The sequence below is a fragment of the Cyrtonyx montezumae genome, unplaced genomic scaffold (assembly GCF_038088225.1).
Source record: "Cyrtonyx montezumae isolate F1298 unplaced genomic scaffold, pur_monq_1.0 scaffold_8, whole genome shotgun sequence".
Lineage (NCBI taxonomy): Eukaryota > Metazoa > Chordata > Aves > Galliformes > Odontophoridae > Cyrtonyx > Cyrtonyx montezumae.
The window spans coordinates 39417108-39523115 of record NW_027072089.1 but is presented as its reverse complement, the minus strand read 5'-3'; the positions used below and the strand labels follow the sequence as shown (position 1 = coordinate 39523115).

General features: G+C 42.8%; 1 protein-coding gene across 4 annotated transcripts; it reads left to right on the top strand.

The window, feature by feature from the left end:
* The first annotated feature begins 18177 nt into the window (after window positions 1-18177).
* On the top strand, window positions 18178-104006 carry MAPRE2 (microtubule associated protein RP/EB family member 2). Of its 4 annotated transcripts, none has more exons than XM_065751953.1 (8): window positions 18178-18195; window positions 40460-40521; window positions 70903-71030; window positions 81674-81819; window positions 83811-84024; window positions 93652-93791; window positions 98253-98411; window positions 103535-104006. In XM_065751953.1, the coding sequence occupies exons 3-8, from the start codon at window positions 70910-70912 to the stop codon at window positions 103604-103606; spliced, it is 852 nt and encodes a 283-aa protein (XP_065608025.1). In that variant the 5' UTR covers window positions 18178-18195; window positions 40460-40521; window positions 70903-70909; the 3' UTR covers window positions 103607-104006. The 4 variants fall into 4 exon arrangements, with proteins under 4 accessions (XP_065608025.1, XP_065608023.1, XP_065608024.1 ...); XM_065751951.1 differs by lacking the exon at window positions 18178-18195 and adding an exon at window positions 26846-26901; XM_065751952.1 differs by lacking the exons at window positions 18178-18195; window positions 40460-40521 and adding an exon at window positions 53887-54078.
* Window positions 104007-106008: the final 2002 nt, after the last annotated feature.

Genomic DNA, 106008 nt, shown 5'->3' with positions numbered 1-106008 from the left:
TTGGGGGGGAATATTGCTGCCTTATGATGTCGGCAGTGGGCAGGCCCTGACCCTGCTGCGAGACCTCTGCCTTTGCCTCTGCGGAGTGGGGGTCACTGGGTAAGATGAGCAGGACAGCCACATTTTCCCCTTCAGATCTCACATCAAACAGAATTTATCCAAACAGAACTCATCCAAACAGACCCTGGTGTTTCAGGCCTTTACACAGACTCCCAAAGTGTGCTTCTAGTGTATAGTCAGTAGGAACAGCGTAGCTGCCCTGCTCTGACCAACCTTTTGTCACCACATCAGACCCTGTTTCCCCAGAAAGAGGAGTAACGCAGGGAAAGCTGCCACAACAGAAGGCAGCTGTTCACTTGGACTGCTCCAAAGGTTGGTCGTTTTTCTCAGCCAGCCTACAACTCACACTATCCAATGCAAAGATTTCCATGTTTCTCGCAGAATCGCAGTAGAAATATATGACTGCCTCGCAGTGCCAGCTGCCCTTCTGTTTGCTCTCAGGTCTCATTCCCTCAAGCTGTCCCCAGGGAGCTGCTGCCACCTGCACCCCGTGCTTAGTGCTCTCAGGAGGGGCACTGGGCACAGCCCCAGCCCTGCTCTCCCGGCGCAGTGCTGCTTGTTTTGGCCCCTGCTCTCAGCCGCTCTGCTGGGTGACTCGGATGCAGAGGGTCGGGGTTGTGCGACTGAAAGCTAATTAATTAGATCAATCTCTCGGGGCCTGTTTGTAGGGGAAAACACTTTCTAGTATTAATTTGCTCCAGGAACATAAATGCTGTCTTTCTGGCTCTGCGTTCTCAGGCATGGTTCCATGATTATCACACTGCTAAGAGGACGGACGGTGCAGCACACCCAACAGCCCAGGCTAAGGCCTTGAGCCCCTGCTGCCTCGTTAACCTCAGTGCTATGACTCTTATCTAAACTGATCCATTCCTATCATCACCAGAAACTACTTCATTTTTTTATATAAAGTCTGCTCATGCCATGTAACATTCCACTCTGTCCATGGGTGTGACATCCAGCACTGTGTGGGCCTTAGTGTCCGCCAATTACCTACCTGCCAAAAACATCAAATGCCGTAATATACCTACACAGACATAGAAGTTAATGGTTAAACAGTTGTGCTGTCTCATCTGCCCTGGTCTCTGGCTGAATGAGTCCCATGGAAAGCCTGTCTCCAGTGTGAATGGGAGCAGCCATGGTCAATACCGACACCTCCAACAACTGTCGATTTACAGTAGGACACATCTATCAGATGTGATGATTAAGAGATCGGCTTTCCCAGCCGTGACCCCAATTGGCCAGCAAAGATGCAGAGTGCAGCCACCAGTGTGAGTGCATCTGTCAGGGCATATTAGCTCTGAGAAATCATTACCCACCCTAGGGAGGAAAATTAGTGGAGAAAACACCGCTCCCCTCCTCCTGTTCCAGTGTGAGCCGTGTGTAAATGGGGCTGTGAGCAGGCAGACAGGAGCAAAGCATAACTTTCCTCACTGCTGGGCAACCATTAACTTTCAGGTCTCTTCCTGCAGGGACAAAAGGCAGTGAGAAGGAAATTTGGCAAGTCACTTTAAAAAAAAAAAAAAGAGAGAGAGCTTCTCCTGGGCTCCTTAGCTCTTCTTTCATGAGAGGTGCATTTGGGAGACCTGAATACTCCTCCTTCCTTCTGGATTTGAGATTGTTTTCTTCGTGCAGCAATTGCTTTCAGTTCAAAGAGTGCACAGTGCTATCTGCAGAGGTGAACCAGCAGCATTAGCTCTGTTTCACAGGTGAAGAAGTAGAGATGAAAACTTTCATTAATCGAGATACTCAGTTCTGCTTATAGAGAAGGTATTACACTGAACCTCAGCTTCTCATTCTGATGCATTTCATACTATGCAGCTCTAGCTGCTGCCTGTGACGCAGAGATCAGAGTTTCTGTGGCAGGGTAGATGGCTTTGTTGCTCATTTCTGGGTCTGGAAACATTCTGAGCTCGTAGGAGGTGTAAATCTTTTGGTAAAAAATATGGAATTTTTGGCACATGACATTAACAGACAAATTAAATCTTCTTTTGAAAGATCTTGTTATCATAATTATCTTTTTCTGTATTTTTGTAATAGTGTGATGTTTTTGGACTGTTTCTTTTTTTTTTCTCCTGTACTGTATCGTAATATATATAGTAAGGAAAAATATATCCATGCCATACAGTACAAAGGGATATTTCTCCTACTTGGTGACAGACAAACAGTGATGATGGAGAGAGATAAGGGTTAAAAAGTCTTTGAAGTTAAAAATGTACTCTTCTGCCCCAGTTGTGTACCAGACTGAAGGTAGAAAGTACGTACTTGTGCACTCAAAAAAAAAAAAAAAAGCCTTGAGAAAATGTTCTGGGCAAATCCTTGCCTGTGCCAGATGAGTTTTGCTCTCGACTTGAGCAAGGTGAGGCTTTGCCCCCAGCTGCAGCTACAGTTCCTGCTACTGTCTGCCGGGCTCCTGGGGTCTCACCATCCATCTCAGTCAGATACTCTGATGGAATGATCCCAATCCACAGTGATAACCTCGGAGGATGATAAGATTTATTGAGCAAGGTAAAAGTTTTTCAAAAGCCTAGATATTTATCAGCAAGGGCTATTCCTACTTTTGGTGCTGGTTTTCTGGGGGGTATGCTGGTAATACTGCGCAGAGGAAGCAGTCCATGAGATTTCTAGAATGCGTGGATGATTGCTTCCTGACACAGCTGGTGCAAGAGCCTACCAGAGGAGATGTCTTGCTAGACCTACTTTTCACTAACAGGGAAGGACTAGTAGGAGATGTGAAGGTTGGAGATTGTCTTGGCCAGAGTGACCATGGAGTTTGCTATTCTGGGTGACATCAAGAGGGTGACTAGCAAAACTGCTACCTTGGACTTCCAGAGGGCAGACTTTGACCTGTTCAGGATGCTTGTTGCAAGGGTCCCTTGGGACTCGCTCCTGAGGGGTAAAGGGGTCCAGGAAGCCTGGATGCTCCTCAAGATGGAAATCTTAAAGGCACAGGAGCAGGCTGGCCTGGAGTCCCGTAAGTCGAGCCGGAGGAGAAAAAGACCAGTGTGGATGAACCGGGATCTTTTGTTGAGACTCTGAGAGAAAAAGAGAGTCTATGTCCTCTGGAAGATGGGACAGGCTACTTGGGGTGACTACAGAGAACTGGCCAAGATTTGCAGGAAGAAAGTTAGAAATGCTAAAGCCCAGCTTGAACTTAGACTGGCTACTGCTGTAAAGGAGAACAGGAAACCCTTTTACAAATATATTAACAGCAGGAGAAAAACTAAGGAGAATTTCTCTCCTTTACTTGACGAGGCAGGGAATGTAACCACAGATGATAAGGAAAAGGCTGAGGTTCTCAATGCCTTCTTCACATCTGTCTTTAATAGGCAGAGCAGTTGTCCACAGGGTGCTTGCCCTGACCTGGAAGTCCGGGACGGGGTGCATAATGCACCCCCTGTGATCCAAGCAGAGACGGTCAGAGATCTACTCCTCCATCTGAACTGCCACAAGTCCATGGGGCCAGATGGGATCCACCCAAGGGTGCTGAGGGAGCTGGCAGAGGTCATTGCCGAGCCACTTTCTGCCATCTATCAGCATTCCTGGTTATCTGGAGAGGTCCCACAAGATTGGAGGCTTGCCAATGTGACTCCCATCTACAAGAAAGGCCGTAAGGAAGACCCAGGGAACTACAGGCCTGTCAGCCCGACCTCGGTATCAGGGAAAGTTATGGAGCAGATGATCTTGAGGGAGATCACACGACACGTGCATGGCAACAAGAGGATCAGACCCAGCCAGCACGGGTTCACCAGGGGCAGGTCATGCTTGTCCAACCTCATCTCCTTCTATGACTGGGTGACCAGACAGGTAGATGAGGGAAAGGCTGTTGGTGTAGTCTACCTGGACTTCAGCAAGGCCTTTGACACGGTTTCCCACAGTATTCTCCTGAGGAAACTGGCAGCCCATGGTGTGGACAGGTTCACTCTTCTCTGGGTGGAGAACTGGCTGGAGGGCCGTGCCCAGCAGGTAGTGGTTAATGGAGTTAAGTCCAGCTGGCGTCCTGTTACGAGTGGTGTCCCCCAAGGGTCAATTTTGGGGCCCATCTTGTTTAATATCTTTATTGATGACCTAGACGAGGGGATTGAGTGTACCCTCAGTAAGTTTGCAGATGACACCAAGTTGGGAGGATGTGTCAAACTGCCTGAGGGTAGGGAGGCCCTTCAGAGGGATTTGGATAGGCTGAACAGCTGGGCTGAGCTCAATGGGATGAGGTTCAATAAGACCAAGTGCCGGGTCCTGCACTTTGGCCACAATAACCCCATGCAATGCTATAGGCTTGGGGCAGAATGGCTTGAAGAATGTAGAGAGGAAAAGGACCTGGGGGTGTTGGTTGATGCTCGGCTCAACATGAGCCGGCAGTGTGCCCAGGTGGCCAAGAAGGCCAACAGCATCCTGGCCTGTATTAGAAATAGTGTAGCCAGCAGGAGCAGGGAGGTGATCATCCCCCTGTACTCAGCTCTGGTGCGGCCGCACCTCGAGTACTGTGTTCAGTTTTGGGCCCCTCACTCCAAGAAGGACATTGAGGCCCTGGAGCGTGTTCAGAGAAGGGCAACAAAACTGGTGAGGGGTCTGGAGCACAAGTCTTATGAGGAGCAGCTGAGGGAGCTGGGATTGTTCAGTCTGGAGAAGAGGAGGCTCAGAGAAGACCTTATTGCACTCTACCACTTCCTGAAGGGGGGTTGTGGTGAGGAGGGGGTGGGCCTCTTCTCCCTGATAAATAATGACAGGACGAGAGGGAATAGCCACAAGTTGCACCGGGGAAGATTTAGATTAGACCTGAGGAAACATTTTTTCTCTGAAAGAGTGGTCAGGCACTGGAATGGCCTGCCTAGGGAGGTGGTTGAGGCACCATCCCTAGCACTGTTCAAGAAGCGTTTAGATGAGGTGCTAAGGGATTTGATTTAGTAGTTGGGTAGAGATAGTGATAGGAGGATGGTTGGACTAGATGATCTTGTAGGTCCTTTCCAACCTTATGAACCTATGAACCTATGTGTATGTCACCAAATCTCCGTGTACACCAACATTGACACCCATTGACAAGATGGAGCATTTCACTTTTCCTGCAATATAATTCAAGTATAAACAACAGAGTGTAGTATCTAAAGGGTGTCTGCCATCTTCTCTCTTTGCACAGGCAAAATCTGTTTGTCCAGATTAGAAACTGTAGGGGATGAAAAACCCTCTGAACCAAGTACACACTTGGTTCCACCATTGCTGCGGTGGGAGAGAGGAAAAACTTCTGTTTCCAGGGCTCAGATTGGATAGGTGTCACAGTACAGCTGGATTCCAAAAAAAATCAAACCTCCAAAGGTTCAGAAGTGCTTCTGGGTTCTGCAACACAAATACAGACATAGAAGTCCAGCAGGGATTTCCAGGGAAGACGTTCAGATCGGAAGTGGTGGGTGAAACAGAAGATCCCCACCATGCGTTCTTGCAAGATACAGTAGGAATCCAAACTTGACTGAAAACTGGGGTACAATCACGACATGGATTTGGAGGGTTTTGTTGAGAAAGTCAGACTGTCCCCAGCTGCCCTCTGCATCCCACTGGTGGTGGAAAAGCTGAGCATACCCCTGCACTGTGAGCATGCCTTAGTGCTTACGTCGAGCATCTTCCCTTTCAAAACTGAAGATGATTCTGTCACTTTTGGTTTTTGTTCATGAAAAATTCTCAGATGACGTTAGTTTTGCAAGTGAAAGAGAATCCATGGAAATATTCTGAATAAAAACAAATCAGAAAATAGGCCCAGCACTGCTTCTTTTGGCCTCTGAGCTCTTCTAGTCATTCTTCTGAGAGTGAGTAATGCTGGGCGTGGAAGCACACATTTGTCAATGATGCTGTGTTTAACTGTGAAAAAGACAGAACTGTAGGTTAATCTGAGACACACAGCAAATTGAACAAACACAGCAGTGCGGTAGATACCGTGAGAACACAAAGTGAAATTTCAAGGCAAGAGAGAAAAGTTCAAATTGAGGTGACTCAGTTGCTGAATGTTTAACTTGGCCTAGCGAGCAAGTCTGTAAATAATGTAGGATATTAATACACTGGCATACTTTCAGCCATCACTGTTTCTACAAGGAACAGTTACAACCTGCCACGTATCAGTGTGTTTCAGTGGTAGTCTCATGGCTGACTGAATGTGAAGGAAGGTCCCCCACTGACTTCCACAAGGGATGTGTTCTCAAGGCATGTGAATCATGAATCAACAAGCACTGGTCACCTCAACAACGCAGAGATGGCTTAAATCATCCAGGTTTCTTTAGTGTTCAGCTTCATATTGGATTAATGAAAACCTGTGCTTTTGATCAAAAAAATATTCCTTTGGATGCTTCTGCAATATCTAGGGGTGGAAAAGGTACACTAGTTTACACCTACAAGTGTGGGGGCCACTGAGAAAGCATCTCATCCACTGCAGCATTTTTAGCTCTCTACTCTTTCTCACCAAACTATATATCATATTACATCTCTCTGGCAAAGACTGTAAGTCGCAGGGTGCCTGGTCTTAGAGCTGCAGTGCCTGAGACTATGTGCTTGGCTGTCCTCTGCTACTGATGGGCCCCATCTCTGTGGCTGACAGATGAGATTTCTCCCCTTCAGAGAGCATGAAAGGGAAGGGCAGTCTTTCAGTCCCTTGGCTGCTGGCTGATTTTTGTTGGACAGGAGCATGACAACAAAGGAAAGGCTCAGCCCAAGTCTGAGATCTTTGGACCAAATTCACCTTGGCACAAAACAGGAACAGCCCTCTTTAGGAGCTGTACTACTGTGTGAAGTGTTTTCATCCTAGAAATTTGGTTCACACGCTCTGTTAAAGAAAGTACACTGCTTTTCTTCTGTTTGGGGGATGGAAGAATACAAAATCTTCTGACTTCATACACAAAGGAGGAAAATGAGCAAATGCCTGCAGATCTCAAAAGAGGATGAAAATGGTGTTACCTTCACCACTGCTGTGTGCCCTCTATTCCTCTCCTCTCCTACAGGCCTCTTTCCACTCCAACCTCCATGCAGGTTGGGGCAGCAGCTCAGGCCCTATAGGCCCTCACTGGGCCAGCAGGTCAACCACAGCAATGAGAGCTGATCCTGGCTCTGGGACTTCTGGGGCTCGTGCTGTTGCCATCTACAAACAGACTCAGTTGTTTATGATTTCCCTTTCTAAATTAGCCCATAAATGTTTTGCATGAACCCGTTTCAGCCTGTGCATGCTTTCAAACGCTGTACGGCTGTAGCCTTGGGTGTTTGCTTATCCTGATTTGCTCCATGTTCTCTCATTGCTCATCTCAACAACAGAAGTTATTTTTCTTCTGTACCACAGGAGCGAGCCTGCACAGATGGAAAGATGATTCGTTACTGCTTTGCTGAGAACATACAAGTGACCACATAAGGGATCCAAATTTCAGATAAGAGGGAATGCAACATATTTTTAAGCTGTTTTAAACCTGTTGCCCAATGCTCTCTGCATTACACTAATTCTCACTCTAGTATATTCTACCCGCATTTTACAAACAAAAAAATATGGAAGAAAAAGAACATTATTGGTTTGACTTGGCTTAAGAGAGAGAAGTTGAAGAAAAAGCAAAGACTTGAAGGCATATTTTGCTGCAACAGAGTATTCTTAGCAGTGAAGCCATTGTTCACTTTTCCAAAATGCTGTCTTCTGATAATTAATGAAAGAACACAGTCATAAATGTGTGTGTTGAGGGTTGGGGTGGTATTTTTTCCTTTCTATTTCTATAGTTGAACTGCGTGAGATCTAGATGTAGGTCAAGCAGTGAATTCTGCTTTGTGAATTTAGTCCTATATTTATCCCTTCTGCTTTTCCAGAGAGAAAAACAATGCTTGTCTGTCTGTCTGTCTGCTGGTGGTGGTATACCCTCTCAATTTTCACTTACTTCTGAAGTAATTCCTTTTCTCATATTTCACTAATTGAATATGTTCTATAGATCAATTTTCATTACATTGCATTCTGCCTCACTGGTTATGAGGAACGAACCATGAACTCTAGACCATATCTCATCGTGGCCAGGGGAGATAATGAAAGAGATTAGTTCTGCTTCCCATCCAGCCTGATAATTTTCAGCAATAATCTCTTTTTTCTTTTCCCCCTTCTGACCCCTGTGAATATGACTTATTAATCAGAGTTTCAAATGAAAGAGGAGGGAAAAATAATACTGAATGCAGTACCATATTGCAGTTTGCTGTAACAATATTATTCAGTGGTTCTCCCTTGGATTCGGAGCTACTGCGAAACGAATGAAATTCCTAATCTTTTAATTAGAATGTTTTAATTTTACTCATGTGAAGTTACACTTGATAATGCACAAACACAAATAGGACAATTAGCAGAGGGAGGTTCTGGACAAATTTTAAAACTCTCAAGGAGACTCTGTTGAATCTCAGTACCTTTGAAGAAAAACACGTGGAAAAATAAGCACTGTTTTATAATGCTGTCAAAGGCTTATTTGCAAATCAGGGTGATGCAATCAATTTTACTTCAAGATTGTCAGAAAACAGTTGTGAATATGTTTATTATGAACCATCTCTTTATGGACTCTTTTGGCATATCACAGTACTGATTTAATAGTAACTATTGTCCCATTTGGGAAACCCAAATCACTCAGAAATCATGATACTGGTTTGAAATCCACAAGATTAGAGATCTTTTTACTTGGCTCTGAGAACCAAAAATGCAAATTCAATGTTTTAAAGTCCTGAATGCTAAAACGTCTCCCCCTTTTTTTTCTCCTACTGACAGTTAATGTAAGATCACAAGAACAGATACACTGGATCAGATTCAACGTCCAGCTAGCCCAGAATCCTGTCCCTGGCAGTAGCAAATACTACATATTTAGGAAAGAATATAAAAATAGGCAGCAATGTAGTGACATTCTCCTAATACAGTTATCAGCCTTCTGCTACTGCAGCTCAGAAAATGCCTGGACCAGAAATGGCATTTTTGTGTTCAATAGCCCCTGAGGATTTTTCTTCTGCTAAAGTATTTAGTCAGTTTTAACTCTATGAAGCCTTTTGGATCCATAACATTCTGTGGCAGTGAGATCCATAATTTAGATACCTGTTGGGCAAAGAGCGTGTTTGCTCTTGTGTTTTTTCTCAGTCTGACACCAAAAACTGCACGTTTCATCCCAATTTCTTCGTCTCTGGGAGAGAGCAAACAATCACTCCCAAATGACCTTGTCAGTGCCATGAAGGATGTAATAAAGGTACTTGTCATATGCCCCCATTTGCCTTATCCACTGGACGTAAAGAACATCTATGCATCACAAATGGAGCAAAACTGCCACGTCCTTCATCTTCCTGGTGGCTTCCCTGTGCAACTCTCCCTCTGCTGTTAAACTCTTCCAGCAGCAAGTGTGGGAGAGCGTATAGGAACTGTTGAATCATGGCCTGAACCACTGATGTATCACCTGAGGTGAGCACTGAGTCAGCCACAGGAGCACAGGTGAAGGCAATGCACTGTGTGACCGGAAGGGGTGGAGTCTGGCTGCACCTCTCCCAGACCCCACTTAAGGGCTGACCAGCACTGGGGAAGGATTTCTTGTGGGAGATCCCTCCCCTGTGGAGTCCTGGGTGAGCCTCAACCATCAGCAACAGGTGAGCCTTTCTTTATTTACTGGTTGTCTGTATACCATTCAGATAAGCCATACGAAATATATTATCTACCTCTATTGTTTTATGTGGATTCTATTCTTTCAGTTTATTCACCCTACAGAGAGAAAACAAATCTGGATGCACTGTATATCATGTCATAATAAATAACAGTGTACAACTCATAATGAAAGTGGCAAAAGTTAACAATGCCAAGAATGGAAGTAGCACTGCAGGCCCCTTAGCAGTAGAGGGGAGAAAACACAACATCTATTTTATGTGGTGCTGTATAAGCATTTTAATTGCCTTTATGACTTCACTTCCATAATTAAAGAACATGCACTTGTCAGAGAATCTCTACACCTGTTTTAGAAATTGTAAGCCTTATGGGAATGTTCAAAATGTCAGAAATGCCAGTCTGACGTGTCAATGGTAGGTCAGCCTAGCTAGGTGACCTACCTGCTAGGTGCTCCATCTTATGTTTTCTGAACAACAGCTCGACAAACCTTGATAATATTCCCACATTTCTAAATGAAATGTTCCTGGTTCAGCCTTGACCTTTCAATTCAAATGTAAGAGCTAGGAAAAGTGAAAAAATACAGATTCTTTTCCAGAATGTTTTCACTAACTTTTCAGCACATCCGTACAGTTAAATTTCTTCCATGCCAAAAGCTGAGATTTGTCATGGAGTAGCTCCAATTACTGAAAAGGTCTTTGAATGCTTTGGTAGATCTGATTGTAAGATTGATTTAAGTCAGCCTAGCGATGTACCACTGCACAGCAGTGCTCTTGCTCTGTGTGTGCTGGTGAAGTCTGTACAATGACCTTGCAATTGATATCTGCAATCGTTTACCACCACTGCTGTGGCTAGCTGAGGTAGAATCTGGATCCTTTAGTTGCCAAACCCCAGACTTTGCTGCTCTGTTTTGAACCAGCCCCTGAAGTAGTATGCAGAGTTCCTTTCTTGGGGTTTGTGTCAGCCCTGCTTCCTAATCTCAAGTGCATCAAGAGCCTGCCAATGACAGACATATGTGACCTATGCTTCTCTCTTGGGTTGTTGGCTGTTTTAAACACGTAGGGAGCTGCAGGGCAGAGGGAGAACAAACGAGTACTTTGTAAAGGACAGGTAGCCTGCTTCAGCCCTGGAACAGCATCTCAGGCCAGGATGAGTCTTATCTTCCTTAAAATGCTTGCACTTCATGGCCCTTCCTTTTGTGGACAGCTGTTTTTTAAAACATAATAGGGTCAGATGGGGAGGATGGTTTGGGAAGTTTTATTTTGTCATGTGCTTTGTTTTGTTTTTTTAATGTTTACTTCTCACAAAGCACATGGAGCAGTAAAAAGCAACAGCTATTGTTATTATGCATCTTTCTACCGAGCCTCATTAGTATCAGGGCATCTGTGGCACAGAGAGCTGTGAGTACTATTTGTTTAACTAAATCCTTACAATCAGCCCCTTTCTGGACAATTTGTAACAAACATAGCTGTGTGGTTCTCCTCTTCCTTCCTCCTACCGCTGCCACTCCTGGCTTTGCTCCCAGACAATTCTCCTCTTCAGCGCAGAAGATGTCCTTTATTACAAGCCCAAAGCATCACATCCCAACAACTAAAAAAACATTTGCTATGTTGTTTTTTTTGTTCCTGTCTGGTTTGAGGCTACAATGTACATTCTGTCTCCACAACAGCTATAGTCACATTGGAACCTCCAACCCAACAAGTAGTATCACAGAAGAGTTTTATTTCTTTGCCTGCAAATAAATAATTAAAAACAGAACGATGGTTGTAAGAGATGAGGATAATCTGACTTTCCTTATTACCATCATGAGAGATTGCAGGCTATTTGAGAATAGGGGACAACAGATTTGTGTGCCAAATCCTAACAAAATTCTCAAGCTTTTTAGGTGCCTCCTCCAATATCAGGATGTTGGACAGCTGATTATTTTTGAAGTAAGCTTAACCAAGACTTGGTGAATTGGGTTTTCATTTCTGGGAGATTAGTTCTTACTGAAACTCCACAGGCTTGGAGCTGGCTGATTCTTCTCAGTTTATTTGAAAAGCTCTGCTCATTTTCTGCTGTCACTAAAAGCTGGGGATGCCAGCCCTTCTACATAGGATGTAGTGAGATGGAGGTTTCAGCTCAGATCTGTAATGTGGCTGTCAGATTCACCAGGATTTCCCTCTGCTTGTTCCAAGGATAATTATCGAATCACAGAATCATTAAGGCTGGAAAAGCCCTCTAAGATCACCTAGTCCAACTACTATCATGACCACTTAAACCTATCTAATAACTAAAATATACTTTCAATATTAAAATTTATCTTATATCCCATATGAGCAGAACTACTTTTATAGTTTATGTCAATGCGTGTTTTTATCTGTTTAATTACTGTCACTTTGTTACTGAAATCACTTGACCTGTACTGGTATGAGTTGCCAGTACACAAGCAGCACACCTGGGTTTCCAATCAAACTTTGAAGGCATAATGCCTATCAGGAGGTCACGAAAGACTTTCTCTTCTTTCTTGTGTTACTGGAATGGTATGAATATTATAATTTTATGCAAATGAGAAGCAGAGAGCTTTTTAAGTTCAGTAATGGTTGTATTTGCTCAGGAGCCTGTTACTTCTTCCTGATTTTCTTTTATGGCTATTCCTCGCATATTATGTTTAACTTAAAAATTTACCTACTTGTGGAGAGAGAGTCGCTGTTGCTTATTGTTAGAGCTGTTAAGTCCTCTGGGAAATGGTTTAGCCACTCGTCATTAGTTTATTTGTCTACTGTAATGGATGAACAGTTACTGGTTTGGATATGCATTCTCAAATGTAATATTTAACAAATTTACCTGTTATAGAAAAAAATCTTCAGTGAATCACTCACAGAAGATCTACAGCCTAATAGGAAAATGTGTTAATTTTTGTTCTACTGTTTCACACTATTATGTGACAAAGCCAAATGTGCATACATGGATAGCATGCGGAATTAATTTCTTGGAGAACAAAGAAACACGTGGTGGCAGGGTGAACAATGATGGGGTTTTCAGTGCTGTGCTGACTAGGACGTTCAGCCCCCTGGACTCTTCCTCTGTTGTTAGTTTTACTCTTTACAGGTTCACAGAGAACTGATCCAGCTCTGCAAACACAGTTCATTTACTTCTCACACGGCTTGTTTCTATGGTAATACTAAAACAGGAGATTTTTAGCTACTTGGGATTCCTTATTTAGAAATACCAATGTCAGATGTCATAAACCATTTTGACCCACTATGCTAAATGAGGAGTGTCACTTTGTATCTGGGTACCATAATGCTTCTTGCTGCTCTGATTACCCTAAACAACCTCAGCCTACAAGGAAAAAAGGTTTGTTTTTTTTGAGATTAGGTGGTTCCTCACTTTACCCCTCATTTCACTGCTTCTGTTCCTGACAGTGATAAGGACAGCAATGGCGCTCTCCAGCCTCTGTTACAGTGAGATGTGCACAACATCACCCTTCAAGTCAGATGGCCTGATGCAAAGGAAAGCACTCTAAAGGCAAAATGTGTTCAACATGAGCTTCAACTCAGCTTTGTAATTATTCCCTCAGGGAGCAGAACTTCTTCCAGTTGTAATAAGAGCAAGTCTGGCTCTTCAAAACAGGAGATTTCCTGACTTATAGAGTTTGGGGGACACCTGTGGAGGGTGGGGAGACCTTGCACAATGGCACCCAATGGCAATTAGCAACCATTTTGTCAGATCTTTGCTGCTTTTCCTCAGGCAACTCAGTAACCACAGTGGTGTGTTAGGGGTATGGGGGAAAGATTCACACTCTGTTAGATACTGTTTGCTCTGTGAGGTGCCACAGACACTGTCTGCTCAGCCATCTGCTTCAGTCCCACACACATGGCTGTGGTCCCACCTCCACATAGGTGAAGCTTCCAAGGGAAGGAGACTTTCAGCCTCACATTGCCATTCCTCACTCCTGTAGTGCATTGCCTTAATTGTCACCTGGCAGATCCCAGCAGCTGAGGGCTGTCCCTATCCATGGATATAGAACTCTGTCTCACTATTTTTAGGGGACTTATCTCCTTTTTACACTGCTACCATCTTTACAACATAGTTCAAGCAGACTGTCAATAAACTGCTGCAAGCATGTCTCTCATAAGATGACAAAGATTAAACTAATCTTGAGGGGTTTGCTTCTTTCCTGACATGGGCAATGACAATCCAATCCAGAAATCCTGCAGCACTGGGAAAGCAGCAGAAGGCCTTATTAAAATCTTTCTCATTTGAAAGATTTAGCCACCCCGGTTTCAGTGGAGAAGCAACTTAATTAGCCAGGCTCTCACTGACAAAAACATCTTCTGCAAAATGATTGAGAATATGCCCAAATCCTGAAAGCTTAAGGTCAAAAATGAATTGGAAAAGATGGCCCAAAACAGCTGTGGGCATATCTGTGTAAATCAGGTATTTGGCACTCATTCAAGAAAGCATCATAGTCAAAAAAGCACTTAGGTGTGGCCTAATAGGAAGTGCAGGCTTAGGAAGCTCTCTTGTAAAGGACCTTAACTGGCAGCAGCTGTTGCATAACCCCCAATAAAGAACTTGCCTAGAGTGTCTGTTTCTTCGAGTGTTGCTGATTCACTGGGAAATGAATACATTTCTCACCACCATCTATCTGAATGTTTCACTGTGAGACATCCCCCACCCTAGAAGGAACCATTTTAAAAGGCTACACTTGGGCCTGGCCTCATGGCAGTACCCCTTAAATTAAACGTGCTCTTAAAACTCATTCATTCATAGCAGTAGTATGGTATATCAGGGCCACAGTAAGGTTAGGTAAGAGGGATTGCTCTCCTGGGATATTTGCAGAGTGGGCGAATATGTAGATAGAGCTCAGAATCTAATTTTTAACATTGAGACAGGACTGCAGTAATTACCACTTAATGCTGTTCTTCCCCGTGGAAAGCATGTTAGGTAAAATGCGTGAAGGGAAGACTGCACCAAAAAGTCTTGCTTTGGCTCTGCTAGAAATTACACACTGGGACAGCAGCAGAAGCAAATGATTATATCCTGCATGGCCCCAGAACTGCTCTGTTCATACCTACCTTTGAGCAATATCGCGTAAAAGGTGATGAAATCAGCATGCCCTTGAGTCAGACATGTCAGAATTACCCCCCTGCTGATTGATGCTTCACTATAAAATATTAAGAATGACAGTTGATATATCATATCCCTTCTCTTCCACACATGCCTTGTAAAACGGGCTGCGTGAATCCAAGAGAACAATCTAATACCTTACTATTCATTAGTTTCCAGATATTTTTTTCCTCAAGGTTTCAGCAGGGAGAACTTCCCTAGGAGTACTGTACATGACATAATAAAAGTAAAGCCTTTGGACCTTCCTTCCCTCTTGAAGCTCTGGTCTGTGTGTACCACAGTTATTATAAGGGAGAAGTAGTAGAGGTGCTGTTTTTAATGAGGCCATGTGTGTTTTGAAGTGCTGTATGCTCTGTGGGATCCAGCAGCATGTAAAGCTACACTCTTAACAGAAACTGGAAATCTTTATTCCAACTTAGATGGAAATAATGTATGAGAGGAAAAAATAACATCTTCCAACATTATCCACTGACTGACAATTTAACCAGACTAACTGTGACTTTTAGGAAGTGATATTACTTTTCTTGAGATATTTTTTCATGTATTTCCAAAAGAAAAGCTGCAGCTGCATATTATAACATGGTCTGTTAATTCGAAATCTTCCCATTTGTTTTAATGGAAAATATATTGTGCGTGTTGGCTACAGTAAAAAGAAATAACAAATCAGGAATCTCTTCCTGTAGTTAATGAAGTAGTAAATGAAGAAAGAGGACAACATCTATAAGTGGAAATACTAAGTTTTTTTTACTCAAAGAGATGGCTTCAGTGTATGAATTTGCAAGAAGAATCAGCTTCTCCTATAGATTGTGTCTTGTGTAAGAGCTTAGTGCTCATGGAAGAGCATCTAAATCAGTTTTGCATTAGAGAGACTGACATCCCTTTTGTTCCTCCTTACTTTAGCTGTACTCACTGATGAAAATGATTAAAATAATTAATTACAGCTATGAAGAATGAAAGTGGAAGAGCCATATTCCCTCCACAGCCATGACCCTGCACTGGATTAACATCAGGGAGGTTGCAGGGTCGAAGGAGTTCAGGAAAAAGCCTTTGGTAATAAATTACACTGAGATTATGTCCCATGGACTAACTGCAACTATTCCATCAGTGATTAAACATTAAATGTAAAGAGCTCTTAAAAAAAACTAAAAGTCATCATTTCTCCCTGCAAGGAAAGTGTGGCTGAAGATGGATGTGTTTCCCTTGAGCTTTTCAGGGACAGATAATTCACCAACCTCTGTGAGTGCAGCGGCCTTTTCTGTGTCAGGGCAGCCCTGACCGGGTCACAGCTGCATGTTTAGATGCTTCTGTGTTTGAAAGAAAGTTAAGGCACAAATGTGTTGCTTTGCCCTTTTCTTTCTCAATTTGGAGTCATTACTTGCTAAACAGTAATCCATATGTGAGCTGCAGAGCAAGTTTTGTTAAGGAATAACTAACAAGCACCTAGTTTTAGGGATGTGGCAAATGTTCATTTTTAAAACTGTTTTGGTTTGGGTGCTGCTATATCCAGCATCATTGGTGGAACGTGGTACCCAAGTTACACAAAGCCAACAAGTTTAATTTCACTGGCCAGAAACAGATGTTTAAGCTGATACAGGCACCCCTTGAAGTTGGGAACTTATGTGACCCAAACTCCTGTCCACTAGGTAAAACAAAATCTACTACAGAGACACAAAAAAAAAAAAAAAGGATGTTTCTGCAGCTGAGATCCTTAACATTGATGTCGACATCTGAATAGAACAGTCTCCTCAGAAACCCTCGGCAGCCGCCTGGACGTGGGCCTGGGCCCCTGCTGTGGTGTCCCTGCTGCAGCGGGCGTTGGGCCTGGTGGACCCAGAGGGCCCTGCCAGCCTCAGCCATTCTGGGGTGCTGTGAAATGGCCGCCATGGTGCACTGTGGAGTACAAGCACAGGGTTACCCATGATGCCCACCATGCCCTGCAGTGGCATACAGGGGAGTGTGAAGCCATAGGTGAGACCTGCAGCTAAACCTGCAGACAACAGGTCTCCTGGGGTAGCAAGTCTCCTTGTGGGCATTTAGACAGAACGTGTGTTCAGAAATGAAGGGACATTTTTAGGTTTAACTTTCTTTGTTCATTGCTTCATGGTGCAGCCTCCCTTCTGCACAAGGAAGGCAATTGAGTTCCTGTGCCATTCAGGCAGATGCTGATGACAAAACTACACCAGGATCTCCAACACTGCTGTGCAAAGTTCCAAAGCAGATCATACAAAAATAGCAAATCTTTTCATCTAAACACTCTGCTAAGCGAATCCCACTGATGCAGTGAAATCCTTTAGTTGTTTTATAGACACAAAAATAGATCTCATATCAGGACTAAGAAGAAATTTGGCAGTTCTCAGGCACTATTAAAAAAAAAAAAGGAGGAAATCCATTTGACTCTGAATGAGAGGTTTCCAAAGTGTTGGCCACTCTGCTCTAGCTGAGTGAGAATGCTCATATTTGGGATACATTTCCCCTTTGAGGGGTGTGTGAGACATAGGGGTGCCCTAGACTAGACTTCTGGTCCCCACATCATCACATATGCGTGTGGGGCATGGCACTGTCACTGCCCTTCTACCAGGACCATCCAATGGCCACGAGCCTGGTTCCAGCCCCTACCCGCACCCCACAGAAAGAGTGGCCCTCATCCTCTGGGCTTTGGCTTAGGTCCTGGCAGCGAGAAGGCCTGGAGACACTTGGGGTTCCCCACATCCATTGCTGGGCTGTCCTTTCCCTTGGTTCAGTGGGAGAGTAGAGCTGTGCCAGGTCTGCGTGGGATCTGTGCATCCCCAAGGACACGGGATCCCATAAGTCACGCAGCAGAAGTCCCAGAGTCACTGGGGGACAATCTCTGCGCTCCCACACAGCGCTGCCCAGGAGGGAGCTGCAGTGTCCTGGAGCAGATGCACTGCTTTGCCCAGTCAAGAACAAGGGGCTGCAGCAAATCCAGCCTATTTATGTCACATCTGAGCTTTCCTCACCCCCCCTTCCCCTCCCCATATTTTTAGGTTTTTTTCTTCATCCGAGCCTGTCCCGATTTAACGCCCAGCGGGAACGATCATGCTGCATTGACAGGGAGGGAGCGATCCGCGTTTCCTTTCTTTACGGTTACCACCACAAAAATAGGAAGAGCATCCCACACAGCTCTCCTCCCCCGGCGCTCACGGCCGCATGACAGAGCTGGAAAACACAAACACGGGGCTCCACGTGGGCAGGGCTGGAACAGCAGCCCATCTGCGGCTCGGGGGCCGAGCCGAGCCGAGCCACGCCGCTCGGAGCGGTGCCCGCGCGGTTCACGCATCGCCTCCCGGGCGGGGTGGGGCGGAGCGGAGCGGGGCGGGCGGACAAAGCCGCGCTGTCAGCGTGCGGGCGGGAGAAAGGAAAAGCGGCGGCGGCGCGGAGCCGAGCAGGTGAGCCCGGTGCTCGGTAATGCTTTGTGCGCGGCAGGGTCCGGGATAACGGGTAAAGGCAGGTAGCGCGGCTGTCACCGTCGGCCCGAAAGTATTTCGCGGAGAGGAGCGAGCGGCCGTCCCCGGCTCTCCGCGGTGGGAAGAGGAAAGTGCGGCTCTCTCCGTGACGGTCGGTTGGCAGCGCCAAGTCCGCTCGGCTCCGAGTTGCCTGTTGCCGTCGGGGCGAGCGATCGGTGCATCACCTGGTTTCCCATCTCAGACGGCTGCTGCCGATAACAGCCCTCTGTGGTGTGTTACGGTCCTTTCTTGGCCTCCCAGAGGGATCTTTGCTTTCTCTCTGCCTCCAAACTGGAGGAAGCTGATGGTGCAAGCTTTTGATATGGGAGACCTGCGGCGGCCGAGGAGGTGGAAACTTTCCAAGAAGAAATATCGCAGCAATTTTCTCTGTTTTACGAGAAGACAGAGGCCGACAGAGATAGATAGAGCAGAACAATGTGTGCTCCGTTTGAAATACGGCATAAGGTTTATAAGATGCACTCGCTCTCTTAAAATATATTATCTTTGAAGGTAAAGTGAACTGCTTAAAAACTTCTGCAGCAGCGCTGCTGCAGGGTAAATCTCTCAGCCAGGGTTCTGACTGCTTCAGTGAAGTGCTCAGCATTTGGAGGGAACGACTCAAGGGCATCCTGAGATATTCCTCATTCTGCAGCTGTACGTGCTGTCACATCAGGATGCCCAGATCACAAACCGAGTGCTCCCCGAGTCCCCGGTGCACATGTGCTTTGTACTGTCCCTAGTAGGGAAAGCTGACTGACTATACACCATTGAAATGCAACCTCAGGCTTCAGTGTTGACAAACAGTTCATGAATCTGACTTGTCCAGAGGGCAAGTGTGAGTTTCTTTTGACTTTTTGTAATGTGGAGTGTTTTATGCTTATTTGAAGGTTTTGGCAATTGGCCCTTTACTGCATGCATGTTCTGCAAAGTTAAACCTTCCTGTTTGTGTCTGTTTCCCCAAGATGGAACAGAGGTGCCTGTACTGTAGCTTTTGCTCCTCAATACCCTGTCCACGAGGGCAGGGGATGCAGAAGGACACCTGGAGTCTGAGAGAAATGGACAACTTCTTAGAGAAGTGAAGGTCCTGGGAAGACCACATTGCAGCCTTCCAGTGCTTGAAGGGAGCTTATGTGCAGGAGGGGAACCGATTTTTTACATAGACAGATAGCGACAAGACAAGGGGGGTGGTTCTAAACTAAAAGGGAGGAGATTTAGATTAGGTATTAGGAAATTCTTTACTCAGAAGGTGATGGCACTGGTACAAACTGCCCAGAGAAGCTGTGGTGCCCCATCCCTGGAGGTGCTCAAGGCCAGGTTGCATGGGGCCCTGGGCAGCTGAGCTGGTGGGGGCAGCCCTGCCCATGGCAGGAGGTTGAGTTTTTGAGGTCCCTTTCAACTGAATTTAATATGTGTTGCCTTGTCCCAGTTAATTTCAGTGGTCTGATGTACTATATCCAGGTCCAAGTATCTCAAATCATGTTTTCTTTTCTTTCAGCTCATAGAAGCTCAAGTATTCTAAGCTATTTAGCATTGCCTCTTTCAGATATTATAAAAACTTGCTCAGGTATTTTGGCATTATTTTTTGACCATTCCTCCAAATACTAGTGAAATACTTTGTGGTTTAAGTAGCTGCTCCTCCAACAGTGCCCCACACATACACACACCCAAATGGGTAATCGCAAGAATTCACCCTCAGTAAACCCTGGGGATGAGGGGATGGGAAATGCTGTACATTTTGCTAAAACACGTTGTTCATATTTAGCTAAAAATAGCCATTATTCTGGCTCTTTTTCTCTTGCAACTTTGAAACTTTTTAATATGGTTAAGTGTTTTGAAAACAAGCTTAATCCCAGAAGAGAAAGAAGCTTCAGTCTAACACAATTAGCTGAGTGGAATTTTTCCCTCGGGCATCTCTGGAGAGTGATACAATATCGTGTCAAAAACTGTAAGCTGTGGCTCACAGAGCTGGGCTGGGCCAGTGTTTGTGTGAGGCATGGGAAGGGAAAATGCAGATGATGCAGAAAGCTTCCAGTGGTGAATGTGTCAGTAGCACTGCTCTGAGTCACTGGTGGCCCAAAGTCCAACTGCTGCATGATGGCACACGTGTTGGTGTTGGCCGAGGCTTCAATGTAATCTTGGATCTTTCAGCAACTTTATATATATTATTTTATATATGCATAGTGTATGTGTATACAAAAGTCAGTGTTTCTGCCCAGCAAAGCACTAAGTTTAAGATAGTTCCAACTCCCCACATGGATTCCTAGTGGAGCTACATTTCTCACTGCTGAAATGATGACATGATCTGGGCAATCAGTGTGCAGCTTTTGCACCCCTACTGCCATGAGGTGCCTCTGCACCCTTCTTGCTGCCAGGCTCTGGGAACACTGCACTCTAAGGGGACTGAGAGAAACTGGGGGGTTTGGCCATCTTGGGAATGTAGGTGGGGAATACCTCAAACAGGGTATCTTCTCACAGAGGGATTGAGAAGGCTCCATGGATGGAAAGGAAAAGCGGTGATTAATCTGCATTTGGGGAGGTCAAGTGAGGGAAAGGGGACTGCAAGCATGGTAAAGAATGAGGAAAGCAAAGGCAGAACTTGGACTGCAGGAAAAAGGATAGAGAAAAGTGCAAGAATGCTTCAGGAAAGCAGTCAGGACAAGCATTTATCATCTTATTAGCTGCAGATGCAGTTGGATCTTGGAGCTGTTCCACATTGCATTTGTCATCGATGGGCTGAACCACATCCCCAGCACACTGTTGTGGGACAGGCAGGATTAAGGGCAGTTCTGGGAGCACTGCCAGCATCAGCAGTCTAGCTTCAGGGCTGCCCCGGGCTATTTTTATCTTGGCTACGTCCAGAAAGGGGTTTTTAAAGGCTAAAGGAAGCCTACCTTGCTGTCTGACAGTCCCCATAACAAGAGCAGGGCTTAAGGTGGGGCAAGCCTGCTCAGATGTGATCAGCAGCTGCTGCCCTGAAGATGGAATGATCTCCACTCTAGTCAGGTAAAGATGGATGATGGAGAAAGGGTGATGAAGAAGATGAAAATGTGACAAAGCTTGCGTGAAGATCTTCAATCCTAGCTGAGCACTTCTCCAGGCCCGGGATCTTCTGAGTCTTCTGCTGAAAAAATTTCTGTTCTCCCAGCTTTATTCCACTGAGACTTAAATGACCCACATGTCCTGCTTGAAGCACAGGAATAGTTCTAATGCTTTACAGGAGCCTAATCTTTAACTTAATCCTTCCTGAAAGAGTCTTGCTATGTCAATTTTCCACCTTGTAGGAAGAAGTCAAAAGTATTTACTCAGAGAGTTTCACATATTCAGTACTTAAAATAATTCAAGTAAATCTTCATAACGGGTTAAAACTAATAAGGACCTAATGCTAAGGTAACCTACCATTCACATAAATAGCAAGCTTTCATGTTGATCTAATTATCAGTGCCTAGCAAAGACCAAGTAAAAATGTCAAGTTGCTAGAAAGTATAAATCCTACATTTGAGAGGTGGGAAGGGAAGGCTGATGTAAGATTTGTGTTTATTAGAGGTAATCTTCAGACAGTTAAATTATTCTAATCTAGTAAATATGTTTGTAGGTTTGTTAGACTCGTTAAAGTCAGCAGAGAAGAAGCTGTCTCTGATTTCACCACAGACTTTGGTTGTGCAACTTCTGGTGAGAAATAGACAAGTATCTTCTCAGGCTACTCCTTTTTGAGGAATTTTATTCAAATATGCTTTGATCTGGTAACCATTTTGTGACCCAGTTAACATTAGGCTGAATATAGATTAGTTACAGTCCCTTCAGACTGAGAAGGATGTCAGCTTTATCAAAGGAAAACAATATGTTTAGTTTGGCTTTGTCATATTCAGACTGAATAGAAATGCTATGAGTAAACTTGTTCTTGAATTTTCATTCCAATGTGGCGCTTGGAACTAACCTTGAATCTCATGACTCATCTCTCCTGGGAATAATGCAACATCCCTTGCAGAGCTCAAGAATCCAAATTGAAGAACATTTACAAGCCTGAGGAAAAGACTCAGGCTAAGAGGCAAAACAGAAGTGATGGGAGAACATTTTTCTTGATTTCGTGATTGGAAAAGACCTCTAAGATCACCTAGTTCAACTCTCAACCCATCTCTACTGTACCCACTAACCATATCCCTCAGTGCCACATCCACATGGTTCTTGAACACCTCCCTGGACAGGCTGTTCCAATACTTCAATGTTCTTGGTGAGAATAAATCTTTCCTAATATCCAACATGAACTTCCCCTGGTGCAACTTAAAGCCATTAGCTTTCATGCTACCTCTTTTCCACCTGGGAGAAGAGGCTGAGCCCCACTTTGATACAATGGAGTTGCAGAGAGCAATAAGGTCTCCCCTGAGCCTCCTCCATAATGAAAAACCCCAGCTTCCTCAACTGTTTCCCATAAGACTTGTGCTCCAGTCATTTCACAGCTTCACTGCCATTCTCTGGACATGCTCCACCTCAGTATCTTTCTTGTAGCAAGGGCCCTATCTGATTTCTGTCATGTTCCTGTGTTCATCAGGCCTGATAGATCTAAGGATATTATTTTACAGGAGTGCCTGGAAATGCAAGTATTGTTTGGCAGTATTTGGGTCCTTTGCATTTTGATAGACAGATAAATGCATTTTCAAACACCCGCAAATATTAATTGCTTTGCTTTCTAAAATTAGAAGCAGCTCATTGGCAGATAGCATCTGGTTGGTATCGATAGAAGTATACACACTGAAGGAAAACAGGTAACTTATGTTTGTAATTAAAGTAATCAGAGAGGCAAGGGGTAACTCATACTTCTTCAGGATTGCTGTTTCAACTTCCAACTACTGCACTGTACCAACAGAGCAAACGCTTGCCTTGGCATTTGGTGGCCCATACAGCATGACACATGTTGGATTTTCCTGATTGGGGGGGGGGGGGGTGACCCACTCATGAAGCTGAGTTCCACTCCAACATATTACATTGCATATCTGCTGTACAGATATGAACAATACCCAGTATTTCCAAATGACTGAAAATTTAAAAACTCTTACATAAATGTTGCGTGCAATATATACAGATTAAACCTTAAAGCTGTTCCCTGATTATCACAAACTTTTTTATCTTCTCATGAAGTGAGTTCTCAGGCATTATTAGTTGCAATAACTTTTTATAGACAGTTCCCTTCCACTTCTTTCAACTCCATTAATCCTTTAATGACCTTGTGTGCTTTGGTGTCAATCATCATCATGATTAATACTTGCAAACAAAATGTGAAGTTAGAGATCACAGAATCACAATGTTGTAGGAGTTGGAAGGGACCTCTAGAGATACAGGAGAGTACATGTTGACAACTCTTTGCATAGATCTTAGTGCCTCCTTGGCAACCATAGGAAACTTGTTAGGAATATACAATTAGGAAGAAAAGGTTGCAAGGTGCAGCTGGAAACAGCCTGGGGAATATCAGAGAAGTTCTGACATTCAGAAGTTCTGAACAGCAGCTCTTAGTTTGCTGTCTCTCAGAAAACTTTTGAAGTACAGATTAAATACTTCCAGATTAAAAACAAAAACAAAAAAAAAAAAACAGTCTGAGCTTTCAGCTCTTTCTGGATTCATTACTCTTTTAAGTCTGGAAGGACCCCTGCTCTCATCACTGCTGCCTTCTCATACACTGCACTCCTTTCTCATACAATCCCTCTTGAGAAATTTTCCACGTTATCTGTTTCCCTTCCTCCTAGCTGCATCCTGGCTGCACCACTTTCTCTTATCAGCACTTCTGCCTGCTTGATTCCTTTTCCTCCTTATCACTGGCTTTGCTGGGGCAATGGGCAGCCTCCTCTTTTCATCTCTAGTTTGTACTCTACTGCTGTGGTGTCTGACTTATGTCTTGCCCCTCTGCATTTGGGGGAGCACTTGTAACTACTCCTTTTTAGTAAAGCAGATGTGTTTTTAAGTCTTGCCTTTGCACAATATCTGCTGGTGAAAACCAGATGTTATTGATGAAGGTGGGTGTTGCTGAGGTGAGCTCTCAGTAGGGGTTGGCCCACTGATCACCTACTTGCTTGCTTTGCATTCACCTCTTCCAGTTCAGGCTGCTAAAATATGACCTGGTCAACTGAGCTTTAGCAGTTTCCCATGGCTATGACAGTAACGAGTGTGACTGCTTGTACAGTTGCAGAATGTTTTGTTTGCCTTCAGAAATATAACGAAGTACTTCTAGAAGGCATGCAGGTATGCTCTTGCAGTTTGAAGAGACACTGGCGATACTCAGAAAATCAGATATTTTTTCCATGTGCAAGGTTTCTTAGAAGCCAGTCTGCGGCACGGAGTATTTCTCTCTTGATTTTTGTTGCTAGTTCCTACAGCTCTGACCATGCTGTTTTACCATTTCATGTTTCAGTTTTAGAGTAGTTCCTACCAGCCAAAGAGTGGATCCTGTAAAAACTAAACTTCTCTGTTATCTCACCACCCACTATTTCTAACAGAAGCTGGATCCAAGTCCTAGACTAGGCCCAGGGCTGCACAGAGCACAGCAGTACTCATCTCCTGACTTCTGGTTTTGCTCAGTGATGTTCCTCCTCCCTTCACCCGGATTCCTCCACTGTCCTTAAGAACGTCATCCCAAAATAAGGCAGAATCCAACCACGAGTGTCAGGGCTGATCTGTTTTGTCATCATTGCTGAAGTGGGTAGAGGGAAAGCCTGCTATGGGACCTTAGAGTGGTAGGAAAGAAAATGCAATCTATTGTATTTCTTCCAACTTGATATTTAAATAGAACTGTTTTCTTTGTTTGTTTTAATCTGTGAACTCACTTCTTTTTTCCCAGAATCATCAGATTTGCTCTAAAGATGAAATGCTCTTATTGACCCCTGAGAACAATGCAGAATTTTTGTATTCACATATGGTATGATAACAAGATTGCATTCTTTCAGCCACAGAAAGAGACATAGGTATCTGTCCTTTACTTATGGAGTTTAAGGCAGAAGATGCTTTCTCTTGCTTGCAGAGGTATGGGAGCCTCTGCAAAGGCTTTCACGTGAAAAGTGAATGCTGTCGCTTCTTAAGCAAAATCTTTTATTTTGATTGTTTTTTCCTCCATCTGACACTTTGTGAGAACTGGAAGAAGAACACAGGCAATATTAAGCTTATATTTTAATGTTATAGTAAAAGTTCCATATGGATACATGTATTTTAATGGCCAATTAGCATTTTCAGACAGAAGTGGACTGGTTTCATGAGAAGGAATACATGTTCTTCTAATATTTACTAAAGTTGAGACTTGGCCCGAACAATGAAATCTTGATGTCCCATCCTTGGAAGCATTCAAGATCATTATGGATGGGGCCCTGAGCAGTCTAATCTGGTGGGAAGTAGCCTTACCCATGGCAGGGTGGATGAGGACTGGATGAGCTTTATGGTCCCTTGCAGCCCAAACCTTTTTATGACAATGATTCAGGAAAATACCTCTCCATATCAAGATGGAGCAATCACTTCAACTTAAATACAGGAAATGTTGGGCATAATAGCCATTACTCACACAGATCTTGTTAACAAGAACATAATCTCCTAATCGCTCCCTTGACAGCAAACCCAGATAATAGAAGCATAGTTGAGCTCTTGCCAAGCAACTCAAGATCTCCGATTTCACACCCAATCTCCTGCAGGAGTGCCAGGATAACCTCAATTATTCACAGCAGAAGAGCCTAACCACTGTGAATTTATAATTCCTTATACCTGCAATTTTAAAATGAAATAAAAAATACCGAGTAAGAAACAGGAGTATATACCTCTTGACCTGTTTATATTACACCCCAAGGCAGTATATAACCACTAAGACTGTAACAGCCTAGAGCATCTCTTCACTCTTTTGAATTAGACCTTGAGGAATGAAGTTCTCTTGTTGTTGTTTTTCTTTAAAAATTAGAGTAGTTTGAAGACAAAGTAACAAAATCTATTTTTCAGAAGTTTCTGGTCCCTGTGCATACATGGCATGTGTGTGTTTTAACCAAGTTTGCAAAGGTTTATAATCTTGCATCATCTTCATGATGTCAGTGATGAAGACAGGAGCCTACACTGGTGGTGGAGGCTCTTGATAGGTTGTGGTGGTGTAAGTAGCAATTGCTGCAACTTCACAGATATGTTTGGTTGAAAATATGATGTACCTCCAATAAAAATAAATAAATAAATACTAAAAGCTCTTAGGCTTCCCTCAGGTTGCTACAGCAGTGCTTTTAAAAGGCAAGCAACCAAGTAAGCTCACCCATTTGTAGACCATGTAGCAGAAAATGCAAATATTAGGACAAGGTCAATTTTATTTATCTACATTTTACCATTATCTTGTAAAGCTGTCCGGTAAACAGAGCACACAAGAAGTTGACAACACGATCATCTTGCTTCAAACTTTATTACAGGCTGAGTTTCTGGGTGGGATGAAGGGTGGAGCCAGACATTTAGCTACACCCATGGTGAGGTTTATAAGGAGAAGGTTTCTAAGGGAGCTCTTTTTTTTTTACCAGTCTCTGACAACTGTCAGTTTTATTGAGCAGGTTTGTTTATTTGTTGTTTATTTCAATTGTTAATATGTCAAGGCTTTATAAAGACTCACGTAGTGGGGATGGTCCTCCAAATACATCTTTGAAACAGCGAAGTAAGGTAAGCCATGGAGTCTATTTTACTAGCTCAGTTCCTTTTTGTGCATAATACCTCTGAGGCAGAGACCTGAGTACTACTGTAATTTCAAAGGCCTGTATTTTCTTTGCTGTGTATAATTGGAGTTTTGTTCTCCATAGTTTTGCATTCCTGTAATGCTAATTCAGGTGGGGGGAAACAAAACAACCTTAAATATTCCCAAACTTTGTAGAGTTTGGGGTGGTTAGTATTTGCTATAGGGTGATCTGGTCTTTCAGAATGATGCTTGGGAGACTAATTTGTACCACCTTTCTACAACATTGAGGTTATTGTGGTTTTTTGTTATGGCGCTGCTGTTTGTTAGCCACCCCAATATTAACTTCTCAAATGTACAAATAAAAGATATGCTATGCTTAATTGCATAATTACTGTGGCTTAGTCAGAACTCTTTGATACACCCAGGAATCCTGTCATAACTCTGATTTGAATTGTAACACAGCTTCCTTTTATACACCTGCATGTAAATGATTAGAAACTATTCTGTTCAGCAGAGGTCTCCTGAGTTACTATGAATGTCCTGAAATGAAGTATGTGCTATAAAGACTTGTTGCTGTTCAACGTAGGTTATCTTGTTGGTACAATGCTTTTCTAGAGGCATCTATATCTGTTTATAAAATGACTGAGTGAAAACATTCATAATCATCAACTGAGGAAACTAAGAAATGGTACAGCAATGTAGAGGGGTCGCATCTAGGACGTATCAAGGGTAATGGTCAGTGTAAAAATACCACTCTCACACTGGTTTCCTATCTCTGTACTTAGAGTTGGTTAAGTATAATTGTAAGGAACTAGCAAGAGGGGGTCTGAACCTTGGAAATACTTTTTTTTGGAGCTCCCTTCAGGCCTTTGGTAAGATGGGAGAAAGTCTGGACTTATTTAAAAAGCAGAATAAGCAACTAGAGATGTGTATTTGGAAAATGAACTTTTTCCTCCAATCACTTCACTTGTAGCCATCCAGATTTTCTTTTGTGACCTTTCAATTTAGAAGGAATGAAGTTGTGTTTTCAGAACTTTGTTTTCAGACATTGCTCCCAAAACACAGGAAGTATTTGAGGATCATTAGTCTATGAGTTCTTCTGCTATGTGTACTACTCCTGCTACTGAGTGCCACAAAAATAACCAAAGTCCTGTTTTCCACAGGACTGGTGCTGTTGTTGAGTTCTCTTCCTTTTTTTTTATTTTTTTTCCCCTAGCTGTAAGCAAAACTGTGAAAACTGTATCTGGCAAGAGAAGCTGACTGACAGCCCCTTGGGCAAAATGGTATGATGCAAGCTGCAGAGGCTGTCAGAGCGCTTTGACTGTGCGCGCTTAGTAGACATGAGAAAATAAATGCGTCCTGAGTTTGAGGAGACATGTTTTCCACCATGATAATGCTGTGGTTTTGCTTTGAAGCTGGTGCTGTCAGTATTGAGCTTGTAGGGGGCATGAGCCATGTGGTCACATCCACTTTTTACAATGTGTTTTTACTGATATGTGACAAATTCAGCTGTACTGGTTTGTGGTGGGAGGAGGCTTGTTGGGTGGCAGAGCAGCCTCTTGCAGAGGAGTCCCTTGGCCTTATCTAATGTCATTCTTTCAATATCTTGACATGCTGTGGCTGGATTCTTCGTAGATATTTCTAAGCATTGCATTTACTTAAGTTTTTTTTGCAAACTGGTATATTAACAAACTGTTCAGAAATACTTGCTGTTACTTCCTGTTTGGTTAGTACGGTAAATGGGAGGAAAAAAGAGGAAAATAGAACCATAAAACAGAACCATTAAAGTTGGAAAAGACCTCTAAGAACATCCAGCCCATCCCCACCATGCCCACTAACCATGAGCAGCTCCAGGGATGGTGACTCCACCAGCTCCCTAGGCAGCCTGTTCCATGCCACACCACTCTTTCCAAGAAGAATTTTTCCTAATATCCAGCCTGATACTTTCAATGCCAGCAGAGAGTTGCAGATGTTTTTGCTCTTGGATTCTTTTGGATGGATTTTCTGAATCAGAGAGAAAGTTTGAGCTTTTTCAAGTGAGTGATGAAGAGTTATTTAGGATATTGATACAGTGCTGAACACGTGTCTGCAAATTTGGTCATCCTCCCTAAGCAGGGATTAAAATGACTTCTGTCTTTTTGTGACTTGAAGAGTTATACTCTTGGAATAAAGTATTTACCCATGTATTTACGGTACTGACCTGCTATTCAACACAAATCAGTCAAAGGACACTGATTCTTCTATCACAGATTATTTTCAGTATTTGATCAAATTTAGGTAATTTTAATGGATTGTTTTCAAGTAGCCAAACTGCAAACATAAGCATGCTCATCTTCCTCTCCTGATTTTTTATTCTTTCAGTAACTTATGTATTTGGTGTGGTGTATGTATCGTAGAATCATTTGAGTTGAAAGGAACCCTTATATGTCGTCTTGTCCAACTCCCCTGCAGCAAAGAATGGCACTGGCAGCTGGATGATTCCAGACTGGTATTTTGTTAGTCCTGTCATATTTGAATAGTTTTGCTATCAGAAGTTTAAAGATACTTTGTTGGATGCTAAAATCAAAATCTCCTCTGGGTTCTCTCTTGCTGGTACTTGTATGGCAGAAGGAGAGCATTCAGAACTGAGCTGAGGGAGGTGTGGAGCTGCCTACAGGTATCAGATCTGGTAGGAAGAGAGAGGTGATTGTGGAGAAGGGTAGCCCCAGATGACTGAGAAGGCAAAGTGGATGGAGAGAGGCCCCATCCCAGTGGCATCTTCTGAGACTTTGCCCAGCTTTTAAGCCCTGCTGGCCCTGAACAGTCTCCAGTGGCTCTCCTTGTTTCCCATAATCTCTTCTACTGTCACCAAGAAACTGAGCTTTCTAACTCCTGAATGAGGATGGAAATGCATTTTACTTATATTTGTGGATCAGACAAAGTTTTCATTGTACCACTGAGAAGACCTGAGCTGGCCCTGCTTAGCTATGTGCCTCATTTCCTTAAGAACCAGCAAACCTCTATGGATTCTCCTGATTATCTTGGTTTGTTTGGGTTTTAGGAAACTGAAATTAGAGGGGTTTTACGGATCCTAAAATCATTGCAGTTTCCTCAAGTTGACTAGGTTTTGTTAATAGTAATTTTTCTCAGGGTGCTGTAAGAGGAAAAATGTCAGCTGGTCTCTACTGCCATGGGTTAGTTCAAGTCAAACCAAGCTGCTAAGGTTAAACAGGGTGCTGCTTCTTGTGGATCTGAAGTTTCACTATGTCTTTATCTACCTGACAATCATGCAAATGAGCAACATCTCCCATCATGAGGCAGGAGCCTGAAGTTCAGTTTCTCTGTGCATTGTAGCAGAGGCAATGAAAATTCTCCTGAACCAATGAGGGCTTTCATTTATGTCTGCATGTAAAATAACAAACTGAGAAAGAAATGTAACTGCCAGTCATCCTGGCATATGTTATTGAGCTGAAATAACTTTTGTAAAGTGTGCTAAATGCTTGAAGGCCACATAGGGCAAGGGATGTGAATAGTGTTATACTCATGTTTTCAGGGTGATGCACTGTCTGCTGCAGCAATAATTATTCATTGGGATGCTGGGACTACAACACATGATCACATTAGAAAACCAGATAGAGAAGTGCTATGATGGGCTTGTCAAATGACAGGGAGCTTATTATGTAGCTGTGGGCCAACAAGAACTGTTTGTCCGACCAGTGGCAGTGATGTCTTTTGTGTTCCTTTGAAAGGAACGTGTAGCTACTGGTACAGTGTCTGTCCATTAAAACAATGTGGCACTGAGGAGTTGTCACCACTTTGTTTACTGTGCATTAGTGTGAAAAATTCAGAGAATTGCCTCGCTCTGCATGAAGATCCTATTGAGGTTTTATGGAATTTGGTAATGCACTGTAAGATAAATGTTTAGGTTATGCTGCAGCCTAAATGCATCCATTAAAATCCTCCAAGACAGTGGTGTTGGGGCTATTATCTCCTGTATGTATCCCTCTGTGCAGTATAGACAATGTTATTTTGTGCGTGTGTGTGTGTATGTTGGGGGGGTACAAGGGACGGTTATCCCTTTGCATTTGACTTCTAAAACCTGAAGCTGCAGGAAGAGGTGAGAGCAATAGTGAGCTAGAACTGCATGGTGTATTTCTCCCTTTTCTCAGAATCCCAGGTGCGGAGGTTGGTCCTAGAAGGTGCTGGTGAGCGTCACTGTCCCACTGCACTGGAGGAAAGCAGTGAAACTTCCATTGTTTCCTTCCAAATCAACAAATCTATTAGGAGGGGAAAGGAGCAGTAACTGGTGTTTCTGAATTTATGGGTTCTCATTCACATCCTATTTCCTGCTGTGGAACAGTAGAAAAAAGGAAAAAAGCACAGCACCTCAGCAAGAAGAGGTTAAAAGCATCCACTCTAAGGAAGCAAAAGTATTTCTGGGAATAAAAATAATTGGATTCCAAATATAACAAAGCATCGATCCAATAAAGTTGAGATGGCTTCAGCTGTGTTATTCTTTGCATATCTTGCATGTCAAAATATATTATCATGGTCATTTTCATATTCTGGAAATTCAACATCAATTTGTCATCAAAAAAGAGCAGGCAAGCTGAACCCTGGCAGTCGTCTTTAGGGTACAGCAGTTCGTCTAAGCTGACACACTGCATTGAGGAAGAGCAGAGTTATGCTAAAGTAAAGTGATGTGCTTGTGCTCTTGACAGGCAAAAGGCATTTAGTTTGTTTGGTAAGTTGCCAAACTTTGTCATTTGAGAGTGTTGCAAAGACTCCCAGCTGCCTGTATGTGAACAAAATATCTGGGTGAATTAGAATTTGTCCCAGTGAACGTCTCACCAGAAGTGACCTTGCCTGGTCTCGTGTATTCAAGCTCAATTGCAGCCTACTGCAGCCTCCAAATGATACTTAACACCAGGAAAGCACAACTGAAAACCATGCTGAGAGATGGATTTCCCAATAAGATTGAGTCAGATGCATACATACTCTTTACCATAAAGTTTTCCATACAGCGGGAGTGATGAGGAACAACTGCCTGTGTTCTGCTTTTCCGTCCAAGCTAAAAGACTTTGCCTTGTAGATGTGAAAAACTGGCCTGTGTAGAAGTTCTGTCAGCTGTAAGGGAAATAGTGGATGTATAAATTGTAAATTCGTCCAAAGTATCCATTCCTCCAGTTAAGTGGTGGCTTTCCTTGCTTAGTTTGGATAGCAAACAGAAAACATAATGAGTGTCTGGGAAAGGCAGTATAAGAAGTATCCACACTTACATTGTGTATGCTATGAAAAGAAGTTTAGTGCTCCTCCAGACTAGTACTTCCATGCAGTGTGCTGAAGGAAAAGTCTTTCCAGAGCCAAAATACCACGGAAGCTCAGATTCAATCTGATAAGGTAGAATAACTTGGAAGTTTCCCAGTCAGCTTTTATCTAATGAGCAGAAATGATGCACAAGTCTTCAAGTTAATGTATCAGTCCACTTTGTTCCATGGCACTTGCCTGCAGAACAAATAAAGGAAAATAAAAATTGCTGTGAGTTTTGTACTGTAGCCTCTTGGAGGAAATACTACAGCTCACAAATGTAGCCCAGAAATTTCTGATTTGAACTTCAAATACCAACTGCCCTTTCAAAACAAAACAATGTTATCTTGAAAGGCTGAAGCCTGGCATCCAGCCTTGTGAACCCCCTTCCATGTGACTTGCTTTAATTGTGTAATATCATAGACTAACTAAATGAGATAACAAACTGTTACCCATATTTGTGCTTCCTGTGTCAAATATACAGGTCTTGCAATTTTGTCTGTACTAATTACTCGTACGGTGTCATTATTGTAATGCAAGTGCCCTCCATTTTCCATGCATTTTAGCCATACCAGTTTGCAGGCAGGAGGTGAGGTTGCCCCCACTTACTAATCAAATCAGAAGCCTGCACTTGTAAATGGTCTTACTGAGAATATTAGGCAGCTGTATCCATCAGTGAAGTTCTGCTTCTTGGAGTGATCAAAGCTACTGCCACCTGTCAGGGCTGAGCAGCTCAGCACTCACCATTTTGATGAGTGGATTAGGTACCAAATAGTGTTTCTCTGCCTTCTTCCCAGGGGTTCCAGTCCTATCAGCATGCTCAGATCATGTTACTTGTGCTGCACACAGCAATCAGCGACTACTTTCATTGAAAATATTTGTCAAAGGGTATGAAGTGATGGTGTACCAGTCTTCTGCCTTGTAGATGAGGATGGAGGACTGACTCAAAACACGAGAAATTGGAGAGAATTTGCCCATGAGCAGCTTGGAGAAGGCTTAAAACATGGACCTTCAAGGAGCTTTATGGCCACCTGACTGTGAGCACAGCCCTTTGAGAAAGGATTGGCTCTCAGGGACACTAGTCCCATTGCACGTCTATGGAAAAGTGGCTCTTGTGTACTTTATCTAATCAGGGATCCACAGTGAGAATTTCACAACTATAGCCTGACTGCCTTTGCGGCTGTGTACATCTGTAATTTACTGCAAGGAATCCATTCTGCTCACATGAAAGAGGAGTCCAAGAATTCTTTAGCTGTCTGACCAATGATATAAAGAGCAAAGACCTGTTTTTAGGTTGGTATCTTAAATACAAATACATTGTGCATTTTGTATTGTAACTACTTTTGTGTTACATGTTTAGACTTCTAAGGAGAGAAATAAAAATTTAGAAACAAGATTTTTTTCTGTTTTTGCCATCTCCACAGATCCTGGAATCTATCTTTACGTTGTTGAATTAGTCCTATAATTTTTTGATGTTGAGGAACTTGAGGCAGAGAAAGACACCAGAGCTTTCAAAAGGATGGAGATATATGATGTGTCAGCCTAGCACCCCAGCTAGAGCTCTGCTTCCTGGGTGAGCTACGCAGGCCACAAGCAGTCTGCAGTTATGGTACTTTCATATAGAAGCATAGGTTGATACAAGTTGAAAGAGGCCTCTGGAGGTTGTCTGTCTGATCCCTGTAGAAACTAATCCAATAGATTAGCTTGCTTGGGGATTTGTTGAGCTCTGCATGTTTCAGAGAACAGACTTCACAGCTTCACTGAACCCAATATTCAACCACCGTCATGCTAAAAACACTTTTCCTAATGTGTAATCAGGATTTGCTTTGTTGAAACTTGCCTGTTGACTCTTGCACTGCCAATGTCTATCTCTGAGAAGGGTCTGGCTCCATCTTCTTGATGCCCTCCTCTCAGGTAGCTGTGGGCTTCAATGGGTCATCAGCCCACACCCTGAGCCTTCTCTCCATCAGGCTGGGCAAGCCCAGGTCCCTCAGTCTCTCCTGCATCGTGTGCTCCAGCTCTTACACCACCTGGGTGCAGTAGGCTGGGCTCCAGCTTGTCTGCATCTGGTTTGTGGTTGCCCAGGACTCAGGTATGCTGCTTTCGCAAGGACTGATTATAGGGGAACAATCAGTGCTCTGGATCTGCAAACCCAACCTACAAAGCCCCCAGTTTTATTTTGTTTTTCCTCTCCAGCTGGTTGGCATTCAGGGTTGTTCCCTCGCAGGGACAAATATCTGCGTGCTTGCTTTTCAGGCCGTGCTTGGTTCTTTCCTGTGATGAAATAGACACAGGAAGTGAATCCTGTACTGTTGTGAACGTTATTTTTACTTTCTGAAGAAAGACACCAAATTTCTCAACTCAACAGAGGTTGCTACTCTGTCAGGTGGATGTGCCATCAGCAGAGTGGTGTTTTGGAACAGAAGATTGGTAGCAGCTTTTTTCCCCTCTGTGGGGGCGCCTACCTGGTTAGCACTGAATACTCTGATACATTTATTTTCCTTCACTTGCTGCAGAGATCCAAAAAACTTTTGTCAGAAGAAAGGGGGATTCAGCCCATCTAATCTTAGCCCCTACCAAGCCGCTTGTGTTTTTATTGGGCATATCTAGAAGTGAAAGGGTTATAGTGAGAGGTAACACTTAAATGCCTTGGTTTAAATATCTTTCAAACTTCATAAACCAATTCTGTTACTCTAAATATTTTGCTGTTTCTGAGGGGTATTTTTTATACCCTTTGCACATTTCAGTAATTCCCTCAGTTTGCTGTGAAAGCCTGTGTGACATCTCCATGAGAGTCACCTTCAGACACTTCCCACCATGTTTGTTCTGCGTGCATGTTATCAAAGCATGTCAGCCCAGACTTTTCAATGTATTGTGTTGTCAAGTGTCCTCATGTTTAACTTCAGTTTTTGCTGTTTAAAAGAACTTTGGAAAATACATCTCGGATCAGAACATTGGCACAGTGTTTTGTTTGGTTGGTTGGTTTTATCTCTAAATGTATAACTTAATGTCTTTTCTCTGGACTTCATTTTAGTGTGTTGTGATTCCAGTGTATGAAACAATGCATGAAACTGATGAACTCCAGTCATTCTTAAACCAAGAACATCTCTACCAGATACAAAGTCAAAATGCATATTTAGCACACATAGAAGTGCATCAGTAGCAAACTGCAGTCAGCTGTGCAGAATGTAAGCAGGTGCCTACTGAAACTGGTCATTGTGCTGGTTGTAGGAGCCAACAGGTGTAGGCACCGACAGTGCAAGTAGAACAGGCTTTTAACTAACACGATAGAAGTTAACATGCAGGCATCAGTGAATCTGAAGTAAGGTTTTAACAACAAGGTGTCTCTGATAATTGAAATAAGATTGTTTTCTCAAAAATAATTAAAGAGGAAAATCTTTTTTTAGGTTGAAATTGAGATAAGTATGAGAGCCTGCTGCTGTGTACAAAGAAGGACACACAGTATTTTTCCTATTAAGTCTGACACCTACTGCTTGATGCACTTGCTTGGTATTATTTGTTGTGACAAAAAAAAAAATTGTGCCTAAATTTAACCAAAATCGTGTGAGCTGAGCTCTGCTCCATCCCTTTTGAGTTGGAAGATAATTATTGCATCTTCAGTTTAATAGACAGGAAGGCAGAGGAGTTTGCTGATGGGAGGAGGGCAGGTGGGTTGCTAGAAAAAGCAGGTGTCCTGCTGTAGCTGCCTGCATCTTCGAACCCAATATTGTCTCTAAGACATTTGTGTCCTAGAAACTCCAGCTTTCAGGATGGAAGGGAGAAGATAAGTGAAATAGGAGAAGCTGGCTTATTGCTCTCTGGGGAGTAAAGTAGAGGTGAAGAAATCTGGAGAAATGATGTGTGTTCTTTGCTACTAAGTTGTTAAACAGGATGTGCTTGGGTGTACTTTGTATGTAAACAAGCAAAAAAGATTGGTTGCCTTGTGAATGTGAGGGAGGGAACAGAGTTCTGAAGGAAGTCTCTAGACTTCTTTCATGCCTGTACGTGACTTGAAATCAGAGCAATGACTGAGAAGCAGAACTGCTGGAACTGAGCCCTATAAGAAACGATGAGAGTAGAAGAGGTGGGAGGCTCAGATGGATGCTCGGTAGCGGCACCTCGTGTCTTCTGTAGCTGCCCTCCTCTTCAAGTGCTCTGAGCCAAAACTGGGCATTTCTCATGGTTCTGGAGTTGAGGATGATACAAAGCTCAACTCTCAATTTATTTTCTTTGAATCTGTGTCACTGTGCAAGAACTTGACTTTGCACAAGCACTCGTGAACAGTGAGACAACATGAGGTTGGGCTGGTAATTAGCAGTAAATTGAGAACTGTGTGGGTCTCTTCTTGTTTTATTCTTTTATTTTTATTTACTTATTTATTTTCATTCATGTACAGATCATGAAAACTCAGGAATTCTTTCCTCTGACACTGGAAGTCTTAAAATTAATCGTTCAGTTATTTATTTTTTTATTTATTTGAATTGGGAAGTGTATGCAAATAGTGATGTGCACTGTACTTTCTGACTTGAAATCTGAGCTTTTCCTTTTCTGAAATTTGTCAGACTATTCTCCAGACAGTAAATGCCTGGATAGCAGCCACAATGGTTTTGCTTGAATTCTTTCAGTTGCTAAAAATAAATAGGTTTTGAAGTTGATTTCTGTAAATACCGAGGATATCTGAAGCAATAAGAGGTGACTGTTAGCCTATACTACAAATTGTTTTCATGCAACATCTCTTTCCCAGTCATCACTGGGAGGAGGAAAAAGTATCTGTGCAGTGTAGCAGAGGGTATCCAGTCATTGAGACACACAGGGGCAGCACACAGGCCTGTGTGGTCGTGGAGGAGATACAGCTTTCTCAGACAAAGCCTTGAACAAATATAGTACAACGTGATAGAGGGCGTTTGGCTTAAAGCGCTTTAAAAACCATTCTATTCTAACTTCTCCTTGTTGATCCTTTCAGCTTGCAGCTGTGGCTACTCTTAGCATGTGAGGTGCATCTGAAAAGTGTTGTACCTTGTTTTCTTGAGTTTTTTTTATTATTTATTTTATTTTAAACCATCTTATTTTTGGCTTAGAATCTTGGCTTTTGGCCTGCTTTCTCAAATCCCTCTTGCTCACTCCTTGTTTTGTTAAGTTTTTATAGCATTTGAAAGGATTCTGTTACAGAAACACATTCAGAGTTGATTTGTGTGAATGGGTTCAGTAGGTGATTATGCTTCTGGATGTAGCAATAGCTGCCAGAAAACAAGTTCACAGAGGGGAATAGCATGTACTGAGATAGAGTTTGTGAAAGCTTCCTGAGGTAAGCAGATAAGCCCTGGTCCTGTTGAATCAATTGGCTGCCCTGAGATCCAACAAACACCCAAGAGTAAGGGTTCATTGAATCTGTCCAAGGCCACCACCAGCACACACTATAGAGCACAAAGAGCATGTTATAGAACTCATCTACAACTGAGAAAGAGATAAATGTAGGGCCCAGAGCTGTGAATACAGCTGGTGAAGTGAGGGGGCCCACAGAGTTCTTTCTGAGCTCCTTCCTAGAAGCCTGAGACCTGCCAGTCCAACAGACTTTTGCTGGGCTTGGACTTGTGACTTTGAGATCGTCTAGATATTTTTCCTCTCCCCTTTTACCTCTTGGCCTTTTTCCCATGTTTACCAGTGGAGAAGGAATGACTTCCCTAGACGTTTTGATAAGTTAATTCTTTTGGAGATGGGCACCTATTTGAAAGACCTCATGGCATGTGTGTCTTGAGCAGTATTAAGGGGCTGAATTGTGCTCACTGTTTCATGCATAGCAGTGCTATGATGCATGAGTCTACGGCTGTGACCAGTGTGGCCTGGCAGGTAGTGGAGGGAAACAGATGGCATCCTTTCCTCTCCCTTGTCTTCGTTGCATGCCTTTATTCTTCCCCCATTCTAAGGAGAACTCCATCACCCTGTGGTTAGCTCCCTCACATTCTGTAACTAGGACCTCTTCTGCATTCCTTTGTCCACCTAAATTAAATTCTACCTTAATGACCCAGTGTTTCCTACCACTCCCTTGCCTTGGATGCTGCTCTGGCATCTCAAGCTAGAAGTACAGGTTGAGGTGTTGGCATGACTTGTGGAGCAGGTGGAGGCCTGGGAGTGCTGCTGCATGCAGTGGCAAATGAATGCCAATTATCTCACCTGACCAAAGCCACCATGTTGCTCCTTACCTGTGGCTCAGGTGAGCACGAGGCAGAAGTCAGGAGATGCTGCTGAGGTGCGTGACCTGTGTGTAGATCATCAGTTTTTCAGGCATCAGTAACCTCCATTATGATGACATTTTTCTTTGCTTCCCCCTTCTTTTTTATGACTATATTGTTTATGGGTGAAGTTCAGTGTGGTGTTGTTAAGCAAAGAACTCTCAAATTGAGGTCTGCTTACTGAAGACAATGAAACAGACACCTTCCTTCTATAAATAGCACTCCATTCAGAAAATGAAACTGAGAACTTGTTCCATGATCAGATTGTCTATTGCATTTCCAAGGGAATCACCATGTTTCTCCACTGCTTTTGCCTGTTAGGAGTTCAGCTCAACACTTCTGATGGAAGATCTCTCTTCCTAAACATAGTCTTAGAAGTGTCCCATCCTTACAAGTTGTCAGAGCAGTGCTGTTAGAACCCAGCCTCGGTTCAGAGGGTCTACTTGAGTAAAAGCTAACACACCATGTCAGATTTGCTGTTCCTATGCCAATAGGATGCCTGAGGTTTGTCAGCTATGCTGGAATCACTTTCCACATTAAATGAATGGAGGGAAAAAAGTGTACATAGAAAAGCAAAGCTTAAGAGGCTTGGAGAGATTCAAAGAAGTGAAACAATAACATGTTTAATAGCTAATTCCTATTCTGGTTTGGCTTTAAGGTAGCTTCAGCTTTCCAGTCTGCTAGCAGGATTCCTAAGTTCTCTGCCAGAATGAGTCACAGCTCCTGGAGCTGGGATTCAGCCCTCTAGACAGACAAGCTGTGTTTAGAGGTCTGTTTACCTTTCCCAGATAATAATGTATTGGAGAGAGACTTGTTTTTTTGTTTTTCCCCTCTTAAAATAGAGTTTATAATGAATGTAAATTCACTTTGTGAAGCATCTTGCATCACTCAGTCCTGATTCAGTCTGAGCACCACTGGGACCTGTTTAATGTAGTTTCATGCTGTTCTGCAGAGATCATAGTGCCACAGAACTGTAGGGGTTGGAAGGGACCTCTAGAGATCATCTAGTCCACCCCCCCGCCAAAGCACCTCCCAAGCCCAGGTTGCACAGGTAGGTGTCCAGGTGGGTCTTGAACATCTCCAGAGAAGGAGACTCCACCACCTCTCTGTGCAGCTGTGCCACTGCTCCGTCACTGCACTGTGAACAAGATGGATGCCTTCAGAATACCCCTTCCTGCTGGTGTGTCTCAGCTAGTTGGCCATGAAAGCAACAATAGTGACAACCACAGCCGCAATCTGACTAAACCATTATTTACCTGCTAGGAATGATATTTCCTGCTGACTGAGAAGGCGAATTAAGAAATCTAGCCACGCAACCCTAGTATGCAATCCATAACACAAACAGAAAACCATATATGGAAACCATATATGGTAGCTCCTAATTGTGTTTCTGTAGCCTGTGATGTAGCTCTTGAGAGAATGAGGGCAAATTCAGCAGTTGTAGGAAACTGTGTCAAAGAACTTGGAAAGGACTGGGCCTTGAATATGTCTATTGCAAGTGGGCAGCATCATGGTTTCACTGCTAAGAAAATCCTAAGGACTGCCAGTGTTTTTTAGTTTTGTATTAGCAAAACCATAGGTTTACCTGGGTATCAGTTCATGTTTCTCAATGGTAAATTTCTTTTCCTCTGTAAATCTGTTCAGACAAGTGTAGCAAGGCCCCAATTGCATGACACTATGTTCATAACTGATTGTCTGTGCTCGGCAGAAGCATGGTCAGATGAAGAATCAGCAACGTGCTCCACAATTATGAATAAACTCTGAATGTAGCCCTGCACAAGAGTGCTCATAGTCTTGCTACTATATCAGAGGGACATCTGATTGTTGTGCAGATGTGTTAGACACTGAACTATTATGTACACAGCTGAATTAGGTTATTGTAATGGGGGATTTCTCCTCTTGATTCATTTTTAGAATACAGCTATTGCATCACTGCCCAACCAATACAGACAAAGACCATTCAGTGATTATGTATTAATTTATTTCCTATTAGCTTGTTGAACTAAATGTTTTCATGCTTTCTTTCCAGTACCAAATTGCTGCAAGGAATAGTTCAAGCCAGCAAACAGGGAAAGTGTTTGGATGCTCAAAGTAAGTACTGTACCTTTTATGTGTTTCTAACCATGTTTATGATTGATAAATTATTCAGGAATTTGTGCTTGATTTGCATCTCTAAGGCATCTCTAAGTTAGTAGTATTTTTTGCAACATATTTGACCTTGTAATTAAAAGATTCTAGTCATTAAGAGTTATTCATTCAACAGAATTGATGGAAGCTCAACTAGGTGCCACAATCGTTCTGGAGATAGATTGTCTTTTTGGCTGATGTCAGAAGGGAATAAAAGGGGAAAACTACTATTGCTACTGAGAACACTGAGGAAATCATATTCTTTTATTTCATTTACTGCCTTTTTTTTTTATGTTAGCACTTCTGTATACTATTAGTGCTTCTTTCAACATGAAATGGAAAAGCACACCAAATGCTGCTTACAGGTTTAATAATTTACACCAGATGGAATTTGTGAAGTGCTGTCCATTTTTTAATTCCCAAATATGTGAGTTTAGACAGCATCCCATCCAAACTGGATGCTAATTTAAGCTCTCCAACCTGCAACTTGAATTCTCTGAAATCCCTTCAGTGAGTCAACTGTGAAGAGTGAAAGGGATGAACGTTACAGGGAAATGCAAGGCCCACAAGGTGGCAATGTTTAGAAAGGATGCTCCTCCAGCAGATCTGCACTCTTTCCAGCTGCTATCACTTGCTCGCTTTCTATCCTTACTGTGCATCACTGCTACTATGCAAGAAATCCTAACTATTGCCAAAATGCAGCACAGGATGCCCAGAAATACAACTCCTATTGGAATAAATGGGCTATTGGCACTGCACGTTGTGCTACGGTGGGTACTATGTATTCCTTTTCTCTTGGCAACATGAACGGTTTGCAGTATGGGGCAGGGGGTATGTGGTTATGCATAGCTAGTGCTGAAAATATATGTAGCACTGAAATGATCCTGAAGCTGTGTCATGAAGCACTTTTATTTTAAAATAGACCACTTTGTGTCTGTTAGTGCTTGAAAAGCTGTTATAAGCCTAACTTTGGATGGGGGTAGGAGATGTGCTGGTAATTTTGTTCATGCTTTGTAGTAAAGTTAAAAGTCTGTGTGAGAGCTATTTTAAAATCTCACTTCACAGTGAAACTAGGGATTTGCTCCAAGTTATTTAACACTCTGAAAAAAAAATTAAATGTTTGCAAAATTTCTCCCAATTTATAAGACAGTAGTGATTTTTAAGGGTAAACTTTTGGGGAAATAGAACAATAGCATGTGTTAACTGGCACAGATACTTAAGGAAACTGACACTGGGAAAGGGAGAGTTAAAACAGGAGGCTCAGATTCATCAGGCTACAAGAGAAGAGTTGCTCTCAGAGCAACTACAAGATATTTAGGTCTCAAGAGCACCCAGAAATCCTCAGGAAAAGAACAGTATATAATCCAGAGCTGAAAGAGGCCTGTAAGCATCTACTGTTACTGTTGTTACGCTGTGTTCTCACAAGTATCTTGTAACTATGGGACGTTTGAAGAAAACTATGAGCACTGAGATAGGATGTAGTTTGGTCATGTAAATGTTCATTTGGTGGTCGTGCACTATCTGACTAATAGGAACATATCTGAAACATGCAGTTTTCTTTGAATCAGTAGCCCTACCCTTGAAGCAACAGAGTGCTCTCCAGTATATTCTCCATGAGTTGCTGCTCACTTCCTCTCCAAATCTTTTAGTCCTTATTGCCTATTATGTCAAAATAAAAATCTGTCTACCAGCCTTTAACACCGGCGGTTTGTTATGTTGCTAGAGAGTTAGCTGAGCTGTTAGAATTTCAAAGAGAAAATCCATGTAACATACTGCTAATTGTCACTCAGGAAACGTTGCAACCATGTTCTGGTGCGTCTGAGGCTAGCAAAGGAGCATGCTTTTTCCTGGAGTTAAGTTACACAGAGAAGAACATAAAGAGTGAATGTTGGAGCATCCAAGAATTTTATAGCTCTCACATGAGTTCGGAAATTTTGTGGTAGGATTGAGGATAGGAGAAAAGAAGGCACATTATAATATATATACACACACGTGTATAACATATATTGAACTACTGATTTGTGATTTCTTCAGTGGAGATCTGAACAAAAAGGCTTGTATGATCTTTTCTCATTCCTCTCCTGTGTGAAAACAAATACTCCCCGGTCTTTCATGCAAAAGCTGCCTTGAGTTACATAAACTAGGAGGAATAAAGGCACGTTCCCTCTCACTTCGTTCTCTGTACAACCCAGCACCAGTGTAGAATAAATTCTGCTTCTAGATAATTGAGCTCTGTTTCCCGCACAGTGAGAACCCTGCTTGCTTCCCCAGACTGGTCCCCTTAATTCCTAGCACAGAAGACCTGACTTCCCTAAGGGCTGCTTTGAACTTTCAGCCAAAAGAGTTCAGACGTATGAAATATTTGAACTTCTGGGCTGAGCGGACAGCTTTGAAAGCCTTTTCATCCTGTGGAAACAATGTCAGGTCCCCCAAAATGAAGTGGAGGACATCTGTTTGGGAGTCAATTCTGTATAGGACACAGCTGCTTTATATGTGGTTTTGATCCAACATGAGAAAACAGGAGACCTAAATTTTGAACCTAGCGGAGAAAAGTTAACTGAAATGGAATGTTTGTGTACAGCTTTGTATGCACCAGTCCCTCTTCCCTTCTTAACTTAGGAATTGGTTAGCTTGAACAGCCATTTATGGTATTGTCTGAAAATATTATGAACTTCGGGGTGATATTTATTTTTTCAGCATCCCGTACCAAAAATTATCCCACAGGAGCTTAGCAAAGCGGTGATTCGTCAGGAACATAACTTAGCTTTTGAAAAAGATAACACATGGGTTTGTTAAAAGCTAATAATGAGATCCTTTCAAATGCAGAAGTTGACAGCAGCTGTGATATAAATTCACAGTCACAAAAACACAGAGGGTTGTGGTTGGAGCTTTTATTAAATAGAAAACTCATTTTCTACTGTAATGAGGATATTACACTGTTTTCACGCCACTGATACCTTTTGTGCTCAAAATGTTACAGAAGCCTCCTTTTTCATTTATACACATTATGACTGTTCAGAGGTTACAGAATGTTGCTACTTTGTGCCATGGCTGTCAGAATCATGACAATATACAACAGAAATAAAGAATGATACCTCTATTTGTATTTGTTGTTTTTGCCTTCTGTGTTTTGCCTATCAATGGTGGCTCATTTATAAACTGGAGAATAATTGATAAAGACCAAGTCAAGCATGATTCAGGTTTTATTGTAGTAGCACACAATCTGTTGTTTTGTTTTGTAGGTCCTCCAAAAAAAAAAAGGCACAAAACCTTGTCAGATATGTCCAATATGAAGTATTTGTAGTGCATCCAGATGCTGTAAAATAGCTGTTTCATTTTTCAGAGCAGTGTCTGGATTTTATAAATATAGTCTTGCAAATGTGAGCAGAACCTACGCTGGCTCTGTGCAGTCATCCTGCATCTGCTGATGACAGACTGGTTCAGTTAAGGCAGCAGAGGACCTGCTTCTAAAACCTGCAGGCTCTTGCAGATGTGGTGGGAGGTGTGAAGCCGAGTGGTGTGGCTGTGTTCCTGCCTGTACCTCATTCTGTGTGAAGTGCACACGTCCTGTGACGTGGTGGGTGCCATGTGGCCTTCTCTCTGAGACTGTGACTGAAGTAGGAACACAAGCAGCAGGTGCTGGGGTGTTGAGGGCCTCCCAGAGCTGAGAAAAATCCAGCAGGAAGCACTCTGACATCTAGACAGGTCCCTGAAGAGCTCAGTACCTGCCAGGAGCCCAGAGAAAGGCTTGGAAAAGCTACATGAAAACTCTACTTCTGTTGAGGAGGGAATTTTGGTGGGGATTTTCAGGTTTAATGGTTGTGTTGTGTTATGGGTTGTTTTCTTGTTTTGTTTCATTTTTTGTTTGGTGATTGGTGATTGGTTGTTGTTTGTTGGTTTTTGTTTGTTGTTTTTTGTTGTTGTTGTTGTTCTTATAATTCAAGTTTCAGCATTTTCTAGTATTTCTTTGCAATCACTGTGGATGGAAACATACACTTTATTAGCTGGCTTCTTAAACTCTGGTTTCAGTAAGTTGCCCCACTGTCTGTGGCTTCCAGAAAATAGCCCTGTATGCAGAGTCACAGTAAAACATGAGCTGCCAGCAATGCACAGCATGCTCATGAGGTCAGATGGATGCAAGGACATTTTTAATTCTAGGGGTTATCCTTAGGTTAAAAGTGTTGCTTGTAATAATGTCACCTTCAGCCTTCCTGGAGACTTGGTTAGCCATATGTAGGGTGTGGGACGGCTGCTGCCATGTGCTCTGCTGCTGTGTTACAAAGGTGGTAAAATTAGGGGTTTTCAGTTTCTTAGGACCTAGTAATTTGCTGTCCTCATTACGTTTCCTCTGCTATTAGCTCACAGCTTACACCCACGTCTATTTTTTGTGATTGTCAGTATCTTCTTGTGTGTTTGTTCATGCTTCAGGGTGATGCAGGAGCAGAAGGGAGGCAGAATCCTACAAAAGGGCTTAGAGCTTCCAGCCTCCAAAACCTTAGCTGGAGACCTGTCACCATCACCTGCACAGCTCTGTCAGAGATCTGCTGTTAGCAGTTAGGTAGGCTCGGTGAGCATCACTGTGCCAGTGCAGGGAGAGCCTGTCTGAGTTTTCTGTGAATAAATACCCACAGTATGAGGGAAGCGGTGGTGCCCTCAAGCTGAGCTTTATGAAGTGGCTTCCATCAGCTTCATCCTCTTACACAAGGTCTGGATTTGGCTCATCGCTAATGACCTGAGTGGGCTGCATGGGATAAACCTACTGTGAATAGTACTATAGGAAATACTGTTACATTACCTTGAACATTTTTAAAACAATAACTGGTCCTACCTTGCGTCTATACAGAAGAACACTAATGATCACATTCAAGTATTTTCAGACTCGATCTGCTTTCAAAACTCAAATCTTTTTTGTCCAATATAAGAGGCTTCATGTAATCACTCATTTAAATCGAAAGCTTATGTTTGACAAGTGGGTCACTGGTTAATGGAAGCCAGTCAATCCAGCTGTTTATCTTTTCACTAAGATCATGTGCATTCTGTGTGCTCTTGTCTGCTCAAAATGGAGATGTGTACATTTCTAATAACACTCCCTCTATTTTTGGTTAGGAACCTAAGATTTATCTTGTTTTATCTGCCCAATATCTGTCAAATAGACAAGTCACAGAGGTGCTTCAGCTGGTATCACATTCAGTCCACAAACATGTATCGCTGCTTGTGGTGCTAGTCATTTGATTTTATAAAAGAAAATGCACTGTGGCACAGAAGCTCCCAAGCATTAACCTCCCAAGCCCCAGTATCTTGTATGTTCCTGTGAGCAGACCCGCTTTCCACTACAGCAGCCCCTACAGTAGCGTTCATCCAACTTGCTTTGCCTCTTAACAAACACACAAGGACTTTTATTTTATTTTATTTTATTTATTTATTTATTTTTGCTAATTCTGAAATTCAGAATTCCAGAAAGTGCTCGTAGTATGCTGGTATCTAAATAAAGCACTTGCAGCATCAGGCTAATAAAGGGCTCAAAGTATTCATGGAAACTTGGTCTGATATGCCAAGTTCCAAAAATCCACTTAGGAAATGTCTGTCTGTGAGATAAGTTTCCTGGCGCAGTTTGCAAATATTTGTTTTGTTTTTATTCAGAGCATTAGCATAAGTGGAACATTATGGACAAAATTACCTATGATTTTTTTCCCCCTCTTCGTTTGATGACTGTCTTACTGATAAAAACTGATTAAACAGTAAGGTGATAATAAGCATTTACTGTTGAAAAAAATCCATCTTTTATCAGTAGATGAGGAAACGATCACTTGTTTATACACTTACGTAAGGTGGCAATAATAACGTATTCAGAAGAAGTGTGACTTCTTGCTCCAAAAAAGCAACACTCCTCAATTTCTCTGAGAGTCAGCGATTGCAAACAAACCTGGTCTTTGGGAGCTGCCCCCAAGGGTTCCAGCTGTGATGTGCTAAGAGGCGGTGCCTCACCTACAGTGAGGAGCTGTGGAGGTGATGAAGTAGTAAATACAGGTGTCACGGCTTGAGGTGGCTGCGTGTGAATGTACGTGCACCTTAGCTCTTACTACCGTAGCACATTCTTCTCAGCCTGCAGATGAAATGAGGCGTTATTAGCTAATGACAGTGTGTTGGCTGGACAATAGGCATGCTGGGGGCATTGTCTGGGGGAAGGAAACCGGTGTGACCCAGGTTCTCTGCAGGTGGCTGATGAAGGAAAGTGGAAACTGCTGGAGCACTACAAAGGGTGATACTTGACAAAGGAAGGGTGGAAAAGAATAGGAGAAGGAACAATGGGAAACCCCAGATGGGGAAGAAATCTCGAGATGAAAGGAGGAGCTATTCATCTCATTATAGCAATGGGGAAAAGGAGTGGGTTTGCTTAGCTGCAGAGCCAGATAGGAAGGGCAAACATATCTAAAAGGATACGTGGACCAGAAAGCAAATCCTGAAAGAAGAGAGTGTGACCCAGCAACTGTTTTGAGGGCAAGGCAGGGGAAAATTGTGTAGACAAGTCACAGTGTTTTGAGAAAACTGGATGTAATAGCAGAATCTGCTTCTGTACTTGCAAAATGAGGAAAGCTGGCAGGAAACAGATTTTGTGAAACATTATAAAGGGATAAAAAAAACAGTGATTGAAAGTAGAGTGAAATGCAAACCAAAAGTAACAAACAAAAAACCACAGCTCTTTATGTAGTTTCTGGGCATTTACCAATTTGATGGGCACTTGACACATGCTCTGTAAGAGAACAATTTGTAGCATGCTGTAGGAACAAGTGTAAACCTCGTATTTTGCATAAGGCACTGGGTTTTTGGGTTCTGCAGTTACTGAATTATTTGGCAGTATGGTTTTGATCTGAAGCAGGCATGAATGCACTCTGTATTTCTTTCCCATTACCTAAAGTATGTAATAATGTTTATGTTGGCATTTTGCAGGCTGTGGGAGGACAGACACCTAATTAACTGCTTCCTGGGGCAAAGTAACCCCTTCAGATGTTGGTTTGTAAGGTTTCTGCCCTTTTAGCTGTCTGGTTGAAGCATTTTTGATTCAGTAATAGATGTCAAAAACTTGATCAACCTTCTGCTGTAACCATTGCTTTCTTGTGCCAGACTTCTCTCTTCCTCTTTAGCAGTGGTGAGTGTCTTGGACAGCTTGGTAAACTTTGGCAAATATAATTTTCCTTGTGATGGCTCTGATGCCTGTGCAAGTTTCACATGTTCACTACCTCTAATGCTAATGGAGCTGGACAAAGGGCAGTGCTGTAAGTAGGTCTTGACTGATAATCATTGCAAAGCTTTTAAACTTCTACTTATGTTATATAGAGGTACTGGCTGTTCATGTAGGGCATTAAATTACTTGGATAACACGCACAAATCAAATAACTGTCAGCTTCAAAACTCTTTCTGTACAATGTGAGCAGAGAATCACTTATCATTATTAGCTATTCTCAAGTTCCTGGTATATAATATCAGTGCAGGTCAAGTTTTCAGCAGCGTAGTGTAACAGGTAGTGCTTAAAATTGTCACCTAACAATCAGGTATCACTGCAGTGCAGGGCCACAGGCATATCAGGTTTTCATGCTAGAAACCTGTACCCTTGGCAGATAGTACTGCAACGCGTTTATCCTCCCTTATGTCCCAACATTGCTTTTATGAAACATATCATTAGTCTGAAGTGTCTTTAAAGTACATTCCTGTTATATTCTGTGTAGAACATAAGAAGGATTGTCAGAGAGTTAGATTTTCCATTACTGTATGTCACTTTTTTTATCTCACCCTTCATTTTTCCAGCCACTTATCTTTAACTTCAAGAAAGCCAGAAAGATTCCTTGACATCTGAAAACATACAAACAAATGTTAGATTCCTCTTCTACTCTCTTGTATTTCTGAAGTCTTTAATTCTTTTGCCAGTCATAATTTAATTGGTGGTTTTTACATAGTATATAAATGTCTGAAGCTCTGGTCATTTTATCTGGAAAAAAATTTGGTAACGCATATTACCTGAACAGTTCCAATGCTTTTGGTTTGGTACTTCATAGTCTTAACATCTGAACTCTGCCAAACATGCTAAGAAAACTAGTTAACATCTCACTATAAATGGAGCTGGCTACTGGAATCCCAGAGCAGCTCCGGCCAAGTACTTCCATGTAAATGTGCATGCACAGGGAGTGAGTCAGCCTTTTCTCTTGGTTCTTTTTAATCAGTATTAAAGACTGGGTAGAACAGAGGAGTCATTACATCAAGCATTTATTGATCACAACTCATGTGTGTAGGTTTTCAACTGCAATGACTCCCCAAAATGTGCCTAAAAACTTGTGCTAACCCAGTACACGCTAAATGTAGACTTAAGAATTAAAATACTGATTTGATCTGAAGTAAAGGGAAGTAGAAATTTCTCTTCTTTGGAACCATCATTCACTGAATGTTTCCTGCTGTCACTGCTTTTTGTTATGTAGGAAGTGTCGGATAAAAAATGTTTCACATTCAGTGTGAACTACTAGTGTTTTAAATGTGGAAATCTTTGATGTATATTGAGGAATGCTTTTATTTTTTTCTGAACAGGAATTGTTTTTCTATAAAGCAGATGAATTTAGCGGAACCCTGGAACTGCAGAGTTTAGCAAATGTCCGTTAAACCTATTTATTAATTTTAATCTAACAATTTAAATAATATTAAAATATATAGTTTGATTTGTGATATCTGTTCAACAGTTTTTGAAATCCTATTCCTGTGAATAGCAACAATGAAAGAAAATCCTGGTGTGATTTTTTTTAGATAGTTTTTGAATCTTGAAATAATCCTCTGCTTTCTATTTGCTTTCTACAGTGACTACAAAAGGTAGCTAGCTGCTACTTTTCTGAAGGAGAATGCCCACAGGCTGTGGCTCTTCAAGGCTACCCTCTTTAGCAAGGAATTCATACACTAACGGCCACATTGGATTTGCAGCTTATGGCTGAATTTTCAGGAATGCCTAGCTGACAAAGACCTGAACTTTTCTCTCACTCTTCCTCCCAGGCTCAGAACACTTTAAAATGTGAAATATTACCTCTGAAATATAAATATGTCCATATATTTAAAAATAGGCTTGAATTACCTCATAGGGATGTGGTCCATGCACATTGTCTAATTGGGACAGCCCTCTCTTTCTTTCTCATTCTGTCTCTCTCCAGGGAAGGCAAATAATCAAGAGTCCACTTAAAGTGGCAACAGTATAATCCCCAAGGGTGAGAAGCTCATTCTTTATCTACAGGATGTCTGGAGTGATAAGTAGCTGTTTTAATAAAAATTCATGCAGTGTTTCTTTGTCCTGCCAAATCATTACTGTTTGCTCTTTGGTATGGTGAATTTAAATGCAGCGTGCCCTGAAACATACAGCATAGAATGAAGTAATGGGATGGGAGAGTTGGTTTGGTGCCACGTATACAAAGAAAACCGTACAGTTCCAGTTTAAAATTATAATTTTAAGCGATTTTGTGTCACAGTAGGAGATTTCCTTTGGGTTGATCAGTGAGGCCGTTGGATGATATGTCAGTGAAACAGGAAATGTGAGCTCTTCTGCACAGACCAGGTTAGCCTGAAACTTCGTACACTGCATCACATCTGATATGCATTCCCTGTGTTAGTTAACATTGCTGTTGCTAATTCCCCTATGGATGTTTCTGTGTAATTGTTATCATTACAGGTTGGAACCATCCACTAATTTAGGCTAGCACAAACCAGTGCTCCCTAACAGGTTGCAGTTGCAGATATCGCATCTCCGCTTCCATTAGATAACATGCAAATTGGGATGTCCTAAGGCTTCTGTTTCTAGTTTGCTAATGAAACTATTATTCTGTATACTATCAGATATGAGGTTGATTCTGTCACAGTAGACTCGTGATTTTATCCATTTTACTGAAAATGTTCCTACTGGGAATTAAGTATGTCTGTGTATTTTGAAGAACTAAGGCTTCCTTTAACAAAATGCATCCAAGCCTTCAGGGTAACTTTCCCAGCTCTTTCCAATCTTTTCCTACTTTGCTCTATTCACTTATTTTAAAATCTGAATGCTGTTGGCCAGATCCTTCATGTAGAACTTGTTCCTGATGAACGTGCACATTTGAATACCAAAAATAACTCTGATTTTGCTTTAACAGGGTGTAAAGCCTTGGTTTTGCAGAGTTCTGTTAACCTGTATTTTGATGAATTAGGAGTATAGGAAATGATATTTTAATTAGAAAAGCAGACTACATCGGTCAGGATTGCTGCTTTCCAGAAGGCTTTGCTTACCTTCATACTGATAGCCTGGAGTTTTCTCACTCTTTCCCAGTAAAAAAAACTGCACTTGTGACAGAAGTGTTCATGAAACTCCTCTCAGAATGAAAGCACGTTGGGTAAAATAATCATACTGGATGGTGCTTACTGTGGTTTGAAGCTGTAGTTGAGGCATGTTCTGAGAGCAGTGCAAGGAATATCGCACAGGGACTCCTGTGCTAATTTGAGCAAGAGCAGAAGATGTCAGAAATGAGGGATACTCACTGGCATTCTTCTTGATCACCCCTCCACCTACCCCCTTCCACCACAGAAAGAAGCTATCCGAGCAGTGGGGAATTTCTGCAATCGTTAGTTGTAATTTTCACTTTGGCTGTGTCATAAAACTCATTGTAACTGGTGGTCTCTTTTAAATCTTCTGATAAATATGAAGTCTCTAGTTTGGCCATCTGCTCTGTTTTCAGAGGCGGTGCGTTGGTCACTTCTTATCAGTGTTCATAATTGTCCTATCTAGCCGATGCAGAAATAAAAATTTTTGCTTGAACACACCTGAGGCCTTTCAGCCCCTGCTGTTCAGGCTTTTAGGGGATTTCTCTCTCAGGCAATTATAAACGGTGCTGTGTAGCCATCTGCATAGTCACTTTACAACAGCAAGTAACAAGGAACTGGAAGTGAAAGCACCGAGGAGAAAGGACCAACCAGAATTTTGGAGAATTATGTTCAGGGCTGTTGGATTTACGCTCTGCCCATTTCACTGTGCTGGAAATCAAAGTACTGAAACACGTGTACTGGTGTAGAGTGGTGCTTCTTCCTGTCTGTAGCTCAGCTGAGGCTGTCTGGTGAACTTGTGCTATCTCTTAGCAGCCAAACTCAGGGAGGAGATGGGGGAACAGCAGGCTGATGTGGCACTGGGAAGGCAAAATATTTCTGTCAGAGTGCTGCAGGATTTGGCTGGAGAAAGCCACACGTGCCCTGAGCTCATGGTGGCAGTAGTGATCCTGTTCTGAGCAGGAGGGTGGGCTGGGTGACCTCGGTATGTCCCTTCCCACCACTGCTGCTGTTGCTCTTGATGATTGAAGATCAGTTGCATCAAGCTTGGTCATTGCCACTGCGCATTAACTGGCTTCTTGGCTCTTCTTGTTTCGCTCAGTTGATGTGCTGGATGTGAGAACTAGATTTCAGTACTTTCAATTTATCACAGTTATATGTATGTATTTATTTTTAATAAACACTGCTCTGATCTTTTGTTCTTTGAGCTGCGTTCCTGCTCATATGCCCACTGAAGCAAAAAGCTGCATGGCCACAAGGATGCAGTCACCTGATAATACTGGCAAGTTCCTGTTTCTCATTCTGTGTTACTGGAGCTATGTCTCAAATCTGTGCTCAGATCAATGAAAACAGAAAGGTGACGTGGCAGCTTCCTGCACGTAAAGATAAGAGCTGCATTGGCAGGCCGCATGGAGCTAGGAAATGGAGGTGTAAGCAGAGGGAATGCTCTGCATGCCTAGTCCATGCTGTGCCCTGTACTTCCGACCTGCACTAGATCAACCAAAGCAACATGTGCTGTCTGAAGCCCTGCAACAAGCAGCTTCTGCCTGTGCCTGGCTCAGCCTTGGTAAAGATAAGGCACTTCACTGGGGCACTGTGTGTTCTTTGTGCTTAAATCCTAATGCAAAGGCAATGAGGGGTCTAAAGGGAGGCTGCCATGCTGTCCTCACCTGTGCTTCTCTGCTGTAGCTCTGCCCCTACGTTTGAAACGGTTTGGGAGGCTTCTAAAAAGAAGCTTCTGTTCTCTGTCACTGGTGAAGAAGTAAAAATATTTTTACAAATTAGGATAACAGTGTTTCATAGCTGGCTGCCTCGCAGAGCAGGTAGGGTTATGTCTGGCAGCTCAAGGCTGGCTATAGATTATTTTTACATTCCATGGCGGTGTAGCATTTGTAGCACTTCTGGATTCTCTCCACTCATCAGTGTTACTTAGACACTTATTGACCCTCCTTGCAAAGTATATTTTGTTGCTTGTTTTTAAACAGACTCAAAGGAAACTTTAACCAGCGGGTTTACTGTTGCCAGATGAATGAAGTATGTCATCTAGAACGGCAGGAGGTTGGTTACTGGAAACATAGTTTTCTTCTTTTTTTGGAGTTTTGGAAAGCCCGGCAGAGGCGATAAATAACACCTCCAACTTCAGTGTTCAGAGGTCTGTGGCAAATAAGCCGGCTGCTGCGACTTCTGTTACACTGCTCTGAGCATGTGTGATGCTGATTTAAGCCCTTGTCAGTTCTCAACAGACTGAGTGCTGCGCTGTTAGAGGTATTTGATGCACTCACAGTTTCTCTGTGAATCTAAAATCTATATTGTGAGCATAACCATGTAGGCTCAGCTTTCAGCATCGTCATTTAGCCTGAAAGGTTAGGTAAGGTTTCAAGGGAGTTGGATGTTAGGAAAAAAACTGTTCTCAGAGTGGCGAGGCAGAGGCATAGGCTGCCCAGGGAAGTGGTGGAGTCACTGTCCCTGGAGGCGTCCAAGGACTGTGTGGATGTGGCACTGAGGGCTGTGGTTAGTGGGCACGGTGGGGGGATGGGCTGGTGGTTGGACTAGGGGATCTGAGGGGCCTTTTCCAACCTTCATATTCTGTGATTATATAAAGGTTAGATGAAGTCTTGTAGGAGCACTTGTAGGTGCGATTGGCGTGGCTGTGTGTGCACAGACAAGAACTCAGGAATTCAGACTTCCTTCTCCTTTTTTTGTTTGTTTGATGAGGTTTTTTTGTTGGTGGTTTTTTGGGATTTTTTTTTTTTGGTTCGGAGTGCACGATTTCTGACGCTTTGTGCCTTTTAATATTTAGGCATTGTTTGCTCGTTACACACCCTCTGCCGTTACCCACACACCCACTGCCGCCACCTGGGCACGAGGGCGCTGTGTGTGTGTGGGGCGAGGGGTGGGGGGGGGGTGGCGCGGAGTCGGCCGGTTGCCATGGCGCGGGGCGGTCACGTGACGGGGCTGACGCGCGGGGCGGGGCTGGCGGCGCGAGACGGCGGCGGCGACGGCGGCGGCACCTTCCGCAGAGCGGCAGCAGCAGCAGCAGCAGCAGCACGAGAGCAGCGCGGGGAGGCGCGGAGCTGTGGGAGCGCCAATGCCCGGACCGACCCAAGCCCTGTCCCCAAATGGCGAGAACAATAACGACATCATCCAGGACAACGGCACCACCATCATCCCCTTCAGGAAGCACACGGTGCGGGGGGAGCGCTCCTACAGGTACCGCTGGCGGGCGGCGGCCGGGCGCTGCGGCGCGGAGGGGGGTTGAGGGGGACGTGCGGGGCCGGGCTGCGCTCAGCTCCCCCCCCCTCCGCCGATAGAAACACAGAGAGAGAGGCGGCGCGGCATTGTGCGGGAGGCGGCGTGGAAGAGGAGGGGGGGGGGAGTTGTCCTCGGAAAATGCATCGAAAATAAAAAAAATTAAAAAATGATAATTAAAATAACAATAGTAATAACAATTAAATACAAAAGATAAATAAAAAAGGAGGAAGAAAGAAGAAGTCCGCCCGCCCGCCCGCCGCGCACTGAACCGCAGCGCCGGGGCTCGGAACAGCCCCCGCCCCGCAGCGCCGGGCGCGGCCGCGGGCACAGCCCAGCTCCGAGCGTTGCGGGCCCGCCGTTTTTGTCGCAGCCCCGCGCCCGGTGGCATTGTTCGCTTCGGGTCGCGGCTCCGGGGCCGGGCACGGCCGATCGGATGAAGCGCGCTGATAGCGAGCGCCCCTGGAGCAGGAAATGGGGCTGCCCGTGGGCAGCGGCCCCGGGGCGGGCTGCGCTGGGTCGCGGCTGATCTTCTCCGGGGTGTACCGCGACGTCTGCGGCTTCGGCGGGCGCTGCCGGCCGCTGACAGCCGGAGGAGGGCTCGGCTTCCCGCCCCGGGGCGGGGAAGGCTCCAACGCAGCCGAGCTGCACCGCGGAGCCGAGCCGTGCCGCGTTGCCCCGAGCCCGCTCCCGCCTCCGTAAGGCAGCCGCGGTGCGCGCGTGTGGCGCGGAGCGGCCGTGCGAGCTCTCGGCGTTGTTATTTGCTTTTGTGAAGGGCTGTATCTGCTTGCAGAAGAAAAAATGGAGCCTTCGCTTCCTATCTCCAAATGACTGCTCTGCAGTAAGCGGTTCTATGCTTGAGGAAGGCTGCGTTTCCACTGCGCTGCTGAGCAGAAACAGGAGGTAGATGTGTGACAATTCATTTCAAGCCAGCCTTATTCTAGCGTGTGCTACGCGGTGCTGCAGATTGCAGTCTCACCGCTTGCCTTCGGAAGGCTCCTCTAGAAAACCTCTCTTGAATGGAGTTCTCCATTATCCTTTCGCAGCACATAAATATAGTCTCCAGCAGCCATCAACAAGTCAGCTTGCTTGTCCTTGTGTCTGCTTTACCCTGCACTGAGCTATGTCTAGGAAAGGCATTTTGTGAGGCCACTGTGTTGAGCACGTGATGACAGACATAATTGCATCAATTGCCCAATTTTCCAGAAAGCATGAATTTGCTCAGTGCCTGAATGAAAGGCAATTTCTTCTCTGCGCAAGGCACCCTGCAGGGCTTTGCATCCTTCTGTCCTTCTTCAGGAATATTCAGGAATGCAGGGCAGATAACACTAATGTTGCAACCTACCTGTGAAACCTGGTCTAGGGAGCCTGCTTTGGTGGGGGGTTGAACTCGATTTCTAGAGGTCCCTTCCAACCTCTACAATCCTGTGTTCTTGGGAAAGTAAGCAATCCGATTAAAATCATTTTAGAAATGAACCTTAAATGCACAAATGGAATGACTCAATTGGGGAATTAGGTTCCTTGTGGAAGCCCGCCTTGCCCTACTGAGCCATGACACCTAGATCTGTAGGCTCTCTTTTCTCCAGTGAGAGTGATACTTACCTTTCCATCTGTAGCCCAAACTGCTTCATGAAGCTTTCCTGTTCTCACATACCCAGCTCCTGCCTGAAGAGCTACCCATGACTTCTGAAGCAATTGGAAAGAGGTAAACCTGGTCCCATTTCACAGGTCAGGAAGCTGATGTGAGAGGGAGTTCCCTGATGTTACCACTGCACTGAGAGCGCAGCAAGGAACTGAACCCACACGAGTCCCAGCTGTGTGCTATGTGAAGCCACAAATAGTCCTCACAAACCTTCCAGAGCGCATATTATATTTTGCAGACTGGGATATACAGGCCCGAGGTGTTAAGTTTCTCCTTCAGCCTCACTTAGCTGGTAAATGGAAACCAGTTGCTTTGGTGTAAAATGCAGTCATGAGGAGATGTTGCCTTCTGCAGTAAATAAGCAGGGTAAACCTTTACATCTTGTGTTGTATGTTCCATCTGTCCCAAAGGAAGGATTTGCGTGTGTCAGTTGTATGTGTTCCAGATCAGGAGACTGACTTTACAATTTGGTTGGAAGTGAGGTGTTGTTTTGTTGGCCCAAAATAGATCTGGGCTTGTTTTGGAGAACAGCATTAAATTTAAGTATAGTTTCTTTTCTGCGTTCGAAGTAGGCTGAAAAAAATTCTATGAGAAGCCAAATCAACTGCTGGGTGGAGAACTGTTCTCAAGAGGGCATGTCTGCAGTGCTTCTTGGCAGAGTTGGGGCATGCTGTATGGCTGATAGGTTCACCATATTTTTTGACGTTCCATTCATTTGCAGAGGAGTTGGAGTAAGATGACCTTTGAAGGTCCCTTTTAATTCAAGGATGCTATGTGCATTTCTGCTGGTATCTCTTTAAGGTGCCTGGCTCTCTCAGGTGTTGTTGTCTACTTGGAAACTGTTCTTTGAGAGCCTGTTCCTTCTGTGCAGCTGTGGGCCTGCATGGAGAGGTTGTGCTGCTGCACCCTGCTTTGTGCAGGAGGCACTGCTCACCCTGAACCTGAGCCCTGCTGGGTGCAGTAAGGGGATGATTCGATTGAAGTAAGGGAAAAAAAGGCTGTTGATAATATTAGTAGCTTAAGGTCCAGACTTGTTGAGAACTTGTGGAAAGGAGACTGAGTAAATGCAGTGAGTTGTTGTTCTCTGAAACTGTAAGTGCTCCTGGAGCAAATGCTGCTAATCACATTAGTAACCTGACAAGTTTTATTTCCAGAGGTCTTTGCTCTTGGCCTAACTGCTATGTCAGGTCGTAAGTTCCGTCCTAGGTTGCAGCGGAAGCAGGAGAAAGGACATTGGAAATGTTTGTAAGAGACCACACCCCACGAATGTGGCCTGAGCTTCTCTAACAGTGGCATTTGTGATAAGCTCTTGCCTTAGAAGCACACTTTGTGCAGCATGGTGCTCACCGCTCCCCAGGAGAAGCAGGGACCCTGCAGAAAGCCCTCGTGTTTCAGCTCAGGCCCATCTCTTTTCTTTCACTTTCGTATAGCTGGCTTCCTGCCTCTACTGCATCTGCTCATCTGTAATCTTGCTTTGTGACTGGGGAGCGCTCTGCCCAGAGCGAAGCGTGCTGGTCAGGCTCAGTTCTCAAAAAGCATGGGGTGAAACTGCCTCATGCTGACCACGGATTGCCTGTGAGCCCACATTGGTGAGAATGACTCTGCTCAGTGCTGTGTGTGTTTGTGGGGGGGGGGGGGGGGGGGGGGGTTGAAGCAGAGATGTTCCATGACACAGCCCAGTTTGTGCTCGGGAACGAGGTGCTTTCAGTCAGAACCATTTCTGCAGCATGCATCTAGGTGCTGTCACCAAGGAGCATCATCGAATGGCTTGGGTTAGAAGAGACCTCAAAGATCATCTGGGTCCAACCCCCAGACGTGTGCAGGGCTGCCACCACTAGATCAGGCTGCCCAGGGCCCATCCAACCTGGCCTTGTGTGGCTTCAGGGACATCTGAGAACATCCAGACTGCACCCAACCTCTATGGGTTTCCAAGGCATCCTCTATGTGGGAGCCTGGGCCCTATTCTAGTTATGTGGTGGGTGCTGTTGTTGTTTTTTTTGTGCGTGTGTGTTGCTTTTTTTAACAAAAAAAAAAAACCTACCTTTTTGGGTTGCATAGCAACAGCAGAATTTCCAGCATGCTAACAAAAACAGGAGCAAGTTTAAGATAGGAGAGAACTGAATTGGATGCTGGCACTTCTAGAAACAAGTGTTTTGCTTCGGTCCTGCCTCCCTGGAGAACAGGCACAGAAAAAGGCCCCTTGATGTGGTAGGGGGGCTGTGAACCAGGAGAGCCCTATCAGAGCCTTTGGGTTCCTTCTTTGCTCCATGAGTGGCTCACGCAAGGGAGGTGCAGCCACCTCTGTGCAGGCAAGCTGGGCTGAAGGAATGTTCTGCGAGGAGAACCTTGAGTAACCACTCGAGATAGGAAAATTGTTTTTGGAGTCAGTAATGAGAAAAAAAGAAAAATACACAAGTATAGTACGCCTGCATTTCAATCCTTGGCATTCAAATGAGCAACTTTTTAAAAATATCTTCAGAGGTTTTGGTTTTGGGGCCTGGGGGTGGGGAGGTTAGTTAATTTGACAGTCTTTTCTTCTTCCTCGTGCCCAAATATAATTATAGCAGAGGCTTGGAGGAAGGAGATTAAGTGTGTGCCAGCTTTTCGTTTTGGGGATGCAACTTTCAGCCTTTGTTTGATAATTGAAAACGAGCAGTCGCACCACATCTGTTCTCAATCACCCCAACCACTGAATGGGATGGCATGGAGGCCACAGCGTGCAGTAACAGCGGTGACAGCAGCGAGAATCGGGCTGCCTGTGGGTGTCTGTGTGTCCCACTGGATCCTTGTCCCCACCTCAGGGTGCTGATCGCCTGCTGCCCCTATGAGTGCCAGAGGGCATAGATGGAACGCATCTATGTCTCTGCAGGGACGGTGTTAACTTAGCATTGAAGAGCTGTATGAGTCTTGCCATGCTCGGGTCCCTGCTGCCTGACTCACCAATAAAGCATCTTCGTCATATTGTTTCATTATAATTAGATGGGAGGGGAAGGGGAATATCAGCTATAAGAGTTTACTGGATGTTCATTTAACTCTTCAGGTTTTTGAAACGATAGCCTTTTTATTTCTTTTTAGCACAATTCTGTTGTCCCCATGCTAACTCATTTAATTCAAAATGAAGATCTGCCTGTCTTTTTTTTTTTTTTTTTTTTGACAACAACTTGAATTTCTGATGTCATACTAAGTTACAACATATTTGATAGAGAAGGCTCTGCATACCAAAAGCATTCCCATTATATGGCTTGGCTAATCTACGTGGAAATGTTTTGCTTTGCATAGAGCTCTGTACTTATTGAATTGTGCTTTCGTATTAAATCTGTTGTTTTGTTGTGCTATCCAAACAGGAAATGTAAACATTAATCAGTGCATAGAGACTTAAGGATGTAGCTTCTGGAGGAAATCCTACGACTGTACAAAACTGCTGTGCCTGGAGAGGAATATGCCATGCAGATCATGGTCTTGATGTTCTGGTCTTGCACACAGCTGACTTGCATGCCTGACTCATGGTGTCTGGCAGAGTGAGGGATTTGAGATGTGGGTGAGGTGATGGAAGATGGAGAGGTGAGGCAGCAGCACTGGGGTGAGCTCTTGTGAATTTAAACCAAAGCTTAAGTGTGGTCTGGAACAATATTTTAACAAGCTATGCAAACTGAAGGATTCTTGGTCTGGGATTTGTTTAGGATTTCTCCTGTGTATAAAATGGGCCCTTATTCTCTAGCATGGAATTCACTAGAGTAAAGGAATAGTGTATTTTGCTGTCATGATGTTGTGTCCAATGATGGTGCACGTTCCTGTTTTTCTATGTGGCTGTGTGTATTGTTCCAGGCATTTAATTTTCAATATTATGTTTCTTGGAACCCTGAGGTAGTCTGAGAGATTGAGGGACTTCATTTTTATCTTTCAGGGATAAGTGGAGTGGATATCCCTTCTACAGCAGTGTTCCTCAGAGCTGTACAGATTTCCTACCCAAACAGCTGCAATTAGTCAAGGATGCACTTGAATGCAAATTCTTCCTTGTCACTCTGGAATGCAGTGTTGATTTTCAGAAGGGCTTTCTGGCAATATGTATTAAACAATTTTGGGGGGTTGAAAATTCATTTTAGGCAAATTTAACATGGTTGTTAGGCTTCACTTCTAATGGCTAGTCTCTGTGGAGTTAGTCCAGTAACACCATGAATGGGAAGTACTGAAATACTTAAAGCAGAACTTGCATTGCTTTACTTATGGATTCAGTGTTACACAAATCATAGCTTATGAAAATAAATACAGAATCTGAGAGTAATTGTACGGAAGTGGAGTATGTAACCCATGATATGGAAGTCTCTTGGGAGCTTTCATATATGAAAAGGCTGTTGTGTGCAGGAGTGTTGAGAGCGTGGAGGCAGTGAAATGATAACTTGTTGAATAAAAGAGATAAATTTTCATAAAAGGACAGTATTCACTTGTAAATAACTGCCCCGTTGAAAACCATTTTGTGCAGAATAGTTTTAATTATATTTTACTGAATTATTATTTGGGGTTCACATCACTCCTTGCCTGTATTAATGTTTCAAAGATTACAAGACACAGATTTTTGAATCAGCTCCTGAAAACACAGTTTTTAGTCAGATTATTTCTACTGTGCCAGTTGTCAAACAACAGGGATGCTGCAGAGCTGCTTCATCTCTTAAGCAGTCCTCATTCTCTTCCTGAGACCTTCTCAGAATTGCAGAGGAGAATGAGTGGCAATGACTGTCAGCCGTGGAAGTTCCTTGAGATATCAGGAGGAATGTTCTCACAGTGGGATGATGGTCTAACTGGAAGAGGTTGCCCAGCAAGGTTGTGTAGTGTCTGTCCTTGGAGTGACCCAACTTTGGGCTAGATGGTGCCATCAGCAGCCTTCTCTTGTTGGCTTTGCTGCCAATGGGAGGTCGGAGTAGGTGATCCTTGGAGTTCCTTGCCTGCCTCAATCACACTGTGGCCTCTTAGGTAACCCAAAGAGGCATAAACAGCTCTTGAGTTCAAAATGCACTGCGCGAAAAGTAGTCACGATATCAAGCTGTTTTAAAAGTGAAAGCATCATAGAATTGTTTGGGTTGGAAGTGACCCTTAAAGGTCATCTAGTCCAACTCCCCTACAATGAAAAGGAACATCAACAGCTTGATTCAGGTTGCTCAGAGCCTGGTATGGACTGACCTTGAATGTTTCCAAGCACGGGGCATCCACCACCTCTTCAGGCAATGCTTCTCTAAAAGTAGTGTGTGGCAACACAGTACTGCCACCAAAGTGAAATCATTCTATGATCACGGGTTTCAAATGGAAGAGAAAAATGTGTGCATATAATCTCATTTCAATAGTTTTTTATCTTAATTCTTATAAAAGCTGTGTTGCTGCTGCTGCAGTGCACTAATTACTTCATGTTGCATTGCACAAATCACTGAGAGATGATTCTGCAATTTGCTACCCACGGATGACCAAAAGTTCATTGTCACACAGTAGAGCGCAAGAATAGTTCTGTTGCATCATAAAATTAATTATCTACATATCAATTAAGAATTATGTTTTGAAGTTAAGAGCTGATATATTGCCCCTTCAGTTTGTAATGACTTGTATACATTTTAATGCAGAAAATATTAATGTTATTGAAAAGTTTAATCTGCAGGAAATTCTAGGCTGTTAAGCTGTATCAGATATGTGCTTAGTTTGACGTGTGTTTGCAGGGAGGGGTGCAGAACTGCCTCATCTCATGCCCTACACCAACACTGAGAGGGCTGAAGAAACTAAATAGTCACATCTCAGCATAGGTTATTAACTTCTTAATTACAATTATATATAGTTGAAGGTAATTCAAGCAATAAACTTTTTCTGCCCTGTTTATGATGGGAGTTGAATTTGCTCATGTGACCATTTGCCAGCTGGAAGCAATATACTGTAGGAGTTGACCTCAGGATATTCCATGAAAGGAGGCCAAATCCTATTAAACAGGACATCTATGCTTCTCTTAGCTTAAGGTGCAAGGCTTTGCTGGGGCTCACAGATAAAGGCTGTTGTAACCGTCAGTAATTCTGTTCTTAGAACTCCAGTTGCATCTAAGCAGTAAGGAACATCTGAAGAAAATGGTTGGGGAAGAAAACACAGCTTTGGGAATGTGCCACTTTAATTCGGCAGGAGACTCGTAAAACTGAAAACCGAAAGAAAACAGTGACTTCACAGACCTTCAAAGACCAACATGGTTGAAAAAAGAGTTTGGGGGAACACTTGCATTGGTAGTGCAGCAAAGGTAATGTAAGTTTGTGGTCACTGGCACGCAGAAAGAATAATACATTACATAAATCACAGATGGCTGAACCAGCTTGTTCATAAAGGGCAATTTGCTTCATGAAGGATTAGCAAATTCTAGTTTTAGTTGCTCTAAAATTAATTTAGCAGTTAAGCAATTGCACTTAGGAGTTCAGTCCTGTCCTAAGCAGCCCTTAGTAGGGTTAATCCTTAAGTACAAGTCATTTGCTGGTGATACTTTTGAGTACCAGAATAATTTCATAGTGTCTCCACGCTGTTAAGGGATTAACTCATGAAAATGAGGGAAGAGGTTGACTTTCTTTGGTGTCCAAAACCAAAAGTAAGTGTTGTGGCTGAAATGCTAATACTGAAAATCTTTATGATATTAATAATGATCTGTGGGGAGTTTGTATGAGCCAAAGACAGGGAACTCTATTTGGGCCTATTTCAACGAACTCATAGATGTCAAAACTCAGATTTTTTTTTTTTTTTTGCTGTTATTATTTTCAGTCTCACTTCCACCTGGGGTGGAGGGAGAAGAGGAAGGAGGCTGAGCTCAGAACCCAGTGAAAGGCAGGCTGGTGAGCGGACTTGCTGGTCTTCAGCACAGTGCTGGCCAGGAACCCAAGTGTGGTTTGAGCCATGGCTGTGCACTGCTTGGTCCCAGTCAACTGCCCACGTGTGCCCTGTGCAGCCTGCAGAGCCCAGTGCTTGACTCTTGGCCCTGAGTGGTGGTGGCAGTGGGAGCCTTGGACAGCCATGCTGGAGCACTGCATCTTATGTTACAGAAATACAGAGACATGTTTTAGACGATGATGCATGGGTGCAAGCAGCCTGCTTGGCTATGTGTTGCTTCATCTGCTGTCACATGCTTGTTTACAACCGTGGGGTGAAGGTGGCTTAAAATAAATGTCTCTTTGCCTGGGTCGGTGTCGTCACCTTTCTGCCTTTTCTGGTGCTGGCTGCCTGCCTGGCTCTGTCCCATGGGCTCTGCCCTGGCACCCATCCCTGTGCATCTAGGGATGAGTGTGTGGGTGGCAGCTCCTCTTTCCCCAGGTGCAGTGCCATGTGCCTCCACAGCGCCTGCTTGGGAGGTATTGTTCATCGTGATGACATGCATGTATTGAGAAGAAGCAGCACGGAAAAACAGCATGCATCTGCATTTGTTGCTCATACAGGAGAGAAAAGCTGATGTGTGGCAAGGTCCTCACGCTCTGCAGTGTGTTACAGAGAGGCATGCTGCAGTCTCTCTCTCTCCTCAGCTGCTGCAGCACTCTTCCCATGTGGCATCACCCTGTGAGCAGCAGTGCCATGCATGCTGCTGGCAAGCTGCAGCTGCCTGTGATCAGTGAGCTGCTGCCTTCCCTGCTTACCGTTCCATTCCATCTCTCCCAGCCCCATGCTGCGTCACAGCCATGAGCTGGGGCTTCCCCCCCCTGTGGTGTTATGAAATCTCTTCTGCCGTCATGCAAGTGTCGGCATCTTGCTCAAATGTATGGACATTGTGGGGCTGGAAGAGGTGGCCAGGCCCCAGATAGGTCAGCGCTAAATTAATTAGGTGACTTCATCTTACTGGCTAGCTGGATGCCAGCCCTGCTGGAGCTCCCAGGCTGCACACTGCTTTTTGGACTTAAAAGGTGGAACGGCCAAAGCAGCAGCAGCATGGAGGCTGTGCTGCTGCACTGCAGCCCAAATCCCACCTTAGGTGCCAGCAGTCTGGGTGCACACACATCCTTGCCAGTGCACTTATTTTCCCTTGGCCGAGGTTTAGTGATGATTTCTGTCCCTTCCTTGCTGGATGCAGGAGTTCCCTGTGGTGACTCCTGGGCTGTCCCATCACTGTGTCCTGCAGCTTGGGTGGTGAGTTTAAGGGCCAGCCCTCTTTCACTCTCTCTGCTTCACAGCAAATCTGCATTTCCTCGAGCACTTGGGATTTACTATCCGGATCTGTAGCTGTTCATCTAGGATCCAGTGGGAGCAATAAGGCTCCCACTCCTTCTGTTCATTTGTTCATCTCAAGGCACCTGCTCAGCACTGCTGTTATGTTTATGTCATGCATATCCTCTTGGAAATCCTTCATTATATTCCTAGTAATCTGTTATTTTTTTGTAAGAGATTAAAATGAATGTAATGCAAATTTAAGCTCCCATGTTTATCTTGGTGAAATGAGTCTTTGTTTCAAGGAAGATTAAATGTTTGTTTATTTGTCAGATTTTCCAAGGGTTTCCAGTTACAAAATGATCGTCCATTTTCTTTCCCTGTTCCTATTGGAATGTTATATAAATTGAAATATCCCTATTCCTGATTGGCTTGGGCTTGTTATGTAACAGAAGTCTGAGAATTGTTTTCCTCTGAATCAACTTTTTTTTTCCTCTGCACTCCCAGCTCCTATTGCAAAAGACAGAGTAGCTACCGTCCTATAGTGAAAACTGTACAGGTTGAATATCTTCCTTCAGGGCACCAGTGGAGCAATTCCAGCCTCAGATCTCAGAGTTGAAAGCCTTGCGGGGGAGGACAATAACTGGAAGAAAAAGTAGTTAATATTTTAGCATTGCTGCAGTGCCACGCTTACATTCCTTGTTCAGCCCACTTCAAAGGTTTTGGCAGTTCTTCATTAGTAAAAAGACTCCTTAATTTGTAGTAGCATTGTTTCACACTGAGGTTCGTGCAGCCTCTCCCCAGGATGACAAGCAGCAGTCTGCCCAGAGTTGAGCCCTGCTGGAGTTCTGCCGGGTGTGGGGTGAGGGGGCCATTTCCCAATGGGTTTTTGTAGGCAGAGGGGGCAACCTCTGCTGATGTTTGCCTTCCTTTTGTCAAGAGGTTTTTTTGTTGTTGTTGTTGTTTTGTTTTTAGTTAGGATTCATTTATGCGTAGAAATTGGGAGGAGTTCTGTCAGGATATGCATATGTATTCAGCCAAAATTAAAATAGCTTGTAATTAAGCTGTAATATTGTTAGTATCAAAGTAGAGACATGACATTCTGCATTACATCACCATACAGCTTCAGTGACAGCAGGAGGAATGAAGGAATGAGAAGGCAATCTGAAAAACTGTTGCTTTTGCACTGCAAATATAACTGCCAGTTAAAAATAAATAAAAAACTGCAGTGTGTGTGCAGATGTGGCTTTTCCTCTTGAGGTGCCCTAAAACATTCTAAGTACTAAGGCATTTTCTTGGAGCTTAAAACTGTTCTGTTTTGTTTCTGTGGACTACCCTAATTTCATAACTGGTTAGTGAATAAACTTAAAACTGTTTTGCTAAAAGTAAGCAGCAGACAGTGTAATGCACTGCAAGTTCCTGGGCTATCTCAGAGGTTTTGGCTCAAATTGTGCATATTGTTTGAATACTTTTGATTGTGTTTTGTAGATTTGGGGGAACTGAATGTCTGGAAAAGAACCAGTGTTTTTCTACCTCCCAGATAAAATGGGCTTGTTTGTTATTTTTTTGTTTGTTTTTTACATTTTCTTAGTCTATATGTACCACAAAAGAGAGTTACCACAGGTCTTTAAAAGAGTGTTTTAGATTTGGGACTAAACCAGTCCTTGAGACCCGTCATAAAAAATTTATGTAGGTCAGAAGATCCCAACACTGGCAGGCAGCCTGTAATTTAAAAGAACAAAACTTTAAAGATAAAATGTGCTAATCCAATGAAAGTGATCTCTTTGTACTCTAACCACACTTGCATTTAAACAGGGAACTGTGGTGAGAACAATTCAAAATACACTTTTTTTCTAGTAGCATAGCAAGGCTCAAGCTATTGAAACATACATGGTTTGCTTCATTCTTTTCTAGACTCTGTATCGTGCTCCACAAATCATTTTAGGTCTTCAAATCAGATCCATGTTGTGAAGTTGAAACAGTATTCAGAAGTGAATGAGATACGTGGATAGTAAAAGACTTATAGCAAGTCTGTTTAGCAGCACGGAAGCAAGGGCACAAGAGATCTCACGTTCTGCATTCTGAAGGGTGTGGATTTCCCCCCTTCTTAATGCTGGAGGATTATTTTCTGTTTCCTGTGGCAATACCTCATTGTGACCAATCTTTAACTGTGTTTCTGACTAGACAGTTTTATATTGCTTTCTACAAATAGCACTTCAGTCAGAGCTCTGTGATTTGAGGGAGCTGTTCACAGCCATTGTCTTTGCTACAGGAGCAGAGCATCAGTCAAAAAGGAGAGTAAAAGCAGTGTTGGTAGAATCATGCTGTGCCTTTTCTTGCTGTTTTTCCATCCTCTGGACCCATTATAGTAGAGACAACCTTGAGTGAAACTGCCCTCTGATGATTACGATTAAGACTGCCTGCAATGAATACTAAGGAGGTGTGCAAATCAGCTGTCATTGCAGGTTTATATTGAAGGACATATTTTCTTTCTGCAGGGATGTGGCTGCTGGGGCTCCCAGGTTTCTTCTTCCAGGAATCCTTATTTTGCAGTAGCTTTCACCTGCAGTGCTTTTCCAGCAGAAGCTCTGTCTGCCTCACTGAGCTGCATCCTCACTTTCCGTTACATCTTCCACTTCAGCTGTTTTTGTTGTGAAAGCTTTTGTTCTGGTCAGAGTATCTATCCATCCTGGTGCTCTCCAGTGCCAGCTTCCAGAAGGCTCCTCTTTGTGCACAGGCTTGCTATTGTCTTGGAGAGTTCCTCACTGTACCTTGCTGAATTGAGCAAAACAGGAAAGCTCATGGGCTCAGAGGTCATTGTACATGTGCTCCGTATTGACACTGCTGTTGTCCTTCTAGTTGTGTCATTGTTACAGGTTTGGTATAAGACAGCTTCTGCTGTCAGGAGCTGTTAATTTCTCCCCTCTCCCTGACAAGCAAACTGAATGTGCCTCTTGCAAAGCTTTCCTTAAGTACAGGTGGGTGACACCTTGAACTGCTGCAGTTACCTGTAGCTGGGTGTCATGTGCTGCCTGTCATGCCTTAAAAAGTAATGCTCCTTTGGGGACAATATTTAATATTGGCAAGCTGAGCCAACACACTTCTGTTTTGGGGAACTACCTATGCTTATACATGATTTTCAGCTCTATGAGCTCACACTATAGTGCCTAGACAGATATGTGTAAAAGCATTTTTATGATGTGGAACTGAAAATGTGAAGACACTCTTACAGCTTATTTATATTTACTGGGGCTTTGAATTTTGGTTTTTGATAAGTAAAATAAGGGAGAGTCCTTTGTGGCTGGGCAGTGCTGTGACAGCTGGAGGCTTTGCTCAAAGCAGGGGATGCAGTCAGCTGGCCTGGACCTGCTGTTAGCTGCTGTAGGATTGCTGGGCATCTGCATGGATGGTGGGAGCTGACAGATCCCAGTGAGGTAGGTGCTGATTTTCAGGCCTCTGAAAGCCTCATCACAGGCTTATGCTTGAGAGCCTTCAGTCTAAACAAGGGAAAACCTAACAGTCGAAAACATAAATATTGTATTTGGAAGAGGCAGAGCTTCAGGCCATACAAAGAAGCTGTTCGTTTTTGGCCATTCACAGGGCCCATGGGACTCCACCTGCTCAGCAGTCCACGTGTGTCACGTTGCAGATGTTTGTTAGCATGTGGAATCCAGAGCAGCCTTCTCAGGGCGCTGAGTCACCAAGAGGAGCCTGAGTCCAGCTACTGGTTTCAAGCACGGGGATTTTCATCTATTGCTCTGTATAGTGATTCTTCTGCCTGGATTTACTTTTTCTTTTTTTCTTTCCCAAGGTCTGTCTGCACAGCAAACAGGGTGCACGTGTATCCGAGTACCAAAACAGAGCATGTGCTCTGTAAAGGAAACCTTCCTTAGCTGTGTTTATCCGAACTGTGGCCATGGGAGGGTGGGGGACAAGCCAGACAGAGACCTGTGACCTCTTCCTAGAGAGTAGGTCATGGAAGACTCAGAGATATGTTAGCAGGCCAACGTGAGTAAATGGCATTGGCATGTTACCAACTTTTTCAACAGAAATTCTTTGCTTTAGTTGGCTTAAAATTTTATTGGTACCTCCTCATTCGTACCTATGTATATGAATGTAAAGCTATTGTCTCTTAACGTAGCCGAAGCTTTTGTTTGGCATGTAGATCATCATCATTCCTTTCATTTGCAAACATACAATGAGTAATATTACGGATACCTTTCAGGATATTGCTTTAAAACTCACAGTTGTTTGTTTACTCATCTTCCATCCTGTGCAGCAAGGAGCTTGTTTGCTCTGCTGTCAGTTGCAGCAAAATACGTATTTCTTTTTGCTATTGCTTTTGGAACAGTATGATGAGGGAATTCCTGCTTCCTTCCTGCGTGTGGATTTCTGGATCTGTTTAACAGAGCAGCCTTGCTGCTTTCACTACCGGTAGCCAGTGGTTGTTCTGACTTCTGCCCAGCCTAAAGAGGCCATTAAAATTTGGATGAACTCATGACAATTAAAATTAACATCAATTTATTTCAAATGTTATTGTCCAATTATCTTCAACTTCTTTAGAATGAGTGGACTGTTCTTTACTGAACTGCTGGTTTCACATATCAAGCTCAGAATTTCGAGTGAACATTGAATTCACTGTTAAATTGTTACTTGAACTGATTTTATAAACAATATTTAACATTTCAGTTTAATAGCAACAGCGCTGGTGTCTTTCTGTTACTTCTTTATCTATATAAAAGGGTTAAAAGTAATAAAGTGAAAAACATGCTTGAAACAATGTTTAAAACCTGAGATGACATTGGTAACAAATGTGTTTTGCCTATCCAGTCCCTCCTCCATCCCGGAGTTAAAGCTAAGTTTACAGATGAACCACAGTGGTTTGAAGAGTAAAGGGACACACCTTGTTTCTAAAACTTTACTTCTAGCTCTCAGCTCAGTCCAAGCACTTACTGCATGCCAAGAGAACAACCTTTGCTAGCTGTTACAGCACGTTCAGTTGTGCTGTCCAGGTGCCCACAGGAAGGCTGTAGGAAGTCTGGGAAGTCTGGATTCTTCCATGCTTTGGATGTGTACAGAAGCAAGCAGTGGGGCAACCTGGTTCTGAGGGAATTGCTGGCACTGCAGGCATAGCCCTGACTATTAGAGCATGAATTTTTGGAGCCTGTTTTCTCTTACTGGCTTGCATGCTTTTTATTTATGTTCTCTTCTTTAAAGGCAAATAATTGGGGACTGGGTTCTAAATGTCAGTAGGTATGGTCTTCTCTTTGTAAAAGTTTGTTTCACAGCAAGTTACATACAAGAAACTTTGTCATCTCATACCTTAATGGTGTTTGTGGCTGTAGACTTAAATATTACTGAGGCTAGATTTGTGCTAGTGGGGTTTGTCGTTGTTTTTTATCTAGATTGCTCCAGCAAACCTAAAGATGGATGGAGTTTAGCAGCAGTCTTGGTGTTCTCTGCAGAATTGTTTATCAGGCTTTTTAAAGTTGTATCTTTGCAAAAATCTCAGTGGAAATAGTCCATGAGAACTTCAAATCTCATGAAGGAGGTCCTGCTCTCTTTTACTGAGGAAGAAGATTGAGATCCACAGCTGAGGTAGCTGGGCTGGCCCTACAGCTGGCCTGTGAAGTGGGAGTTACAGAGTGTCACTAGAGACAGATGTGTGGAGTCCTCAGCAAACTTTTTCTTTTCAATAACAATTGCAAGTTTGCTGAGTATTTGACCATTTCTGAGACGTGTTGTACTTGCTTATTACTAGTGAACTTCCTGGATTAGCTTGGAGAACAGCATTTGCTCTTTTTGTGGACAATCTTGGCTCAGGTCTTTTGAAAATGTTGACGAGATGAAGGTGAATATGCTCATCAGTGCCTTGCAGCAGAAAGATATGGCTAGTGTAGAATCATAGCATATAAAATTCAGTAATATGCATTTCAAGTTAGAGGACTTGGGGATGGATACTACTATGAAGTAAAACTACTAGCAGAAAAGGACCTCTTAACTGATTAACTGATTAATTCAAGATGAAAATATTTTAAACTATATGGCTATGCAGGTAGCAGATACTCAGCACAAAGGGCCATTTTCCAAGGTCTTGCTGAAAGGTTTCCTGAAAGCTGTGGAAATGTGCTCAGCTATGCTGCAGAGGTCCTGCTGCAGTGACCAGCAAAAGAAGATCTGACTTTGCAGAGGAGTTGGAGAATTGATTTGTTTGTTCTAGCCTACCTGGGCACTGGGACAGACTCTGATTGCTTTCTGCAACACATTATGAAATCAACTCAGGAAGAAAAGCCATTAGAGCTGGAGGATAGTGTTGGCAGAAGAACAAATGAGTTTAAGCTGCCTGGAAATGTTTCTAATGATTTAGAGACACCAGACTAGAAAGCAGCTTTCCAACCAGACAGTTGGGGTTGCAAAGCTGAGTTACTTTCAGAATAGAGTTTGATATGTTTGTTTATAAAACAGATTCATTGTATCATATTATTAGGTATTGAATTAGTCATCTAAAAAGCCCTATCCCAACAAGAAATCAGTATTTGAGTAAGTAGAACAGCTAATTCTTCCAGAAGTTATCTAAAAATTAAATACAGATTTGGGAAATTGGATCATTATGCAGTATCAGAAAACTAAGACAGAGATGTCTAATCACTGCATTTGTGCAGCACTACATGAAGAATCCCAGGTCTGATCTGTCTCTGTGTCTTTAGGCTATATTTGACTCTTTTTGTTCCTACTTTGTCAGCACTAGGAGAATACTGTAGGTTAGTGAGTTATTTAGGTTCACAGTGACACCAAGAGAAACATGCTCATATAGTACAAGAGGACATGGAAAAGGCTGTACGTTATCAAAGCATAAAAAGATGCCTTTCTTGATAAGGAGAAAAGGTTCTAGAGTGATGCAACTTTCGCTTTTTTCTTTGAATTCTGAACAAATTCTGATTTTTTTTTAATGCAGAAAACAACAATCAAAATGTCAAAAATACTTTTCTGTCTTCTTTTTTTTGTAGCTGGGGAATGGCGGTCAACGTGTACTCTACCTCTATCACTCAAGAGACTATGAGCAGACATGACATCATCGCATGGGTTAATGATATACTAGCTTTAAACTACACAAAAGTTGAACAGCTCTGTTCAGGTAAGAAAATATTGCATGTTCCACAAATGTTTATTTAAAAACCACTTTAAAAGTCTGATCTGTTGAAAATAGATCATTTTCATCTTTGTCATAACACAGTTACTCCGCAAAAAGAAACTAATGTATGTACAAAGGAGAAGCTTTTGTGTTCATTTTAATCATGGAAAGATAAGGTGCCTTGAGAAAGCGTAGAATACAGAGGTGAACAGGAGGAATGTAGCAGGAGATGCATAGAAGTAGTAACTAGCTTGACTGAAGAGAAAGAATGTAGTGGTAAGATTTTTTTTGTGCGTACTTTAAAGCTGCAGGGGTGGTAACCTCACAAATGGAGAGTGACACATAGCTAAAAAGTGACCAGTAGTCTACTGAAAACTCAAGTGAACAAAATTCTCCAGCACCTCTTCCTTCCAGGTAAGGGTCCTGAAACTCTACTGATGTATAAACCCTACAGGAGAATATCACATGTGTGACCTCGGAGAAAAATATACGTTTGAGGAAATCAGCATTTAGGCTGCTGTAAGGTGCTTTAGAATTTTGCCAAGGAAATCTGCCTGTTTCTCTTTAAATGTAACCAACTCTCATAGTAATTTTTTTTTTTTTTGGGGGGGGGGGTTAATGAACCCTAAAAGAAAAGTAATGGTTTGAATACTTTGGCCAGTCTGATTAATCGGAGTGGGAACTGCAAGATACGTGTTAAAAAACAGGATCTGTAACCAGATGATGACTACAAATGATATGTAGGGAAAGACTAGTGTTTTACTGAGATTACAGATGCCCTGGGGAGTGATTCTTTCTGATTTCCTGCTGTGATTTTTAAATTTGAAGATGTTTGTGTTGGAGGAAATCTAGCTAGATTGCTACTTCCATACAAATGACATGCTGGGAATATCTTGCTTATGAAGACAATGCTCTAAGTACACAGAACTGAAACCACATTACCACATTTCAGCTGCTTAGTGGTCCAGTTGAAATGGGGTCCTATATTGAAGTACGTGACTTCACCTCCTATTTTGAATATGTTTTCTGTGCATAGATGTTTCCTGAAAGGGACAGAAAATTATTTGAGGCTGACAAACTCGTAACATATTGCTTAATTACTTCTTTTTACAAATCTCACCTGCATAGTCAGTCTTGCACGCTTGAGGAATTGCACTATGATTATGAAATGAGGTTGAAGAAGTGCAGGTTAAAGTGCATGCAAGTGACTGACAGCAACTGAGTAACTAAAGACACAGAACATGGGAAATGACCTTTCTAACAGTTATTCAGCTTGGAACTGAAATATTCTATTTAGCTGTTATATTTAGAGGTTCGGAAGTTAGTCTGTATTTTCTTTTGGTAAATTATGCATAGAGGAAACGTGGGGATGTGCAGGCATGAGTGTGTTTATATAGGGGTGTATGTGTATATATATTTATAAGAAGATGGAAGGATGCATAAGAAGGGACGTTTTCATCATAAAACACACGCTTGCCATTGTTTGATACAGGAAGTGTACTAGCTGTGTTATTGACTTGTTCCTGCATGGCTATTTATGTGCTCTTAAATCGTTGACAGGAAGCTTTTGAAGTGAATTCTCCACCAAGTTAAATGTGTGTGGGCTTAAAATAAACAAATAAAACTTACCCAAAATAGGGAGGAGGTGATCAAAGAGAATGGTGATCATTGAGAATACAAGTTGAAGATATTTAAATGAGTCAAACTGAGAGATTTTAGCTTGATGGGACAGGCAGCAGAAAAGCATGGAAACTGTCACAAAAGAACCGTCCCATTTCATTATGCAGCTTCTTATACAATTGTTTCTGTGACCTCTAGTGAGGATATTAGGACATACCACAAGGGAAAGACTGAAAAAAGGTTGTTTCATTTAGAGCTCTTACTCCATCCTGTGTAAAATTATTTTTTTTCTTCCTTTAGAACTTCCTGTAATAATTGCTATTGTTACTTGCTTTTATGTTCGTATCTTAATGGGTCACACCTGTAAACTTGAATTTCTCCATTTGGTTTGGTTGTCCAGCTAGATACTTATTTATTTTTATGTTCATTACAGTGCCAAAATGGGATTTAATATTTGATTATCTCAAAAGGCATTCTTTCCTGCTAGCACAATCCTCTCTGTAGTCCACAGAGCTTTAGTTTCTGCATTTCTGAATTCTGCTAAACTCTGCTGGATCACCAGCATACAGAAATCCTACTGACAAGTTCCTTTCCATCAGAGACTGCGCAGTTCACTTCTCACATGCTGTTGCAGCATGTCTTCACAGGGAGTGAAGAGAATTGGAGAAGTTTTGGGGATCTTTATTTAATATTGTTTACTATGTAAACTACAAATAGTTTATTTCATGCACAGAGAACTGCTATCCTGCAAAATATACTGGAAGTACATAAAATATGAAGAGAAACGGTAGCAAAACAACCAGCCAGCTTTCTGCAGACACCACAGGCACAGCGTGGCCACAGCCTGGGAGCTGCCTCCTTCATTCCTTCTGGTATTCCTCTGGCTGATGCCTCTTAAAGCATTGGCAGCCTTCTTCCAGGCTTCCATAGAATTTGAGCATTTCTCAAGGACTTCAAAGGGAAGGAATATGTGGGAACCTCTGTAACACTGTGAAGCATATCACAATACTAGCAGTGAACTTCAGAGCCGCTGCCTCTGATACTTTATTACCCCCTGTAAAATTGCGTGGGCCTTTTCTTCTTTTTAAGAAAAAAAGCATGAAGATTTGTCATGCTGTTATACAAGCATTCAGGTTTTGTTCATTTTCGTTAGCAATGAGCAATCAAAATTTCAGAAAAAGCTAAATGCAAGGCCATAAAAAGCACAGCTGGGATGGGGGTGAGGATGAGGATGCTGAGACCTGCCATCAAGCTCAGAGGCTTTGCTTTTAGGAGGCATGAGCCACCTAGATGTGCCTTACAGTCATCTTTAGCATCTCACTGTGAGAATTTGTGTGCTTACGTTTTGCAGCCAGCCTGGCAGTAATTGTGGACAGTCTGAGCTAAGACAATAAGGAGTAATGTGACATTCTGCCTTTATTAGAAGGTTTTATTCTGATCTGAAAAGTATACCTAAAACCTAATGCTACAGATTGTAATAAAAAAAAGGCAGTTAGCCCTTTATTTTTTTTTTTCCTCTTTCTACTTGTTGCTGTGTGGAGAAGTAGCTTTAATAATATGCGTGCTGTGGAAATAGCAGCTTGTTCCCCTCTTGCCAGTTACAGGAACAGAGCTAAGATGAGAAACAGCCACGGAAAAGGCTGGATTAGTCATAAAGTATTTGTATTCTTCATGAGTCTTACATGTGTTTTTGTCCTTGCTAAGTAGGCCGAGCAATGTGTAGCATCCCCTGAGCTTTGTGAATGCCTGCAGTAGTTGTGATGTGCCAAAAAGGCCAGGTTATGGATGGATGCAGCCCCTGAGAGTCTAAATTTAGTGTACAGCTCTTCTGGTAATTTAGTTTTGGCAACACTAGAGGGAAAATTTCCCCAAGCATCTCAAACCAGAAAAATTCCCTGTGCTTTAGGTGGGTGTCATTTTGTCAGTTTTGGTCTCTGTGTTTGACTTCCTTCAAGGCTTTTAGCCAGAATATGAAGTTAGTGATTCGTGGTTATAATGTAAGGCATAGTGTGCATTGCCTTTAGGTGGGCATTAGACTTGGGAGCATTTAATTTGATACAGATGAGAGAAGAATAATAGAAGAAAAACTGAAAGGATTTAATGTATTAGAGCCTTATGTTGCAACACCCATATGCACGGAGAATAAGAGCTTCAAATGAATTATGACACTAGTTGTTTCTTGGGATTCATGCTATTTTGGTAATACATACACAGTGGCTTCATAAAAACAATTCTGGCTAAATAGCTTATGAGTGAATTTTCTTTACTAAGGCTATTTTTCACCTATGGGGAATATCAAGTGAGCTTGTAACAGGCTTTTTCAGGATCGTTTGGCTGCTACGTGAGTGTATATTCAAAATAAGAGTCAGGCAAAGGGGACTATAGAGGGCTTGCATATCAATTATAAATAAAAAAAACCCACCAAGTATATAAGCTGTATAAATTATTAGCAAGGAAACCAGAAATGGTAAATGTATGTAGAATAGAAAATACAACCTGGAGTATAATTTTTGTCTTAACTAGTCTCATGTGAGCCTTTGAGGTGCAGAAGGAGCAGAATCTTTTCTTTTTTTCCTACATTTGAAAATTCCCAGTGGACTATTAAACTTGCAAGTTTGGACTCCAACTCAGAGACTTTTTACCTTTAAGGATTTTCATGCAAGGGCAAAGGATGTAATCTTTTCTCCCTTACTTCTAACAAGTGACTATCATAAAAAGAGCATGCAGTTCAGTACTTTTAAATATTAGACTGTGATGCTTTCTTTGCAGATATCCTGATTATTGCAACTGGGTAGTTTTTTTTTTCATAGCAACTGCTATAGTTGGTTCCGTATCTTCACTGACATGCTTCTTGCGAGGGTATGTGGTTCTTGTAGGGATGTTTTCTGTTTCTCCACCTCCCATCCTGAAGAGGTGAAGGAAACGTGCTGTTACAGCAGATGTTGGTGTGTGAGGCTTTGTGCTGTTGTGATGGCTTGGGATTTGAGGAAGGGCTTCATGACTCTGGTGATGGCAAGTGGATTGCTGCTTGGAGAGCTACTCCCTTCTACTAAGGGATGTTGGGTGAGGAATTCTGCATGTCAGTTGTGAGTGTCTGTGTATGCAAATTCTATGACATACCTGCATAGGATTCACTTCATTTTTCATGCTTTGGTGTTTGTATTTTGCTCAGTGTCTACATTAACTCATACACTTTCTACACGTGTATAATCTGCATTATAGCACTAAGCTGGAGCATTCAATGCCAGCATGGTTTCTGTGCAACTGGTGTGCTAGTGCTAGCCAGGCTGAAGTATATCTCAGTGTTGGTTTTTTTCTTTTTTCTTTTTTAATTCACAACTCTGCAAAGCCTCTATTTCTAGAGCAGTTTGGAAATGTGACTAAAACATGGCTTGATGCACTGTGAACCCAAGCCATGTTTCAGGGAACTAGTGTGTTGTTCTGGGGTCCTGCAACACAGAGGATTCTCAGTGTAAATGACTCTTTAATGTCTTCCAGATGATGTTTAGGTTTAGAGGGATATAATGCATGTTGATGATCGGATTTAAGATCAATTCCAAAACTTTCTGGGGAAGTTCACAAAGCAGGATCCTGAGACTTTTAACCTATAGATATATATATGTATTTAATGTCATTCATTAAGAATTCAGGAGGAATCAAATTTAAAAAAGGCTTCTACTTTTTTGTGTGTTTACTCATAATGCTGTCCCTTGCCGTTGCTTGCTTAATCTCTCTTAAATGGATTCCTAGATTTTCCTGTGGATTTCTTTTTTCTTTGTCAAGTTGGGTTACACAGCTATTTTAAGTTAAATGGGAGCCATGTTTTCTGAAACTGTTTTGGTCTGCCTGTTTGAAAATGAATGAGTTCCAAAACAAATTACTACTAAAAACTAAGTATTAAAAGCTGTTCTATGTACAGTTTATGAGAAGTTTGATTTATATATTTTTAGAAAATACGGTCTTAACACCTGGGGAACCTCCCTCCAAAATCCATTATTCAGTGGGTATCCTGAGTTGCCTCACAGAAACGCTCCACCCGCTAGGATTTTCCCGAGCACATCCAATTCAGAAGCATGCAGCTCAGTGCTGGTGCCTCTGGATGCTGCTTTTCTGCATGCAGGTCCTCGCTCTGCCCTTGCTGCTCCAGCTCTGTTTCCAGAGCTCTTTGCAGGAGAGCAGTGCTGTGCTCTCATCTGGATCGCTTATATTTATTTATGCAAGTGCCCTCCCCGGGCTGTTAGTGGAAAGGCCAAAGCTCACACCAGCATTGCTTCACTGATGCACATCTGGCTTCCCTACCACTAAGCAGGCGGTAAATTGCAGTGGGCTCGGACGTTCTCCAGGAAACAGGCTGAAACCTCTTAAATCAATGTGGGCTTTTTTTAAGCAGAATTTCATTGACCTATGTCCTCAGTCATATGGGCGCTGCTAGAAATGCAAATAGGATGCTTAAACATGGCACTGTAGGTAACACAGCTTTGTGGTCATCAGGTTTTTTTGTTTGTTTGTTTTTAAGTTAAAAACAAAGACATTGAGTGGCAGAATGGAAGAACACATTTGAGATGTAGGCATCGTGGTATGGGTTTGTGTTTTACATCAAAACCTGCTGCGTGCCTACCTTAATACCACTGCCAAGGACACAGCTCTGGGTAGCTGGAGGTAAAAGGTGAGCCAAAAGTGCTGCTGTACTTCAAACACCCATTGCTGGCCTTTGTATTTATTTCCCCATTTCTCATCAAAACTGCTATGTCACACATGCTCCTTGTGAGTTCCCACCTTTTTTTTCTGTTGTTCTCTGGGCAGCAGAAGTGCTGGGTGTGTGCACTTTCCCATCAGTGTTAGCAACCACCGCTCCAGTGAGCTGAAGCACTGATGACTAACACACATGGGAATCATGCTGCATTTTCCAAGTGCGTGGTTTAGTTGTTGCAGCTTTGGAGTGAATGAATAATTTGAAGGAATTTCTATCTGATGTGACAGGATGCCTTTTTAGATAATCATAAAAAAATAAAAATCTTTGAAGCAAGCAAAAAACAATTGTAATTAAAGAAAAAGGTGCAGTCAGCCTTTTTCCCAATTTTTTTTGTTTTTGTTTTGTTTTGTTGCTCTTGTTGCTTCCAAAAATGTGTGCCTGAAAATCAAACTGAGGGTTGGCTGAGGCTTGAATCGCATGCTGGTTTTAGATCCAAATTCTTATTAAATGTTTCCAGCAAAATTCTAGTTTGCAACTTAGTTTTTTTTTGCCATGGTTCGGACTGTAGAACTAAGCTGAAGCCCACCCCCACGCAGTCAGGCCCTGCCTCTTCACAGCTCCTCTGCCTTCCCATGCTGTCTGCTGTAGTTTTACGTGACTTTGTGGGACCTCACCTCTACGTAATGCAGTGATGGAGGGCCAAACAGGGAGGGTGGTACATTGGATAGGAAGGATTGACTCAGCCCCTCCTTGAGGGGACAAGTAATACTTGGGCATGGTTCTGAACACTGCCCTGGCTGTGCTTCCCCTCTGCTGCCCTCAGCCTGGCCAGTAGTCCACCCCACAGCCCAGTGCCATGCACAGCGCAGCCTGCAATGCGCAACCACAGCCAACAATGCTGCCCAGCTCTCCAGTCTAGGCCACAGCCAAAGTCCTCTAAAGAGGAGGGGGTAGTAAACGAGCCACAAGCTTCCTTCAGACAGCAGCAGCCTGCCAGCCAGATTCAACGCTGCTGAGAGTCTCCACTCTGTTATTTTCCTATAAATGTTAAAAAGGAGTCAGTGAGGGCAGTTGTGCTCATGGCTGGGTGTGCCTGTGGGGTTCTGCACCCCACCCCCAGCCACTGTCATGTCCTCCACCATGAAGGCAAGCGTGGAGTTTCCACTCGCTAGTTGTGTTTGCAAGTTGGTTTTGGCACCTGGCCTGTGAATATCTCTTGTAATTGGTGGATGCGTCAGTGTCCTAGATGAAAAAGTGAAAGGGGTTTTGAGCCTGGATTCAAAATTGCTTCCTGGCTAATAGTGAGTGGGAGGATTTAACATCAGCGTGTCTCCCATGTTCAGTAATCCCTCTTCCCCAGTGCTACCAGCTGTGGTTTTCATCTGTCTTGTGAAGAGATTTCACATTATTTGTGACTGTGTTTTTTGCAGATTTTTAAATACGTACCAGTTTCTTGGTCATAGAGACAACAGAAACATCAGTTGTGTGGTAAATTCAGTATTCCTAAAGTACTGTCCAGTATCCAGAGGACCACACGTCTGTGTTCTGGGGCTGCGAAGCGATCTTGCATTACTTCTATAGGGCTGCTTCTCCTGCTGCCTCGTGAAACCTTGACAGTTGGCAATGTTGAGAGCAGCATCCTGGTTCTGCCATACTGGCATCCTAATGCACTGTGATGGCCACAGAACTTAGGAGCAGAATTTTGAATAAGTAATGCCTATCTTGTATTAAATATGTTTGTAATCTTGATGTCCAAAATCTAGTAGTCCCAGTTAAACGTGATGACACTTGTAACTTTCTCTTCTGCTATGTGGAAGTCAGAAAGAGTTTCCTCTTTGTGTAGTTTGCAGTACTTAGTTCAGTTTGTACTTGCACGTTGCCTCTGCACTTCAGGAAGAAGCATTTTAATAAGCTGTGTTTGCCGCAGTAATAAAATCCTCCTGTTGGGAAAGTAGTCTGGCAGCAGGCTTGGTTATTGTGTCAGAGACCGGGTTTGTACCATCACGTGGATGCACGCCAGCATTCTCTGCCCTCAGGCGCTGAGCAGACCCAGGACCACCTCCTGGCTGACAAAATACAGAAACAACTGCCTGCACGAGGAGAAGGAACACGAGGAAATGTCTTAACTAGAGTCTCTTGTCTAGTCAGACTCTATCTAAAGGCATGCAGGAGGAATTTGCATCACCAGCAGAAGGAGGAAATCTCATGTGAACATTTTAGGTTTCCAGTTTTCTAAAAGGATGTAGATGAAAGGTTGCACAGTGCATTTTCAAGGCCTCCAGGCAATTACTTAGATATCAGAGTAAACCTTATAATTGGGATATGGGGGCGATGAAAGGGCAGAGTTGGGAACAAATTTGATTTATAACATGAAATGATTGCGTAATAATCCTTTTGCATGAAATTAAATAGTAATAAGTATAGTTGAACCACGTAGTATCTGTATATCCATGCTTTTAATTGTAATGTCATTTTTCTGTTGCTGCCTATGTGCCAGTTCTCCTGCTAAGGATGGGTTTTGATTTACTAATTCTGTTTGTATAGCTTCCTATAAGAAGATGCAAGTGTGTCATCTCATGTTTGTAGCTTGCCAGAAGGCTCTTTTTCCTTTAGGGAATATCTTACTTTGATTCTTAATCACATCAAAACCACCACAAACAGCTAAGTACAAGGTGTCCTTGAAAAATCAGATTATTTATTTTTACAGTTTTCCTCTCACAGAGCTGGTCAACATGAAGAGAATTTTTAAAAAATGAAATTGTTTTCAGCACTAAAGCTTGATCTTGTTGAGTCACTTATCAAACTTCATACTGGTATTTTAGGTTTTTTGGACTCTGCTCTGAATATCTGTTTCTCTTTTGGAGGAGTTACAAGCTCTGTCACCCTTTATATATGGAGCTTGAACGGACACAGAGAATGAGAGCTCTCTGATGTGTAAAGCTGGTCCTGTCAAAACACATGACTACCCACAGAGGAAAACATCTTAAAGCTCCTGTTATTGTTGCCCCTCCTACAGAACTAGACAAACCAGGTGTCTGATTTGTTCATTTCTGTATATGTACATGTTTATTTATTTATTTGCTTATTTATTTATTGTATGAGCACGGTGATAAAGTAGTTTTCACTGACACTGACCAGAACTGGTAGGTGAGATTTGACACTTAAGTTTATCAAAACTGGTCTGCACGATATGTGCAGAAGTTCTTTTTGCATAAGTCAAATTTAACTTATGACTATTTGTTTGCTGACTTACCTGGCCTGTGTGCTCAAGTGGAGGTGATAGGCCTGGGCCCTCTTGCTTTTGAGGAGTTTTTGAGCACAAAGCATTTTGTTGACTAGCAAACTCTTTTCTGAAGAACTTAAATTCCTTTTCCTCTGATTCCCTCAAACATCTTCAGCCTTGGTTTCAAAGCACTTAATTGAGTCAACAGTAGATAGTTGGCAAATGACAGTGACACGATAATGTAGAAGGAAGATCTCTGCATATTGGAAAAGGCTATCTCTGTTATCTGTACTTAGTACACTATTTAGAAATTTTTCTGTATATTTGCTGTTCTGTCCTGAATTAATTATACTCACATACCCCTGCTTACTAATACATACGTTCACACAGCACTCAAAGTTGAACTTGGAAAACTTGTTTTGAGTGAGCTGCCAAGCTGGGAGCTTGGCTTGTGAAATCTATGGGCTGTGAGTGGTCTACACTAAAGCCTGTGTATTTAAATGCTTTTCACAGGTGATAAAGATCATTAACAGTGTTTGGTTTTAGAGGGGATGAAAATGACTAGTGTATTTTAGCAGTCAGGAGCTCTGCAATTTTAACTTTAAATCATGAATTGGGGTAATCTTGAATCACTGCCTTGGAATTCATCAGTCTATCAGTAGGATAGCTTCCAACTTCAGCTGCCAGAATAAATAAGATCTTGACTTGGTTGAATTCTAGGTGCTGTGAAGATTGAAGGAGCTTATTAGGAGATTTCCATTTTGGCTGTAATCATCTCACTACATGGACAGTGCTAATGTGTACAGGTACTCCAAGAACATCAATTTTAAGTAGAAGAAAGATGCACTTTGCATCACTCATGGTGATTCTACAGTTGTTGTACGACAGTGCTCGGTTCATTCAGACAGTGGAAAAACTACACAAGAACATCTAATATATGCTGAACGATGTGACAAGTACATCTGGGATGCATAGTGCTAGACTGAATTACAGCAGGGACTTATTCAAAACGGTTGCTTTCTGCTCATGCTTTCTGCTAATGACATTAAACTCCATTTGTTCTTGGCTGAGTGAATCTGGATTAATATCAATGCATTCTCTTGCTTATAGGAGCAGCTTACTGCCAGTTCATGGACATGTTGTTCCCTGGGTGCATTAGCTTGAAGAAAGTAAAGTTTCAAGCAAAGCTGGAGCATGAATACATTCACAACTTCAAGCTTCTGCAAGCATCTTTTAAAAGAATGAATGTGGATAAGGTAGGCATTCTGTATTTGTATTTCAATCACTGCAAGCTTCACAAGCTGTATAAACTGATAAAGTCAATAAATAGAAGAAACAAGCTTCAAAGTATTTAAAGTCCTTTTTTTTTTTTTTTTTCAATTTTGACTGGGAACTGGAATTATAAGTTGCATGTGAAGATGTTCTTCTTGACCTGTCATCATCTGAAAAGGGTGTTTGGGCACATGGAGAGAAATTTGGCATGCTCCACTTGGGTACAAAGTGAAAATTGAGTCCATGTGTCTGCTAAGGAGCTGAACAGCTTAACTCATTATTTCTTAATATCAGAGACTCTTTTGATAAAATACCATCTGTTGGAAATTCTTTGCCATCATTGAACACCAGGGCTTTAATTTGAGATACCATAAAACTACCAATGACCTGAGTTTCCAACAAAATAACCTGAAAGTATGCTGTTATTGTAAGTATTCCATATTTCTTGTCCAAAACTGGGTTTAAGGAATTTCAAGTATTCAAGAGCTGGAATAATATACTCAGTGATTTGTTAGGTTGTCCAGAGCATGTGATCTCATAAAGTTAAGAATGGAGATCTCTCTTAGGAAATGCCTTGTTATTCAGCCACAAGATCCTGGTTTTGTGCTTGCACTTGTGAGTTTGATAAACTCACAGATACAAATTATTGTATTGGTAACACTGAATAATGAAAGTTATGCTCTTTACTTGCTGTTTTACATAGATACAGTATCTGTAGATCACTTGAGGAATCTCTGATGATTTTAGTGTTGCCTTATTCTGAAATTTGAACAGCCTTATCAGCGAGTCACACAGTTATTTCATAAATAAATAATTGGAAGCCTTTATTATTTCCTAAAAGATTATGCTTCTATTTACTGTATGATTTGATTACAAAGCATTGGAAAACCCAATAAAGTTGAACATTGTCCATTTTTCTATAGGGAGAAAACTTTCTTGACTCGAATGAAACAAAAATAAGGGATATGCAAAATGCAGTGTGAATGGCTATAGGAGTATTGTAGACTTACAAAATGCTGGACAGTTGGCTTAACTTTGAAGAAAAAAATGAAAATTACAATGCTTTTAGGTAATCTGCCTGCAGTTCATAACTGAATGCATTCAGGAGGTATTAATGTCCGTTGAACCTAGCTCTTTAGTTAGCAGTGTGAATTAAGTAAGGCAGGGCTCAGGGCAGTCCTCCTTCTGCAGCATTCCCTTCATAGTCACTGCATGCCACAGCATCTTGGAGGCTTGTGCTTCCTGCAAAGCATTATAGAGCCATCTCCTTACACTGTCACTCTACCACCAGTCACCTTTCGGAGGCTTCATTTATGTGAAAAATGCATAGGACGTTGATAGTGATTTCCTCATAGCTGCTCTTTTGTGTTACTAGATGTTCTTGTCAACTTAATCAGACCAACAAACTATTTTATGTATAGTCAGATACATAAATGATATACACAGAAAGGAAAAAAGTTATGAGGCTAAAACTTCAGGGTTAATTCAGTGAACACGTACTACGAAAACTTAGGGTGGTTTGAGCTTCAGCATGTCTTGGAAAAGCTGATTCAGACAGTACACCAGAGAGCGAGAAACTTCATCTGGATCTTGTGAAGAGTGTTCACTGTTAGTATGTCTACCTGCAGCATGTAAATTGGAAAAACAGAAATCTCCACTTAGCTGAATGTATTTCTACTCCCAGTGCGGCTTTGTTAACTGTGGCTGTCACAGCAATAAGAAAGGAGTAGATCTGTGGAAGAGCAGTTATGAAGACTTGCATATAGCCACCTCAAAGGCTCAACGTTCATTTTATTTCTTAGTAACACCACTTGCAATTCCAGCTTAATTTGCTTTTAGGAGGAGAACAGCAGCAGAGGAATATATACTGAAAGAGTTATATATATATGTATTTCCAAATCAGTGTGTATGTGTTTTTTCTTTTAACTTGCAAATATCAGTGGCTTATGATTGGAAACTTTATTCTACCTTTCAGGTAATTCCAGTGGAAAAACTGGTCAAAGGACGCTTCCAAGACAACTTAGATTTCATTCAGTGGTTTAAGAAGTTCTTTGATGCTAACTATGATGGGAAGGAGTACGATCCTGTGGAAGCTCGACAAGGCCAAGATGCTCTTCCCCCACCAGATCCCGGTGAACAAATCTTTAATCTGCCCAAAAAGTCTCACCATGCAAACTCTCCTACTGCAGGTATGTTGTGTCTTAAAGAATTTTATTTTTGTCTCTGAAGATGATCATAAACTGTGACCAGTTTTACCTAAATACTAGTTTGAAACCACCACCTTGTGTGCATGAGCTATTCTTTCTGTGTTGTCACAGGCTTAGTATCTGTCATATCAAAAGTTAACTTCTTACGGCACGCTCTAATTTCACCCAGCCCTGTCAGCTCTGGGATATCCCCCACTGAACCCTTGCTATAGGTGTCGTGAACTCTAATAGTATCTTCTGGTGGAGAAAAAGACGTTTAGTACTGTCATCACTCTCTGGTTGTAGTGTGTGCATGTGTTATCAAGAACAGGAAATTTGTGACACAAACAGTTCCTTAGATTATTTTTCCATGGTGCTAAATTGTGTACAGTCCAGAAAGCAAAAAATAATAATCTGTGCTTTCTGCAGCTTACAGCTCAGTCTTCTAAGTGAGCAGCATAGCATCTATTGCTCTTTCTTGAAGATACATCTGTCTTCTAACATTATGCTCTGTGTTTCTCCAATGGGAGTAAACAGTTAAACCTGGTCTTTCGTATTTATCTAATACGAGCATTACTGGTCACTCAACAACATCTTTCTTGGTAACTGTGAGTTAAGAGAACAGAAGAGCAGATATACAGAGATTATTTATTTATTATCTGTTGACCTTTAAACAAGTGTTGCCAGAGTTAGATGCCTATAGATGGGTCAGTTTATATGTACAGGAACACATGTGCACGCACACTTAATTCCTTTATTGGTGTGTCCGGAGTCTATCTTACTCTATTCCAGTCCTCAAATAACAATTAATTTTCAGTTGATGTAATTCTGTGATCTGTCTTCTCATTGGCTCAGTTGTCCACCACTGCTGGCAAAAGGGAAGGGGCTGGTATCTGGCAACCTCAGGCTTAGACTGGCTTAAACTCTGAAATCATACCCAGATTTCAGCAATCTGCTCTGACTGTTTCTGACGTCAAAGGTGGGCATACTTGGCCAGCTGCCTTCATCTCCTTAGCACTCTCAGGAAGCTGAGCACCTAATAGCTGGGCAGTGCAGCTCTGGGATTCTAAAGTATTTGATTGTGGTTTTATTAACTCTGTTGGTTTTTTCATGTCATTGTTTTTGCATCATCTTGTATTTTTGCTTTTGAATTCTAAGGCTTAGTATGCTATAATTTCCCATGTAGTGCCTTGCACTGCCTCTGAAAACAAAAAACCCAACTGAGCATCACGTAAATTAGAAAATGCACCTTTATTAAGTTCAGAATTTACTGTGCTTGTTGATCCCTCTTGCCAGTGGTCTCTATTTACTTAAGTCACAAATGTGTCATCCAAGTTAAAGTTGTGGAGATCACAATACCAGATTAGTAGAATGGCTACTGGAATGGAAGAAGCCAGTCAGTTTGGATGGTAATGAAGTGATCTCATGTCCTGTTGCTGGTTGTACAAGAGCCTTCAATATGAAGTAGGACAAGTGGGATATGTGTTTTTTTTGTCAACATTCTTTGGCCACGAAAGTTTTCTTTTTCATGGAAAGCTTCCTCATTAATTTAAATATTGTTTGGATTTATGATAGGCAGGACACTAGTTTGATTTCTGTTCAGCCAGGAAAGAGGGTTATAGGCATTATGTGACGTAGTTGAGTGGCAGTCATAGGCTTGTTATGTGCATGCAAGTGCACACTTTACAGGAAATGAAGGAATATTCATTATAAATGTTACAGGAGCCACAGTGATGCTACTTGTGTAAGTAAAACAACCTTAACCTTTTGTATAAAAAAGCCCCAAAATATGAGGTCAGTGGCCTTTAAATAGCCTATTCCAAATTGATTGAATATATGATTCAAATTGATCAAATGTTTTTAAGGGAATTATGTATTTAGCTGCTAGCAGTTCCATATGTGTTCAGATGAGTCGTATTGTTCCACACAACAGCTATTCCAATGCCCTTTGCCAGATCTTTGTTTTTGAGTGATTTAGGAGGTGTTAATCTCTTTAATGATTCATAACTAGAGTTCTAACTGTATTTTCAGAGGTAGACAAGGATAGTGTCATTCAGTTACCAAAAAAGTGGTCAAATCCCTAAGGACTGCTTGGAAAACTTGCCCTAGAAGGTAGCTGTAATGAGTTAGGATTATTTTTGGTGTTTTAATGTGACTCTGTATCTGATAGCTGCTTTCTGTACCACAAATAGGCATGTGCCTATATCTCAGCAGATGTGAAATGTGGCCTTTATTTCATTTTATGGAATGGTGTTAACACAAAGCAGACCTGAGAAGTGTGAAAACGCACCAATTCTTGTGTTCATTGGTGAGCACACCAACAGCCCCTTCCATATCCCTTTGGAAAGCACTCCAGCTGGTGAGGCAGGCAGATCAAGGAGAATACAGCTCACAGGGCAGCATAAAATGCTCTTCCACCTAATCTTATATGCCACCCTCATGGATGCCTGTCTTTCTCAAAAGACAGAGTTGATTTGCTGCTGCAGGGTTGGCAGTGCTGTGAAGGAAAGATGACTTCGGAATGTGTATGTATTTCTTCTAGAAGAAGCAGATGCAGCAAGGAGGGCCAGGTAAATGCAGTTCCCTGCTGGCAGATGAATGTGTTTCCCTCTGTGGGGGAACCCACAGCACAGCCCACCAACGTGGGCTCTCTGCTGGCAGGGCCACAGCTGTTTTCAAATAGGATGCCATCTGCCCACCCCTTTAGGTGTCCCGCAGCCCTCTGCTCTTCTCTATGCAGTGGTAAACAGCCACAGATGTAGAATCATGATTATTGTAAAGGATTAAAATATTAGCATGTTGTTCTTTGTGCCATTTCTAATCCCCTCAGGAAAAAAAAAAAAAAAAGAAGCTGAAAAGCTTCATCTGATCAAATTGAAAATTTTGATCCAGTTGTCAGGGTTTTAGCTTAGAGTCTTCCTGTGTGTCAGAGCATTTTATATGGGAGTGGAGTGTCAAAAATGCATGAGAAGAAGGCAGCTTAATGAAATTAATTATTTACGTATAAGCTAAAAATGCGAGAGGTCCTTAGAACTGAAGGCTGCTGGACTTCTTAGTTTGAAATATTCTGTGAGAGCAGGATGACTAAAGCAGAACTGGAAAATACTGGAGGATCACATGAGGGCTAAAAATAATCATGCTATGACAGGGAAAATAACCAGGGCAGAATGAACTGTTTGTGCACGGATGCTATATATATATGTGTATGCTGTCAAGGAGCCAGTTATGAAAGAAAAATGCCAATATTCTGTAGGGAGATGGTATACCCTGCTATGGCAAAAGTGCTGTAAATTAATTTTGAGGCATAAATATATTCAATAAAAGCAATCTTCATTGTAGCAGTTAGTGCTATGATTAAGCATCCTGGGGAGCTTGAGAGCTCATCCTGATGCTTTTTTCTTTTTGTTTTCCACTAAAACACACTGCCTTTTTTTGCCACATCGCAGGTAGTTGGTATTTCTGAGGGTAACCCTGTCCATCGTGGCACGTTGCTGTAGAGCTGGAGATAGGAAGAGCTGTAAGGCAACAACTGAAAATGCTTTGGTGCCAGGTTCATGCGAGGCCAAAGGAGCATGCTGCCCCACAGGAACAGCGTGTGCGAAGTGGAGAGGAAAACAGCTCAGCCATCAGACCTTTCCTATCCACATCAGGAGGGTTTAATTTTTAAAGCCACTGAGGATGAGAAATGAGACCACGTAGCAACACTGCTTCCATGCAGGAGCAAAGGCTTTTTTCTTTTCTTTTTTCTTTTTTCTTTTTCCTTTTTCCTTTTTCCTTTTTCCTTTTTCCTTTTTTTTTTTCTTTTTTCTTTTTTCTTTTTTCTTTTTTCTTTTTTCTTTTTTCTTTTTTCTTTTTTCTTTTTTCTTTTTTCTTTTTTCTTTTTCCTTTTTCCTTTTTCCTTTTTCCTTTTTCCTTTTTCCTTTTTCCTTTTTCCTTTTTTCTTTTTTCTTTTTTCTTTTTTCTTTCTCCTTTCCTTTCCCTGTCCCTTCCCTGTCCCTTCCCTTCCCTTCCCTTCCCTTCCCTTCCCTTCCCTTCCCTTCCCTTCCCTTCCCTTCCCTTCCCTTCCCTTCCCTTCCCTCTAACCAAGTAGCTACAGAATTGTATAATTCTGTATAAAATTTAAAAAAAAGTTTTTTTCTTTCATTTTCACATTTTAAAATGTTTTCTGCTGCTAGACCTAATGTGTAATGCTTTCATTAACTGGAGTGCTTGCATGCTTGAAGATTTTTCTGGAGAAAATAAGGGCTTCAGCTGACAATTTTTTTTTTTTTGTTCCATTATAATGTTGTTTTATATTTAAAGATACAATTTGTGATGAGGAGAGGGCTGTGGTTAGTTCCTGCTTACCAAATCTCCTTCTCTTAGAGATGAATGTGAGCAGTCATACTATAAACAAACCTTCCATCTAACCATTGTATGCTCTCTCTTGGATGGCTTGGTTGAAATTTGTGAGCGCTTCATTTTCAGATCTTTGTATAAGCATCTCCTTGCCAGTTCCCTGGCAGTGCAGAGCTCATTGGGCTGTGCTGGAGCCAGCAGCGGTGGCAGTGTGGAGAGCTGGGGGTAGAGGGGTACTGCCACAATTTAGGGAAATCTGTGCCATTAAGTAACTGGGTGCTGCACTGCTGTGTCTCAGGATGCTGAAAGCTGGCTTGACTGAGGTCATTTCACTCCCGTTAAGCATCAGTTGTCATCACTTGTGCCATTGAGCATCTCTAAATGGAACACTTCTTGCAACCCAGTGTAGCTGTAACAATAAGCATGTGTGAATATTAATTTGCTTACTGTTCTCACTCATTTCTTTTAAATGGGCTGATACTTTAGTTTGTAAATAAATTGCTAGCTCTGCTGCCTCTTAGTGGGTTTGTGTATTCTTCTGTGGCATGAGTCAGGAATATTCATTTTAGGAAGCTTTACAACTTAAAATTAACATTTCAGTTTTTTAATTTGAAGATACAGTGTGAATGGTTCCCCATTCAATTGAAGTAATAGCTGTGAGCATATCAGCCAAGTCTTGCTTGCTCAGGGCTTCCACTGCTCTCCATGCTGTTCTTGCACACATCCACACTGCAGCCATACACGTGTTCCCTTGGAACTTTGCATAAATATTTAACAGCATACTAATTACTCATATAGCTTCAAGGAAAAGTTGTCTCTAAGCATTAAATGGGTCTTGTCTGCAAGACCACACTTGCAATGTAAAGTGACCTGGGATCCCAAGTCAGACTTTATAACCAAAAATTACACAGTGCCAACATTTTGTGCTTTGTATTTTGGAAGTATACATCGTTCTTTTTCATGTTTAGCAAAAAGAATAATAATAACCTGGGCTTGCTGACTAGTAATTGTTTCTGGAGCATTATAGTTAGAAAACTGCAATGCATTTCAGAACTGTTTCATCTGGTTTATTTAAGAATGGGGAAAAATAACATCTCTTTAGAAATGGTGCTAAAGTTCACTTATTGTTCTCACCTCTGCTAGCGTTACACAGGTAGGAACAGAAAGTTATTCAAGAGCTAATGGATTCTCCCGCAACACTGCTGTAAAAATATTCTTATCTAACCCTGTATTGACCTCAAATCAGAGTATACTGTGATAGAAGTTTTTGCAATGCGATGGAAACTGGCAGGGCCCTCTGGGTCCATCAGGCCCAACCCCGCTGCAGCAGGGACACCAGAGCAGGGGCCCAGGCCCACGTCCAGGCGGCTGCTGAAGGTCTGTGAGGAGCAGACCCCACACACGGCCTCTGGGCAGCCTGTGCCACTGCTCCGTCACCTGCACAGCACAGAAGTGCTCCTGATGTTTAAATACAGATAGTTGTATTTCAGTTTGTGAGCGCTTCATCTTACCCTAAGCACCACTGCGAAAAGCCTGTCACCTTAACTGTTCCCCATCAGATGTATATGCATTGATGAGATCCTCCTGAGCCTTCCCTTCTCCAGGCACTGATCTCAGCCTCTCTGATAGAGGAGAAGCTCCAGGCCCTTCATCATCTCTGTGGCCTTTTTTTGGATGCTCTTTAGTGTGTCCAGATCTCTTGTACTGGGGAGGCAGAACTGGACCCAGCTCTTAGATGCAGCCTCACCAGTGCTGAGTAGAGGGGAAGGATCAGTTCTCTTGACCTGCTGGCAACACTCTTCCAAATGCAGCCTGAGGGACTGTTGTCCTCCTTGCTGTGGGGATGCAGTGTTGAGTTACATTTAACTTGATGTCCACCAGGACCCGCAGGTGTTTCTCTGCCATGAGACTTTCCAGGCATTTGGCCTCCAACATGTTTTGGAGCATTGGGTTTTTCCTGCCTGGTGCAGGAGTCTGCACTTTTCTTTGAACATGGACAGTAAACATGGAAAGGAATCGGTAATAGGTAACACTTATGACACTGATTACAATGCAGTTCAATCAGTGTTCCATGAAAAAAAGCTGATAAGAATACATTTTGCATGTAAAATGCTTGTGTGAGATATTGTGTTTTCTCAGAAAATGGAAATAGAACTTCACAGAATGCTGTCCTAGCAAAATAAAAACAAAACAAAACAAACCTATTTATTTGTGGCAGTGGCAATGTGGGATGTCAGAAAAGCCTTACTGAATACATGACTTTTTTTGTAGATGGACAATAAATATTTTCATGGAAGATATGAATTGGAGTTGCTCAAGTTATCTAGCTCCTCAGGGCAACGAATTAGGAGATATTCCACACTTACACTAATTGACTTCAGGGTCATTGCGGTGCTCAGCAGCAAAGTTATTAATGTCTATTAAAATCTTTCTTCTCCATTAAGGTATTTGGCTGTCTGAAGCACTTTGCACAACTCTTATCAACCAGCATCTTTTAATTCTTTTATGAAATTAAGCTTCTGTTAGGAATGGGAAGCTTACCTCTGAGCTGATTCCAAAATTGATATTTTAGAATAAATGTGCATTAAAGATTTTCTTTTTCTTTTTTTTTCTTCTCCTTTCCTTCTCCAGGAAATTTTTAATTAGAAAGCCCTAGGCGTTCTCTGTTGCAATTAAGTTCTATCCAGCTGTCACTGATACCGTCTGAGAGGCTCAGATTATTTAGCTGGCTTTTAACTGTGTTACTGGAATTGGAATATCGTGTTCATTTCAGAGCTGATCCCGAGGAGGGGAGAAAGGTCCATTTCCTTTGATTCGTCTGGACCTTGGAAAGCTTAGTATCACTTCACTGTAGAAATCCAGAAGGCTTTGTAGCTTTCAAAGGGCAGAACATAGTGGTATTCTCAATGGCACAATTTGGTACTCTCCAGCCTGCAGACAGCAGTGATGTGAGCTTGCTCAGTGTGCTTTGGGAGGATTCCTTAGATGCAAATTGGAGAGAAAATCTATCAGTTCAGTGTTAGTGCTTGCTCCGTCCTTAAATCTTTCTGCAGGTGAGAAAGATATGTGTCCTTAAGAATTCAGCTTTCTGTCATCCCTGTCTCAGTCTGCACAGAATTAGGCCTCATCACAGGGCTGCTGGTTCTGAAAGGGAGCACTGTACAGGGGCTGCACAGCCTGCCTTGCTTGGGTCATGCACCATGGCCCCTGAGGGGAAACCATGTGTAGCTGCTGGGACGAGGAGTGCTCCCCTGCAAAGCTGAGCAGCCTGTCGTGTGCAAGCACTTAGCAAGGAAGTCCAGTGCTGCCTTGGTGTGGAAGAATGGCAGTGAGCAGAGGGAAGCTGCACTGCCCAGCTAAGGTTTCACATCTGAATGATCACACCTTGTTTATAGCATTCAGTTCTCAGCTGAACTGCTTCGTGCATGTGTGGAATACAGTAAGAACGTAATTGCATGAGATGCAAGTATTCATTAAGAAGCTTCATGCCCCACTAGAATGCTATAATGAGAGTGGTTATTTCATTTGTGTGTTTATCTTGTATGTTTTGGCACCTATTTTCTTCCGTTTATCTGCTAATCCAAATTAAATTAATCTTCCTGGGTTTGAAAGCGCCTTAACAATCCCTTTCTTGAGCAGCTGAAAAATGGACTGAACCTGTAAAAAGCATATCACAGACAGGATGCTAAATTTTATGAGGTTGCCCACAGAAATAAATAGCAGCAAAAACCTCTTGGCATTTGTAGTGATTTTCCACAAATGATTTATTCTATGCATGATGGGAAAAGCAGTGTAACTTCAGGCACATAGGCAACATAGAGTTTTCCTAGCTTTGACAAGTCTGTGTACTGGCATCCAAAATCTGCTAGAGGTGAGTTTGTGTAAGTACAAGGATTAGCTGGATTGAGTAACCATTGGTGCTGCTACTTCTCACATATGTCAGCTCCTCCACGGGCCCATTGCGTACAGGTGTACGTCAGTGAGTAGGCACGATGGCTATGGCTCGGTCTCATGGGCAGTGTCACAAGTCCTCTTTCTCCCCATCCTCCCTCTGCCTCCCCGTGACTTCTTGCTAGCAATGCCTTCATAAAACACCAGCACCTCCTCATTGCTCTATTGGAGCGTTGTGGTAGGTGGGAGATGTGTTCTGAAAACAGCAATGTGGAATGCCTTGGTATGTGTCACAATTGGAGTGGCCTTATGGGGTTAGGGCTCCTGAGAAAGCTGAAGCACAGCCCTCCAGACATGGTGAACTACAAGCTCGGAGCTCAGCTGGACTTTGGGCTGTGTGTCCCAGAACTCAGAGCCAAGGACAGCTGATGGTAAGGGAAGGCTGTGGATCACCTAAGAGTGCCTGTGCAACTGTGGTTGGCTCTTTAGAAGAGCCAGCAATAGGCATGGGTGCTGCAAAGCAAGACTCCTCACACGTACCTGCTTAGTGAACCAAATAAAAGAGGCTGGAGAGAGGGACAGGGCTTTTCTCTGTGTCCTTAGCCCAAGCAAGGATGGTACTGACTCCATCTGAAATCCGTTTCCAGTGGGAAGAATTGAGGAAGAGGCTGTGAGGGGAGCAAGGTGCTGGTGGCACCTGGACAAAGTAGGAGGCTGTGTGACAACCAGGAGAGACCAGCTCTGGCAGGGCGAGTCCTGAGGGGCATGAAGAGGTTGCAAGGCTTCATTGTGGACAAGGGCTGCCTGTGCAACATGTTAGCTGCTGGTTTTCCAGGTGGAGACAATGCTCTCTGCTCTGTCAGCTCTGCTGTGTGAATCATTAGAAATAAATAGTGAAGCCTAAGCAGATCAAAAGGGATCGCTCGGTCACCATGGCAACTGTGAGTTCACTGATGGATTTAGTTCTGCTCACACTGGCTGAATCTCCACGCCCTCTCCGCAGAGATGGGCTATAGAGACAACAAGGAAAGTGAAGGAATGGTTTAGCTGACCTTATTCCGGGTCCATCTTTCTCCAGGGGTGTGAAGTCAGATAGATACAGCGAGCATTGGGCTGAGGGAATTGTCTCTTAACAGCACTGTTTTTAAAAGCTGAAAGTTGCCGACAGCTAAGGGAACTTGATACTCTTTGTCTGGTTTTCATGTGTTTTAGTTTGACTTGCTTCCTTCTCAGTAATAAGGTCAAAGTAAAACGGATGGAAATTTGTTTTCCTTTTCCGTGGTAGAACGCTGGAACCTTTTCCACTGAAGTAATGGTGAGAATGGCTGTCTACATTGTTAATAGCGAAGTATTTATCCCAGGGATACGTTTTGATTGCTATTTATTGATTGTACTTTTTAGGTGCTGCTAAATCCAGTCCAGCTTCTAAACCGGGATCAACACCTTCTCGCCCATCTTCAGCAAAAAAAGCTGCACCGAGCAGCTCAGCATCCAAATCAGATAAAGATTTGGAAACTCAAGTCATACAGCTCAGCGAACAGGTAAATTTATTTGAGGCATAAAATCAGACACATTCATTGTCACAGGTAGGCATGAAATCTAATATTGCCCTCTGTTGAGTGATATCCTCCAGAATTATGAAGGTACAAAAAATTTAAATAGCCCAGCTGGGAAGAAAAAGAGATTTATTGTTAAAAATAGCATTTAATAGAGATGACTGGTATTGTGCTAGAACATTTGAAAGAGAATCTTAGGAATGCCAGGTGAGTCCTGGTGGAGTATGAAAGCTTTATTACAGATATTTTATTAATTAGGTTTGGAAATGTATCTTTTATTTCACTTGGATAGGAAAAAGCTCAACAGTGTCTGCTCTTGTGTATTACAGATCAAGAATTAATCATTTTAATGTGTTGTTGTGCAACAAACCTGTTTGTAATGGCAGGGTTAGAGAATTGCAGCTGAACCGAGGCTAGCTCCTTGCATTCTGCTTTCTGGAATGAAAGTATGCAGGAGGTAATATGCCTTTCTCATTTAAAAATGGGTCTACCTTTGCGAACATACCTAATAAATAGTGTCCTACAACATTAAAAAAAATCGTAATTTCTTCAGTGTTAGGAAAGTAAGGCCTTAATTGTCATTGTTGCTATTTGGCTCTCATTCCTGGGCACACAAGAGTGTCTGCTCTGGACAGGAATTAATACCTGCATCTGGCTCAAGACCGTGCTGTTGATGGTGTCAAGGCCGCTTGTATAAATGAGACCTGACTGCTGTATTTGTCAGGGGAATACAGAAAGGAAAAGCCTCATATTTTGCAGCAAGCGCTGCCTGGCAGCTGCATACAGAAAGTCATTATTCTGGGTTAAGCCTAATTTTCCACAATTAAGGCCATTTCAGTTTCAGACTTCCATTGACCTGAGCAGCAGAGATCTTGGTTTTTCAGGCACTGATTGCAAATTCTCTGTTACTCTTATATGCTTAAGGTGTGGTGGACAGCCCCATCCCAAACATGTACTGCAGACTGTTTGTCATTCTGAGCAGCAGTATGCACAGCAGAGCTCAGCAGCCTTCCAGGGTCGTTGCTGTAGCAGAAATGTTTTAAAATTGCACAAAGAAAGGATGTGAATACTTCTGATGGAATTTGAATCTTTTTTTTAGTGTCATTTTAAGTGGAGTTCGAGCATAATTTAAATGTGGCTTCAACCATGACATTTGTACGTAGAAGTCAGAATGAGTTCACTTCAGCAGGAAGAGTCACTTTGGATACGAGCAAGATAATATTTGATCTTTACTAAGATGCAAACAGGCAGTCACTATCAAGTCCTCTGCTAATGTATTCCTAGCAGCTTCCATGTGTGAAAACCTTGAGCTTTATATACAAACAGCCCTGAGGAAAATTGATGATTTCCTCCATCACAAAGAAGAAATTCTAAAGATTTTGAAAGTAGGTGTTCTACAAGCTAGTTTCTGAGAGACCTCTTCTAGCTAGAACCTATGGTTTTTCTTTTTTCTTTCTTTTTTTTTTAATGCTGGCAGTACTTGGTATCTCATTTGCCACTAATGATTTCTTGTGCACCCCAGGCATATAACGTGAGCCAAAAAAGCTCTGCTGCAAGCAGCTTTGAGCCAGGTTTTTCTTATCCCCAGTATGAACATGTTGGAAAAGCCAAATTGACCATTTTTTCCCCACTTTCCATCAACCAGAGGACGCATGGACAGGAGCCAATTATACTACCTTTGCTGTCTTGATAGAAAAAATTGGTCATTGGCATCTGCAGTAATCACATTTCTTGTCTGGCTGTTAACAGGCTTAATTTCAGTCCTTTCACAATTGGCAGCTGAGAGAGACTCAGGCATCTAAACTGTGCAACTTGTATGGGAAAGTTTAATTGGGGGGGTGTCCATATGCTATATTTCCCATAGGGTTGCTTGATGATCTATTTGCAATGATTGTAAGCCACACATAACATTTGCTGGTTTAATGGCTCTCAACAATCTTACAGTCTCTCTTAAAATGGTCGTAGCTATTGCCTTGGCCCGTGCTAGTAAATTAAACACTTTCAAGGCATGTCACCACACACTGGAGCTTGATTATCCATAGCATTAAAATGCTAAATGGTCCCTGCTGTGCTTTAGGTCTGCGCCAACTAGCTCACTCCCAAAGGGTTTCTGAGTGCAGCTGAGGAGAAAACACAGACCAGGAACATTACATTACACGTGGAGAAGGGACCTCTACATATGGAGAGTGGTCCCAGGACAGTTAACTGGATACTAGCATAGACGTAATATCTGAAAACAGCACCGTCTTGGCTCTGTGTTTGCAGCAGGTGCTTAATCTTCAGCCTGGACAGGCAGTCCTGGGAAGCATTCATAGCACCAGAGGAAAGAGCAGTTAGTAAGAGCTGCTGCTTTGCACCCGTTAACTGGATTGCAGGGGTACTTCTGGTCTGGACACCGCACGTGGGAGTTAGCATCTGTTGTTCCTCCTACAGGATTAGCCTCTTGGCACCTTAATACAAGGAAACACTAGCATGCAGATGTGCTAATTTTCTGAAGGAATACAAATTAATGCATCACAGACAGGTAAATAATATGCAAGTGAAGGAAAGCATATTTACTTTGGTTACAACAATGTTACTGAGCCTTGCAGTTAATTTGCTGCATGCATATGCACATGCCTTAATGGTTCTGTTCCTTAATGGTGTGTACATGATGCAATGAAAACAGGAAAACTGCCTTCGTGGTAAGTAGGTCAGAAGGTGAAGCTGCTGTGCTGCTAGCTGCAGATATTTTGGCTGAGGCTGATTGTTTTGCTGCACAGAGCAGGAGATCTGGCAGTAGTTAGGTTCTTGTTCCAACTGGATGCTGGAGCTGCTCTCCATGAACACACTGCTGCAGATCCAGAAGACATGTATGAAATGCGAGGAAGGCCCTATGCTGAAGTAGGGTACTCATCCATAGACCCAATTGTTGTAACCTTTTGTTCCATTTTGCTATTCATACTTACCCACGGCTGAGTAGTTAATTTTAAGGTGACTAGTCACTGTATCAACAATAGATTCAAGCTACCAAGGGGAAGAGTTGGGTGTCTAGCTCAGGTGGCTGCTAAGAGATGGGTTTGTACATGAGTGAGATGCTGTGAGATCCTGCCCTGGCAGCAGGACATTCTGCTGTCTGACACCTCTGGGAGTGCAGGCAGAGGTCAGAAGAAGGCATCACTAGCTCAGCAGTTACGGAAAGATGAACTGATAGGATTTAGTGCGTTGTCAGAGCACTGTGTGAGATCCCATGGTGTTCTTACCAGCAAAGGGAATAAATTAGCTAGCAGTGGATCTGGCAACAGAGAACTTTCTATTAAACTGTATCTGTTTGCTCGAATGTCATCTTGATGCAAGTTAATTTATTTAGCATATTTTTATTTAGAAAACTCATTTGTGTAATTGCAGGCCTTAAAATGAGGATGCTAATTTGATGGTGATTTGGACATGATTGGGGTCAGAGAGTTTACTGTAGTAAGCTTCATCCCTAATTATTTCCATTGGTTGATACACTGCCGCCTTCCAAATCTCAGAGCCACTTGCACATGTTACACCAATCATCTATACCACTTTGGATAGTAATTCATCCTTTGCTGCCACAAAATTATTCTTTTTCATATGTATGTGCGTGTGCACATGCATACGTACGTATGAAAATACACTGCAACATCTGTCATGGTTTATATGAAGCCTAATCTTTAATAGCTGGGTTACCCATAAATTATTTGCAGCAGCTTTAGCAGTGGAATGAAAACCAACAGTATAGCCTGAAGACTCTTGTATACGAGGTTGCAGTTGGGGAAGACTGACTGACATTTGAGAGAATTTGTTGATAGTGACAGCACATGAACCAGAACAGAAGATCCGTGCTGCATGCTGGTCACTGCAGCAGCCTCAGGGAGCTGAGATGTAGGTTCTGAGGGGTGGTTCAGCAAGTCAGGGGGGCAGCAAAGAGGTGAGAAAACAACAGCAGCACTTGCAGCTGGAAGACTTTTACTTCTCAACTAGTCCACTTTATGAGCTTTTCTGTTGGACCTATATATTTTTAGGCAAGGAGATATGGTGGGTTTCCCAACAACCTCACATTAATCCAGGCAGAGTAATGGAGTTCCTATGCTGAATGTTTTATTAATTACCATTACATGAGATTTCTGGCAGCTTTGCTAGAAACCACACTTGAAGTAGCACTGACTCCTGAACTGCCACTTTAGTTTTCAGTTTGCAAGAGAGAACATGGAGAAAACTGTCTTCCAGATTAAGACGTATTGAGGAGGTGTAACAGGGTATCCTGATTTACATTTATTCCTTGTTGTGTAGTACTTCAAAAAAGTGGAATTCACATTAAGCAATAAAATGGAATATCTATTTAAGGAGATGGTTGGCATGTGTAATTGTGTACTTCTAGGCTGAGCTGTTTTGTCTGCCACGTGCCTCACAACTGATGCATCACTACTGATCTATATGCAGGTACATTCATTAAAACTTGCACTTGAAGGAGTGGAGAAGGAAAGGGATTTCTACTTTGGCAAATTAAGGGAGATTGAACTTCTCTGCCAAGAACACGGGGGCGAGAATAATGACCTTGTCCATCGGCTAATGGAAGTCCTTTATGCTTCAGAAGAACACGTAAGTTCAAATTTAATGTGTATTTTATCGAGATGATACAGCTTCATTCCATTAAAAAATATTGGCACAGTATTGAGTCATATCCATTATGTAGGTCAGCAGAGCTGTAGGAGCAAGGCTTTCCACACGTCCTCCCCCAAAAGGAAGCTTGCATTTACTAACAACAGACTTTTCAGCTCAGGGGATGGATTCAGGAGGCCAGCTTGCTTTTCGCTGCTTCGACGTAGGTTTTGTATTCTACTTCAGCAACAGTTAGTCTGGAAGGGGAGTGTGTGTGTGTCACAATTTTAAACTGATTTCCTGCGGTCCTGAGCCTTAGTTCTGTTTTACTCCTACCTTTCTGCATCGTCTTCCACTCGGTGTTCTTGAAGCTGTTGAAGACTGAAAAGCAGAGGTGCAGATTGCCGTGTATGGCTGTGAACTTTCTCTTGCACATGTGGCACTGTTGTAGTAGGCACTGTGCAGGTTGCCAAGCACGTAATTATATCTGCAGAGATAATGCTCCTTAGCATTTTTGATCCTGTTGCTATAGGCAAAATTCTTCAGTATGCAAACGCAGTAATCCCCTATTACCAAAACTGCAGAAATGTATTGTCTGCAAGATTAAACAAGAATCTCTCTGCATTTTAGGCATTGTAGACACTGAACAAAGCAAGGAGTTGTAAAGGATACTGGTTAAATTCCTCAGATACACTGAGGGATAATGATTCGATGCAGATTTAGCTGAACTACTCCCATTCATGCTAACTAAATCCCTGCATGCGCTGCTCTGACGATTGACCCCTCTGGTCTCCTGTGAAAGGTAGCTTTGGCTCCAGAGCACATAAGCATCAGCCTAATCTCTTTCTAGCCCTGTGGCACTGTAACCTTCCTTACATCTGCTCCCAGAAAGCTGCTGGAGTCAACCAACTCAAAATTTTATAGCAGAAGTAGTGCTGAAGCTGCTGCTAACTCGTGTGCTTTTCTAAAAGAGATCTGTGGAGAACTGGTGGATGTTGGATGCAAGAGGGTCACGAGGTTGCCACGGGGAGGGGCTGCTGCTCAGATTAGAGGTGACAGGGGAAAGAGGATTTATTCAGTGTTGGGGGGGTGAGTGATAGAGAGGAAAAGGAGGAGGAAACCACTATTTTCACAGGAGTAAACAATCAGACACATTTGCCAGATGCGTGATAACTAGCTAAAAGAATTACACATATATAGTGGTCAGAGAAAATGTCTTCTGGATTCAGGAACAATGATTTATTTATAAGGCAAAGATGGAAAAATCCCCCCTCTCCCCATACCCCCACCACATCTGTCTCACTTGGCTTAAATAGGAAGTGATTCCCAGCCAAGAAATGCATTTGTTGCTTTTCTCCCTGCAGTTTTCCTTACTGGCAGAACATGTTACAAAATGTCCTACTTCAACTCACATCTCAGTGCTTTATCTGCTTCCTCCCTCCAACCCTTTCTCTGTGGAAAGCACCATCAGTTCCTGCACATGAACTATACACACCAGCTGTGCTTTTATCTAGAATGCATATCCAGTTGGAGACTGTGGATGTCATTCCAGGAGCCCTGATCTCCCAGGGAAGAATGCAGAAGCAATTCCCCACTTGAATTTTTCTGCCTTTCAGTGGGAAGATTCATCTCCTTATCTTCTGGGGTATTTTTCTCCCCCTCACTATCATAGATGGACTGTAGTGCACTCTAGTGCATTAACACTGAGAAACAAAGATTGTGCTTTCTTGCTGATGCCTACTTCTTCCTCTTGTACTCCGCTATGTCTCACCAGCCTGCTTTGCCTTTCAGTTCTTTTTTCTCTCTGTGTAATGAGGTTGTTACAGTTTAAATTCTCTTATCTTACAACAGTTTGTGAGTTAATGCCTTGGTAACAGCAGTTTGGATTTCCCAAGCCCCAGATGGGAAAAAGCCCCAGTTTCCAACACATAGGCAATACCAGCATTTCTGGTTTCTTGCTAGTAAATTCCTAGTAAATCCAGCTTGGGGTGTTGCTTTTTTTTTCAGGATTCCTGATGGTTATAAATGCTGCAGTGCCCATCACGTTTTTCTTTTAGGAAGGGGATGTGAGTTAGCACAGCTCACACACACTGCACAGATCACACCTGTCCACAGCCTCATGCTTGAATATCGCGGCAAACTTTGGATTTGTTTTCACTTGGTAGCTCCAATAAGCACTTGATAGTAATCTCAAACTATTCCTTCCTAGCTGTAATTTGACAGGCATTTATTGTGTTCATAGTGATCATGTCCTGGTTTTTATGCCAGCTGCTCTTATTCAGAAGGGAAAAGTCTCTGTATATCCTAATTTTCTGCTATGGTTAATTTAATCCTCATAAAAGATAAAAGAAGCCCGGACAGCACTCCAAGTGCTCAGGTCTCCCAGATCCCTCCTGGGAGTTGTAGGCTGTCAGGTGAATTCTTCGTAGAAAAACTCAGAATGCAAGAAAAAAAAAAAAAGTTAAGTTCCTACAAAAAGCATTTTCCAGAAGTTTAATTATTGAAGTATTGCACTGAAGGGATTTTTGTCAGGTTTGTGTTGCATTATTTTTTCAGAATTCCAAGTCACTGCAAAGTTTCAAGTAGGACTCTTTGTAATCTTTGGTTTAACTCAGTAGAGACCAAGCCTTTTCGACTTCTCTTTCCCCTTTATTTTGGTGGGATTTTGAGCACAATCATCAGTCTGTGTGGGTTCCTTGTCTTTAAAAGGTTCTTCCTCTTCTCCCTGGTATGCTTCTGTTCTAACTTCATTGTCCGCCTTATGCGAGAGGGATGTTGTGTCTGCTAGTGTCACATGGATTGGTCTGGCCAATCAGTCTGTAATCTTTTGTAATTTTTAAATGCACAGTGCTTATTAGTAATCTTTCTGCTTCTTCTTTTAAAAGGAAAAACCTTAAAAAATCAAAGTTGACCAAGAGCAGTGTTTAAAGAGGATATGTTTGGGTGTTGTGGGAAGTGGCCTCTAGTGCTCGTGTGGTGGCTACTGTAGGCAGGATTGAGACCTTGGAGAGTATGTGGAGCATTTGGTAGTCTGGTTTTATAGCAGGAGAGCTGCTGTCTGAAGAGCCAGAAGAGGCTCTGTGTCTCATTATGAAAGCTGGAGCTGCGTAAGTCTTCCTTTGTAGGCAGTTGTGTCTCAGTTCATGCAGAAGCTGGACAGGTTGTTGCACTCTGGCCTACCTGTTGCTCAGCTCACGTTTCCAAACCCATTGCTTGGAATTCCATTGGTTTTGCATCTTTCCGCTCTAGCAGACTCCACATCTACTGCTGCTGCCTTTAGGCAAGGCACCTACCCCCCAGCAGCTGGTTTTCATAGTCCTCCGTCTGCAAGCACACCTGAATAGTTTAAAGCACATAGACTGAGGGGCCAAAAGCAAACATCTAATGTAGCAGGAGGCAGAGATGGCCATGGCCGTGTGATCTGAGTCAGAAATGAATGCTCTAAATAGACCTTCCACTGCTTTCCTTATTAGGGGATGCTATTCAAGGAGATTCCACAGTCCCAAGGTAATTGTGTGGAGTGACTCTTGTCTTTCCCGTTTCGTGTATTTAAACAAGCTGTGCATACTGAAAAGCACGTGTCCAATTCTCAGAACAACTTCTGTGGTAGTGACATTAGATTTACCATTTCCATCAAAGGTAACCTTGGCAAGAGAGGAGCCACCGCTCTCCTTCAGAGCTGCATGGTATGTTCCCAAGCCATTCCCTATGGTTACAGGATGCCCCTGTTTGGAATGGAAGGAGAGCGTGTAGATGACCTGTAACACCTGCCTGAATGTGCTTTCTACTTGGTGTTTCATCGAAGCTGTGTATGGGGAACTCATTGAAAAGATGCATAACAGAGCAGGCCACAGCTCCTTAGGGTTAACCAGGCCTCAGCTTTCTCGCCTTGTAGTGCAGGGTCATGTTCCCACAGCTGTCAGCTTCTGCCCGTGAAGCTCCTGTGCTTCAGAAGCCTTGCATCCCTGCAGCCCATTAGAGAGCATGTGGATCGTAGATGCTATGTTGAAGTGCAGTTGTCCTGATGGACACAGCCTGTTGTCCAAGCTTTCTTGCCAGGTGAGTTCTGCTGAGGTATTGCATTGGCAGTGGTGTGTTTTGAATGGCAGCTTAGGGTCCTGGAACAGCACTGTCCTTAGAATCTGCCTACAGCTGAGCTCTACAAGTGCAGGGCAGGGAGTAGATGTGCCAGATCTTCTCAGTGGGCAACACTGTAAAAAGATGGAAATCCACCCAGGAGAAGCTTTAGGGGAATACAGGGACAGTGCTGTAAGCAGCTACCTGCCTTTCTGAGTGCTGGTGCATCTAGGTCAGTGCAAGATAACAGGTCTGCTGGCCGTGAACTGGAATTTGTTTAAAACCTGCATCTTCTGCAACAGAGATCCAGGATTCCTGTTGATCAGGTATTTCTCTCAGAACAGGGATGCAGCAGGACAGCTCTAGAAAATGTTGTGTATACTAGTTGTTTGCTCTGGTCTGTACTAACGTGGGCGTATCATTTTGGGAAAGTGATGTTTGACCTAAAAAGTGAGGCTGGGTTTAATTTTTAAAGCAAGCAGTAGCAGAAGTGTCTTGTCTGTTTTGTGATACGAGCCTGCAGTGAAAGCTGTGTGAGAACTGTAGCGGACAGATTCAGAAATCCTTGGAGAGGCAAAATGGGAGGACACTGGGATGCTATGGTACGTGGAGCCCCTCAGGACCTAGTGTTGAAAACTGACATCTTTCTGGGATCTACCAGTGCTGCACTTATGCTGATTAAAAGCAGAGTAAATGCATTTCATTGCAATACCACGAGATGCTGCATTTCTGAGGCAACAATCCTGACTGTCTGTGTCAGTGTGCAAGAATGTAAGTGTAGAGAAGCAATGAACAGTTGGGAAAACAAGCCAACGCGGGCTTGTCTGATTTTTCCATCAACACTTTTATTATTTTTTTTACTCCATTTGAGTTTTGTGCCACTACCCACACTCCATAGGCTGCATAGGTTGCATTTGTTAGCTACTGCTGTCTTCTCACTGGAAGGAAAATGAAACATGATAAGCTTGAGGCTAGAGTGACCACTGAGGGGGAGGAGATGACACGCTTCTGCTGAAGAATGTTTTGGGGTGTTTTTCTGCCTGCAGGAGAGCCACACAGAGGAGCATGAAGGTGAAGAACAGGTCCACGAACAGCCCCAGCAGCAGGAGGAGTACTGATTCACGCAGCGTCTCTGACAATTTTCATTTTGTGTGAGAACTTTCTTCTGGAGAATGGAACGTGTGTGGCCTCAAACTTGAAATCGGTTCACTCCCAGTCTGCCATTAACATTTATGTACCATAGTGAGTGCCAGCCAACCACTGCATTCTGTACCCATACTTTGCCAAGATGCATTTGCAGAAGTCTTCTTTCAGTGTATCCTCCCAAGAGGCTGTAGGGCTACATCACCTACTGTACATCGCTGCAACTTCACCACTTGGCTGCTTGAGATTTGTTCTGCTCTTTAAGAAAATATATATATTTATTTTTTTTCTTTTTGTCTTAAGTATGATACACTTGTAACTTGTTCTAACATATTTATATTGGCATTTTGTGTGGCAAGAAGTACCGTACTACTAGCTGTGTCTCTCACTTTGTGGTGCTTTGGCATTCTCTCGTACGTCTGCCCTGGGGTGTAAATTTGGTCAAACAATTGGAATGAAGGGATACAGTGGAAGTCATGTTCAAGCCATACCGATGAGATCTGTTGTGGAGGAAAATGCTCATGTTGCTCACGTTTGTTCCTTTCCCGCCTTCACCAAATGGGAGGCAAAGCATCTGTTTCACTAGGAGAGATTTGAAACCTTGTGTTAGAAAGCTGCATGGTATGTTTCTGACTTATTTCTGGAGGACATACATCCACCTAAGTTTTTTCAAAACCCTCCCTGTTTCCTAACCAGTCAATAGACATTTCCCAGCTTTTCTTCCTTCCCGAGGAATTCTGTCCCAGCCTGCAGCTCCACCTCTGCAGTGCACGGTGCTGATGGAGGTGAAGGAATCTCCTTGACACAAGCGTAGCTGCAGAACACCATCCCTGCTGTCACACTTGGCTCTGCACCCTCACAAGAGGACAGAGTAGGGCAGCTGCTTCCTTCCGCCCCGCTGCCCCGACCACGCAAGCATGGATGAGGAAACCAGCCCCAGAACCAGCCCCGAAAACCCCATGTAAGTGGTGAGGAGCACCTTGTGGCTGCTGAGGCTGCTTGTGAAGCATGGAGAGATGTCGAGTAGTCCTCCTGGTGGTGGTGTGTCCATGCAACCAGCTGAGGGCACCGCACGGGGCTGAGTCCTCCAGTGAGGCCAAGGAGCTGCACAAGTACATCAAACCTGGAGCTGCCTGTGGTGAGAGTGCTCCCTTCCACAATGGTCCCTGCTACCCTGCTCTAAAGGATGGTATTTTATCAGCAGAAATATCTTGAAGTGTATAAAGCATTCCTTGTTTTTATTGTGAGAACTGTGCATTCTAGTCGCTCTGAATATTTTATGCTTGGTATTCTTGGCCTCAATTTTCTGAATTCTGAGTTGTTCCTCTAGTTAAGCAGGTGCTTGGAAGTCCCAGCTCAGCCTGCAGCCACTGAAAAGTTCAAAAGCCCATTGAACAGCAAAATCACCTTAGGTCTAAAGCTAGCCTAACCTCAAGCTCAGGTTCCCAGCTGATGCTTCCCCTAGGAAGGGTTTGAATTAATCAGCCCCCAGCGCACACACACACACACACACACACACACACACACACACACACACACACACACACGCATGCACACAGCTTTCTGTTCCCAAGAAATCTTCTGCAGCTAAGTGGCTCTGAGTTCAATGTGAGAACGCTGCTGTCGTGCTGCGCTGCAGGCAATGTATAGAATACTGCTAGACATTAGAACAGGTATTTCTGTTCCCTTGATTGCTCCCCCTGCCCCGCATATGAGTTTTGGACCCTCCGGGTTGAAGGTTTCCTGGCTGTGCCTCCAGCACTGAGCTCACATCCCGCCCGGTGACACCAAAAGTGCTGCAACCAGCAGGCAGCGCTTCCCTTCCCAATTATGATTGGTTACAAGTAAGACCTGATGTATAAAAATGCGTGTTTTCCAGATGAATTATTTCCAGGAATCGCCACAGATGGGGGAATTGTCATTTTCATTGTATTTGTGTTTATTAGAACATATGTACTTATTACAATTGTCATTGTAATAAACAGTAGTTCTTCATAACGCTGTTGAACTGAGGAGCAGTTGTCCTTTAACCCGGAGGGGATTGTGGATGGGGGGGCACGCAGTTTGGGACCAGGCATCAGCTTGGTTTCTCCAGCCCTGCTCTCTGAGGGCCGCGGCTCATCCTCCTGAAGGTGCTGGCAGCAGGGTCGCTGGGCTGCCGGTGTCTCACGTGTGGCCTGTTGACTTCCCTCTCTCTCTGGGGCACATGTAAAGAACAGCAGCGACAGCAAGCCGAGGCTTCACTTCCTGAGAGCTCCTCTAGAAGCTGCCACGGGGAGGGGGGAGAGCCGCACCCTGAGCGGGACAGTGTCCTCCCCACAGCCGTGAGTAACCCGCTGCTCCGCTATGGTTTCACAGGCACTTGGGATGACCTTTC

Coding starts and splice junctions, on each gene's coding strand:
- MAPRE2 (XM_065751952.1), top strand. CDS start 53,957: ATGCCCGGACCGACCCAAGCCCTGTCCCCAAATGGCGAGAACAATAAC. Junction 71,031..81,673: donor AGTTGAACAGCTCTGTTCAG/GTAAGAAAATAT, acceptor TCTTGCTTATAG/GAGCAGCTTACTGCCAGTTC. Junction 98,412..103,534: donor TTTATGCTTCAGAAGAACAC/GTAAGTTCAAAT, acceptor TTCTGCCTGCAG/GAGAGCCACACAGAGGAGCA.